Source organism: Cavia porcellus, unplaced genomic scaffold (assembly GCF_034190915.1).
Source record: "Cavia porcellus strain 051 isolate PalLab524CR breed Dunkin Hartley unplaced genomic scaffold, mCavPor4.1 scaffold_32, whole genome shotgun sequence".
In the NCBI taxonomy this organism is placed as follows: Eukaryota; Metazoa; Chordata; class Mammalia; order Rodentia; family Caviidae; genus Cavia; species Cavia porcellus.
Genome location: NW_026947515.1, coordinates 11,013,623 through 11,157,801, shown reverse-complemented (window position 1 = coordinate 11,157,801; position 144,179 = coordinate 11,013,623). Strand labels below are relative to the sequence as shown.

General features: G+C 40.7%; 1 pseudogene; it reads right to left on the bottom strand.

Moving 5' to 3' along the window:
• Positions 1-36,187: 36,187 nt before the first annotated feature.
• LOC134474500 (zinc finger protein 709-like) lies at positions 36,188-129,673 on the bottom strand (annotated as a pseudogene).
• Positions 129,674-144,179: the final 14,506 nt, after the last annotated feature.

Genomic DNA, 144,179 nt, shown 5'->3' with positions numbered 1-144,179 from the left:
AAGGCCAGACTGAACTGCATAGGGAGAACCCGCCTCAAAAAGGCCAAACAAAAGGAGTGAGGGCTGTAGAGTATATGCAATCCTTGATCAGAAATAGCATTATCTTGTAAAAAGCCAGGTAGGTGTAAATGACTACATATATGTAAAGAAAAAAGAGCAGCATTGTGAGGGCAAAGAAGAATCTGTAGATGTAAAAAAAAGATACTAAGTGAGAATCCATTGCCACAGGAGAGATAAAAACAGAAGATAACTTAGATAAAAACAGAAGAAATAAAACAGAAGAAAACTAGCTCACTTCTTACACTCTGTGCTGCCACTGCTGGAACACCTGTTCACCTCCAGTACTCCATGCCCTCAGGACATTTCCCAGATGTTCTGTGCACCTTGAGCACTCCTGTATGGGCAGTTTTGCCTTCTGCTTTACTGGTATGAACAATCACAAGCTCAGCAACTTTCAGCACCTTCTTACAAGCTGACTGGACAAACAGGCAACTGATATGTGGACAGACTGACAAATATAAAATCAGAGTAAACTTGAGCATATCATTTAATCAAGCCAAATTATAATACCTTCTTACAAATTTAGAATTTACAGCTACAAATAAACCAGTTGGATTTGTTATACACCAACTAGCAAAGATCTGGTATAAAAGGATCCAAGGCTTGATTCAGGGAGAGGTGAAATGGTGGAATTATGTTGAGCAGCCTGTGGTACCAACTCATTCCAATGCAGGGAAAACACAAGCAGAAATACACACAAGGCAATAACATAGAAGCATCCCATCTTACCCAGTTCAGTAGGGGCACCTGACCCTGCCTACGTGGCTCTTGGGGTGTTTTATACAATATAAAATGCTTTGTTAGAGGTATACCCTGGTGAAAATGTATTTGAATCAGAGAAGAAGAAAGCCTTGTAGGGAAAGACAAGTAACTGAAAGTAAATAGCACCATGGACAAACTTGTGCAGGAAGAGCATTTTTCTCCTTTAATTGTTTCGAGGAGAAATTTGAGTGAATAAGGGGCTTGTTCAATGATAATGTGGCCACTGGGATTAGAGGGGATACAAGTTACATAACAAATTTTCTATGTGGAACAACAGGAAGCAAAAGGCTGTGAGGTGTAGGCTGGACCATTGTCACTTTAAAAAAGGAGGGCTGTAGACTGCTAATGCAGCCAGGAGATGTTGAATTACATTCCGGGCAGATTCACCAAGCAGTGTTGAAGCACAAATAAAAACAGAAAATGTATCAACAAAAACTTGAAGAAATGAAAAAGTTTTAAGGAGGAACACTGTGTGTAGCATGTTACCATGAGTCATTAGAACAGAGGCCACGAGAGTTGACAGCATCACTGGGAAAAGGGTGAGGCATGGCAGCACAATGGAAACCAGTGGAAATAAAAGCTCTAGCTGCAAAAGGTGGAATGTGAAACAATTTGTGCAAGAAACATGCTGATTGGTGAAAAAAGGCAAGGCTCTCTTTAGTGTTATCAAATTAGGGTAGACTACAAATTAATCTCAAGAGCAGCCTGAGCTGCATATACAGACACTGTGTCAAAAAGACTTTGCCCAAAAAAGGGGTAACAGAATATTCAATGCTTGATAATAAGTAATAGCATTATCATATCAAACAACAGGTAGGGCTTAATGACTACCTATATGTCAAAGAAAAAGAGGGGCATGGGGAAGGCAAAGGGGAGCCTGTAGATGCAAAAATGAGACATTAAGTGTGAGTCTATTGCTACAGGAGAGATAACAAGAGGAGATCAGTGTGGGATAGCATTATGTACACAAAAAGAGGCTGTAACTAAGTTAAGGACTTGGTATGAAAAAAAATTTGCAAAGCAAGGATAACACGGAGAGCTCACTGCATTGATCAGAGGTTTGTGGTAGTGAACACAGGTGTTTCCAAGTATTATAAAAACATATGTTACAGCTTCATGATGGAGGGTCCCATCAGTGAAGACAGTGAGAACACTATTTAAAGTGGCGCTAACCAAAAAAGTTTGAAGAGAAAAGGGAAGAAAGGTAAATACAGACAAAAATTGATCATGGGTCATATCAATAAAAATGGAACCAACATAGACAACGAAAGTCAGTTGCAGAGGATTTTTTTTTGGTCCCAGGTATCAAACTCATGACATTGCATTGTAAGGTAGGCACTCATGCCACTGAGCTAAATTCCCAGGACTGCGTCTTGCCGAGTAAACAGCAGAGAACAGCAAAAAGGAAAAGTCAGTGTTGGTGAGTGGTAAGAGAATAATGATTAAATCAATTCCAAGGACTATAGGTGTTCCAGTACATCCTCAAGAGGTGAGAGGATATAGCATTAGAAATGGGAAATAAAGTATTGCCAGGTGAGTGCAGTAAAACAAAACCATCATCTCCAGTGTGTAACAAACCTGAAAAGGAAAGGTTGTCAATAGTTACAGAGAGGCTTCAGCATTCATCTACCAGGGGAATAGCAGTGGCCACCGCAGCAGAGCCAAATGCTTGATTTCCATGAATAACATCACAAGTTTTAGAGGAGACAAGGCAAGACAATTAGTTGGGCTACAGATTCAAAAAAATTAGTTGAATGGGTAAGACAAATCACAATTGAAACAACAATATGCCCATATAATCAGCATCAATGAGGCCAAGTATAACAAAAGTGCCTCTTTTTTGATGCAGGTGAACAGGAAAGAACTGGCCAGCTTTCCCAGGAGGTAAAGGATCATGAAAAGTAGTAGGAAGCTTCTAAAACATACCAGGGAATTCCAAGCTAGTGTCAGGTATCATAGAAACATTCTTAAAAGCATTTTTGGAGCCTTGGTTTGCATTTTTGTATGTTAATTGCTTTAACAAGATAGAGGATACTGGGGCTGTGGATTTTGCTCAGCGGCATAAGCACCTGCCTTGCAAGCAGGCAGTCATGAGTTCGATCCCTGGTATTGATAAAAAGGCAAAAGACAAAAAAAAAATAAAAATAAAAATAAAAAGATAGAGGCTACTGTCTTGTTGTCCACCTGGCATTCAATAACTTTAAACTTCCATAAAGGCAAGGCAAGGTTTAGTGTCCTCCTGTTTGATAGTACTAAAAACCTTGTGTGTCCACTGCTTCAGGGATTCTTTTTCAAGCTTTTAAAGCAATTTGAGGATAATAGCCTGAGGGTGGCAATGAACTTGTTGACAAATGTTTGATAAATCTCTCTCCCCTCATAATTCAGCAGCTCCTATATTATAATAGCAATCAAAATTAATAAGAGCTTGCATGTCCTCAGCACCAGTATGTTCTTAAGCCACACCTGATGTTGGGCTGGAGTGATAACAGTACCCACTGAGACTTTCAAATCCAAAGGTGTCATTTCACAACCATGAACAATACCTTCAATAATGTAAATTACAAAAGTACTTTTAAATCCATATTCCATGACAGTCATTTTAAACTCTTGATCTTTCTTGTTTTTTTTTTTTTTTTAAACATGGGATTGAACTCACAAACTTGAGTGTGTCAGGCAGCTACTTAGGCCACTGAGATTACCCCCTGCTCCTTTTAACTCTTTAAATAGAGTACTGCAAACTTTCAAATTGGGGCTGTTTTCCTATTGATACAAGACAGGTCAAGCAATTAATTTGCCATGTTGTTTACCTTCTGGTGCAATCTTTTCCTGGGAGGTCCAAGAGGTGAAGAGTTGCCCAGATGTTTTACAGGGTTTGCATACTTTGGAGGCAGCAGCAAGAGGAGGTGAGAAGCAGCACAAGTGAGGCATCCAGGAAAACTGGGAAGTCAACCGTGTGTTGTTCCATGTGCCTGCTTGCCAAATGTCACCGCATCCCAGCAAAGATACCAACAGTGCAAGACAGAGAACAGAGCTCAAGGTTCCTCAGTGCAGCGGTTTATGTATGTTTCTCCCAATCTGCCACAGTGACCACACCAACCTCAGAATAACAAGGAGAATGTTCATGAATTTCCCACAAGAGGTGCACCAAACTATCCTTGCAAGTAACATGGCCCGCCATCCTAAGGAAATGCACTTCTGCATTTTGTTTCTGTTGCACTTCAGACACAGAATTCTCCATGATTTAATGGGTGAAGTGATTTTTTCAAATAAAAGAAAGGATTTTCCAAAGAAAGTGAAATAGACATGCTCTGGGGGCTGTATTCCACTCCAGGAATTCAGCAAAAGTAAGTTACACTCTTCATCAGACTTCTCCACTCTAGAGTCCTTGTTGAGGCACCAAGATTTTGGGTTCCATTCCTGGATCCCCAGCTCCTCAAAAATGTTCATGGCAAATCCCCAAAACAATGAAACAAGTGACACAATCTTTAGGGCTGCAGGAGAAGTAAAATTCTTGGCAGAGCTCATAAGTCTGCTAGCCACCTGGGTGAATGATGCTGGGTAGCAAGTATTTAATGAGAACCAGAAAGGAGTTTAGTGGACAGTGGAGGAAACCTGAGCAGGATCTTGGGAGAGAGGTTCAAGGATCCCTCAGAGCAACAAGTGATGGTAATTTAGGTCAACTATCTTACCCTTTCTGTCCCCCTGTGATGTCTCCTCATTCTCAGTTCAGTCATGCCCAGACCATGCCACAGGCTTGCATATGTATTCAGCTTCAATGGCTCCAACATTTTCCATATAATTACATCAATCACAAGTGCAAATCATTCAGGTCTCATTAATCACTGCCACTTTCTCTCACTCACAGATGTGGCCTTTCAGTTTTACTGCATACTGATAGACATTTGCCCTATCTCATCACATTTATGCTTAGTCACCATGCTCAACAGGAGAGAATTTGTGAGTCTGAGCCATGAGATGCTGAGGACAGAGTAACACTTTTTTTGATCAATACTATTTCTCAGCGTGCATAATACTTTTAGACCAAGTGAGTATGAAACTCACAGTGGTGATAATAAGGAAAAATTAAAAATGCAAGATGCTGTAAGGAAATGAGAAAAAGCAGTGTGAAACTCACTAGTGCAAATGAAGAGTAAAATTGCATTTTACCTAGAGTTGCTTGAATAACACAAATAGGTTACCCAGACAATGTAACAATAGCATTGATGGCAGAAACAGTAATTTGAAGCAGAGGCGAGGGTCTGCTGACCATAGAGGCATGGCATTGTTACACACTGTATAAATGTAAACTAAAAAGGAGAAGAGAGGCTCTGAGAAACTTATCCCTCTTGTGTTTGTAAAAGTTAGTAACATGGTGCAGAACCACTTAGGTTCAAGGTTGATTCTAGATGGAATAAGGGGAGCCTATAGTTGAATTTCCATGAGTTCAGATAGGTCTATAGAGTTGTAATAATTGATTATTGGGAACTCAGATTGTGCATCCTACATTTTTTTCACATCAGCAAAATCAGTAAAATATTTGAGAGACTTGCAAATTATATTTTTTCAGAACAGAACAATTTAAGCAACACAGTGTTTCACCACAAGACAACCCCATATATCACTAGCTACCATAATTTCCCTTTCCTTGAAATAGTTGAGTATACTTTCATATACAATAATATCAAACATAACAAAATCACACATAATAAAATCCAATTAGATAAAACATGATGTAACCAATTGAAACAGAAGAACAAAACATGGTAGCACTTCAAAGCAAGATGATATTAAATTAGCATTGGTTATTATAATGTCTTATGTTCTTAAATATAGCTGTTCATACCATCACAAATAATAAAATCCAACAAACCAGGATAAAATCATTACAACTAATCAATGGGAACATTATAAGTGTCCAAAGCAATGTAATGAGGAACCATGATTACCATAAACTCTTATGCATTCTTATCGGTTCTTACACTAGGGAGAGTATACAGTATTTGTTCATGTGAGTTTGATTTATTTCATGTATGTGTAAGGTTTCAAGTTGCATCCACTTATTTACAAATATCTCAATGTGATCATTCCTTATAGCTGAGTAGTACTCCATTGAATTAAAATACCACAGATTTTTATCCATTCCTCAGTTAACAAACACTTAGGCTGTTTCCAAGTTCCGGGTGCTGTAAAATTTGTGCTGCTATAGGAATGGATGTACATATATCACTGAGGTATGATGCTTTCAGTTCTTCTGGGAATATGCCTAGAAGTGGAATAGCTGGATCAAGTATGACTTCCTGTCTCAGTTTTTTGAGAAATCTCCATACTGACCCAAAATGGTTTCACCAGTTTAAACTCCCATGAACAGTGCAGGAGAGTTCCATTTTCCCCACAGCCTCTCCAACATTTGTTGTAGGTAATTTTCTTGATCCTGGCCATTCTTTCTAGAGTGAGATGGAATCACACTGTGGTTTTAATTTACGTTTCTCCAATGAGTAATCATGATGAACATTTTTTCATGTATTTATTTGCCAATTGTATTTCTTCATCTGAGAATTGTGTGTTCATCTCAAATGCTATTTTTGGATTAGATCTTTGAATTTTGGGAGTCTTATTTTTTTAAAATTCTTTATATGTTTTAGACAGAAATCCTTTGTCTGAAGGATGGTTCACTAAGATTTTTTTCCCAGTTTGTGGTTTCTTTTTTTTTTTCACTATGCTGGAGATTTCTTTCGACATGCACAAACTTTTTAATAAGATGTGATCCCAGTTGTTGATTCTGGGAAATATTACCCATGTGGTTTGATTACTGTTCATGAATTCTCTACCAACTCCTATATCTTAAAAAATGTACCCTATTTTTCTTCCAACAGATTTAGTGTTTCTGTTATACTATTCATATCTTGGATCCACTTACATTTTAGTTTAGTACATGGTGACATACACGGGTCTATTTTTAGTTTTTGGCCTATGGTGAGCCAGTTTTTCAAGCACAATTGATTAAAGAGACTGTGGTTCTTCCAGTGAACATGTTTGGCCCCTTTATCAAATATAAGATGGTTGAGTTTGTTTGTAGTTGTGGTCGTATTTTCTAATTTTTTCCATTGATCTTCAGAACTGTTTTTATTCCAATACCATGTTGATTTTATTATAATTGCTTAGCAACGTAAGTTCTACTCAGGGATTGTGATGCCTCCTGCCTTTACTTTGCTGTTTAGAATTATCTTTGCTATTCTAGGTTTCTTGTGGTTCCAGAATAATTTTAAGATTGATTTCTCTAGATATGTGAGGTATGTTGATGCTATGTTCTTTGGGATTGCAGTGAATCTCTATAACAGTTTTGAGAGAAAGGCCATTTTTAAAAATATATATTCTTAACATGCATTGAACAAGCAATGTCTTTCCATTTTCAGAGATTCTCTTCAATGTATTTTTCAGGATATTAATTTTCCTTATATATATATATATTTTTTACTTCTTTCGTGAGATTAATTCCAAAGTATTTCATTTTTTGGAGTGGTAGTGTGAAGGGTGTGACTTCTCCTATTTCTCTCTCAATAATTTTCTTGTTATTGTATAGGAATGCTTTTGATTTTTGAGTATTGACTTTGTATCCAGCTACTTCGCTGAATTTATTGTATCTAGTAGACTTCCAATGGAATTTCGAGGGTCTTCTATGTAGAGTATCATGTCATCTGCAAACAATAATATTTTTTCTTCCTCTTTTCCTGTCTTGACCCCTTTAATTTCTGTCTATTATCTCACTGCTCTGGCTCGTATTTCCAGTACTATTTTGAATAGGATCATTAATGAGGGCCATCCTTGTCTTGTGCCTTATTTTAAGGTAAAGACCTTTAGCTTTTGACCATTTAATATGATGCTGGCTGTTGGGTTGTCACAGATGACCTTTATCATATTGAGGTAAAGATCATCTATTCCAATTTTCTGTAAAGTTCTTTTCATGAATGGACGTTGCACCTTATGAAAAGCTTCTTCTGCATCAATAGAAATGCTCATGTGATTCTTGCCTTTGGTTTTATTGATATGGTGGATTACATTGATTGATTTACATATGGTGAAACATCCAAGCATGCCGTGATGAATCACACTTGGTTGTGGTGTATTATCTTGATGATTTGCTGCATCCTGTTTGCCAATATTTTATTGAGGATTTTTGCATCTGTGTTCATTAGGGAAGTTGGCCTGTAGTTCTCTTTTTTTTTTTTTTTTTTTTTTTGGATCTTTCTCAGGTTTTGCAACTAGAATAATATTTGCTTCCAGGAATGTTTAAGGAAGAATTGCTTTCCTTTTGATTTCATTGAAGTGTTTGAGGAGTGCTGGCATTAAACTTCTTTGTATTTTTTACAGAATTCCACAGTGAATCCAGCTGGGCCTGGGCTCTTCTTTGTTCCTAAGGAGAATTATTATATTTTCAATTTCTTTAACAGAGATTGAGTTATTCATTAGTTTTACATCTTCTTGATCAAGCTTTGGTACTTCATATGTTTCTAGCAATCTGTCCATTGCTTCTGTGTTATTAAACCAATGAAAATAGACAATTTTAAAATAGGTGTTGATGATCTTCTGTATTTCACAAGAGTCTGTTGTGATTTTGTCATTTGCATTCCTTATTTCATGAATTTGAGCTTTTTCTTTCCTTTTTTAATTAGGGTAGGTGAGGTGCTTATCAATTTTATTTATTCTTTCACAGAACCAACTATTTCATTCATTGATTCTTTGGATTGTGGTCTTAGTCTTTATAGCATTAATTTCTGCTCTGATTCTTATAATTTCCTCCCTTCTTTTGACTTTGGGCTTCACTTGCTCTTGTCTTTCTAGATATTTGAGGTGTACCATCAGGTTGTTTATTTGTACTCATTATGTTGTGAGAAGTCAGTGCAATAAATTTTCCTCCGAGGACTGATTTATTGCATCCGACACATTCCAGTAAGTTGTATCTGTATTTTTGTTTGTTTTTATGTATTGTTTAATTTGTTCTTTAATTTCCACTGTGACACATGGATTGCTCAAGAGTGTGTTATTCAATTTCCATGTGTTTGTGTGATTTTTGCAGTTTCTTTTATCATTAGTTATTAGATTTATGGCACTATGATCTTATAATATGCATGAGATAATTTCAATATTTTGCATTTATTTAAAAATGTTCTGTGGCTTAGTATATGATCTGTTTTAGAGAATATCCCATATAATGCTGAGAAGAATATGTATTCTGATATTGTTGTGAGGAACACTCTGTATATGTCCATCAGATCCATTAGTTTACAGGTGTGATTCAGTTCTGTCATTTCTTTGCTGACTTATGTCTGGTTGATCTGTCTCTTGGTGTCCATGGTGTGTTACATTCTCCTGTTAGAATTGTGTTATTACATATTTGATTTTTCATTTCTATATATACTTGCTTTGGATAACTTTGTGTTCTGGAATTTGGTGCATATATATTTAAGATAGGTATCTCTTCCTCTTGAATTTTTTCCCCAAACCAGTATGCAGTGTCTTCTTTATGTCTTAGAGTCATTCCTGATTTGAAATTCACATTGTCTGCAAACAAAATAGCTACCCTTGTTTTTTTTTCACTTTATGTTGCATGATGCATTGTTTTCCATCCTTTGATTTTCTGTCTGTGAGTTTCATTTTGGGTTAGATGGGTTTCTTATAGACAGCATGTGATTGGTCATTGTTTCTTGATCCATTGTATCAGTCTGTTTCTTTTAATTGGTGAATTGAGCCCCCTCACATTAATGTTTATAACTGTTAGATATTGGTTTACTGTTGACATGTTATCTTTCCATACTGGTTAATTGTCTGACTTGCTTAGTAGTTTTATTCTATGAGTATCTAAACTGTCTTTCAGTATTATTTGCAGGGTTGGCTTGGTGGTCATAAATTTCTTTAGATGTTCTTTGTCATGAAAGTTAAAGATGCAACAGCAGGATATAACATGTCAATAGACTTGCATGTTAATTGTCAAAATAAAATGACTGCATCCGTGAGTGGATCCTTTTTGGCAATTAAGGTACACAGAGGCCAGACAGCATGGGCTACAAAGGCTAGGTTCAGGTGACAAGAATCACCATGTAGGTTCCTAACCCATGTGCTTCTCGATCATGCAACACAGAATGTAATGGCTTAATATCCATAGAGAATCTCTTAACAGTCTTCAAAACCAAGCTATTGATATAGCTGGGCTTCTCCACATGAGAAAAGTCACATGGGACATTAGCTAACTAAAGAACTTTGCAATGTCTGAAAAATGTCACCTCTTACCCTTTCCCATCTGTTGTAGTCAGGGTTTGCAAGGAAAGAGATTTAATATGCAAATTACAATTGATAAGATTATATTAAAATATTTACTCCCAAAAAGTCAGATTTAGAGAGGTGTAGATCTGTCCACATACTAGATACCTAAAGAATCCAGCTGAGAATCTGAATCCTATGACAATATACTTCTTAGGTCCTGCTGAACACCTAGAGCCCATGGCAAGGACCACAACAAGGTTACCTGGAGACCTAGAGGAACTGCCAATGTCTCATGCAAGTCTCTATCAAGGGTGTGTACTAGGAAGAGTCAAAGTTCAGTGTTGGAAGCTACAAAGTCTGTGCACTTGGGCTCAGCATGTGTGCCATCAGGCTGAATGATCAGTACTGGAGCCAAGACAAAAAGCTCAAGTTGAGGGCCAGAGATCTGCAAAAGAAAACAGTAGCGATGCACAGTATTAATGATGTCCTGAGATCCTACTCCTCTGATGATGATGATGATGTCTGTGTTCATATCTGGAAAACTGTGATACCAGCTTCTCCACGAGAATCAACAGCCCAGCACATTCCCCTCCATTTCTCCTTTGATGGTGTTTGCAAAACCTTTCAATGGATGCTCTATGTCCAAAACCATGGTGCCACAGTTCACTGGGTGATCCAAGTTGACATTACTAAGTGGGCCACATCACCAAAGCAGATCTTTAGGTACTTAAATTTCAAAACAGACTTTATAGGGTGCTGAGGAGTGATCTCATTGGCATAAGCATCTGCTTAGCAAGGTCAAGGTCATGAGTTTGATCCTCTGTACGAAAAAAGGACATTATATAACTCCAAATCTTAAAGTAGTCATCGGGTCTACCTCACATAAACAACAGTGAGAAAACCTGAGGATCACTCAAATGTAATAATAAGGAACAAATACCTCCAGAGAGTTGTCTCCTCATTTGCCTTGACAAACCTCTCATTGGAACTATGTGGTCTCTTTCCTGTGTGTGTGTGTGTGTGTGTGTGTGTGCTACACTCTGCTTAACTGTGGGCATTTGCATCAAACTGTAGACAAGGTTATTGATTGAATAAGGCAATTTAAAATATTTTTGAAGGAAAGTAGAAAAACAAGCAGTTATATACATTTGTACACATAAGTCTCACTGCAGTACACTGAAAGCACTGAACCCAGGAGAGAATGTCATGAGGCTTGTTGTATGCACATCACCACCTCAATAAGGTCACAGTGGTTATATATGCTGGAGGTAAAAAGTGGAAATACTTTAACAACCAAAACAGTTGAAAAAATACTGAATATGCATTTAACATACTAAATCTAAACTGGGCCTGATGGCATGTGTGTGTAAGCCATGTACTTGCGAGGCTGAGGCAGGTGAATTGTTTGAGAACCCTCTGGGTTATAAAGTGATCTTAAAGCCAACCAGAACTTCGTAGCAAGATGTTGCCTCCAAAAGAAAAACAGAGACATGACCCTTAATGGGAATGTGGTCTCCTTTGGTGTCACTGACCCACACACATAAGGAACAAACACACTGATGAACAGAGCAAAAATGAATATAGGCAATGGGTCAACAATCAAAACTCATTAATAACAACAACAAAAACCATGATAAGATAAATGACTCAGTGAATTTTTTCAGGTGTATAGTAAAGAATAAATAGTAATCACTTTTGGATTCTTCCTAGAAATTGAAGGGAAAGAACCAACACCAACTTCTTTTGATGACAGAGTCACCCTGAGAATGAAGACAGACAATAATGTATTGAAAAATAAAATAAAAAACAATTGAAAACACCCTACTGATCAATATTCCAAATGAACATAAGCAAGATTATTCAGCTAAATGCTTGTCAGCTAAATTTGCAAGCACATGCAAAATTTAAGCACCATGATCAACACTCGGCTCAATCTCAGTGATGCAACTACCATCCCACTATAAAAACCATTGAGCATCACTTGGCACTTTCACAGAATGAGACAGAGCTAATCCTTCAATAGATTGGGAAAAATAGCTTTGAGAAATCCCAAAGTTCAACATTTTGTCATGGTAAGAATGACTCACACACCATGTATAGGAAGAATGGACCTCAGCACAGCAAAGATCATACACAAGAAACCCATCCCTGACATCATGCTCAGAGGCTGACAAGCTGCAAGATTTTCTTCTCAGATCAGGAACCAGACAAGACTTGCAGCAACTTTCAACACAGTACTCCAAGTTGTGGCCCTAGAATTTACTCAAGAATAAGAAATGAAAGGCTTCCAAACCAGAAAGAATTAAGCACTGCTTCTGTTTCCTGAGGACACAACCTTTCATATAAGAAACTTACCTCTCCACTGAAAACCTTTTAGAACAAATTCAAAAATCACATAAGGTGCAGGGTACAAGATCCACATGTCCTAAACAATTCATATCTATGTGCTTCAAACAAACTGCAGCCTCCAATACAAATAATACAATTCATTTCACAATTCATCAAAAAGAATTAATGCTTAGGAAAAATTTAACCAAACTCACATGTTCTTTAAAATTTGTAGAAATTGGTGCAAGCAGTGCAATAGCACTAACAGAATAAAACACATACCATGATGGCAGATGGGAAGAATTCATGTTGTTATAATGTACATGCTACCCAGATCAAAAAGCCCTTTCAAAGCATTCTTGTCAAAATACCACTGATATTTTCCTAGAAATCAAAATACCACTGGTATTTTCCTAGAAATCGAAAACACAATATGAAAATTCACAAGGAAGTACAAAGTGTCATCCTCTAGCCTTGTAAAGTACATTAAACATAGAAGCACAAAATACCTGGTTTCCAAATATATTATAAAGTGACAGCAGTCAAAAGCATCTTATACTGAAAGAATAGGATCGAAGATTAAAGTGACTAGCCCAGAGACAAACCAACTCATAGAGTCACCAGGAATTTGGATTTGTTTCTTCATTCCATTCCTGTCCTTTCCTATATTTTCCTTTGCATTTTCTTTTCAGGTTCTCCCTCTGTTGATCTGCCCTGAGCTGAAATCAGAGTGTGTTGCAGGCTTGTTTGGAACTCCCAGTAATCTTGCGGCCTCAGCGGCCTGAATCCTGACATTGCAGGTATTTTCACCATTCCTTGCTCAGCCAATGAGTTTTTAATAACACCATAATGAAACCACATCTCTTGGTGTGTCTTGTAATCCTATCACTCTGGAAGGCTGAGGCAGGAACATCTTAAATTCAAGGATAGACTCACCAACTTAGCACCTTATTGAGAAACTCCTCAAAAAAGGAAGACTTTTGGGGCTGGGGATTTTGCTCAGTGGCATAAGCACTTGCCTTGCAAGCAAGCCATCATGAGTTTGATCCCTGTTACCAATAGAAACAAAAAAGACCAAAAGGAAGACTTTTAAAAGTGGAATGTAATGGAGCTAAATGCAAAAGCTCTGTATTCAGTCTCTAGAAACTGAATGGAAAACCTAAACCATACCCAAAACAAAACCTTGAAAAGTAGAAGGGAAGGCAACAATGTTTTATCCTGGCCTGGCCTTCTGGAGGGCAGTGCGCCCCAAGTAGCTTTAACCTTCACATCTTTCTTGGGATTTGACACCAATCATCAATTTCCATGAGTGATCAGAGAAAAAGAGAAAGTGCTTCGGGGATACCAAGCCTCAGTCCCCCAGAAGAAGGCATTTGGAGTGATCTTCTGAAGCACATGTTGACCACAGTTACAGTTAAAAAGCAGTGACTCTACCAATATTGTTAATAGGATTTTCAGTCCTACTCATTGTAAAAGAAACTACAGATTAGGAAGGTGGTAAATAGCTTAACTAGATGGATTCTTTCTACAGAGAGTTTAAAGATCAAATTCAAATATTTTATTCCCTAAATACACAAAATTACTGCCAATTGCTGACTCAGGATAATATGTACACCTGTAATCCCAGCCCTCTGAAAGGGTGAAGAAGGATGATGAAGGATTTATGCCTAGCATGGGAAATGGAGAAAATGATGAGACCATGTCTTAAAATCTGTAAAAATAAATTACAAATGTACGAATTTATTGATCATTAAGTAATCCTAGATATCACAGTGCAAGGCACATTAACCACTGTTATTCTACAATTATTTTTATCTTTCCATAAACTTAAGAAGAGTATCTTTTGTATGGTCCTTATAACTATTTTTAAAATAATAGTAATCCCTTGATCAACACTAAATATAAATATAGGAGAGCTAAAAAGAAAGCAATGATCACATTTTTTTATACTGAACTACCCAAATCCTAAGAAGGTATATTCAGTAGCATATCTGCAGTCATCTCGGTAAAACATTTGAAAAAAATGAAACAATGCAAACCTGGCAGCACTTCAATGTCTACATGATAGTAAACCTTATGCTAGGTGCGCTGACTAAAGTACACTTGCAAGAAAAACTCACATATGTTTTTATTCTGAATTCACAGATGATATTTGTCTTTGTATTTTTAATCTTTTTTCTTTTTCTCTTCTTTTCTTTCTCTCTTTATTTCATTCTTTTTTTCTTGAGATTGGGTTCTGCTATGCAGTTGAGGCTGGCCTTGATTTTCCCTTGCAGCCCAGGATGACCTCAAATTTACAACAATCCCTTGCCTCAACCTCTGAGTACTGAAATGACAGGTGTGTAGCAACACCGCTGACTGTGTTTTTCTTTTTAAATTTTCTCCTAAAAAAACTTACTCAGAGTTATATCATATTCTTATATTTTCTCAGGTTGAATATACAAAATCAAATCAGAAACCACAGAAAATACAGTTTCAAAATTCTCACCAACATATATCACAATGTAACATAACATAGCATAGCACAGTATACCACAATAAAACAAAACAAAAAGCAACCACCTAACTCTGCTTTAGACAACTGCTTCCACAGATACTTTAAGAATTTCTAACTTATCCATAAACCAGTAATATGATCCAGTAATGTCACATTTCAGTAGATTTTCTTTAAAATGAATGTCTGCATCCACTCAAGCCCATGTAAAAGAATGGCTGTGGCAGCTTGCTTTCAAGGGTTGACCCAGAAACAGAAGAAATGGCCATCAGCAGATGGGTGAGGAATGCATGAACAAGTCACAATTGACTTCATTCAGGCCCCAATGGCATGTGGTGGCAGCACACTGGGAGCCCAGCATGGAGACTCTGCTTGAAGGAGACCAACCAAAGAGCATTTTACCTGATCAGCCTCAGGGCCATCAGCTCTAGGAAAGGCAAACTACCCAGCAGGGACACAAAACCCTGAAGGTCTATTTGGGATGGGAGGACAGGAAGTGATAGCAATGGTTATGAGACAAGTTCCCCAGGAGTGATGTGTGTCCTTCCTCAGCATGGGGTGATGATGTCCATGGCCTTGGAAAGCCTCCCCTTGCAATCACCATCTGCTCTCCCCTCCACAGGATATCAGAGTATGGAGCTACAGTATGTGGCTGAGTTAAACATCTAAGGATGAATAAGTAATCACTCATAGGCCCATGAGAGTACAACTTGTTAGGAATCCTCATTCCCAGGACATGAGGAGGTTATAAAATGAAACATTCACATCCTTCAAGGAAAATTATTATGGGAACATCTCCATACTTCCTAATGGAATTGAAATGAAACTACCATAAAACCAGGAAAGAAACTCATCCTAAGATTTGACACATCTCTAAGTAAAGCCTAATTCTCAATGAAAAGAACTTTTTGGATGGAAATGTGCACTTGACAACCAGCTTGCCACTTCTTAAGCATCTACATGTTTGTTGTATGAAAAATTTCAAAGTGAAGAAAAGTGTAAAAACACACTCCATTTTCTAGTTTTTCACTTGCCATTTCTTTTTTTGTGTGTGTGTAGGTGTCTTTTTCATTTTTATCGCTACCAGGGATTGAACTCATGACCGCCTGTTCACAAGACAGGTGCTTATGCCAGTGAGCTAAATCCCCAGCCCCCCGCTTGACATTTCTTAGGAATACAAATTTGTTCCACAATAAAAAGGGGGCATCGGAGGGGGCAGCCCAGCTATGGACCCCAGCACATGACACAACTTCCTTGGCAACAGGTCTAAACAGAACTTTGATGAAGGTTCTGGTCACCAGGCACCTTTGTCTGGTAACAGTTGACCTTCACAGGCACTTGGCTCATGAGAGTGAGAAGTGAATATGCTGTGCTGCTTTCCAAGGCCTTGAAGCCCCCACCTCAAGATGCTGTATGGGAAAACCACATGGGAATGATTGAAAGGAATATTCACTGGGCCAAGAAGCTTCAGGATGCTCACAAGGAACCACTTAAAGTCAAGGGCAGCACAGGGCAAGGCTCACAAGCCCCAACCCCCAAAAGACCAGCAACAAGAGGGACCCCAAGACAGGTGTCCCTATGTTCAGCCACCAGCCATTCAGAGACACCAACTAGAGGACAGTACATTAAGGCCTGGCCACCTCTCTACGTTCTCCTAAACAAATCCCATCCTAAATCATCAGTGTAAAGGCTCTAAGGACAGGCAGGGAGGGCAGATGCTCTGGGACAGGGGCAGGTGCTGAGAAGGGTGAGCCTGTGCTCCTGTCATGTTCCCACCAAGTACAGGGCTGGCAGGAGGAGAAGGGCAGTGCTCATGTGTATCCAAAGCCTCCAGAGTCATCTCCTGTCCTCCTGGGTAGAAGTCTGAGACATAGCTGTTAGTCTTTGAGGAACATAAGGTTATCTCAGTTCACAAAGTGAAACCTGTGGTGTCTCAGAGTCTCAGGCTTCCTGTTGGCTGCTGGGCACTGCCCCAACCATGCTGCACACAAGACATTGGTGTGGAGGTGGATGCTGGGCCCTGTGTACCACATCCCTGCTCCAGGGAATGGACCCACAATAACAATAGGTATTGGCTCTGTTGCAGGGTGTGTCAGCAGAAGGGACTGTATGGAGGCCCACACATGACTGAGAGGAACTTTGGGTCTGATTAACCCTTCCAACACCTCCCTCCCAGGGCTTGTCAGACACTGGGCCCATGGTCTTGCTCCAAAGGAATCTGGACTGCAAGTGCTAAACTACCATATTCTCTCTACTAAGCCTCTACCTTGTCATAGGTGAGGTCACTGTACACATATTGGTGGGAGAAGGGGAAAGGGAACAGACACAAAGTCATTTCATTTCTTGTCATGATTGAAATCCTCCATTGTACCTCATTGTCAGTACTGGGCCTTGTGTCTAAGACCATTAGCGAGTTATCTTCCCCCACTGTCCCCAGCTCCTACACAACATCACCTCACCAGAGATGTGCTCACCTCAAATGTCAGTCCACTCTGTCCATTTCTCTGGCACTTGTCTCACAGGAGTTTTTCAGGTACTGCAGTTCCTATTGCAGGAGCCTCTGGGGTAGCTGAGCACAAGAAGAGAGCAATGAATACCGTGGCTCAGCCTTCCATGGCTATGGAAGAGGAACTTAATTCCTTCCAAGGACTTTTCATCAGAAGCCTGGGAACATTCTTCGATGCCTCATTAATGGACCTGGACAGCCAGAATGAGCCTCCTTTTCTCATCTCTAAAATGGGGGGCTGTCTTAGGACTAATAGGTTTTGTTCATGAATAGATTTCTATTCAATCTCTCTGTGGAGGATATCTGAGCACACTAGTATTCCTAAGTGTCCCTTGTGAAATGTAACTTTTAATCTGAGAATTCATTTTCTGCAGGGCGCCTCCTGAAAGCCCATTACCATGAGCCTCTTTGGGCCAATTGGAGTGTGGGCTTTGCTTCAGCCCCAAACCCTCCTGAGAAGCCATGTGCAGGAAACCAATTACATGTCTACACATAGTCTCAGAAGTCAGGCAGCAGAGAGCCTGGCAGAAGTCTATACAGGCAGCATGGTACAGGCAGATGGACCACACAGCCTGAAAGAGCCTATGGAGCTGGCCTTCTGGATAGCTCTGCCAGGCAAAGCCACTCCTCCCTGGACTCCTCCAGGGCTGACATCTCTTCTCTATAGGCACGATAGCTGAGAAGGGGAGTTCTTACCTTAGCCCAGTGGGATTTGGCCACCTGTGTATTCAGGTCCTGGTCAAATACAAGGGCCTCACTCAACCCTAGATTACATTGCTGAATGGGTTGGGACTGAGTGGATTGAGGCCTTATGGTCACTGAGAATGAAATGGGGGCTCCATGCCAAGTGGTTAGCTGTGTCCCTGGCCCCATGAAGACCTACTTTAGAATCCTGGATGATTCTGATGGATGATCTTTGATCCTGCTCACTGACCAACACTTGATGAAAGCAGATCTGTTCATTGGAAAGGAAATAGGTGAGTCACTCTGTGGACTTCAGGGTTTGTTCAACACAGAAAATCTTCAGAATAGCAAATTGTCCTTGGCTGTCAGATGTCATGGAAGAGCAGATAGGTGTCATAAACCCACAAGCATACATGAAGACACACTGTGTGCAGATACTTTACTGGGTATTCACCATGATCCTGTAAGCAGAGCCAGGGCAACCACTGCCCTTTTGAGTTTCAATGTTCTTTGGGGGCAACAGTGTCACCCTTGGCAGAAGAAAAAATATAGCTCACTTCAAGGCCATTGTTGTGGTCCCAATCCCTCCCTAGATGTGGGGACAGACCATGCATAAGGAGTTATGCAGAGGCAAACAGGACTGCGCAATGCATCATTGCCTGAGCTAGAGACTGCACAGACACAAGACAGGCACTGATTGATCCCTCACTTCTCAGATATTCATGGAGTGGCAGCCCTGAGCCCTTGAGTGCAAAGACAGGGCAGATTCCAGTCTCTGCCTTTTCCAAGCTGACTTGCACTGGGGAGGGGCAGGGAGATACTGTGTCAGGATTCCCTGAAGAAGGCAGGTGTGATACAACTAAGCAAGGTCTCCCTCCCACCAAGACTTCTTTCTGCCTATAAGGGCTCCTTGGGCCCTCACTGTCCAATTGTGGTTGATGAGGTTGTCCCTGGACATTGTGGAGTGGGAAGGAGGTCCAGGAACCCCTCTCTACAAGTGAACAGTGAAGGCAATGTGGGAGGCCAGTTCCTCACTCTTCTGTCTCCCTTTCTACCCCAGGTCTTCTGTCCTTGGCACCACATTGGAAATATATGCCCATGTAGATCCCCAGGCTGAGCTTCTCCTGGACCAGCTGGAGCCCTAGAGACTGAGCCCCAGGGTAATTATCCCTGGAGTGTGGGATGTGGTCTTGTGGGGAGGTGATTGACTTGGTATTCAGCAACATGCCCAAATGCTGGGAGACCCAAGAGCATGAGACCCCCAGCAGTTAGTGTGGGGATGCACTCTGGGAGGCTTTTCTGGAGCTGTATTGGTGCACATAGCAGCCTCTGATGGGCAGTGGGAAGGTTCTGCCCCAGAAGCCCATGGACAACTGGCGATCATTTCACTTACTACAACTGCGGGGCCAGGTTCAGCCCATGGAGAAGTTTTACCTGCAGACCTTGTGTCAGCTCCACCTGCAGCTCCATCACTATCTATGATCTCAGAGCAAGAGCCAGCACCTGGATTCCTTTGTGCAGCAGCTGGAGATCAGAGCCTCCTGCTGTCTCCACTCAGGAGTCCTCTCTTGAGCTCTACCTGCAGGCAGCTCTTGACCCACACCTGCCATTCCCCTCTCTTCCAGATTTACTTATTATTGTATTGACTGCTACACTTACTTACCAGAGATTTGTTAGTGATAGAACAAATATAGATAAAATTTAAGATTTTAGTTTTCTTTAAAATAATCAGCTTGCTGGCATTCAGTGCATTCTTAATGTTGAGCAAATTTCCCCAAGTCCACTTCAAGAATACATTCCTCACATTTTTACACAACAGTGTTTTCTTTTCTTTCCCCTCTTGCTCCATCCCAGCAACCATTGATTGAATGTTCTCATAAGTAACCTATGTTACATTTTCCACATCAATGTCATAAAGTTTTCTTTGGCCTGAGAATGTTGGTAGTGACTTTTAGGATTAGAGTTAGGTTTAGGGGGTTAATGTTAGTGTTAGTGTTAGGGTTGGGCTAAGCTCCCAAATATTGCATCATTATCCACTGTATTGGTCATAAAGAAAGGACAATCAAGACAATGCAGCACCTTGTGCTGGCAATGTCTTGGCCCTGATCTGTGAGCTCAAGCCAGAAAACTTTGAGAACAGTCACTGGTTGTTGGATTGCACCATTGTGCATAAGATAGGGCCCAGTTTCCATTCTATGTATCACATGTGCCATGGACATATCACCAACATAATCAGTATACAGCTATTAATAAATAGTAAATAGCTACTAATATAAAACATACAATAATCTGTCAACAAAACACAAAGAAAGAAAATCTAATTCTAACATGTGGGGAGAAAAAGAGCAAAGGATAAAAGAACGCACACAGGAAGGACACGCTCTACCTGGCCAGCAATGGGTCCTTCATGCAGATGCAAACATGAAGAGCAAAGCATCAGCTGTCTTCAATCTAAGGCCTCTCTAATGGGATTTCTAGGGCCAGTCTTCCTATCAGAGGAACATCACTTTTATACTTTGCTCTACCCAATCCTAACAGAGACTCAGGCAAATCTTCTGGAGGTGCCCTCAGTCTGGCTCCCAAGCCTTGCCTTGGTAGCTCTGCTCAGATTCCTGATTTCTAGCAAAGTGATCAAAAGTGCTGTCCCCTGTCTGGCCTCTGGATACAGAATCATAAGTGGGTCTAACAGGGACAGCTGGACATGCTCTTTGCTCCTCCGTAACTGCTGTCTTTGAGGAGAAAGCCTTTGTCTTCCTCCACTTTCCTCCCCTGCCTCTCCCACTAAGTTTCAAACGCTGAGCTGCTGTCCCATGGTCTCAGTGAAGAAGCTCAGCAGGGCCTTCAACATACTTTTGTATGTGATATTCTGACAGCTTCCCAGAAAATGGTCATGAGATGGAAAGATGTAGTAAAAAGTGACAACTAAGTGGAAGGAACCCTCCTCTATACATCAAGATGCCAACATCAATGTGGTAGGGAAGGAAATTTATGGGATCCTTGCCCCACTCCATAGCGACTCAAAACACTGCTGGCCCATTACTGATCTCAAGGACTCTTGCCTCACCCCATCACATTAGGCTAAAGCCTCACTGACACCAGGACCCGAACACTACGTATTTGCCTCTGGAGCCAATGGGCAGGAAAATGAGAACACAGAACCACCTGGCAACTAGCTGGCCAGACTTAAAAAGGAAATGACAGTGGCCATGATGACCTTACCTGCAGGTTGGTCACTGAGACAGTGGCACATTACACACAGGTGAACCTTGGTTCATTTCTTTTCTAGGTGCTGTCCACCCTTGAGAGGCCCAGAGACATATGAATAGCAGGGTGATGAAATTTCCAGGCCTTATAACACAGTCAGTTGGTCTACGGACAGAGCAGAGGTGCATACTAACAGTTGGGAAGAATTTGTCCCCAGACACAGTTGGCCTGGGGCACCCTTATTTCCCTTCCTCCCAATGTGTGGTCCAGATCTCAGGGCCCTTCTTCAAAGTCCGGTGCACATAGCCTTTGTTCCCTCACCAGATCCAATTCTGCCCATCCCACAGAAGCCATTTCAAAGTTACTGTTTCTACTTGGGTTGTGCCAGAAAGGAGCATCTGAATTTGTCTCCCCACATATCCACATACACATGCATTACATGGTAACCCACAGCTTAGATCAGCTCCTTTAGATGCTCCACAGATAGGGGTTTCCAGACTGACCTTGCGACCTCACTTTTAAGCACCATGTTCTGAGGGGAACTTCTAGAGCTGGGAGCTAAAATTAGGGAATCCTAGTAACCTCAATCCCAGGCCCTGGCTTAAGCACAACACAAGTTGGATTAAGTTTTTTCTAGGTGATATCCAATCAGCCATACCTGTGGGAAAGGATTCTCTCTGGGACAGAAAGGGATGGTAGGGGCACAGAGAAGCCCACAGGCCAGCCAAGGCTAGCACAAGCCCAGCTGTGTGCTCTTAGGAGAACAGAGTATAGCAGGAGGAGGGAGGGATGCCTGAAGAAGGTGGGAATGGAAGATGGAAGAAGAGTACAAAAAGGCCCCAAGTTACTCAATGAAGGACACCTGATTTTGTTACCCCCTGTACTTTTTGGGTGACACCAGACAACAGTTACACTGGACTTTGGGCAGCTACACATGCAGTGCCTCCCCCTGTGATTCTATTCAAAGGTCCAGGGTAGATTGGAGTGGACAAGGGGAGCCCTGGGTAGACAAATCTTTTTTTTTTTTTTTTTTTTTTTTTTTTTTTTTTGTCTTTTTCGTTTTTACCGGTACCAGGGATCGAACTCACGACTGCCTGCTTGCAAGGCAGGTGCTTATGCCGCTGAGCTAAATCCCCAGCCCCGGGTAGACAAATCTTGTAGGGGAACAACAAAACAATGACAATTTGGGGGGATGTCCTGGGCATGTGGCAGTGGTACACACTCTGTTTTGCTCAATGTGGCTACCAGACACAGCCAGTGTCCACTGACCCAAAACCACCCTGACCAAAAGTCACCAGCCAGAGATCACCCTAGCTTAAATTAAGAGGGACATCTTGATATCTTGACAGGCATGGGGGTCCACACTCATCTGAGAAGGCCTGCCCACCTTTGTGGGTTCCATAGCACCTGCTCCTGCCCTTGTTCTGCACTCTTCCTCATGGCAATCAGTTCCAACCTGGTGCCACATGTTAAGAACAATGGCTTGCAAAGTAAATGGGGAGCCACCTTGAGGAGGGATTGTGCTGGGCATGGGTTCTCCCTTCCACGCATTAATGCTGTGCCTGGTTTGAACACACTATGACACACAGGAAAAGTGAGTCCCCATGGTTTCAGGGATCAAGGGAGGCTAAGATGTTCTGGTAAGAAGCTCCACTGTGTGAGAGTGGGGCAAACAGACACTATAGCCCTTGGTCTACAGCCTGGGACTGACTCACCTCAGACCATGGTCTGACCAGTCTGATTGAGGACTGCAGGTCTGCTGCTTGGGGAGCTGTGTTCCAGGTCCAGGTCCGATCATCTGAGAACTTTAATGCCCTGTGGGGTACAGAGGAGGGATGGAAGTGGGGCAAATGTCCATCACAGGGCTTAGAAAGTGATCACCAAAGTACAAGCATAAAACTCGGTCTCCTTTCTAAAGCTGTACCCCAACATAGATTTGGACTTTAGGATGTGATGCATGGCTTGGAATAGGGCAGAGGGACCTTTGGGTTTTTTTTTTTTTTCATTTGTTTGTTTGTTTTCATTTTTTATCGGTACCAGGGATCGAACTCATGACTGCCTGCTTGCAAGGCAGGTGCTTATGTCACTGAGCTAAATCCCCAGCCCCGAGACTTTAGTTTTGTGGGGCATTAAAGTGCCCTTTGTCTGTGGTATGAGATTTTCTCAGAGTTAGGGAGGTGAGTGGGTATTTTAGTGGATAAGATCCCAAGAGAGAAGAGACCACACTGAGCCAACATTAGCAACAGTAGTAAGCCAGGGTCTTTATTATCCAATCTGCATATATCAGCCATCATCAGGCATTACATTCTTGCATAGTGTCACAAGCCTGAGCACATCCACGGCAGTCAATGTTAACTCATGCTTATATAACTATGTCTGTGGTGTGCACAGGCTAATCAGTTGTGTCAGGTCCTACAGGTCCTCATACCCTTTGGTGTTGAAGCAGTGTGCAGTGGTTTCTCACATTCCACCACAACAAATATCAGGGAAAATGTGCTTATTGTAAGTCACCCATAGAGTGGATTCATGCACATAAAGACCACAACAACAATAAATGTAAAGCATACTGCCATAAATCCCACCGCAGTGCAGCTTATGGCTACCCAGAGTCAGGTGGATGCCAAGGATTCCCACCACTGCATGAGCAGGTCCTGGTGAAAGGCATTAAGGGCACAAAATTCCATGTCCGTTTCTTTTTTAAATTTTTTATTTAAAGAAAGAAAGCAAAATTAAAAGAAACAAAATACAAAAAAGCAAAAAGGTATAGAATATAGGACTCAAAAAATTAACATTGTAAAATGACTAGTTGATACATTACTATTGTCATCTTAAAACTAGTTGTTAACCTTACAAAAACAGAGCATAAAAATGGTTGAACACTGAAACATTGATGTGCAAACCCTTCCATTCAATGATCTAACAGAAATTTAGTAATATGGCCATCTATCTTACACACTATATATACTGTTGTATCCTTTAGACCACTTTTCTTCCCTTTTTCTTTTACAGTATCTACTATACTTTTTTGGATCCCATTACTTTGTCAGTTTTTATTATTTTTTACACTAGAGAGACAATGTGATATTTACTAATGTGAGTCTTATTTATTTTACTAATGAGGATATTCTCAAGTTGTATTCATTTACCTATAAAGGCCTCAGGATCATCCTTTACTATACCTGAGTAGTATTCCATTGTGTAAAAACACAAGTTTTTCATCTCCTTGCGGTTGATGGGCAGTTTGGATGTTTCCAGGATTCAGCTGTCTCAACTGTGCTACACATATGGGTGCACATATATCACTGTAACATGATATTTTAAATTTTTCTTGGAATATACCCAGGACAGGAATAGCTGGATTGAATGAATCTTCCAATTCTAGTTTTTGGAGGAATTTCCACACTGAGTTCTACAGTGCTTTCACCAGTCTGCATTCCCACCAAGAGTGGACAAGTGTTCCTTTCCCCCTTCATGCTTGCCAACATTTGTTTCAGTTGATTACTTGAACGCAGCTGTTCTTTCAGGAGTAAGATGAAATCTCAGTGCTGTCTTAATTTGCATTTATCAAATGTCCAGTGATGGTGAACATTTCTTCATGTATTTATTTGCCATTTGTATATCTTCTCTGAGAACTGTGTGCTCATCTCTGACACCCATTTTTGGAAAGGGTCTTTTAATTTGGGGACTAGATGTTTTTCAGTTCTTTATATGTTCTGGATATAAGTTCTTTGCCTTATATCCAGATTCTTCCTCACTCTGTAGGGTTTTTTTCACTTTGTTTGATTTCCTTTGAAGTGCAAATCTTTTTAGTAATATGAGACCCCAGTTGTTGATTCTGTGAAGTATTTCACATGTGGTTTGCATTTTATTCATGAATTCTCTGCCAACCCTTATATCTCTAAGATTTCTACCTAAATTGTCCTCCAGTGGATTTTTGTTCCTTTTTCAATATGTAGATCTGTGATCCACTTTGAATTTAGTTTAATGTATGATGATAGGCATGGGTCTAGTTTCAGTCTTCGTCATGTAAAGTCAACATTTCCAACACCGTTTATTAAAGAGGCTATCTTTTTCCAGTGATCATGGTTATCCACTTTGACAAATATAAGGTGGCTATATTTGTAGTAATGTTTGCATCTTCTAATCTGTTCTATTGATCCTTATGTCCATTTCTCTGCAGTATCATACTGATTTTATTATTGTGGCTTTGTAGTATATTTTCAAGTCAGGAATTGAGATGTCTCCTGTCTTGCTTTTGTTGTACAGAATCACCTTTGTTATTCTAGATTTCTTCTGTTAACAGATGAATTGTAGGAATATTTCCTCTAGATATGAATGTATGTCAATGATATTTTGATTGGAATTGCACTGAATCTGTGCAACAGTTTTGGGAGTATGGCCATTTCCACAAAGTTGGCTCTTCCTAACCAAGAGCAAGAAATGTCTCTCCATTTTCTAATATTCTCTTGAATCTCCATTTTCTGAGTAGTATAATTTTCAGCATATAGGTCTTTTACATTCTTAAGTTGATTCCTAAGTATTTCATTTTTAGATGCTAGTGTGAAAGGCTACATTTCCATAATTTCCTTCTCAGTGAGTTTTCGTTCGTGTACAGGATTGCTATTGATTTTTGAGTGTTGACTTGATATGCAGTTATGCTGCTGAATTTGTTTATTACCACTCCTAGTCTTTTAATGGGGTTTTTGTCATCTTTATGCAGAGTATCATGTCGTCTGCAAATAATTATAATTAAACTTCTTTTCTTATTTTTATTTCTTTAATTTCTCCCTCTTATCTGATTGCTCTGGCTAACATTTGCAAAACTATATCTAATAGGAATGGTGATAGTGGACATCATTGTCTTGTTCCTAATTTTAGTGTGAAGGTTTTCAGTTTTTGTCCATTTAGTATTTAGTATAACATTGGCTGTAAGTTTGTCATAAATGGTCTTTATGATATTGAGGTGTATAGCTTCTATTCTGAGTTACTGTAGGGTTTTTATCATGAACAGGTTCTGTACATTATCAAAAGCTTTTTTGCATGTATTGAGATGATCAAGTGATTTTTATTTTTGGCTCTGTTGATGTAGTGTCTTACATTTATTGGTTTGTATATGTTGAACCACCCCTACATTCCTGTAATAAATCCAACTTGGTTATGTTGTATAATCTTCTTGATGATTTGCTACACTCTACTTGCCAATATTTTAATGAGATTCTTTGCATAGTTCTGCTTTTGGTTGGATCTTTTTCTGGTTTTGGTATCAGAGTGACACTTGTTTCTAAGAAAGAAATAAGGAGGACTGCTTCTCTTTCAATTACATTGAAGAGTTTAAGGAGTATTGGAATCAGATCTTCTCTGAATTTCTTATGGAATTCAGCTCTGAATCCAGCAGGATCTGGCCTTTATTTGTTGGTAAGTTTTGAATCACATTTTTTATTAAAATAGCTGATATTGGGTTATTCAAAATTGGATTATCTTCTTGATTGAGTGTGGATAGTTCATGTGTTTCTAGAAATCTATTTCCTCTGTTTTCCATCCTATGTGAGTAGAGATTTTCAAAGTAGGTGCTCATGATGTTTTGAATTTCCATGGGATCTACAGCATTTTCTCTCTTTTCAGTCCTTATTATTTAGGTTTTTTTCTTGATAAGCTAGAGGTTTATCAGTTTATTCTCTCAAAAAGTCAGCTCTTTGATTCATTAATTCTTTCTATTGTATTTATACTTCCAATTGATTTTATTTCTGCTCTAATCTTTAGAATTTCCACTTTTCTAGGAACTTTAGGTTTGACTTACTCTTCCTTTTCTAGAAGCTTGTGATGTACCATTACATCATTTATTTGTGCTCGTTCAATTTTCTTGATGTGACTACTTATTACTATGCATTTCCCACTTAGGACTACTTTCATTGTGTCCCATAGGTTGTGATATGTTGTTTCTGCATTTTGATTGTATTGTAGGAATTGATTTATTTCTTTTTTAATTTCTTCTGTAACCCACTTGTTGTACAGAAGATTATTTAATTTCCATGCATTTATGCAAGTTTTGCAGTTTTTTGCCACTGATTTTCAATTCTAGTGCACTATGGTCACATAATATGCATGGAATAATTTTGCTTCATTTGCATTTACTTAAGAATGTTTTATAGGATAATATATGGTCTGTTTTGTAGAATGTCCCATGTGCAGCTGGGAAAACTGTATGTTCTGATGTGGTTGGGTAGAATACTATGTAAACATCCACTAAGTCCATTGACTCACAGGTATTATTCAGTTCTGTTATTTGTTTGCTGACTTTTTGTCCCAATTGACATATCTCTTTGTGACAGTGGGGTGTTCAGGTGTCCTATTACAACTGTGTTCATGTCCATTATTATTTGTCTTACACAGTTGGGTGCCCCTATATTTGGTGCATATATATTTATAATTGTTAGTGCTTCCTTTTGTAGTTTTCCATGTATAAGTTTGTAGTGACCTTCATTATCTCTTTTAATCTTTTTAAGTTTGATGTTCACTTTGTCTGAAAACAGTATATCTAGCTCTGCTCTTTTCTGGGTTTCTGTTGTGTGGAAACTGTTTTCCATGCTTTGACTTTTAATCTGAATTTTGAGTCAGATGTGTTTCTTGTATACGGCATACTGTGGGATCCTATTTCTTGATCCATTCTGTTAACCTGTTTCTTTTGACAGGTGAGTTGAGCACATTTACATTTACGGATATCACTGATATTTACTGGCTTGATTTTGCCATGTTGTGTTTCTGTTGTTGGTTTCCTGCTTTGCTCCCTTGTTTAATTTCTTGTGGTTTCTTTCTGTTCTAGAGATTGTGGTCATTTTTATCTCTATCTAGCATGTCTTTCAGTACTTTTTCTATGATTGGTTTGGTGGACATGAATTGCTTCAGCTGTTCTTTGTCATGGAAGTATCTTGTTTCTCCATTAAATTTGAAGTAAAATTTTACTGGGTAAACCAGTCTGGGTTGATAGTTGTTTTCTCTTAGGGCTTGAAATACTTCACTCCAAGTGTGTCTTAACCTGAAGATTTGTGCTGAAAATTCTGCCGAGATTCTAATGGACTTCTCTTGATGTCTGCCTTGTGTCTTTTCTCTAAAAGCTTTCAGTATTCTGTTTTTATGCTGTATATCTCAGATCTTAATTATTATATATCTGGGTGCAGATTTATGTTGGTTGTGATGGTTTGGCATTCTGTATGTCTCACTTATTTGTATATCAGTCTTTTCCTGCCTTTGGGAAATTTTCTGCTATTACTTCTTTAATAGTTTACTGATGGCATTAGTATTGACTCCTGCATCTTCACGGGTGTCTACGACTCTTATAATATTTCTCTTGGCATGCTCTTGTAGCTACTGAATTGTCATTTTATGTTACTTTGTTATTTTTATAAGTTCTAAACTTTCATAGTCACTATGTGCGACTCTATCCTCAAGCTATCCTCAGCTTCATTTAAATGGTTTTGTGAGCTTTCAATAAAATTTTTTTGTTTTAGATATTTCTTTGAATTTGTTTCATGGATTCTGCTTGTTTTCTACATTGTTCATTCAAAATTTCAATCAATTTCCTATGCTCTTATGTTTTTTTTTTTATCTATTTCTTCTCTAGCTATGCTGAGCAACTAGTTTAATAAGGTTGGTATTTCTGTCTTTACATGGGTGATTCTTTCTAATTTGATTTCTGCTATAGTCTCATGGATTTGTTTCTTTACTTTAGTTGCTATCTTTTCAGAGATTCCTGGCGTATGACTTTAAGATCCTCTATTTCAGTGTTGCCTGTATTTGCTTCTGATGGACTAGATGTTGGAGATTGCATTTTGCCAATTTGTTTTGTCATTTTCACTCTTTGAGTAAATATTTGGTCTTTCAGTTCCAACATAGTGTGAATTTTAGGGTCCTACTGTGTGGTTGATATTTGTGCAATTGCTGGGTACCAAAATGAAGAGGAGAGCCAGTCACCTGTATTCCTCCAGCAGGGCCTGTTTTGTGAGTCCTATATTCTTCTTGGGCTAACTAGCCTAGAAGTATTGATGTAGGTCCACTCTCAGTTCCTGCTATTCCTATGTCTTCAGGATGTTGCAGGTCACCAGATCTCCTTGTCCACAGCGTTTGTGTCAGCTGAAGCCTTACTGTGTAATTGGGTGTTTTATGAGCTCTTTTAATTTTTTCTAAGTTGGAGGAGGCCTTATTGGCACACTACTCAATTTGTCTGATGTTCTCTATGTGTAGTGTTACTCACTCTCTTGCCAGGTTTCCCAAGGGCTTACAGTTGGAGGGAGCATCATTTCTGACTACCTTAACATTCTGTGCATCTAATCCTCTCTATGTCATGAAGAGAATTTTATGAGATATTCTAATCAACTTTGTTTTCATTAACTAAAAACTACTATGTGACTACCCAATAATGCCTGAATGAATAAACAAACCACAGCAAGCTATGCATTGAAAGTTTGCTAAAAAAAAAAAAAAACATAGAAAAACACTATATAATAACCTCAGAATGATTGATTGGTGAAAGAAGGCAGAGAGGTCAAATTCTGTCCAGTCATTACATATATTTGCAAAATATGACAACACATATGTATGATAGAAGGCAGGTCAGTCTGTGGTTATCTGATACAAGAGATAATACTCTGTTCTATCAAGAGTTGCTGTGTATCAGGAATCCAGGAGGCTTTGCTAGGGCTGCTACCATAATAGCTTGGTGCACATGGCTACACACTCAGTGAGTATGCTACTAGGGCATAATATACTCTCAGGCTCGGTCCCTTGCCTACAGGCAAGACTCAGGACAAAAGCCTGATGTCTCCTCTCTCTGTTTCCCCTTTTCTTGCTCAAGGTTCATCAGCCTCTCCTCAGTGAAACTGCAGAGATAGCAGTGACTTCTTCAGAGCCAGAGATCCAGAGAAGGATCAAAAAAACCAAAAAGACAACCTAGGATACTAAGTAGAACACAGGAAAACATCAGGAGAGGTGGGTCAAATTTATTTGTGTGAACCTTAGTAGATTATCACATAATCTCTGCCATATTCAGTTATTTAAGAGTGAGTCAGGAAGTGGGGAGATAGCTCAGGATACACTTGCTTACCATGCATCAGGCTCTGGGCTCAATTCCAGCACTGCTAATGCAAAATAATAACACTAAATAATAATAAGCTAGTAAGTTAAGCCCATCATATAGGGAAAAGGCCTTTCAGGAAATGGCCACCAGAAAATGAGCTCTCAGCAATTGAGCAGGAACCTAGGTCATAGGCCTGGTGGCTCACACAGGTTTGAATACAGGAGCTACGGACATCGATTTGTGGGTGTAGCTCCATCATAATGCTTGCTTAGCCTGTGTGTGAGGTACTGATTTGAGGCCCCAGCACCAATACATAGAAGAAATTGAGATGCTTGGGGAAAATAAGGACGGCTGAATCAAGGCACTTCCACCCCCTCATGAAGGCCCCAGGGAAGCATGTGCAGAAGGTAAGTCTCATTTCTACTACCACACAGTAGGAGTCAGGCATTGTGTGCACTGTATTCTCCCTCTATCCTACCCTTTGCTGGATTTCACTTTTAATTCTGTGCTCTACATGTGAAACCAGCCCACAGATTTTACAAATGTCATCACACACCACTGATGATATCCCCAGATAGTAGATGCCCAGATGACCTCCATAGAGCAGAGGAACACATTGGGAAGGTCCTGAGAGGCATGGTGTCTTGTCTAGGATTACACAGGAAGTCAGAAGGACAAGTTCAATCTAAACCCCTATCTTTTGCCTCAAAGCGAGACCCTGCCTGCACTGCTATTTTTTCTCAGCCCTCAGAAAGCTTTGCATGCTGCCAAGGATCCATCACTTCGTTTAAGAAGCTGTTGTTTATTGTGAAGGACAATGGGGAGTCATTCTATGGGCTTCCACATTATCCAGAGTAGGAATCTCTGTGAGCTATCATGGAACCAGGTTCACAGAAAAATCATGGAGAGAGCTGGTGGGTGACTTTAATCATCAATTTACTAGGCTCTGACAGATGTAATGAACAGATTAAATATACACACTGCTCTGTTTTGCTTCAATGTTGTGCAGGCCACACAGTCACCCTGGAGAGCTGACCAAGTATTTCCCACACCACTGTTAATGTGCCTAACTTCCTGGCCTCTGTACATGTGAACAACATAACAGGGTAAGAGGAGTTCCTCTAAGGCATACAGAATGGGGTGATGCATCATTATATAAACTGAAGATGGAGGAAAGGCAGGCAGAACCCACACACTCTGCCCACTCACTTTGCAGATATTTACAGCACAGTACCCCTCTAGAGTGACCATGACTAGAGTAACACTGCAAATACCACCCTGGATCACAGAGATGACAGGCCACAAGGGTTGGAAAGGGAGGTGTATGTCAGGATTCACTAAAGAATGGAGAAAAGGTGGTCACAGCACTATTAGGGACTTCTATAAGCACATGAGGACCACCTGGGCCAGCACTGCCCCATTCAAGGCCAAGAAAAGACTGGGGCAGGTTTCTCTGCCACTGGAGCAGGAGGTTGATGTCCAACTCTATAAGATGCCTAGCTGAGTTGGACCAACCTGAGCTCACTGAAAATGAGCACTGCAGTCAGGAGGGTTTGGCCTGGGTCTGTGGCCTCCTAGGGAGTGCATGGGACACTTTACACAGACAAAGACTCCAAGACTTGAGACCTCCTGCAACACTGAGGCATGCACAAGTGAGTCGGTTGAAGAAGGATGGGAAGCTTTCCTGGGGTGGATTTGTGCACAGAACTGTTTGTGGCAGGCACTGGGAAGTTCTAGGGCCTGCAAGGAACAAGGACAGTTGGTGATTTTTCTCTTTCTGCTGACACAGGGTAGTACCTAACTGAGCTCAAGTCCAACATACAGAGTTTATACTGGGTCCACCTCCAGTGACCTCTCGAGCTTTGGGATCAAAGTGAAAACTAAGGCCAGGTACTCTGTCTTGAGGAACTCTTGAGCTGAGGCTTTTACTGGCTCCACAGCAAGCATCCTGAGCTCCACTTAGGGCCAAATCCTGCAAAGCACCTGCCTTTCCTTTCCTCTTTCCTTGCACTCCTTGTTTTATTTTCAGTTTTTATTTCTACTCCTAAGTCTGTAATTCTTTTAAAGATTAAATTCTAGGACAATTTAAAATAATAATTAAGACACCATTCCTTTCCTCATGTTCAATTCAGCAACATATAAGCACATCATCAATTTGTACAATTTCCACATCTGTTGAGTTCCAGCTTTCTGCTCAGTTTTGGACCCATCCATACCCCTGTCCTCTCCTGCTATACCCCACCCACCTCTGACCTTTTTTCACTGTGATTTAGTACATTGGGTCTTTAATAATCATGTATTAGAGTCTGTTCAGTCAAATTTTATTGGATGACATTGACTGCTATTGCTCTTTGATAGAAGAGAAAACCCCAGATAGTCAAAATCTATCAGGAAAATATAGAGATCATTGTGTGTCTACTCATCTTTTCATGTTGGAAAAGCTTTCCCATGATTTCAGTGATAGAGGGGAGCTAGAAAGGTCTGATTCATTGCATTTGAAAAGCAGAAACAAGAATAATATAGAAACCACAACAAGAAAACTTTCCTTACAAGCCATATTCAGACAGATAGTTTGTGATACAGATGTGAAAGAGGTTTCAAGACTCCATTCTGTGAGAGATGAAAAATACTTGTAATTCAAAAGAGAATCACCACATGTGGCCAACAAATGCAGATAACACTAAGCCTTCCAAAACTGATTCATGCAGGCACACATCCCTGAGATGTGCTGTGTCTCCATGTGATGGCAGGTTTTAAGGCAGGTGTTGAACAGCACTGGGGAGAATATGGGGGTGGAGCAGAGCCCTGTTTTGCATCTCCCATCAGAGCACTACGCAATTGTCCCTGGATCTGGCAGGATTAACAATAGAGTTTTATCTCTCACAGAGAGCTGCGCAACTTTGAAAGATTTCTTTTCAAGAGTTTGATTCACAGCTGTTTGAAGCAGGAAGGAATTGGGACCATTCCTATCTTCCATGTAAAGGGTATGGGGCATCAGTGTGGGCCACAAAAACCAAGGAAAGAAGCTAAGGAATCTGATCATGAAATAATACATGGATGTGAGAACAAAGACTCGGTTTTGAAAGTGAAATGTCTCTGATATCAATGTGCATCCACACATAGACATGTAAGAATCTACATCCAAGAACGATGTCTCAGCAGTGTAGTTACTTATGATGACACTGGCTCAAAATAAAATAATTTTAAAAACAGAATTTACCGTTGTTCAGTGTAAGACCCTTGTCATAGTTTATGTCTGTGGCCCCCAGGCCTCAAGCGTTTATTATGCATCTGTGACCAGTTCATTTTTTAGCATTTGGATTAAGGGTGTGAGTGCTACACAGGCCTAGGCATGGAGCCAAAATGTGATATAATTGCAGTAAATAGGCCTGTCTTGCTCTTTTGCCTGTTTCCTCCTTGCTGTTTGCAGCCACCATGAACTGTGGCCCCGCCAGGCCTGTCTGCCTTTGAGCCACCTGAGTACGGACTGAAAACTCCAAATCTGTAAGAAGTAAACCTTTCCTTTCCCAACTTTTGGTATCAGGTATTTTTTCTCAGCAACCCATAGAAAGTAACTAAGACATCCCTGCATTCAATTCCCAGAATTCTGTTAAGGAAAATACAAACAAACAAAAAACAAAAAACAAAAAGCTGGGAGCAACATGAGGGGCTTCAGAGTACCATTGCCTGGTCTTTCTGAAGAGCTGTGTGCCCCAAGTAGCTTGAACCTCCACACCTTTCTTGGGCACTTTGATTTTAAAAAAGATCAATTCCATGAGGGATGGAGAAAGGAGGATGTTCACCCAAGAATGCAAAATCTTAGTGACAATGGAGAAGAAATTCTCAATTCTCTCCTAAACTGCATGGTGACCACAGTTAATAAAAAGGATAGCTTTCAAAACTGCTAAACAATGGGATTATAGTCCCAATAACTCTGAAAGAATTTGTAGGCTAAGAAGGTGCTATATACTTTATCTAGACTGATTCTTTTTAAAAAGGAGCCATAGGTCAAAAGCACATTTTATCCCATAAACATACATAATCATTGTGAATTTCTAAGGATGGATAGCCTGTACCTGTACTCCCAGCACTCTGGGAGGTTAAGGAAGAAGAAGCACAAGTTTAAACCCAACCTGGGGAACTGAGTAAATTATTTTGACCCTGTTCTAAAAATTTTAAAAAATTGAAACAAAGACAAAAACAAATTTTAAAAGTGCATACATATACAGCTCATGCAGAAATTCCCAGGATCACTGAATATAGTATACAAACTGCATAGTATGAAACTATGCAGTTTCGTAGTATATAAAGTTATATAGCATATAAAGTATACTATATTTTCATATATATAAACTGCATAGGATGAAAACTTTAATCTACTTATAAGTGTTTTCATATTTTCTCTATTAATATCTACTTGTGCTACATTAAAATAAGAAAAGATGAAAAAGGGGTTTTTTGTTTTGTTCTGAGACAAGATCTTGCTATGTACTGCAGGCTGACCTTGACTCACCAAGTATTTCAGGCTAGCCTCGCACTCCCTGTGATCCTGGTGTCTAACCCACCTGAGTGCTGAGATTACAGGCATGCACCACCATTCCTTGCAGTAAAGTGCTTTTTTTTAATCTTTTTATTTTAAAGAGGATAAAACCAAATGAAACAAAACCGAATAGACTCAATCAAAACAAAAAGATGAACCTGGTACATGACTTAAAAACAAAATCCAACAGTAGGTTGTGTGGCCTATCTCTCAGCCTGCACAGAAAATGACTCAACACCTTGCTGAACTCCAAATTTATCCAGATAATTGGGCAAATTCCTAGATTTTGAAAGATGTCTTAAACATGCTTTGTTTAAGGACAAATTCATATCAAGTGCCAGGGAAAGAACACAGAACTTTGATTTAGTATTTCTAATTTCTGGAATTTATCCCAAGAAACAAAGATATATGCTCAACGCAGTTTTTCTAAGAGAAACTAGACTTGTGTACACAGTCAGTAATAGGATAACTAAGTACAAGTCTACCTATGCATGTAATATAAACATTCAACATTATGCAAATATATAAATGATGTGAGCAGAACTGGGTAGTAATCCTTAGAGACAGCCAAATATGGAGAAGATGGGTATTCTGCAGCAGAGTTTAACAATGTGGGTGAATTATCTTCATTTGTGGATTTAAATTTTTAAACACTACTGATCACACTTCCTCATGCCTCAAAGCCCCGGCCTGCATTCATTCTCCTCACAAAACCTAAACACCCAAGTGCCGCCAATATTAAAAGAAGCAGAATCCCCCTTATAAATGGAATGGACTGGAGCCAAAGCATGTACAGGTAGAATAATAACTACTGTCTTACTGTTACATCTAGGTCTTCTCTCAATCTCTGCAGGGAGGAGTTCTGAGTAGAATCCAATCGTCCTTTTGGGGTAAATGTCTACGGCTCAGTATGGCCAAGCTCACTGACAGCAGAGGCCATGTGAAACCCCAAGCCACTGCACCACAGGTCCCACACCAGGGCTGGGCTCCCAGCAGCGCCTGTCAGGGGGGACCGGGGATCCCGGGGCGACGTGTCAGGCCTGGCCATGCTGATCCCCTACACAGAAGAGAGGGGAAGGGAGAGAGGGGCCCTGCAGACCTCAGGCCAGGTCGCCCCTACTCCGCGCCCGCTACCGCCCTGGGCCCCCGACCCAAGACATCCCGCCCTGGGCACTTGCGCCGCTAACATCAGGGCCACCGGGCCAAGCCGCCACTCACCTTGGGCTTAGCCCTTCTACCTGTCCCAGACCCCAACCCTGGCCCCGCCACAGCCTAGGCCGCCTAAGGAAGAGCGCTCCAGTCTCCAGATGGTGTTGCTAGCTGCAAAATAGCGACTCCATGCACAAGACCAGCATCCACTGCAAAGCAAGGCCGGGGCGGGCGGGATGAGCTGGGATGTGCAGGCCCGTGGCTCAGGGTGGTCCATGGGCGCGGACCGCCCAGGTTGGGCCTGGTGGAGTGTAATCTTCCTTTGAGGCCAGGGGGTGGGGTCAAGCAGTGTGAGAGGCGGGCAAGGGGCGGGGCCAGAACCTGGGACACAATAAGTGCATAATCCTCCTGTGAGGCAACAATGACACAGTGGGCGTTGCATTGGGTTTTAGGGTCCCCCTGAGGCAGGATTTGGCTGCAGGTGGAGGTCTCTGATGAGGCTTCTGGGAGACCCAGCCCCAGGCCCATTATGAGAGGAAGCAGAGGAGTGGACTGAGGCTTGGAATTTATAGATTTCTGGACTCAAATCTTCCCGGGCCTGACACCTTAGGCACACTGCTTCTCTTCTGGGAGCCTCAATTTCCACTATTGTTACTCTGCTGTTATTTTCCTTTGAAATATTGAGGGTGTGTTCCATTAAAAAAAAAAAAAACAACCCTGAGGAATGGTAATACTCATCTCTGGGCACTGCTGTGAAGACCTGATGAAAACCCTGCAGAGCTCTTCCCATGGTTCCTAACATATAGCAAGTGCCCAGGTATCATTGCTATTTGCCTTGTTGCCCTTCTTTATTACAGAGAAATGAGTGCTTTAGGTGTCCATCGTTGAATTTCTTCATAACTTATAAGTACGTTTACATGTGAATATAACATACTAACAAGCATATTTAACACTTATGGATATCAGACCAGGGCCTCTTTGAGGCACTTTACATATGTTAATTCTTACAAGAGTAGGAGTTAGGAATTATCTTCATTTTCATAGCTGTGTGAGCCTAGACACCAACATTAAATACCTTTTCCAATGACAAATCAAGGGACAGAATTTTAACCCAGTGGGCTTTGCACCAACATCTCTCTTAACAAACCAATACTTAGCACAGCACCACTGCAGTTCCGCTTTGGATTTTTCAGTTTTGCTGGTGTGGCTGCCTCAATGTCTTGAATCAGTTCAAACTATTTACCTTTCATGGTCATTTTGATTTTGGAGAAGAATCTGAAGTCACAAGGGTCCCGATCTGGTGAATTCGGTGGATGAGGCTGCACCATAATGTATTTATGAACCTTCCTTTTCATTGAATGGCATTGAGCAACTGCATTCACTATATTTTTTAATCTCAATTTATAAAGAGACTCACAAAGGAGGACTTCCAAACTGCTTCAGAAAAGAAAGAACAAATGTAGAAGTATGTTTGAAGCAAGGAGATGTATTTTCTTCAATTTATTTTTAAGGAGATGTTTTTTAAGGAGGATTAATGGGCATGTATCTTTTGTTTTAGTAAATTTTAAAAGTTTGAATATTAGCTGTATATTTTGATCAGCCTTTGTACTTCTTCCTTGAGATTGTTAATTAAACATCTGCATATTCGCTATCCCTTATACAAAATGATTCGGACCAGAAGTGTTAGGAACTCCTGAATTTTTTTTTATTGAAGAACTTGCATAGGACATAATATATTGTCTTGAGGATGGGACCCAAGTTTAAATATGAAATTTATTTATAGTTCATATATAATTCAAACTCATAGCCTGAAGGCAGTTTTATATATTTTTAATAATTTTGTGTTTGACATGCGTACTATGTTGTTTCTCTGGTGTGGGAAACTGAAAATGTAGATAAGAGGCAAAATAAAATAAATATTGTGAACATTATCTAATGAGATGGGGAATTAGGGATGGAGGAGGGAGAAAGGAAGGAAGGGAAAAGAAAAAAATGATGAGAAAAGAAGGAAACAAAACTTTCATAAATAAGGAGGGGAAGGGAGTTGAAGCAAAAGTAGGAGAATGGAGAATAAATAATTCATAACATGTATGCTGGAAATTTCCCATGATTAACATGATCGTTATTTACACCTAACATGTACCAATAATCTTAATTAAAAACATTTTGTATCTGAAACAAAATTTGTTGCTGTGAAATTTTCAACTTTTGGCATAAAACATCTGTACTCAAAAGTTTTGGACTTTGTAGCATTCAGACTTCAGACTTTGGATTAGGAATGCTTAGCATGTATTTGAATAACGATATGATGAATATCCTCCCTACCTCAATAGACTGTAAACTTCATGGTGAGAGAATGAGAGGAGGCTCTTTGCCTCTACTAATGTCATGGTAAACATAAATAAACGTAAATGTCAGTGCCCCTCCCAAGCCTCATGCAATCATGGATGCGACCAAGTCCAGTATTTCTGATTGATTGTCTAGTGCTTAGATTGGTGTTATGTGTGCTCCATGTGCAGTGGAGTGGAGCTAGCCTACATTGTACCTGAGAGAAGAAGGTGTTTCTTTCTTTTTGCTGTTCTTGCTTGCATTTTGTAGACATCACAAACTGCTGCCCCTCAGCCATTTCATTTTGCTTTGGAGCCAACTGAGCGTGGACTGAAATCTCTTACCTGTAAGAAATAAACCTCTCCTTCTTTCATGTTGGGCATCAGGTATTTTGTCTCAATAACCAGTGAAAAGTAAGTAAGACAACTGGGAATAACTGTATCTCAGTACCCAGCTCAATGCCTGACACAAGAATGGTGCACTTTTTTTGACAGAAAGAAAACAAGCAGTAGCACACAATTATAGATTTGCATCACATGGAATGTCTCTACTTCCAAGGTTCTGCAGTGAAATGTGGTCTCATCAGTTTTCCTCTCTGAGGGCACTAACCTTGTCATTTCTTTTGCTTTATTGTAGCAAATAATGCTCCTCTATCCAGTTTTCACTCTCCCTATGGTCTTAGAAATCAATTGTAAGCTGTTATACAGTGTTATGCTGGGCATGGAACTAAGGACCTCCTTCATACGAGGCAAGTGCTCTACTTCAAGACACATTCCAACCCTCCCTTTCATATTCCTGGAGTTTAGACCATGGGAATATGCTATGGTGGATTTCCAGCACAAATGACTTACCAGGGAACTACAGTATTAGCCGCAAGCTGACTGAAGTTATAGGACAGTCTACTGTAATCAAGAACTGCCCAATTGAGCCTCACCAAACCAGAAAATTGATTAATAATTATAAAATTTTGCAATAAGGCGCTGAGTTTGGGAATGCTTTGTTATACAACAATGGCTAAGGAGCAAGAAAGGAGCAAGAGAGGCAATATTCACAATAACCAAGGCAAGCAATCAGTCTAGGTATGTGTCAGCAAGAGAATGGGCAAAGCAAACGTGGCATGCACATGTGCACACAGACATACACACACCATCACACACACACACACACACACACACACACACACACACACACACACATCCTGTTCAACCATAAAGAAGAATGAAATCTAGTCATATGCAGAAAAGTTCAGGGAAGTGGAGGATATCATGTTTAACAAAATAATTCAGACACAGACCAATAGTGCATGTTTTCTCTCATATGTGGAAAATAGAAAAAAAAAGTAGAAGAGAGGCTACACAGGACTACACAGGCCTGGGAGGACAGTTAGGAGAGAGGGTGAAGGTAGGAGAGGGCTTGACAAACTTGAGCAATGCACAGTATATGCATATATGAAAATACCATGAGTCTTCTTACTCTGTACAACTAGTATGTGTCAATAATTATATTTTTTTAATGGAAAGGAAATGGAACAAATTTTAAAGCATGTGTGCAGTTTCAGGCTAATGCAGACTTTGCTTAGTAATCTCTTGCCCCTTTGGGGCAAACACAAGATATCGGAGAGCCTAGATTGCTGGAAAAATATCAATGGCCATATTCAAAGCTCAGACTCTTGCATGTGGAACATGAATCAAGAGGTTAAAGGCTAAGTATCTTTCTATCTTTGATAAAAGTGTTTTTATTTTCCCCCAAGCAATGTATTGTACCAGAGTGGTTCCCTGACTACAGATGTTGGGAGGGTAGGGGGATGACTGTCTGACTCCAGGAACAGGGTTTGCATGCTGACTCTACTATTGCAGAAATGATCTCGAACAGATCCTCTTACTTTTCCACGCTTTGTTTTCACACTTAAAAGTGATCACTTATTTTAGCAGCTATGTAGAGAATGCAGATGAGAAATAGCATTTCCATGGTGTTCATGAGTCAGAGGTGGCCAGAGTGTTTTGCAGCTGTTCTTCAGCTTTGCATCTCTGGCCATCAAGGATGGACAAGGCTCTTGTGTTTCCCTAAGGATAACAGGAGGACAATGGCTTCTCCTGCAGCGGGAGGCAGCAGAGGCCTAAATCAGGTCACTTTGCAATGGGGCTTTGAATGTTTTGTCATTGAATCCTTTCCCCACCTCTAATTTTTCTTTTTCTGTTGCCCCTAAATCATTGTTTTGGTAATTATGATAATATTTACACATTTCAAAAGGTCCAACAAACAAGGAGGAAAAATTAGAAATAGTTGCTATTTTTGTATGTAGAGAGGGAACTATCATTGGTACATTTTTAGCCTCCCTTTTCCTGTTAACAATTTATTGCAGACATGGTTCCAGTGTGATTAATTTAGGATTACAGCATTATAACAGGAATCAGTGAAATAGGAATTAGGATTCTTTCAGGCATTAAGCACAGAAGCTGCCAAATGGAGTCAGGGTGTCTAAAATGGAGCCTGCTGAGTTGTGCCCCTCCAGGGACTTTACAAAAACATCTGCTGAATGTGCCTTAGCTGTTCAGGAACTTTCCAGAACATGACCAGGCAGGCCATTGCCTGAAAGGTACATGGGCTGTGCATGGGCACTGTGTGAGCACTTTTTGGCCTGTTTTGGGGACTCAAGGAAGATTTTCTTGGGTGAGGCCCCAAGGTTAGAGAATGTACATGTTCAAGACATCAGCAACAGTGGCAGGCAGTATGGAGCAGAGCAGAGGACCACTTTTTGTTATATAATTCTTACACAGGTTGTTATCTCATATTTACATTCTTGTGCAGTCCTCTAACCATCGCATGGGAGTTCACATGTGCTAAGTCATGGTTACATAAATATACTCCACTGTGTGCCTGTGCAGACAAGCATGGTCATGTCCTCAGTTGTCTTTAGATGTCCCCGAACTGTGAAGCAGTTGGAGTGGTTCCACACAACACTTCCTAGATTGAACCCTGAAAAGTAGGTAGTCTTCCATAGGGTAGCTCTTTTCTAAACCCATAGAAACTTCTAGACAAAGACTCCCTCATGGGTATCCTACTCAGAACCCCCTCCTTGCTGGTGGGAACTGTACTCCCTTGTCCTTTGTATCTATAAGAGTGGAGGAACCTAAGGGATAAATTGCTGGTGATGTTCCCAGAGACAGCAGGGAGGTAGACATGAGAACAATAGCAGCAGCAGGCAGCAAGCAGAGAGAACAATTGTGACTTTATTGTCCAGCCTCTGTATATGTTATTGTGTTTCTTGCATGCTGGCCTCCAAGTGGTGCCACAGGCTGATGACCATGCCTCTACCACAAGGATCTCTTGGGGACAATTATAATCCAAACCATCACACATACAAGCAAAAAGCATTTCTCATGTGTTCTTCCTCAGGGGACAAAAGTGGTGTCTGACTCATATCGCCTGCACTTCGTTCCCCTCAGTGGGACACTGCTCTTCTTACCGCAGAGGAAACAGAAATGTACTAATTATTCAGTGTTAACTACAAAACAACAGAAGTCAAAAGAAATAGTACATGGGAAACAGTGTTGCATTACAGGTGCACTGCCTCTAGACAGCCCCACAAGGCAGATGTGGTAAAGTTTCTTGTAGGGGATTCCCAGTTATTTTTAGAGACAGCTCCCTGACAGGCAGACACCTGAGTCACACATGCATCTGACTGTTACTTAACAAGGGTCTTCCTGGCTGAGAGGTGTTGGAGGAGGAGGTGAAATCTTCAGTTGTTCTCTAAGTCTAGGAATATTCTGCAGTTTAACCTTCAGCAGGTTAGCGTACTCTCCTGCAGGCATTTCCTGACTTACTTCACACAGTCTTAGCTTTCCTGATTTCATCTTATTTTCTTTCACAGCCCTGACTCTTAAGCCTTCTTGTGGGTAGTGGCATGTGTCACTTGCATTTGTGTCTGACAAATATTCTCTCTTTGCCCAAACCCTAGTCAGGATCCTCTGGTCACCTGACAGGGTCTGAGGAGTTTCCACCAAGAGGAGATGGGGACCTCCACTCATCCTGGGCCTGGTGCAGAGGTTCCTGTCTTGTCATGGAGGAGAGTTGCTGTGTATCCCTGTGAAAGGCTCAGGTAAATTTAGTAAGCAAACTCAAAGAGGCAAATAATCCAAAGAGAGTGCAGGTGCTCAGAGAATGAGGTACATTATGGTCCAGGGCTGGGAGCTTCAATGTTCTGGAGGATGGAAATCTGTGAAATTTGTGAATCTATAGAAAGCAGGGGCTCAAGTTACAGGTGACAAGCAATGACCCATTTTCTAGGTAAAAGGCAAAAGAAGGCCCAGTTTAAGGCCTTATTTTATCTTTAAAATACTGGAATTTTTTTCAGTGAGTTTCTGGGAAGGGAAAAAAATCATTGTAACTTTGGATACATTTGTATCCTGAAGCTGGGATTTCCCAGGCACCATTTCTGGCTCTACCTGGCCTTCACATTTACCAGTTCCTTGGACACATCTTAGCAAAGCATGGGCTGCTGTGCCAGCAGCATTCCACTGAGACTCCAGGCTCTGCATTCATTACCTTAAACACAATGCATTTGTTAGACTTCCTCCAGAACACTCATATGGCCTAGTATAGCACAAAGTACCTGGGATGACCAGAAGTTAGTCTAATTTAAGGTAATCTGTTATCCACCTCCGGGTCAAATGGGACCAGCAATCCTAGTTTTTTGAGGAATCTCCACACTGATTTCCACAGTGGATGCACCAGTCTATGCTCCCACCAGCAGTGGAGAAGGTTCCTTTTTCCCCACAGGCTCTCTAGTACTTATGGTTCACTTCTTGATATAGATATTCTTTTCAGGGTGAGGTGGAATCTCAGTGTTGTTTTAATTTTTCACCTATATTTATTTCATCTTCCTCACTCTGAGTTCGTTTTTGGCTTCTGTGTTCATATCTGCATTGTCCAATTTTAGCAAGTGTCCTTCTAAGGCAGTTGGCCACAAGCCTCCATCCCTGACGTCTGATCACCCTTAACATCCGATTGGCTCCTCATCCTCCACCATCATGCAGCTCACACCTGTCCAGCCTGGCATGCCTTCTGCAAGCATCCTGTTAGGCTGGGTCAGGAAACAGCTCCCTTCAATCTGCTGGTTACTCTTAGTGTGGTCAGATCCCTGACTTGAACCAGCCCTGCAGCTGTTCATTCCTAATTTTAGTACATGCATGTGGAGTTCTCTGTCCTCCACTGTTGAACCCCTCACAGTGGCCCCTGCCTCTCTCAGGATAGTCCCCATATTGTGAGAAAATTCTTGACAACACAAACAAGGCCCAAAGTGGTGGCAAAGAAGACTGTGGCAACTTCCTGAATGAACTCAGTCAAGAAAAGCCCTGGGTGCAGCTGCCTACTGCTTCAGTGGTTGGTTGTTCTGTCCCCATCGCAGGACAATTTTTGTTGAGATCAGGAGAATCTCAGGCACAGAGTTAAGACTACATATGTTTAGAGCATACAAAAATAACCGGTGCTCTCTGTCACACAGTGTACATCTAAAGGTTAAACCAAGCGGTAAAATATTTTGACATCTCTTGCAGTTGGTTATGGTACTTAAAGCTTGATCTACATCTACTGGAATTAATTAAATAAGCATTTAGTTATTGTATAAATAAGATAAACTTCTATTGATTAATAATGTGTATATGGTCATTAACACTGTATCCTGAATTTATTAAATTTCTAGAAGTGTGTGTTAAAAAATCTAAATCTTGCCTGAAGTGTCAAATCTAAGTAAATGCACACAAAGTTTTTATATGGCATTGAAATTAATTATTGCTAAACTCACGGTATATTAAATACATTTCTTTTCCCAAGGGTGTAGGGTTTTGTGAGATACAGTATGTGAAAAAGACACCTTATCATATTGATGACTCTAAATTACAGCCTTAGTTGAGATCTGGGGTGTCTAGGAGAGATGGAGACCAGAGGGAGGTGACTAGATTGATGACTTTGTCCCACTACATTTGTGTACATATACAGGTTTGGGTCTGAGAGATGCTGTGTGCAGAAGGCTCCTAAAGTGGTGTTTGCACACTGAAAGGGCTTGGCTGGTTGGCTGGCTTTGTCTTCTGTCCCAAGTATTAACCAGCATCCCTCTCACTCAGCCCAGCTGCATCAGGAGCCCTCTCTAGTCCAGCATTGTAGTTCACACAATGGCCAGGAGATGGAGAAGGAGCAGCGAGTCAACTTTGACATGTTTTGTAGGAGGGCAGCAAGGAAAGTGAAGCTTTGGTATCAAGGAATAATAAAGGAAAATGTTGAACTCAGTGAATTTTCATAAATCAAATGAACATTCACGGGGCTGGGGATTTAGCTCAGTGGCATAAGCAACCGCGTTGCAAGCAGGCAGTCATGGGTTCGATCCCCGGTATTGATAAAAAGGAAAAAGACAAATAAAAATGAACATTCACCTTTTATGCACTTTTCGGGCTGCTTCTCCTCTCCTCCCCCAAGATAAATCCTATCCAGAGATTAATTTGTCCTGCTTTTATCAGTTATACATCTGCATGTGCATTTATACCCAAGTATGTTCTCTTACAGTTTGTGTTTTTTGAGGGTCTGACTTTTTCATTTGTCTTATGCTTGCGAGTTTTACACATTCATTCAAAAGCCATTGCATTTATGACCTGTTTCATGTAGTTGTAGGTGTATTTCTTCTCATGGCTTCGTGTTTATTACCTTCATTGGTTTCTTTTCCTGACTGGTCTCTTCTACTCACAGGTTGCTTGCCATGTTAAACTGTATAGTGAGACTTTCTCAAAAAGACAAAAACTCAATGAATGCACTGGGGATTGCTTTTGTTACCGTGGATCATCTTATGCTTGTAGGCTGCTGTATTCAGCTTTGAATTTTATTAAAACTGATACATGAAACAGATCAACAGGTGGCTTGAGTATTGCATGTGTTGCTCTAAAACAAATGCAATATGAGTCAACCTTTGACAAATTATGTGTGTGCATGCAACAGCAAATATAACATTAATTGTGTGAAAGCATACCAAATGCTAACCTTGATTTTTCAATAAAAGGTTGTATCATTGAAAGTTTTGTGATTGTGTTTTTCTCTCAAGACTAAATATGTCAATGGATGAGTAGTTTTTTTCTAAACTAAAACTTCAGTTCAGTATTCAGATCTAATTGCAGTGTTGGCAGTGCAATAAATAAGTGGGTTTTGGGTTGCAGTTTGGGCCCTTGGTCTCTGAAAGTTTTCCCATAACAGACCCAGGAGGCCTTTGCGGTGGAGATTCCATCCCCAGCTTTCCTGTCTGACCTCTGGCACTCACTGGGGTCCCAGGCATGGACAGGGCATTCAACCATGGTTTGGTTCCTCCAGCTCACCCAAGGCAGAGCCCAGCCCGAACATCAGTTTCCTGGGAAATGTGAGAGTCAACTAATTTTGGGAAAAAGCCAATCAGAGCTCCACTCCCCTTGTAGTGGCAACAGCTGATTCATCTAGCTCTTTCTGCTAAAATACAGAAAGTGGAGTGTGCACACATTCACCCTGCAAAGGCCAGCTTTGTGGGGCATCTGGGCTTCACTGAGGAGCGGGTAGCTGCAAGGTGTGGGTCACCAGGCTACTGGTTTCCATGGTGCAGAAAGGGACAGCCCCTAAAGAGTTTGCATCACTGCAGAACTAACCTTAACTTGGGTGTGGGTCCAGTCCCTCTTTGTTCCTACTGCCAATGTGCCACACAAATCCATCAGGTGTAGTGTAGTCTGAGGCTCCCCAGACCAAGAATCAGTGTCAGCAGTTTGATTCTATGACCACTCCCTGGCCCAGAGGCTCACAGTGAGAAACCCAAACCTTGTGTGCTGTTGGTGGGGTTGTAAAATGGACTGGCTGCTGTAGGGAACAACATAGCTGCCCTCTCTAAATTCTATAGAATTATCCTATGATTCAACAATTCTAAATATGCTTATACAGCTTAACATAAATCAGGAGCTCAAGCAGATATTTGCATTCCCACTACCCCTCTGAGCCAAAACATGGAAACAACCCCCAAAGGGTGGATGAACAAAAGGTGGTATGTATGTATCCTGCAATTCTATATTAAGTGAAATAAAACAGAGAGAAAAGGAAATGTTATATGATTCCAAATACGTGATGGCCCAGAAGAGTCCAATTCTTGGAGACAGACAGTAGAATGGTGTTTCCAGGAGTTGAAGGAAGGGAAATGATGCTATTGTTGGGAGAGTGAACAGTTTCAGTTCGGAAGTAGAGTTTTGGAGCAGGATGGTGCTTGTAACTGCACAAGGTAAATGTTCTTAACTCACTGAACTGGTCACTGACAAAATTAGTTGATTTTGTGTTGTGCATATTTTAACATATTTTAGATAGTAGATAGTACCTGATAAATTGGACAGAAGAGATGAGTAGATTCAGGGACAATTTTGTGACACCCTGTTCACTTTTTGAGGAGTAATACTCTCCTGGGTCTGATCACAACACACATCCCATATATCATTCAAAAGACAGAACCTACAGTTAAAACTTCTTGTCTCCTGATCATGCACATCTGATTCTTCACCTACACTCAGTAACATGTCTCTGATTGCTTCATTCTAAGCAGAGGGAGGAGAAGAAGCATTTGGGAAAGGTCTCCATGATGAGTGCTATCCTCAGTGGGCTCCCATTCTACAGGTCTGTGGTGAGGGTAGGGAGACTCCTCATCTGCTCTTCTTTCTTTATTAAGGCAAAATTCAATCTAAAATTCAGCATCCATCCTGAAACACAGAGACCAGTGGCATTTCATATGCTAAGGGCTGTGAGACCCTCACCATGCCTGGTAAAGAACACCTTCACCATCCCCAGTGGTAACCCAGGTTCATTAAACTCTCATTCTCCATTCCCCACACTCAGCCATGGACTACTATTGTGCTTTCTAAGGATTTGCCTTTTCTGGATATTTATATAAATGGAAGCATAAAAAGAAATACATTTTCACATTTTAGAATAATTTCATATTATTAGACAAAAAGTTCTAAATCATGAAAGAATACACTTAACAGTATGTTTGTACACATCTCATTTAAAAGGCTAAAACAAAGATGAAAACAATTCCCACATCTGACCTGAAAGTAAGGGTGAAATTATGGTAAATTCTACAAAAGCTGTGTAAGTTGAAGCACACATGTAAACATAAAAACAATTGTCTTGGTCAAGCTTTCCCACTAGTAGGACCCAGAATCCAAGAGCCACACAGGGAAGAGGAGGTGTTTAATCTGGTTTATAGTTTCAGGGGACTCAGTCCTACTTGGTTGCAAGGCAAGGGGCACCACAGCAGGATGGTGTGATGGAGCAAAGCTGCTCAGTCCATGGTGTCCAGTATGCAGAGTGGAGGGACAGTGCCAGGGAGGAAGGGGCCAGATACCAAATAGAGTACCTATGGTCACTCCTCTATGACATGTACAGATGAGCCTAGAAGTACACTTTACTAATCCCTTGCAGAGCTCTCAAGCCCATCAAGTTGGCAATGAAATTAATCATCACATAGCAGAAGTTTTGTGATGTTAAAATTATAGGTGATTTACATATGTACATATATACCTTACTTTGGTTTTTTTGCAGCTTTAAAATTCTATCCAAAGTCAAAAAATGCTGAATTTTATGTAATATCAATAACCTTTCCTTAGGTAAATTTTATAAAATCACCTCAAAAAGACTGATAAACATAAAAACAGGGTTTAAAAATACTCACAGGAAGAGCCAGAAGTCTTAATTTTGCTTTGAACAACAAGTATCTTCTCCAGGGAAATGAGTGGTGTATCCATACAAACACAAAAATGACTGCAGCACCACTGTTTTTAAGATCAAAACTGGAAACAATACACAGGGCCTCAGCTGATGGACAAATGAGGATCAGTGTTTCATCCACACAGTGGGATATGATGGCTCAGCCACTGACAAGGAGCAGCACACGGGAAACCTAACATAGTTATGAGGGTTGAGAAACCTCTACCAGCTCCCCACAAACAAAAAAAAAAAACACTCTGTATAGTGGGTGGTACAGACCTGTCACCTCTAGAAAATACAAAGTGATTCCCAGAGACAACAGGCAGATGCATTGCTTAGGATAGAAGGAAGCATTTGAAAAGAGCCATAAGAAAAAGTTGAACATTACATAGGCCTCACCATTGGGTAATCGTTTTCAAGGGGCTCACGTATGTGAAGATTCCTAGGGGATCTTTGTTTGTTTTTCAATTTTAGTTTCGTTTTGTTTTTGGTATTTAGGAACCAAATTCTGGAATCTGTGCTTGCAAGGGAGCACTTTGCCACTGAGCTATATCCCTGGCCCATATCAAGATTCATCTAATTTTGTACTTTAAGCCTGAAAGTTCATTGTATGTCAATTATAATGAAAGAAAATTGCTTTTAAAACACTTCTTTTGTGAGCTACCCATCACAGAGTTTGTTTAGTGATAGATTTACTTACAAGCAATTTTATTTATTTATAAATTTATTTCTAAGCAGTTTTGTTTACGTATAGATTTATTTATAAGAAGTTTTATTTATAGATGTATTTATTTTTCACAGTGCTGGAGATTGAATCCAGTGCCTTGGTCCTTTTATCATAATTTATTTCCAGACAGGGCCTTGCTAAGTTGCTAAGTTGTTTAGGTTGTTCTTGAATTTCATCGCATTTATTAGGATTTTTGTACAATGAAGTATAACAAGGATAAATAAATTGAGTATTCTCAAGTAAATCAATAAATACAACTTAACAAACAATAGCTGGATGTGATGGTACATCCTGTAATCCCAGCACTTAGGAGGAGATAGGAGGATCATTGCAGGTTCTAGGCCAACCAAGTTTACATAGTGGAATGAAGGCCAGTCTGAACTACACAATGAGAGTCTCAAAAAATAAATTAGTAAGGCAAGTTATTATCTTCTACTCCAGAGCATGGGCATCTTCAGAGGATTTACTTTAGAAGGTGTTATGGTTTCTATCTGGGTGTCCCATCCATAGCCTCATGAAGTCACAGAGGCAGCTAAACCTAGCATCTGCAATTGGTTCATTGTTTAGTACTGTGATTGGTGATGAAAGTGCTTCACCTTTCCAGGGCTTGCATTACTGGAGTCTCACCAGTCCATTTTGTGAGAGAAGTGAGAAAGTCTTGTATTTGAAAGGAAATCACCACCTGTGGCCAACAGGTGCAGAAAACATTCAGCCTCTCAAAGTTGATTCACACAGGCACAAATCACTGAGATGTGCTGTGTCCCCATCCAATGGCACATTTTAAGGCAGGAGCTGAACAGCATTGGAGAGAACATGGGGGACAGAGCAGAGTCCTGTCCTGTATAGAGCTGTCCCTAGACCTCATAGCACTAAGAAGAGAGATTTCTCAAACATAGAATGCTGCAAAAATTTTCAAGATTTCTTTTCAAGGGTTTGATTCACAGTACTGTTTGAAGCAGGAAGGAACTGGGACCCTCCCTAGCCTCCATGTACAGCATGCACAGGAGAGCTACTTGGAGGATGCTGTGCATAGCTGTTGGAGGGAGCTGTGCCCTAAGTCATAGAGGTACAGATCTAGGTGTGTGAAGCTCATGGCACAGCAAGGTTTTCTAAGGTTCAGCCAGTGTGAGTCTATACTGCAAATGAGTGCTTCCCAAAACCAGGGCCAGCACTGGGCAAGGGCATTTGGATGCCAAGTGGCCAGTCAGGTGAGAGTCAGCCCTGCCAGACACAGTTGAGCAAAGAGTATCACTCTAGAGCTGAACCTCCGGCAGGTCCACCTCACTTCCTGCTTCAGGTCTTTCAGCAAGAACTTCACACAGAAGCAAAGCAACACAACTGAACTTTGCTAGGACTAAATTGTTTAGCTTCCTTTGAAGAAATTATTGAAAATGCACAAGTCTAAGTAAAACTAAAAGGCTGAGAACAGCATTCTGCATATTGTATAAATAAACTGACCCTTTACAAGTCATGAAAATTATGCCCATGGGTGGGTCTGCTATGGCAGAGGTGTGAACTCACATGCATGCAGGTTTCATAACTGCAAAAGAAAAACTCCAAATAAATGCTACATGTACATGACTTCCTTTTGGCACTGCACTACAGGAAGAAATATCCCAGCAGTAACCTAGATTTACCACCTCAGTAAACCCAGCGCAAAACCCACCAGATGATTCCATCATGCAACTGTGAAGGCTCAGCAGCTCTGCTCCCTGCTTGATGCTGCTGCTGGTTGAAAATTTTGAGGTGTTTCTACCTGCATAAGCCATCTCCACCTCTCTCAGCTCATGGCTGCCCGGATGTGGTTCAGACTGTATTTACATAAAATCCCATCATGATTTCAGGAGGAGTGGCAGCCTCTTTTTTACTGGAAATTATTTTTCAAGTTTAGGCATAATAAACCATACACAACGTGCTTAGCCAGCTGAGGGCAAATGAGATTGTTTGAAGTAAATGCAGGAAACTCATTTGTCATTGACAGGTTCAGTTAGTACTGAAGCCCATATTTTGTGGGTAAACAGGCATGAGTCAAGGTTTGCTGTACAAAATGCTGGAAGGCACAGAAATGTCCCCAAATTCAGTTTCTGCTTTGCTTCCCTCATTCTACCAAGCTGGAGAGTGGATTTTCAGCATTCAAGCACATCGAGTTTGAACTACAGTAGAAACCTGTAAAATTTTCTGTTAAGTGACGAGTGAAAAGACATGGAAATGTGTTTTTTTTTTTTTTTTGGCAAAATGCAGTTCTAAATATATGCTTAAATAAACAGAGAAACTGGGAAAAAAGAGAAAAAAAAGAAATGTAATGACAATCCCGTGTTTTGTTAAAATGCCACAGCCTCAGTCAGAAAGGAGAGAAGCAAAATTTGCAAGCTGGAAGGGTCACTGTGTGAGTGGTCTTCCTCTCCTAAGGGGCAGAGTGTGTGCCCAGCCCACTAAGCCAGATGAATGCAGGGTAGCACCTGAATCTTGGTGGAGCCTGAGACCAGGACCCCATAACTGAGGCCCCTGGGCTTGAGGTGGCAGAGTCTTTGATGCATCCTGGCTGCTCTGCCTTCCTGTGCCTGCAGGGATGCAGCATGGATGTGGTGGGGTTAAGGGGTGTAAGGCAGGTAGTGCTGGGCTCCTTTGCATGCTGCACACTCCCTGCTGTGCCTGAAGGCAGGAAGGTTCAGGAATTCCTTGCTGGAAAAATACACTCTGAAGAAAAAGTCCTTCTGTCCTCTGCAGTAGCAATCACAGGTGAGCACGATGGCTTCTAAGGTAGGGAGGGCAGCAACACACACCACAGAGGAATGCTCATGGATTTATGTGTTGGAGTTTTTAAAAGTTAGTCATGAAAGGTGTGTTGGCTTGCTGAATGTCAAGCCTCCTTATTTTATATATACAGTTGTATTCAATGTGTCTGTATTGTGCATAACTTTCATTATATATAATGAAATTAAATCATCCATTTTCACAAACCTATTCAAGAAATTAGGCACTATTAAATACAAACTGAATTGAATAAAAGTAATATTGAATAGAACACTATAAATAATGCAATAGAATGGAAAATGGAAAAAACTCCACAAAGGCATCCCTCCCAGGATCAGTGGGCTGCCCTCCAGGAGGTCCTCTTTCTTGTCCTCGTCTGTGATTTGGGTTTCTGTCTCTTCACTGCTGGGTGGAGAGAGGCCAGGCCATGAGCTCTTCTATCATCTCAGGTAGGAATGGGGACATGGCCCAGGAATAGGATTTCTTTCCACATTTTCAGTGGCCTAGGACAAGACCTTCTTTCAGCATTTTCTGTGACTGTAATTTTATAATTGACTCAGCAGCTCTGCTCTGACACATTCATGGCTTGTAATTATCCACACTCATAACTGAGGAAGAAGAGATTACAGGTGTCTGTCAATCTCATTTTATTATAATGAGGCATTAGAAGGGGAATTTCCAGGTTAAATGTATGTAAATTGAAATTTCTGGTCTTAGAATTCACACTAGACCTAAGCACAGAGTTGGAGCCTAGAAGGGGAAGCCCAGGGATGCTCAGGTCTCTGTGGAGATCTGATGTCCAGGGAAGATGGACCAGGCAGAGTTAGAGGACACCAGGGTACCTAGTAGAGAATCATGGGCAAGAAATGCCCAGGTCCAGGCCTTCTGATCCATCAGTCAGCTTCTCAGCAAAGCAGCACACACTGCTTGCTGGATAAGAGAGGACTGGGAATGGCCCTGCTGCCAGAGCTCCTCCCTGCAGACCTGAGATGCCCTTTCTCACTCAGTGGAGCTCTGTATGATTTCAGCCTGTTACACAGCCCAACTTGATGGAATGTCTTCCACCCAGTTGAGATCTGAACTGCTGCATGTGAACTCACCACAGCTGTGAAGCAGGATAGGTGTTTACAGGGAGCAAGTGAGGAGGTGGGGACACTCCTCAGGCAGTTAAGGGTAAAAAGCTTGAAATAAGAGACCTGAAACTAGCCTGACCCAGTGTTCTCTAGGAGTAACTGCACCCTGCAACAATGAGCATTAAAAGACTAAATAACTTAACAGATTACTCACAAATATATATCTTTTAGGGGAAGTTTGAAGATACAAAAGTAAATGGTTATGTCCTTAAGTAAAATGAGACATGACCCCTAATGGGTACATGATCTCCTTTGGTGTTCCTGACCCACACCCTCAGGAGAAAACACACCATTTCACAGAGCTATAACAAACACAGGCAATGGGTCAACAATCATAACTGCTTAATAAAAACAACAAATGCCAACATACGATAAAAGCCCAGCTGAGTTCAATCAAGTGTATAATAAAGGATAAATAATGGAACTAACCATGTTGGGTCTTAGGCAGCTGAAAAAAATTCTGAGGCCTTCCTCGAAAGCACCCCTGGTGGGATCCAGGAGGTGTACCAGCCACCATTTCCAGTGAGCCTACTGGGGCATGGACTGAGAAACATACATCCCTGTTGCTCATCCCTGTTTAGCAACAAGAGGCTGAGTTCTGAGCCTCTCTTGGAAATATGACTGTGTCCAATATAGAAAATATGGGGGATTTCCTTCTATCTTCTGTGTGAAAACAAATGTTGTCTTTAATTTGTTGCTTTGTTATGACTAATTGTTTTACTCTGTTCAATATTCTCTTTTGACTGGTTTTTAAATTTTTTTGTTTGATTATGCTATAACTTATTGATTAGAAAATCATTGTGAAGATAACGAGATATACTATGGTACCTCTTATTTGTTATGGTGCCCTGTTGGGAAGTTCTGTACCAATTTCACTGCATTGTTTCCACTTATTTGTTCTCTCTTGCTCTGTTGTATTTTACTACCATCAAAATAAAATTTTGAAAAAGTATAAATAGTAATCATCTTTCACATCTTTCAAGGGAAGGGAAACACCCCCAACTCCTTGTAGATGGTGAAGTCACCTGATAACAAAGCCAGACCATAATGCGTTAAAAAAGTGGTAAAGGCCAATATTCTTAACATACACAAAAATATTCAACTAAATGCTCATCAACTTAATTCACCAGCACATGCAAATTCAAACACCACAATAAACACTGGGTTCACCCTTAGTGGTGCTAGAATGGTTCCACTTGCACAAATCATTCAGTGTCACTTGCCACATTCCCAGCATGAGGCACAATGAACCCCTCAAGAGATTTGCAAAAATCCTTTTGAGAAATTCCAAAGTTCACCATCCTTTCATGATAGGAACCGTTCATAAACCATGTGTAGTAGGAATGAATCTCAGCACAGTAAAGAACACAAATGACAAGCCCATCACGGACATCCTGCTCAGAGGCTGACAAGCTGCAAGCTTTGTTTCTTGGTTGCTCTCCTCTCCTCTCCTCTCCTCTCCTCTCCTCTCCTCTCCTCTCCTCTCCTTTCCTCTCCTCTCTTCTCCTCTCCTCTCCTCTCTTCTCCTCACCTCTCCTCTCCTCCCTTCCCTTCCTCCATTCCTTCCACTTTAGTTTGATTCCATTTTGTTTAGTTTTCTTTCTTTCTTTATTTTTTTTTTTGGTCAAGGTTTTCCTGTGTAGCTCTGGCATGAGATAAACTCAGAGTGTGTTGAAGGCTTGTCTGGAACTCCCAGGAATCCTGCTGCCTCAGCCTCCTGAGTGCAGGCATTGCAGGCATTTTCACCATTCCTTGCTCAGCCAATAAGTTTTTAACAGCACTATGATGAAACAAGGTCTGGTGGTGTGCTTGTAATGCCAGCATTCTGGAAGGCTAAGGCAGCAACATCACAAATTTAAGCACAGCCTCAGCAATGTAGCCACTTATCCAGAACCTGGATGAAAATAAAAAGAATTTTATATGTGGAGGGTCATGGAGCTAAGTGCAAACCTCAGTATTCAATCCGTAGAAATTGAATGCAAAACAAAACAAAAAAAAACTTGGAAAGCCTGATGGTAGAGAAATAATATTTTACACTGTCCTGGCCTTTTGGAGGGCAGTGTTACCCAAGTAGCTTTAACTTTCACAGCTTTCCTGGGGTTTGACTTCAAACAATATCAAAATCCATGAAGGATAAAAAAATACTGAATGTGCTTCAAGGACACCAAGCCTCAGTCCCAGTGCAGAAGGTATTTGCAGTGATATTCTGAAGTGCATGATGACCACAGTTACAAACCAGAGAATCTACTAACAGTGTTAATGGGATTTTCAGTCTTCCCCATGGTGAAAGAAACTGCCAGTCAGGAAGGTGGTAGAGAGCTTAACTAGATCCACTCTTTATGCAAAGTGTCTAAAGATCAAACAAATTATTTCATTCTATGAATGCACAAAATTATTGCTGATTGCCAACTCAAGATAATGTACACCTGCAATCTTAGCACTCTGGGAGGGGGAAGGAGATTGAATAAGGAAAGATTTAAGTCTGGCCAGGGAAACTCACAATCTTATTGAGATCATGCTTTGAAATTTGTAAAAACATTAACAATTTTTAAAATGTATAAAAAATAGATCATTAAGAAATCCAATAAATCATTGTGCACAATACATTAGCTAATGTTATTCTCTCATTATTATGCTGTATAATTTTTTATCCTTTTATAGACTAAAAATAGCATCTTTTATGTGGTCCTTAGTTATATGTACATGAGTTACATTAAAATAAGACAAGGAAGTCTTTCAAAAAAATAGTAATGTAACACTTTGCTCAAATACTACTTCCATATAAAAATTTAGTTCAAAAATAAAAAGAACCATCAATTTCTCTTCACACTAAGCTCTCCAAATCCTGAGAGGGTATATTTAGTAGCATATCTACATTCATCTCAGTTAAAAGGTCAAAGAAATCAAAACAGTTCAACTTCTTGACAGTAGATCAATGTCTACCAGGTGGTAAACCTTATGCTTGGTGTGCTGACTAAAGTACAAATGTAAGAAAAATTCACAGAGATTTGATGTGTCTATTGAGAGACGATTTTTGTCTCTTTTTTAACCTTTTTAAATGTATTTTGATCTTGATTTTTTTTTTTATTTTTGAGACAGCGTTTTGCTATGAAGTTCAGACTGCCTTGAACTCAGGTTGTTGCCCAAGCCAACCTCAAGTCACAGCAATCTTGCTGCCTCAGCCTTGTAACTTCTGTTATTACAGACGTTTACTACCAAACCTGGCTCTCATTTCCTTTTTAAATTAGCTCCTAAATAAAATTACCCAGGATAATGCGATATTCTCATAGTTTATCAGGTGAGTTTTACAAAATGAAATCAGAAAGCACTGAAAATACACTGAAGGAAATTCAAAATCCTCACCAACAGAAAACACAGTGTAACATAACATAACATAACATAACATAACATAACATAATATAACATAACATAACACAATAAAGCATAAAAACACAACAAAACAAAGCAAAACCAAATAAGAAAACAGGGATAGAGGTTTAATTCAGCAGTGTAAGTGCCCACTCAGTAAACCCGAGTTCATAAATTCAATCCCCATCACCAAACTGAAAATAACCACCTAACTCTGATTTTAAAAATTGCTCCCAAGGGTACCATAACATTTTGTAAGTTAACCATACACAAGACATATAATCTGGCAATTTCACATCTAAGTATTTTTCTTTGAAATAAGAGTCTGTGTCCACTCAAGACCATGCATAAGAAGGCTGTGGCAGGTGCCTTTCCAGGGCCAACCTGGAAACAAAACAAATGGGTTCAGCAGATGGGTGACAGATGCATGAAAAAGCCACACTTGGTTGGTTCAGCCACATGAAAGTGTGTGGTGGAGCTACAACCAATAAGAAGCAGCACAGAGGGAGCCCAGCACAGAGACACTGCTTGAAGGAGACCAACCCAGAGCATCGACACTGAACAGGCACAGCGCCATCACCGCTAGTAAAGACAAACTACCCAGCATGGTATGTTTGGGATGGGAGGACAGGAAGTGAAAGCAGTGGCTAGGAGACAAGTTCCCCAGTAGTGATGCTCATGTGTCCTTCATCAGCATGGGGTGATGATGTCCACAACCTTGCAAAGCCTCCCCTTGCACTCACCACCTGCTGTCATTCCTCACACAATTTCAGAGTACAGAGCACTATAGTGTGTGGCTGAGGGAAACATCTAAGGATGAATAAGTGATCACTCATAGGCATGTGAGTGTAAAACTTGCCAAGAATCCTCCTCCCCTGGACACATGGGTGTTATAACATGAAACATTTCATATCCTTCAAGGAAAATTATAATGGGCATTCTGGGAAACATCTCCATGCTCCTTAATGAAATTGACATAAAAAAAGATAAGCCCAGAAAACACAGTCAAAACAAAATTTGTGAAATCTCTAAGTGAAGACACTGTGCACCTCATCCTCAAGGGAAAGGATCTTTTGGATGTAAAAGTGTGTTTGGTACCCTGCCTGCCACATCTGAAACATCTACATGGTTGTTGCATTAAAATCTTCAAAGTGCAGAAAAGTCTAAAAACACACATATTTTTCTAGTCTTTTAACTTGCTGTTTCTAAGGAGGACAAAGATGAGCTCACAATAAAAACAAAGGAGGCATCAGAGGGAGAGGATCAACAGTGACCTAACTTCCTTGGCGGCAGGTCCAAACAGAACTCTGAAGGTTCTGTTCACCAGGTACCTTATTCTGGTGACAGTTGGCCATCACAGACCATTGGTTTGAGAGAGTGAATAGGGAACATGCTGTGCTGCTTTCCCAGGCCTGGCAGCTCCAGCATCAGGACCGTGTGTCACTGAACCACATGGGAATGTATGAGATAATGGTTCACTTGGCCCAGATGCTTCAGGAAGCTCATCTGAAAACACCCAACCATCATGGGCAGCTCAGGCCAGAACTCACCAGCCCCACACCAGAGGCTCTGAGAGACAAGAGGGAGCCCAGGACAGTTATCCCTAGGCTCACTCACCAGCCACTCAGAGACACTGAGTCCAGGACAAGTTCAGATATGGGGAAGGTAAGTTCTTACCTGAGCAGCCCTGTGAAACTTGGCTACCTGTGCATTCAAGTCATGCCCATGAGCAAGCACCTCAGACTCAGTTTACAACACTGAACAATGGGGTGCTGAGTGGATGCAGAGTACAGTGTCCTTGACTCCTAACTGGAGCTGAACTCCAAGGTGGATCCCCAAGCCAAGCTTCTCATGGACCATCTGGAGCTTCCTAAGGCCCTGAAGCCTAAGTCACAGGGTAAGGAGCCCTGGGATGCGGGCTGTGGCCCTGAGGGCAGGGAATGTGCTAGGGAACTCAGCAATGTGTCCAAATGATGGGAGACCCAGGAACATGAGCCCCTCAGCAGTAATTTTGGGGATGCAGTCTGGGAGGTTTTACTGGGGCTGTATTCATGCACACAGCATGAGGGGCAGTGTGAAGGTTTGGTCCTGAGAGGTCCCTGGAATGTCAGTGATGTTTTCTCCTCCTGCAACTGCAGAGGCAATTCCAGTGCATGCTGAAGTTGCAACTGCAGAACTCGTGCCAGCTCAACCTGCAGCTCGCTCCCCAGCTCTGGCCCCAGAGCAAGAGCTGTCACCTGGATTCAGTTCTCCTCCAGCTGCAGAGCTGGACCTCTGGTGGCTCCCCAGCATGAGTCATCTCTTGAGTTCTACCTGCAGGGAACCCTTGACCCACACTTACCATCCCCCTCTCTTACAGATTTACTTATCAGTGTATTCATTGCTAACCTTATTTCCCAGAGGTATGGCAGTGATGGAACTAATATAAATAAAGTTTAAGATTTCAGTCATGTTTAAAATAATCAGCCTTGTAGCATTCTGTGCATTCTCAATGTATTGCAAATTTCAACACTGTCCACTTCCAGAACATTTTCCTCAGTTTCGTACAGAAAAGTGTTTTTTTTTTTTCACCATCATATTCCATCCCAGCCACCACTCATCTTATGTCCTCATAATTTACCTCTTCTACATTTTCCACATCAATGCCATCAAGATTCTCTTCAGCCAGAGGGTGCTGGATGTGACTTTTTAATGTTGCTTTTTTTGTGAGAAGGCAAAATCTTAAGCTAATGTCCTTTGTTAGTCAATCACAGATTCAGTAAATTATCCAGTATTCTTTTCTGGGCAAGAAATACATATTATGCTTAAATACACAATGCAATATGAGTGACTAATATAGGACATAGTGGCTGTTCCATCCAGGAACAGTGGCCTCCCTCCTAGGTGCTACTCTTTCTGTCTCATTTTAGGGTCAGCCTGAGTGTTTTAACTGTTCGGTGGGGAGTGTGTCTCAGGGAACAGCTCCTCATAGATTGCATCTAGGATGTGGAGACATAGTCTTGTCAGGCTCTATCCCATATGAAGCAGCCACCTTTGTAAGTCTCATTTTGTGTGTTAGATTCTTAGCAGTGGAATTTTTCTGTCACTGTCATAGAAGCTCAGATAGGACCAGTTACTGTCCATGGGTCTGCATGTACAGTGTCCAGGCACAGAGCTTCATGGTGAACTCTGGCAAATGCAGCTCTACAAGCTGTGGTGTTCCCATGGGGACACTGCATCCCCATGACATCTCAGCAGACAGCACAACAGCATGACATGGCCTCATCTCTGCTTCTTGAAGATGGATGAACATTGCCTACAACTTGACTCACATTCTCTTACAAATTACTGAATCTCAGACCATTTTGGACAATCGGGGCTTAAGGTTCCCAGGGAATTTCCTTTCATATTGCCCGAAGGAAGTTGTAGAATCCTCTTGATTCAGCTTATTCACAAGATAATAAGTTTTGTATTTATATAGCAGGGTTGAACTGAGGGCCTCCGCACAGAGCGACCTTTTAGTTTTTGATATTTAAATTTGACACTGAGTCTCACTGTGTAGCTAAGTTGTTCAGTCTGGGCTCAAATATGTGACCCTCTTGCCCTTGTCCAGTAGAGCATGAGGATGACAGAGACTCAAACCTCAACTGGTTTCTCTAAGAGTTTTTTTAAAAACCAACTCCAAATCTACTGCTATAGTCTGGCTGACCACCTTTAGAACATGGTTGATTGCTATCTCTCTCCAGGCTGTACCCAGGGGTCATTCTATGAGATGTCAATAACTTTCTGCACTTGAGGCTACAATACCAATACATAGAAGCAATTGCATTGCTTAGGGAACATAAGGATGGCCAAACTGATGAACTTCTGTCTCCTCATGATGCCACCAGGGAAACATGTCCAGAGGTGAGTGTCATTTCCACCAGGAAGGAGGAACCAGCCCGGAGTGCACTGTATTCACCTCCATCCCAACCCTTCCCGGATTTCTCCTCTATTTCTATACACTATATACCTGGGATACCAGCTGCTAATTTTCACAAATGTCATCTCACACCTCTGATGATGTCCCTAGGAAGCAGATGACAGTATGACCTCCAGAGTGCATGATGTCTTACCTAGGTTTACACAGGAAGTCAGAAGGAGGAGTTAGGTTTAAAGGCAGGTCTTTCTCCTAAGTGGCACCCTGGCTACACTGCTGTTTTTTCTTTCCTATGTGGAAGCTTTGCCTCCTACCAAGCAGCCCTTGCCTCGGTGAAGCTGTTCTCTTCACTGTGAAGGACACCAGAGGGTCATTCCATGGGTTTCTGTGATATGCAGAGCAGTAATCTCTGGGGGATATCAGAGGACTCAGGTCCACACAGACATCATGGAAGGAGCTGGAGGGTGCCTTAAATCATGAGTGTGCCAGGCCCTGACCAAGATGTAATGCCAAGAGCAGATGCAACTACTGCTCTCCTGTGCTTCCATTTTGTCCGGGCACACAATCAACTTGGACCAAATGCTACCAATATTATAGACTACATTCCTGGCCTCTGTACATGGGGACACAAAATAGAGGAGGGATGTCATGGAAAGGCACACAGAATGGGGTGATGCATCAGTATATGAACTGAAGATGAATGAAACGCAGGCAGGACACATCTGTTTGATCACTTCTCAGATAGTTAGAGAGCAGCACCCTGTGTAGTATCCATGAGTAGAATAACACTGAAGACACCACTCTCTTTCTCACAAAGGCAACATGCCATGAGGTCAGGAAAGGGAGATGCATTTCAGGGTTCCTAAAGAATGGAGAACAGGTGGTCACAGCATTGGCCAGGGACTTCCATTTGTATGTGAGGGCTGCCTGGGTCAGCACTGCCCCATTCAGGGCACAGTGATGGCTGGGGCTGGGCTCTCTGTAGCTGGAGCAGGTGGCTGGTACCACTCCACAGCATGCCTTGGGAGGGCAGTTTGGGAGGGAGGCCAGACCTGTACTGCTGCTTACAATTGTCCTTCCTAGGACCAGTGCTTCCTTTACTGACTCCTGGCAGGTGCTGCTTGCCAAGTTGGGACACCCAGTCCAAACTAACCTGGGTCTTTTGGAACAACCTGAGCTCACTGAAGCTGAGAACTATGAACTAGTGAGAAAGGTTTGGCCTCGTTCTATCATTCTCTGGGGAGGGCATGTGTCACTTTACATGGAGAAAGACTCTCAAACTTGAGTTCTTCTGCAACGGAGGCATGCACAAGTGAGTGGGGTGAGGCAGAACATGAAGCTTGCCTGGGGTGGATTTGTGCACAGAGTTGTCTCTGAGAGGCCCTGGGAGGCTTTGGCGCCTGCAAGGATCAAGGACAGTTGGTGATTTTTCTCCCTCCTCTGAGACAGGGCTAGTATCTTATTGAGTTCAAGTCCTATTTGCTGAGCTTGGGCCAGCTCCACCTCCAGTGACTTCACCAGCTCTGGGATCATTGTGAAAGCTATGCCCAGTTTAGTACCAGGTCTTCATGAATTTCAGAGCTGGGGTTTTTGCTGGCTCCACGGTAGATGTCCTTAGCTCTGCATGGGGCCAAGTCCTGCAAAGTACTTGCCTTTCCCTTCCCTCCCCTTGTACCCCTTGTACTTCTTTCAGATTTCATTTCTACTCTTATGTCTGTAATTCTTCTCAACATTACATTCTAAGTTAATTTAAATTAACAGTTAAGATTTCATTAGTTTCAACACATTCAATTCAGTAGCCCATAAGCACATCGCCAATTTGTACAATCTTCACATCTGTCAAGTTTCAGCTTTCTGCTCAGTTTTGGACCCATCCATAGGCCTGTACTCTCCTGCTAGTCCCCATGTGCTTCTAACATTTCGCTTGATGTTATTTGCCACTCTGAATCTTTCATATCAGTGCATCAGTTTCTGTTTGGCCAAACATTACTGGAAGAGACTGGCTATTATTGCTCTTTGATAGAAGAGAAAATACCAGATAGACAAAGTCTAGAGGGAAAATGTAAAGACCATTTTGTATATACTTATCTTTTCATGTTGGAAAAGCTTTCCATTGATTTCAGTGACAGAAGTGAGACTGAAAGTTCTGATACATTGCTTTTGAAAAACAGAAAAAAGACTAATGTACAGGCCACAGCAGGAAACCTTTCCATACAACCAATAGTCAGATAGATGATTGTTATTACAGGTGTGAAAGATTTCTCAAGAGTCCACTTTGTGAGAGAATTGACAAATTCTTGTCACTCAAAGGCAATCAACACAGATGGCAACAAGTACAGAAAATGCTGAGCCCATCCCTGACATGGTTCTCAGAGGCTAACAAGCTGCAAGCTTTTCTTCTCAGGTCAGGAAAGAGACAAAGCTTGCAACTCTTTTCAACACAGTACTCGAAGTCCTAGACATAGAATTCAGACAAGAATAAGAAATCAAATACTTACAAAACAGAAAGGAATTGTTGACGTTTGTCCCTATTTCCTGAGGCTGCATCTTTTCATATAAGAAACTTAAAACTCCAGTGAAAACCATTTAGAACAAACTCACCAATTCTTTAATTTTCAGGGTACAAGATCCACATGTCCTAATCAATTCATTTCTATGCACTTCAAACAAACGGCTGTCCCAATTACAAGGAATATATTTCATTTCATGATTCATCAAAACTGGGTAATGCTTAGATAAAATTTAATCAAACTCTTTGAAAATTGTAGAAATTGATAAAATGAGTGAAGCAGCACTAACAGGAGAAATGACAGACAGTGATGAGCGAGGGAAGGATTAATGTTGTTATAATGTACATGCTACACAGAGCAACCAGGTGTTTCAATGCCATTGCTGTCAAAATATCAATGCTATTTTCCTAGAAAAGAAAAACAATATGAAAATTCACAAGAAAGTCCAAGGAGTCTTCCTACAGCCGTGTAAAGAACATTATAGGTAGAGATACCAAAGTACATGGTTTTCTGGTCTATTATAAAGTGACAACACTCAAAAGGGTCTTATAATGCAAGAACAGGGCTGCAGATTAAAGCATCTGGCACAGAGACAAACCAAGTCATTCAGTCACCAGGAGTTTTGTTTTGTTTCTTCTTTCCTTTCCTATATTTTTTCATTTGTTTTTCTGTTCAGGATCTCCCTGTGTGGTTAAGGCCTGGGCTGAATTCAGAGTGTGTTGCAGGCTTGTCTGGAACTCCCAGGAATCCTGCTGCCTCAGTGGGCTGAGTGCAGGCATTGCAGGCATTTTCACCATTCCTTGCTCAGCCAATGAGTTTCTTACATCGCTTTGATGAAACCAGGTCTGCTGTACTCATCAGCCTAGCAGTCTGAAATGCTGACATGGAAACATCACAAATTTAAGGAGAGCCTCAGCTATTCAGCCACTTACTCAGATCCTGGCTTAAAGTAAGAAAAGTTTTAAAGGGAGAAGGTAAAGGAACCAAGTGCAAACCTCTGTATTCAAATCCCTAGAAACTGAACAAAAAATAGAAATAAAAATCAACATCCAAAAACCAAACAACCAAAACAAACTCTTGGAAAGTAGGACTAAAGGAAAAATAATGTTTTACACTGGCCCGGCCTTCGGGAGGGCAGTATGCCCCAAGTAGCTTTAACTTTCACACTTTTCTGGGGTCTGAATTCAAATAATTATCAAATTCCATGAGTGATCAAAGAAAAAGAAAATGTGCTTCAAGGACGCCAAGCCTCATTCCCAGTGCAGAAGGCATTTGGAGTGATGCTCTGAAGCACGTGCTGACCACAATTAAAAAGCACAGAATCTACAAAAGTGTTAATCGGGTTTTCAGTCTTACTCTCTGTGAAAGAAACTTCAGGCTAGGAAGGGAACAGATAGTTTAACTAGATGGACTCTTCCTGCAAAGTGTCTAAAGACCAAAGCTGAACATTTTAGTCCATGAATACACAACATTGCTATCAATTGCCAATGCAGGATAATGTACACCTGTAATCCCAGCACTCTGGGAGGGTGAGGAAGAATGAGGAGCCATTTAAGCCTAGCCTGGGAAACTTAGAAAATTAGTGAGACCATGTGTTAAAATTTGTAAATAATTTTTCAAATCTATGAAAATATCAATCTTTCAGAAATCCCAGTGCAAGGTACATTAACTGCTATTAATCTGTAATTATTTTTACAATTTTGTACACTCAAAAAGCATATCTTTTATGATTCTTACTACTATTTCAAAAAAGATAGTAATCCCTTGATCAAATTCTGGTTTGAAACATAAATTTAGGACAGAGAAAATAGGAATGATCAAATTCTCTTCATACTGAGCTACTCATATACTAAGAGGGCATATTCAGTAGCATAACTCCAGTCATTTCAGTGAAAACTTAAAATATTAAAACAATGCAAACACCAGGCAGAGCATCAATGCATACATGATGCTAAATCTTATGCTAGTTGTGTTGACTAAAGTACATATTCAAGAGAACCTCACAAAATTTGATTTCTGAATTGACAGGTGACTGGACTTTTCATTTTTATATTATTTCTTTTGTCTTTCATTCATTCTTTATTTCTTTATTCTGTTTTTAGAAAGAGTTTTGCTATGTAGTTCAGGCTGGTCTTCATCTTATCTTGTAGCCTAGGATGACCTCAAACTCACTACAATCCCCCTGCCTCAACCTTCTGAGTACTGGAATGACAGGTGTGCTCGAACATCCCTGACTGGGTTTTCCTTTTTAAATTTTCTCCAAAACAAAACTAAATTATATTCTAATATTTTCTCAGGTTGATTATTCAAAATCAAATCAGAAAGCACTGGAAACTTGCTGAAGGAGTTTCAAACTCCTAACCAACACATAACAAGTGGAACATAACATGGCATAGTATAGCATAATAAAACAAAACAAAACAAAAACCAACTAACTCTGCTTTAATCAACTGCTTCCAAAGATACTTTAAGAATTTCTAAGGCAGCCACACAATGGAAATATGATCCAGTAATTTCACATTCAAGCACATTTCTTTGAAATAAAACTCTATATACACACAAGAACATGTATAAAAATGTCTGTGGCACCCCACTTTCAATAGCCAAGCCATAAAGAGAAAAAACCACCATCAGCACATAGGCGACACATGCATGAACAAGTCACAGTTGGTTGTTTCAGCATCACAATAGCAGGTGGTGACAGCACAGAGGGAGCCCAACACAGAAACACTGCTTGAAGGAGACCAACCAAAGAGCATTGCCACTGAACAGGCTCAGCACCATCACCTCTAGTAAAGGCAAACTACCCAGCAGGGACACAAAGCTCATGGTATGTTTGGGACAGGAGGACAGGAAGTGATAGCACTGGCTAGGAGACAAGTTCCCCAGGATTGACGTGCATGTGTCCTTCATCCACATGGGGCAATGATGTTCATGGCCTTGCAAAGCCTTCCCTTGCTCTCACCACCTACTGCTCCCCCCCCCCACAGGCTTTCAGTATACGGAACACTACAGTGTGTAGCTGAGGTAAACATCCAAAGACTAATAAGTAATCATTCATAAGCAAGTGAGAGGAAGACTTGCTAGGAATCCTCCTCCCTCGACATGTCAGGGTTTTAACACGAAACATTCACATCCGTCAAGGAAAAATATTATGGGCATTCTGGGAACATCTCCATGCTCCCTAATGGAATTGAAATGAAACTAACATATGCCCAAGAAAGCAAGTCACCTGAAAATGTTACAGATCTCTAAGTGAAGACACTGCTAACACCTCATCATCAGAGACAATGGACCCTTTGGATGGAATTGTGTGCTTGGCACTGTGCCTGCCACATCTGAAGCATCTACATGTTTGCTGCATTTAAATTTTCAAAGTGTAGCAAAGTGTAAAACCACACTCAGTTTTCCAGTTTTTCACCTGCTGTTTCTAAGGAGAACAGATTTATTCCACAATAAAAATAAATTGGGCATTAGAGGGGGCAGCCCAGCTATGGACCCTAACAAGTGACCTCATTTGCTTGGCAACAGATCTAAACAGAACTCTGAAGGTTCTGGTCACCAAGCACCTTGGTCTAGTGACAGTTGGCCTTCACAGGCACTTGGTTAGATAGAGTTATCAGTCAATATGTTATGCTGCTTTCCCACGCCTCAAAATCCCAGCCTCAGGACATGCCATGGGAAAACTACCTGGGAACAAGTGCGAAGATGGTTCTTTCAGCCAAGATACTTCAGGATGCTCATCACAAGCTGCCCAACCATCAAAGGCAGCACAGGACAAGATTCACCAGGCCCAGTCCCCAGGCACTCAGACAGAAGAGAGAGCCTAGGCCAGATGTCCCTAGTCTCTACCACCAGCTACTTAGAGACACAGACTCCAGGACAAGGCTATTTAGGCCTGGCCAAGAATGTAAGTCTGCATAATCACTTCCCTCCCTAGGTCATCAATGTGAGGGGGTCTGAGGACAGGCACTGAGGGCAGATGCTACTGGGCAGGGACAGGGAAACTGAGCCTGGGCCACTGTCACATTCACATTCCCATCTAGGACAGGGCTGTCAGGAGGAGAAGAGCAGTGGTCATGTTTATCCACAGCCACGAGTCATCTCCTGTCCTTCTGGATAGAATTCTGGGACAGTAATTTTTGTCTTTGAGGAACATAAGTTTACGTTGTTTAACAGAGTGAATCCTGTGATTTCTCAGAGCCTCAGACTTTCTCCAGGCTTCTGGGCTCTGCCCCAACAGAGCTGTACACAGGACATGGGCTTGAAGCTGCCCCTGGGCCCTGTTTGTCATGTGCCTGCTCTAGACATGGTAACCACAATAACAATAGGTATCTGCTCTGGTTCAGGGTGTGTCAGCAGAAGGGACTGTATAGAGGTCCATAGAGTACTAAGTGGAATTTAGGGTCACATTAACCGTTTAAGCACATCAATCCAGGACTTGTCAAACACTGTGCCTGTGGTCCTTCTCTCAAGGAAACTAGACTCCAAGTGCTCAAATACCACATGCTCTCTACTCAGCTTCTACCTTGTCACAGGCAAGGTCATTGTACACACATTGGTGGGGGAAGGGGAAATGGGACACAAACACAAAGTCACTTCATTTGTTGGCATGATTGAATTCTGTCACTGTATCTCATATTCAGCCCTAGGCCTGGTGTCCATGGACCATTAGTTGGCTGCCTCTCCACCCTATCTCCAGCTATTACACATCATCAACTCACCACAGATGTGCTCACCTCAAATGTCAGTCCACTCTGTCCATTTCTCAGGCATTTGCCTTACAGGAATTTTTCAGGCACCACAGTTCCTTTCATAGGAGCCTCAGGGCTAAATGAGCACAAGAAAAGAGCAGTGAACACAGCTGCTCACCTTCCATGGCTATGGAAGGGTAACTTAATTCCTTCCTGTGGACATTCTATCAGGAAACTGGGGAACATTATGTGGGGCCACATTAATGGATCTGGAAATCCAGAATGACCCTCCATTTTCTTATCTCTAAAATTGGAGGCTGTTTTAAGACTCATAGGTTTTGTTAATGCATAGATTTCTATTATGCCTCTCATCTATTGAAGTGATGTGAGCATGGTAGTATTCCTTAGTGAGCCCTGTACCACATGCTTCTGTGGGCCACTTGGCATGTGGGCTTTGTTTAAGCTCCAACCCTTCTGAGAAGTCATGTGCACAACACCATTCCATTTCTCCCCACTGTCTCATCACAGATTGGAAGTCAGCCAGCAGAGAGCCTGGCAGAGGTCTGTACAGCAAGCCAGGTGCAGGCAGATGGACCTCACAGCCTGAAGGTGACTCTGGACTTAGCCTTCCTGGACAGCTACCCCAGCTCTGGCCATTCCTCTCTGGCTTGCTCCATGGCTGACATCTCAACCCCACAGGCACCAAAGCTGAGAAGGTGACTTCTTAACTTAGCATCCCAGTGAGACTTGGCCACCTGTAGATTCAGGTCCTGGTCATGTGCAAGTTGATCACTCAATCCCAGTTTACAATGCTGAATGATGAGGCGCTGAGTGAATTGAGAACTCAGGATCACGAGATGAAATGGGGGCTCCATGCAAAGTGGTTAGCTGTGGCCTTGGCCCCATGAAGACATACAGTAGAGGCTGTGCTGATTCCCATGAATGATATTCCATTCTCTTTACTGACCAACACTTGGGGGAAGCTGTTCTATTCTTTGGAAAGGAGATTGCAGAGTCATTATGTGGGCCTCAGGGTTTGTCCAATGCAGGAAACCCTGAGGACAGCAAAGAATCCATGACTGTCACATATCATGGAAGAGCAAATAGGTATCATCATGCTACAAATACACATGAAGACACACTGCGTGCAGACACATTTCTGGGTATTGGCCATGACCTTGTAAGCAGAGCAGATGCAACTCCTGCCCTTTTGAGTTACAATGTTCTTTGGAGGCCACAGAGTCACCATTTGCAGCAGAACAGATATGCTCACCTAAAAGCCATTTTTCTGGACCCCAGGTCTCCCTCAGTGTGGGTACAGACCATGCATAAGTGGGTACAGCAATGGATCACTGCCTAAGCTAGAGACTGCAGAGAGGCAAGACCGATACCGACTGACCTTTCATTTCTCAGATATTTATGGAGCAGCAGCCCTGATCCATTGAGTGCAAAGACATGGCAGATACCAGTCACTGCCTTCACCAAGCTGACTGCACTGCGGAGGGGCAGGGAGACAATGTGTCAGAAAGTACAAGTGTGATACAACTATGCAAGTTCTGCCTCTCACAGACACTTCTTTCAGACACTAAGGGCTTCTTGGGCCCAAAGTGCCCCACTGTGGGTGGGAGAGGCTGTGGCTGGATGCTGTACAGACTGGGCAGAAGGCCTACACCCACCCCACAGATGAGTTGCCCAGGTATATCAGGTTTCTCACTCACCTGGCTCCCTTCTGCCCCAGGTCCACATCTTCTGTGCTTGACTCTTCATTGGAACTGTACTTCCATGTATATCCCCAGGGTAAGCTTCTTCAGGAACAGCTAGAGCATCCTGAACCTCCCAGGCCTGAGCTCCAGAGTTTGTGGGCTTGTGGGGAGGGGATGTGCCTTGGAACTCAGCAAAGTGCCCAGATGCTGTGTGAACCAGGAGCATGAAATCCTCAGCAGTCAGTGTGGGGATGTAGTCTGGGCCGCTTTGCTGGGGCAGAGCTGGTGCACACAGCTGCCTCTGACAGGCAGTGGGAATGGTTTGCCCCAAGAAATCCATGGACAGTTGGTGATATTTTCTCTTCCTGAAATTACAGGGCCAGTTTCAGTCCATGCAAAAGTTTCACCTCCTGACCTTGTGTCAGCTCCACCTGCAGCTCCCTAACCAGCTTTGGCCCCACAGCAAGAGCCAGCACCTGGATTCCCTTGTCCATCAGCTGCAGAGCTGGACCTCCTGGGTGCTCCACAGCAGGAGTCATCTCTTGAGTTCTACCTGTGGGCAGCTCTTGACCCACACCTGCCATTCCCCTCTCTTCCTGTTTTATTTATCATTGTATTCATCACTAATCTTATTTCTCAGAGATTTTTTTAGTGACAGAACAAAATAAATAAAATTTAACATTTTAATGAAGTTTAAAGTAATCAGCTTGATGATATTCAGTGTATTCTCAATGTTGTGCAGATATCCCCACTGTCCAATTCGAGAATGTTCTTCAAATTTTTACACAATGCTTTTTTTTTACTTTCCCCTCCTGCTCCACCCCGGCCACCAGTGATCTTACATCCTCATAATTAACTTATGTTACATTTCCCACATCAATGCCATCAAGTTTTCTTTGCCCAGAGAATGGTGGTAATGGCTTTTTATTGTTAGTTAGATATAGGGTTCAGGTTAGAGTTAGGGTTAGGGCTGGACTAAGCTTCCGAATATTACATTATAGCCACTGCATTGATCATAAAGAAAGGACAATCGAGACAAAGCAGTGCTTTGTGCTGGTGATGTCTTGGTCCTGAGCTAGGTTTTCAATGCCCGCAACATTGAGAACAGTCACAAGTTGATGGGCCGCACTGTGGTGCACAAGGTAGGGCATAATTTCCATTCTATGCATCACATGTGCCATGGACCTATCAGAAACATAATTAGTACACGCTGTAAATGGGTACTAATAAAAAGTATGATAATTTATAAGCAAAACACACAGCAAGAAAATCCAGTTCTGATATGTGGGAATAAAAGCACAACTGATGAAAAAACTCACGCCAGAGGAACACACTCTACCTAGTCAGCACTGAGTCCCTCATGCACATGCAAACCTGAAGATCGAAGCATCAGCTGTCCTCAAACTAAGACCTCACTAATGCAACTTTGGGGCCAACCTTACTATCATGGGAACTGCACTTTTATACTTTGCTCTGTGCAAAACCTAACAGAGACACAGAGATCTCACTGTGTGCTGACTACCCAAGATCCCCAGAAGCAGATCAATTGGGAAGACAAGTGAACCCACACTGCCAACAGCTGGTGATGACCAAGTCATGGAACAGAAAGTGAAAACAAAATGCAGACAAATCTTCTGGAGGAGCCCTCAGTTGGGCTCCCAAGTCCAGCCTTTGTAGCTCTGCTCAGACTCCTGATTTCTAGCAGAGTGATCAAAATAGCTGTCTTCTCTCTGGCCTCAGGATATAGGCTCAGAAGTGGGTGTAACACTGACAGCTGGAAGTGCCCCTTGTCCTTCTATATTTTCTGTCTTGGCAGAGAAAGCCCCTTGTCTTCCTCTACTTTCCTCCACTCTGCCCAATGGAGGTTCGAAGGCTAAGCTGCTGCCAAGCAGGCTGGGTGGAGATGACTAGCAGGGCATTCAACATACATTTATCAACACACTTTTATATGTGACATGATAAGAACAGGTGCCTTGCAGAGTACATGAGGAGCTGATTTCAGTAGGGGTTGTGATTTCAGCAGGGGTTCTCCCTACCACACATTAATGCTGTGCCTGGTTTTAACACACTATGAACCACAGGAAAAGTGAGTCCCCACGGGTTCAGGAATCAAGGGAAGCTAAGACATCCTGGTAAGTAGCTCCACAGTGTGACAGTGGGGTCAACAGATAACACTGTTCTTGGCCTTCAGCCTAGGGACTGACTCATCTGAGTCCATTGTCTGACCAGTCTGCTTGAAGGCTGCCCATATGTTGCTTGGGTAGCTGCATTCCAGGTCAAGGTCAGAATGTTTTAGAACTTTAATGCTCTGTGCATAGAGGAGGGATGGAAGTGAGCCAGTTGTTCATCACAGGGCTTAGGAAGTGATCTTCAAGGTGCAGTCATGAAACTTGATCAGTTTTCTAAAGCTGTACCCCAACAGAGATTTGGGCTTTAGGATGTTATATGTGCCTTTGAACAGGGGACAGAGGCTTTAGTTTTGTATGGTATTAAATTTCCCTGTGTCTGTGGTATGAGATTTTCTCAGAGATAGGGTGGTGAATGGATATTTTAGTGGGTAAAAGGAGAAAAAAACCACATGGAACCAACATTAGCAACAGCAATAAGCAAGAATCTTTATTATCCAGCCTGTATGTATCACTCATCATTAGGCATTACATTCTTGCATTCTGTCACAAGCCTTAGCACATCCATGGCTGTCTATGCAAAGTCATGCTTATATACTTGTGTCCATGCTGTGCATATGCTATTCAGTGTGTCAGGTCCATACAGGTCCTTAAAGCCTTTGGGTTGAAACGACATGAAGGGGTTTCCCACATTCCACCACCTCAAAGATCAGGGGAAATATGCTTATTGTAAGTGACCCATATGGTGGACTCATGCACACAATGACCAAAACCACAGGAAATGTAAAGCATAATACCACTAATCCCACCACAGTGCAGTTTATGGCCACCCAAACTGAAGTGGATCCCAAGGATTCTCTCCACTGCATATGCAGGTCTTGCTGCAAGGCCTGGATGGCAAAGAACTCCACATCCATTTCTTTAAAAAATTTTTTATTTAAAGAAAAGAAATAAAATTAAAAGAAACAATAAAAAGTAGCATACAGATCTCAAATAATTAACATCATCAAATCGCTAGTTGATACATTACATCCTGTCATCTTAAAAATATTGTTAAAGTAACAAAACCAAAGGGTAAAAACTGGCTAAACACTCAAATATTTACAGTGCAAACCCTTCTTATCAATGATTAACAGAAATTTAGTAATATGGACATCTATCTTACACACTATACATATTGTTACATCCTTTAGAGCACTTTCCTTTCTCCTTTACAATATATATTATATATTTTGGATCATATTACTTTGTCATTTTTAGTACGTTTTACACCATAGACACAATTTGATATTTACTACTGTGAGTGTTGTTTATTTCACTAATGAGGATATTCTCAAGTTGCCTCCATTTATCTATAAAGAACTCAAGACCATCCTTTTCTATATCTGAGTAGTATTCCATTCTATAAAAATACATATTTCATCCACTCTGCAGCTGATAACCATTTTGGTTGTTTTCAAGATTTAGCTATCACATATTGTGCTGCTATGAACATGGGTGCAAATATATCACAGTGACATGACATTTTCAGATTTTCTGTGAAAATATCCAGGAAATGAATAACTGGATTGAATGGAACTTCAAAATCCTAGTTTTTTGAGGAATCTCAATACTGATTTCCACAGTGGTTGCACCAGTCTGCACTCCCACCAAATCATCAAGAAGATTATACACCATGACCAAGTGGGCTTTACCACAGGAACACAGGGGTAATTCTTGATGTTCCTTTTTACCCGCAGCCTCACCAACATTTGTTATCAGTTGATTTCTTGATGGCAGCCACTCTTTCAGGAGTGAGAGGAAATCTCATTGCTGTCTTAATGTGTATTTCTCAAATGATTATTAATGGTGAACATTTTTTCATATATTTATTTGCCAATTGTATATCTTCGTCTGAGAACTGTGTGTTTATTTTTGATGCCCATTTGTGGAGATGGTCTTCGAATCCTGGAGACTTGATGTTTTTCAGTTCTTTATATGTTCTGGATATAAGTCCTTTGTCTGAGTGGCTGTTTGCTAAAATTCTTTCCCATTTTGTGAGTTTTCTTTTCACTTTGTTGTTGATTTCTTTTGAAGTGCCAAAATGTTTTAATAATATGAGATCCCAGTTGTTGATTCTTTGCAGTATTTCCTATGTGGTTTGCATTTTATTCACAAATTCTCTGCCAACCCCAATGTCCCCAAGATTTCTACCTACCTTGTTCTACAGTTGATTTAGTGTTTCTTTTTTAATATTTAGATCCTTGACCCATTTGGACTTTAGTTTAGTATATGGTGATAAACATGAGTGTAGTTTCAGTGTTTGGCATGTGGAAAGCCAATTTTTCCAACACCATTATTATGGAGCCTATCTTTTTTCTAGGGAACATATTTAGCTCGTTTGTCAAATGTAAGGTGGCTGAGTGTCTCTGTGGTAGTGTTTGCATCTTCTAATTTATTCCATTGATCCTCAGGTCTCTGCCAGCACTATGTTGATTTTTATTACTGTGGCTCTGTAATATAGTTTTAAGTCAGAAATTGAGATGACTCCTGTCTTGCCTTTGTTACCCAAAATCGCCTTTGCTATTCTAGGTTTCTTCTGTTTCCAGATGAATTGTAGGAATATTTTCTCTAGATCTGCAAGGTATGTTAATGGTATTTTGATTGGGATTGAATTGAATTTGTGTAACAGTTTTGGGAGGATTGCCATTTTCACAGTGTTGGTTGTTCCTAACCACAATGAAGGAATATCCTTCCATTTTATAATGTCCTCCTCAATCTCTTATTTTAGTGTAGTATAATTTTCAGCACATAACCCTTTTATATTCTTGGCTAGGTTGATTACTAAGTATTTCATTATTTTAGGTGCTATTATGAAAGGCAATATTTCCATAATTTGTCTCTCATGGCATTTGTTTACAGGAATGCTATTGATTTTTTGAGTGTTCACTTTGTGTCCAGCTATGCTGCTGAATTTGTTCATTACATTTAGTAGTCTTTTAATGGAGTTTTTGGGGTCTTTTATGTATAGTATCATGTCATCTGCAGGAATGATAATTTAACTTCTTATTTTTATTCCTTTTATTTTACGCTCTTGTCTAATTGCTCTGAATAATACTTGCAGAACTATATTGAATAGGAGTTTTGATATTGGACATCTTTGTCTTCTTCCTGATTTTAGTGTGAAGGCTCTCAAATTTTGTCTATTTAGTATAACGTTGGCTGTAGATTTGTCATCAATGGACTTTATGAAATTAAGGTAGATACCATCTATTCCAGCTTTCCATAGGCTTTTCATCATGCACAGGTTTTGGACTTTATCAACAGTGTTTTCTGCCTCTTTTGAGATGATCATGTGATTTTTATTTTTGGCTCTGTTGATGTGGAGTATTTCATTTATTGGTTTGCATATTTTGAACCATTCCTGTATTTCAACTTGGTCATGGTGTATAATCTTCTTGATGATTTGCTGCATTCTATATGCCAATATTTTATTGAGAATCTCTGCATAAATGTTCATTAGTGAGATTGGCCTATAGTTTTCCTTATTAGTTGGGTCTTTTTCTGATTTTTGGTATCAGAGGGATACTTGCATCCAAGAATGAAGTTAGGGAGGATTGCTTCTGTTTCAATTCATTGAAGAGTTTAAGGAGTATTGGAGTTAGGTCTTCTCTAAACTTTGTATGGAATTCAGCCATGAATCCATCAGAACCTGGGCTTTTGGTGGTTGGTAAATTTTTAAATCTTTTTCAATTTCAGTAGCTGATGCTGGGTTATTCAAAATTGTTTTATCTTCTTCATTGAGCTTTGTTAGTTCATGTTGTTAGAAATCTGTCCATTTCCTCTGTGTTTTCCACCTTAAGTGAATAGAAATTTTCTGAGTAGATATTCATGATCTTTTGAATTTCCATGGAATCTGTAGTCATTTCCCTCTCCTCAGTCATTATTAGGTGGATTTCAGTTTATTCTTTCTTTTTCTTGATAAGGCTGGCCAGGGGGTTGTCAATTTTGTTTATTCTCTCCAAAAAACCCCAGATGATTCCTTCTTTGTAACATTTTTTAATTTCAATTGCATTAATTTCTGCTCTAATTTTTACAATTTCCTCTCTTCTATCAATGTTGGGTTTGAATTGCTCATTTTGTAGAAACTTGAGATGTAGGATTAGGTTACTTATTTCTGTTCATTCCGTTTTCTTCATGTGACTATTTGTTGCTATATATTTCACTCAGAAGACTGCTTTTATTGCGTTCCATAGGTTCCACACAGTATGTTGTATCTGTGTTTTCATTGTATTGTAAGTATTGTTTTGTTTTCCCTTTAATTTCATCTGTAAATCACTGGTTATTCAGAAAATTGTTATTTAATTTCCGTGTATATGAATGCTTTGCACTTTTTTGTCATTGATTTCCAATTTTATTGAGATATGGTCTGATTTTATGCATGGGATAATTTTGTTCCTTTTGCATTTAGTTAAGCATGCTGTATGGGTTAATATAAGATTTATTTCAGAGAAGGTCCCATGTGCAGCTAAGAAGAATGTATATTCTAATATAAATTATGATGTGGTTGGGTGGAGCACTCTGTAAACATCCATCAAGTCCATTTGCTCACAGGTATTATTCAGTGATGTTATTTGTTTGCTGACTTTCTGTCTCGTTGATCTATCTCTAACAGTGAGGTGTTAAGGTCTCCTATTGCAATTATATACTTGTGTTTGGTTTTTCATGTCCATTAGTATTTGTCTTATATAGCTGGGTGCTCCTGTATTTGATGCATATATATATATATATATGTAACTCTTTCTCTTGTAGTTTCTAACTTACACATATGTAGTGGCCTTCTTTATCTCCTTTAAACATTTTAGGTTTAAAGTTCACATTTTCTGCAAATAGCTATCCTGCCTTTTTCTGGGTTCCTGTTTCATGGAAAAATATTTTCCATCTTTTGTCTTATAATCTATGAAGTTTTTTTGAGTAAAATATGTTTCTTCTATACAGCATATTGTGGGGTTCTGTTTCTTGATCCACTCTGTCAACCTGTTTCTTTTTATAGGTGAGTTGTGCCCATTTACTTTTATAGATATCACTGATATGTACTAACTTGACTTTGCCATGTTGTATTCCTGTCGCTGATTTCCTGCTTTTCTCCCTTGTTCAATTTCTTGCCGAGCCTGGTCATTTCTTTCTGTTGTTCTGGAGATTGTGCTCATTTTTATCTCTATCTAGCATCTCTTTCAGTAATCCTTCTAGGGTTGATTTGGTGGACATGAATTTCTTCAGTTGTTCTTTGTCATCGAAGTTTCTTGTTTCACCATTAAATTTGAAAGACACTTTTTCTAGGTACATCAGTCTAGGTTGAAAGTTGTTTTCTTTTAGGGCTTGAAATTTTTCACTCCAAGCTCATCTTTACCTGAAGGTTTGTGCTGAAATGTTTGCCTTAATAGTAATCATAGTCTTTCCTGGACAGGTGAGTTGTGTCTTTTCTCTAACAGTTTTAGTATTCTGTTTTTATGCTGTATGTCTTGGATCTTAATTATTATATATTTGAGCATAGACTTATGTTTGTTGTTACTGTTTGGCACTTTGTGTGTCTCTTATTTGTATATCAGAATTTTCCTCATGTTTGGAAATTTTTCTGTTATTATTTATGTGAATATCTTAGTTATGTCATTTGCATTGACTCCGGCATTTTCACTGATGTCTATTAGTCTTACATTGCTTCTCTTGGCATCATGTTGAAGCTGCTAGATTGTCATTTCATGATGCTTTGTTATTTTTATATGTTCTACACATTCATGATCACTAACTGCAATAATGTCCTAAAATTATGAAATTGTATCCTCTGCTTCATTTAAATGGTTTTGCCAGCTTTCAAGATATTTTTTGTTGCTTGACTATCTCTTTGCATATGTTTCATAGATTCTGCTTGTTTTCTACATTGCTCATTCATAGTTTCAATTTTCCATGCTCCTGTATTTTTGTTTTATCTATTTCTTCTCTAGCTATGTTGAGCAACTAGTTTACTATAGTTGTTATTTCTTTATATGAGACATTATTTCTAATTCGATTTCCTCTATAGCATTATAGATTTCTTTCTTTACTTCATTTGCTATCTTTTGCGATTTCTGATTTATGACTTTTAAAGTCCTCTATTTCAATGTAGGTTGGCCTTGCTCCTGATGGAATAGATGTTTAAGATTGCATTTTGCCTTTTCTTTTTGTCATTTTCCAATAGGTATTACACCCATGGTGGGACTGTTTCACTCACATTTTGCTTTAACTCTTTCAGCTGCTGCCATATTCCAAAGCTGTCTGGATTGTACACATGTATTATGCAGAGAGAGAAAAAGTCCCCTGAGTCCCTCTCCTTGGACTATGGGCTCCTTCACCTCCATCTTCTGTCAAGTAGTAGGCCTGTCATGCAATACCAAGGAACTCTCACAGGGACGATCCTAGTCATTGGGCCTTAATTTCAGGAGAAGTCAGTACTCCCTGGGTCATGTGGTGTGACTTCAACAGGAGCCAGCTGTAATTCCAAGTCCTCCATGGGATTCACAATTCTATCACTTCTAAGACCTTCAACATGTCCTTGGCAGTCACATGAATGCTTCCCAGTTTCTACATGCCTCCTATTATTGTCAATTATCAGGTAAGCAAATATTCATTCCACAAGAGAAACCCTGTTTATGTTTTGAAGAGCACAAATGCAGACTTTCTTTTTTGGGCAAAACACACTGGTATTGGTGAGGAAGTGCACAAAGGAAATTTCTTCTCTCTTGTTTGTGGTACATTCATTTCAGATATCATTTTGACAGTTAATTTCAGATTAACTCATCTGACTATATTAGGATTCTGTGCATACAATCTTCTCTATGTCATGAAGAGGATTTTAAAAGATATTCACATGAACTTTGTTTCCAACAACTGAAAACTGCAATGTGAATATCCAATAACATTTGAATGAATAAACAAACCACAGAAAACCATGAAGTGAGAACCTACTAAAGAAAATCCATAGGAAAACACTGTACAGTATTCGCACAGTACATAATCTTTAATGATTATGATTGCTGAAAGAAGGCAGAGAGGTCAAATTCTGTCCAGTCATTACATACATTTTGAAAATGTGACAAGACACATGTGATAGAAGACAGGTCAGTTCATATAAGAGATAAACTCTGTTCTCTCAGAGTTGCTGTGTATCAGGAATCCAGGAGTTTTGCTGGGTCTGTTACCATCATATCTCTGTGAAGACAGGCTTAGGTGAGATGGCACTAGGGCATAATTTGCTCTCAGGGTCTGTCCCTTGCTTACAGGCAGGACCCAAGGCAAAAGCCTGATGCCTGTTGGACTGTTTTCCCTTTTCTCACTCAAAGCTCATCAGCCTCTCCTCTTGCAAGCTTCAGAGATAGCATTGGCTTCCCCACACGCAGAGATGCAGAGAGAGAGAAAAATAAATACTAGAATGTAAGAGAGAACATAAGTGGGAAAGAACAGAAGATGTGTCACAATTATTTTAATGCTTGAACCTTAGTATTCGCATCACATGATGTCTACCATATTCAGTTATATAAGAGTGAGTCAGGAGCTGGGGAGACCTCAGTGTAGAGTACTTGTTTACCATGCATGAGGCTCTGGGCTCAATTTCAGCAATGCTAATGCAAAATAACAACACTAAAAATAATAATAATAATAAAAATAATTCACCAAGTGAGGCCCATAATGTAGGGAATGGGCCACTCAGCTTTTGGCATCAGAAGGTCATCTGTCAGCTATTGAGTAGGAGTCAGGTCCTGGGAATGCTATTTCACACAGGTGTGAATGTAGAAGCAGTGACACAAGATTTGTGGGTGCAACTCCATCCATAGTGCTTGCATAGCCTGTTTGAGGTCCTGACTCGAGCCATAGCACCAGTACATAGAAGAAATTGTGATGCTTAGGGAACATAAAGATGATTGAATTGAAGAATTGCCCCATCACGATGCCACCAGGGAATATGTCCAATAGGTCAGTGTCATTTCTACCACCAGGCAGCACTGTATTCCAAATTCATCGCACACATTCCTGGATTTAACGTCTAATTCTGTACACTATGTACACAAGACACTAGCCAACAGGCATTACAATTGTCATCTCAGACTGGTGATAATGTCCCCGGAAATAGGTGCCAGGATGACCTCTATAGTGCATGGGGACACTCTGTGAAAGACTTGAGGCTTGGTGTCTTGTCTAGGTTTACTTAGGAAGTCAGAAGGAGGATTTGGTTCTAAACCCAGAGCTTTCCCCTCAGAGCTGTGACCCTGTCAGCACTGCTGGTTTTTCTTAGCCTTGGGGAAGCCTTGCCTGCTACCATAGATCTGTCACTTGCGTGAAGCTGTTCTCTTCATTTTGAAGAACACTGGAGAGTCATTCCATGTTCTTCCACGGTATCCACAGCAGGAGTCTCTGGGGGGATACCGCAGGATATGGGTTCACAGAGACATCATAAAAGGAGATGGTGAGTGCCTTTAACCCCCAATTTACTAGGCTGTGACCATGATGCAATGACCAGAGCAAATGTAGCCAGTGTTCTCTGGTGATTCCATGTTATCCAGGACACAAGTCCCTCTAAAGAACAGATCAGGTACTACCCACATTACCGTGAATGTGCCTAACTTCCTGGCCTCTGTATATGTGAACGCATAATAGGGGAAGAGGTGTCCCCAGATGGCACACATGATGGAATGATGCATCACTGTATGAATTGAAGATGAAGGAATGGCAGGCAGAACACACTCCCTCTGACCACTCACTTCACAGATATTTACAGTGCACCAACCCTGTAGAGTAAGCACAAATAGATTAACACTGCAGACACCATTCTCTTTCTCACAGAGACAACACCACGTGGTGGGAAAGGAAGATGGATTTCATGCTTTCCTAAAGAGTGGAGGACAGGTGGTCACAGCACTTTTAGAGACTGCTATCAGCAGGGGAAGGCTTCCTGGGCCAGCACTGTCCCATTCAAGGCAGTGAGAAGACTGGGCTGGGCTCTCTGCTACTAGAGCAGGAGGCTGGTGTCAAATTCCACAAGATGTCTCAGCTGAATTGGACCAACCTGAGCTCACTAAAACTAAGCACTGCCTTCAGAAGGTTTTGACTTTGGCCTGTGGGCCTCTGGGTAGTGCATGGAACATTTGAAAAGGAGAAAGACTGCCAGCCTTGGAACCTCATGCAACCCTGAGGCATGCAGAAATGAGTTGATTGAAGATGAATGAGAAACTTTGCTGGGGTGGATTTGATCCAACATGAATGAGAAACTTTGCTGAGAAGTTCTGGGGCCTGCAAGGAGCAAGGACAGATGGTGATTGTTCTTCTTCTGCTGATGCAGGGCTGGTACCTGACTAACCCCAAGTCCCAATTGCAGAGCTTTGGTCATCTGCACCTCCAGTGACTTCACCAGCTCTGGGATCAAAGTGAAAACTAAGGTCAGGCACCCTGTCTTAAGGAATTCCATAACTGGCACTTTTACTGCACCATGACAGGTGTCTTGAACTCTACTTAGGGCCAAGTCCTGCAAAGAACCTGCTTTTACCTTCCCATCCCCTTGAAACCCCTCCCCTTGTATTTCTTTCAGTTTTGATTTTTATTCCTATGTCTATAATTATTCTCAACATCAAATTGTAAGGTAATTTTAATTAAAAGTTAAGATATCATGCATTTCAACATATTCAATTCAGTAGCACGTCATCCCATCACTAATTTGTACAATTTCCACATCCATTGAGTTCCAGCACTCTGCTCACTTTGGGACCCTTCCATATCCTTGTTCTCTCTTGCTACTCCCCACCCACTCTGATTTTTCACCCTCTAATTTAGTACTGTGGGTCTTTAATATTCATGCATCAGATTATGTTGGCCAAATATTCCTAGAAGAGACTGGCTGCTTTGCTCTTTGATAGAAGACAAAATCCCAGGTAGACCAAAGTGTACAGGTAAAATGTATTGATTATTTACTCATCTTTCCGTGTTGGAAAAGCTTTCCCATGATTTCAGTGATACAGGGGAAAGAGAAAGATCTGATTCCTTACATTTGAAAAACAGAAACAAGAATAATGTAGAATCCACAATAAGAAATCTTTACTTACAAGCAGCAGACAGATAATTAATTTGTATTAGAGGTGACAAAGAGGTGTCATGAGTCCATCTGTGAGAGATGAATACTTCTTGTAATTCAAAAGAGAATCACAACATGTAAACAAATGTAGAAAACGCCGAGTGTCCCAAAGCTGATTCCTGCAGGCACACATCCCTGACATGTGCTGGGTCCCCATCTGATGGCGGGTTTTAAGGCAAGTGCTGAACATCACTGGGGAGAACATGGTGTGCAGAGAAGAGCCCTGTCCAGTAGCTCCCATCACAGCTCTACACAGGTGTCCCCGGACCTTGCAGTGCTCAGAACAGAGATTTATCCCACACAGAGATCCGCATAACTTTTCAAGCTTTCTGTTTAAGACTGTGGTTCACAGCAGTGTTTGAAGCAGGAGGACACTGGAAGCCTTGCTACACTCCACATAGAGAGTTCAAGGCATCAGAGTGGGTCATGAGAACCAGGGAAAGCTGCAGGGATGCTGAGCTCAGTCTCTCTGGGACCACAAGGAAAGAGGAAAAGGAATCTGATCACGAAGTAATACACTGATGAGAGAAGGATGTGTGCATGGAGGATCATGGTTTTGAAAATGAAATGTCTCTTACATCAATGTGTGTCCACAGACAGACATGTAAGTATGTATGCCCAAGAATGGGGTCTCAGCAGTGTACTTTCTTATGCAAAGCCTGATTCAAAATAAAAAAGAAATTTAAAAACAGAATTTACTGTAGTTCAGCGCAAGGCCCTGCATTCAATTCCCAGAATTGAGTTAAGGAAAAAAAAATGGGAGCAAGCTGAAGGGCTGCAGAACACCATCACCTGGTCGTTCTGGAGAGCAGTGTGCCCCAAGCAGCTTTGAGTCTCCACATCTTTCTTGGGCACTTTGATTTTAAAGAATGATCAGTTCCATGAAGGATGGGGAAAGGAGGATTTTCATCCAAGAATACAAAGTCTCATTAACAATGGAGAAGAAATTTTCAATGATTACTAAACTGCATGGTGACCACAGTTAATAAGGATAGCTTTCAAATCTGGTAAACAATGGGATTTGCAGTTGCAGTCACTGTGAAAGTATTTGTAGGTTAGTAAGGTGGTAGACACATGGTAGACACATTAACTAGATTGATTTTTTCTACAAAGGAGCCATAGATCAAAAGCACATGTTACCTCACAAACATTCATAATTATTGTTAATTACTAAAGGAGGATATCCTATACCTGTACTCCCAGCAGTCTGGGAGGGGAAGGAAGGGGGACCACACGTTTAAACCCAACTTGGAGAGCTGAGTAAATTATTTACATACTATCTCAAAATTAAAAAAAAAAGAAACCAACAAATTTTTAAAGTGCATGGGCATATAGCTCATACAGGAATCCCTGGGATCATTGAACACAGTGTATTAACCACTATTCTGTTACAAAAAAAATTAATCCATTGATAAAAGTGTTTTCATTCTTTATTAATATCTACCTGTGCTACATTAAAATTAAAAAGAGTAAAAATTGGTTGCTTGTTTTATTTTCCTTTGAGACAAGGTATTGCTATGTACTGCAGGCTGACCTTGACTCAACCAATATTTCAGGCTAGCCTTCAACTCCCTGTGATCCTTGTGTCTAACCCTCCTGTGTGCTGGGATTACAGGCATGCACCACCATGCCTTGCCAGAAAGTGTGTTTTTTTTAATTGTAAAGAGGATAAAACCAAATGAAATAAAACAGAATCAATACAAAAGGATGAACATGGTACATCAGTTAAAAATAAAATCCAACAGTAGGTTGTGTGGCCTCTCATCTGGTACAGAAAATGACTCAACACCTTGCTGAACTCCAAATTTCTCCAGATAATTGGGCAAATACCTAAATTTTGCAAGGTGTCTATTGTTAACATGCCTTGTCTACGGAGCAATTCATATCAAGTACCAGGGAAAGAACACAGAACTTTGATTTACTATTTTCAATGTCTGGAATTTATCCCAAGAAAAAAAGATATATGCTCAATGCAGTTTTTCTAAGAGGAACTAGACTTGTGTACATGGTCAGTAACAGGATAACTAAGTAAAACTCTACCTATGCATATAATATAAATATTCAACACTATGCAAATACATAAATGATATGAGCAGAACTGGGGAGTATGGTTAGAGACAGCCGAATACGGACAAGATGGGTATTCTGCATCAGGTTCAACAATGTGGGTGAATTATTTTTTTTTGTGGATTTAAATTTTTAAACTGCTGATCACACTTCCTCATCCCTCAAAGCCCCATGCCACATCCAGACTCCTCACAAAGCTTAAACACCCAAGAGGCACCAATATGAAAACAAGCAGAAAGCCCTTATCAATGGAATGGACTGGAGACAAAGCATATGCATGTAGAATAACAACTGTCTTAGTTTAACATCTAGGTCCTCTCTCAGTCTCTGCAGGGAGGAGCTCCAAGTGGAATAAAATCGTCCTATTGGGGTAAATGTCTGCGGCTCAGCTCAAGCTCACTGAGAGCAGAGGCCATGTGAGACCCCCAGCTGCCCTGCCCACAGGTCCCACACCAGGGCTGGGCTTCCAACAGCACCTGGGGGAGGGGAGCAAGGATCTCGGGCCACATGCCAGGCCTGGCCAAGGGGACCCCGACAGAGAGGAGGGAGGAAAGGAGGGCCCTGAAGACCTGAGGCTAGGTCGCCCCAGGGCCGCACCCGCCATCTCCCTGGACCCCTGACCAGAACACTTGTGCTGCTAAAGTCGAGGCCACCGGGCCGCGCTGCCACTCAACACTGCCTGCCGCCCACCTACCTGGCCCAGACCCCAGTCCCAGCCCAGCCACAGCCTAGATGGAGGAAGGAAGGAAGAGTGCTCAGGTCTCCAGAAGGGGTCGCTAGTGGCAAAATGGCCACTCCGTGCATCCCCTGTGAAGCGAGGCCGGGGGCGGGGTGGGACTGAGTGGGATGCAGAGGCCAGTGGCTAGGGACCATCCCTGGGCGCGGGCCTTCCAGGTTGGTCCAGGTGGAGTGTAATCTTCGCTGGCGGCCAGGGGGTGGGGCCAAGCGATGTGAGTGGCTGGTCCAGAAGCTGGGACCCAGGAGGTGCAGAGCCCTCCAGGAGGCAAGAATGAGGCGGTGGGCGTGGCAGTGGGGGTTAGGGTTTCTATGATGCTGGGTGTGGCTGCAGGTTGAGCTTCTGGGAGACTGAGCCCCAGGCTTGCTGTGAGAAGAAGCAGAGTGGACTGAGTCTGAGGCTTGGAATTTATAGAAGTCTGGACTCAAATCTTCCCGGGCCTGACACCTTAGGTACACTGCCTGTCTTCTGGGAGCCTCAATTTCCACTGTTCTTATTCTTGTATTATTTTGCTTTGAAATATTATGTGGTTTTTTTCTATTAAAAAAAACAAACTGTGATGAAACAATACTCATCTCTTGGCACTGCTGTGAAGATCCAATGAAAACCCTGCAGAGCTCTTCCCATGGTTCTTACCATATAGCAAGTGCTCAGATGCCATTGTTATTTGCACTGTTGCCCTTCTTTTATTACAGAGAAATGAGTGCTTTCGGTATCAATAGTATGATGTCTTCATAACTTAAAAATATGTTTACATGCTAATATAACACACTAACAAACATATGTAACACAGGTGTAAGGCCAGGGCTTCTCTGAGGTGCTTGACATATGTTAATTCTTACAAGAGTAGGGGTTATGAATTATTTTCATTTTCATAGCTGTGTGAGCCGAGACACCAACATTTAATACCTTTTCCAATGACAAACGTGTGGACAGAATTTTAACCCAGTGGGCCTCATACCAACACCTCCATTAACTAACCCATACTTGGCACAGCACTGCTACAGTTCTGCTTTGGATTTTTCACATGAGTGAGGCATGAAGTTGTTCATGGGAGGTTGCACAGGTAGCTAGAAGCAGTTTGTGTCAGGGTTCACTAGAGAGTCAGCTTTAATTTGTGTGTGTGTGTGTGTGTGTGTGTGTGTGTGTGTGTACCTGTGTATGTGTCACACATAAAGGATTTACAAAGTAAGATTAGAAAGGCCATTTGCAGAGTCATGGGGAGAACACAAAAGGGCCATGTACACCTTGGAGATGCAGAACAATTGGCTGAAGGTTACATGGACTGTTCATGGGCACTGTGTGAACACTTGTTGGCCTGCTTTGGGAACTCAAGAAAGATTTTCTGGGGTGAGGTCCCAAGGTCAGAGAATGTACATGTTCAAGACAATAGCAACAGTGGTAGTCAGTGTGGAACAGAGCAGAGAACCACTGTTTTTGTTGTATAATTCTTACAGTTTGTTATCTCATATTTACATTCTTGTATACTGCTTAAGCAGTCCATGGTGGTCAGGAAGCAGAATAGAGGGACAGCACCAGGGAGAAAGAAGCCAGGTACCAGATGGAGTACTTAGCGTTTTTCCTCCATGACCCCTACAGATGAGCCCAGAAGTACACTATACTAATCCCTTGGACAGCTCTCAAGCCAATCAAGTTGACAATGAAGTCAATCATAACATAGCAGAAGTTTGGCGATGTTAAAATTATAGGTGATTTACATATGTGCATATATATATATATGCACATATGTAAATGCATATATATATGCATATATATATATATATATATATATATATATATATTGTATTTTGGGTTTTTTTCACCTTTAAAATTCTATCCAAAGTAAAAAAATGCTGAATTTTTTGTAACAGAAATAAACTTTCCTTAGGTACATTTTATAAAATGAATTGAAAAAGACTGAAAAATAAATGAACAAGAGTTTTAAAAAGAACAGGGTTTAAAAATACTCACAGGAAGAGCCAAAAATCTTTACTCTGCTTTGAAAAACTACTTGAAAGACAGTTAAACAATTTCTAAGTTAAACATGCAAGACCTGAAATATTCAACTTCACACTGAGTATCTTCCCCTTGTAAATCAGTGCTACAGCTATACAAACACAAGAATGACTACAGCAACTTTATTTTTGAGATCAAAACTGGAAACACCACACAGGGCCTCAGCTGATGGACACATGAGGATCTGTGGTTCATCCACACCGTGGGATGTGATGGCTCAGCCACTGACAAGGAGCAGCACTTGGGAAACCTAACATGGTTATGAGGATTGAATAAACCCTAGCAGCTCTCTCCAAAACAAAAACAAAAACCTTCTGCATCCTGTGTGGTTACAGACCTGTCACCTCTAGAAAATACAAAGTGTTTCCCAGAGACAAAAAGCAGACACATTGCTTAGAATGGAAGGAAGCAATTATAAGAAGTATTAAGGAAAATGTGAAGGTGACGTATACATCACCGCTTTGATGACGATTTTCAAGGGGCTCATGTATGACAAGACTCCTAGAGGATTTTTGTTTGTTTTTAGTTTTAGTTTTGTTTATTTTTGACACCATGAACAAAATTCAGGACCCTCTGCTTGCCAGGGAGCACTTTGCCACTGAGCTATATCCCTGGCCCATGTCAAGATTCATCCAATTTTGTATTTAAACCTGTAAGTTCATTGTATGTCAATTATAATGAAATAAAATTGCTTTTAAATCACTTCTCATTTCAGCTATCCACAAAAGTTTACTTACTTATAGATTTACTAACAAGCAATTTTATTTATAGATTTATTTCTAAGCAGTTTTGTTTATTTATAGATTATTTTATACAAAGTTTTGTTTATTTATAGATTTATTTATTTTTTGCTGTGCTGAAGATTGAATCCAGTGCCTTGGTCCTTTTATCATAATTTATTCCCAGACAGAGCCTTGCTAAGTTGCTAAGTTGTTTACATTTGGCTGGAATTTTATTATATTTATTAGCATTTTTGTATACTTAAGTAGAACAAAGATAACTAAATTGAGTAGTCTCAAGTAAATCAATAAATACTGCTTAATAATCAATAGCTGGGTGTTATGGTACATGCGTGTAATCCTGGCACTTAGGAAGCTGAGGCAGGAGGATTATTGCAAGCTCAAGGTCAACCTAATTTACATAGTGAATTGAAGGCCATCCTGAACTACACAGTGAGAGTCTTAAAAATGAATTAATAAAATAAAATAAGATAAACCCTGGACTAAGGCAAGGAATTATCTTCTAGTCCAAAGCATGGGCATCTTCAGAGGATTTACTTTCGATGGTGTTATGGTTTGTATCTGGGTGTCTCCACCAAAGCCTCATGAAGTCACAGAGGCAGCTAAACCTAGCATCTGTGATTGGTTCAATGTTTAGTGCTGTGATTGGTGATGAAAGTGTTTCACCTTCCCGGGGTTTGAATTATCAGAGTAAAAGAGGTCTCACCAGTCCATGTGAGAGAAGTGAGAAAGTCTTGTAATTCAAAAGGAAATCACCACTTGTGGCCAACAGGTGCAGAAAACATTCAGCCTCCAAAAGTAGATTCACCCAGGCACAAATCACTGAGAAGTGCTGTGTCGCCATCCAATGACACATTTTTAAGGCAGGATCTGAGCAGCACTGAAGAGAACATTGGGGACAGAGCAGAGTCCTGTCCCATAGCTCCCATCACAGCTATATACAGAGCCATCCTTAGACCTCACATGACTAAGAAGAGAGGTTTCTCCAACACAGAATGCTACACAAATTTTCAAGATTTCTTTTCAAGAGTTTGATTCATAGTACTGTTTGAAGCAGGAAGGAACTGGGACCCTCCCTAGCCTTCACGTAGGGCATGCACAGGAGAGCTGTTTGGAGAAGGCCATGCATGATTGTTGGAGGGAACTCTGGGCAGGGCCATTGAGGTGCAGGTCTAGGCATGAAAAACTCATAGCATAGCAAGGTTTTTCATGTGTTAACCAGTGCACTGGGAGTCTACACTGCAAACCAGTTCTACCCAACACCAGGGACAACACCGAGCAAGGGCATTTGGATGCCAGAGTGGCCAGTCAGGTGAGGGGCAGCTCTGACTGACACCCTGAGTAGAGTATCCCTCTGGAGCTGAACCCCCAGCAGGTCCACCTCACTTCCTTTTCAGGTCTGTCAGCAAGGACATCAATCACACAGGAGCACTGCAACACAATTGAAGTTTGCTCAAACTAAATCATTTAGCTTCCTTTTGAAGAAATGTTTGAAAATGAACAAGTCTGAGAAAAACAAGGCTGAGAACAGAATTCTGTATGTTGTGTAAGTAAACTGACCCTTTATACATCATGGAAATAATGCCTGTGAGTGATTCTGCAATGGCAGAGGTGTGAAATCTCATGAATGAAGGTTTCAAAATTGCAAAAGAATAACTCCAAATAAATGCTACGTGGACATGACTTCCCTTTGGCACTGCACTACAGCAATCTAAATTTACTGAGCCACCTCAGTAAACCCAAGGCAAAACCCACCCGATGATTTCATCACCCAAATGTGAGGGTTCAATGCTGTGCTCCCTGCTTGATGCTGCTGATGGTTGACAATTTCAAGGTGTTTCTATCTGCACAAGCCATCTCCACCCCTCTCAGCTCATGATTGCGTGGGTGTGGATCAGACTATGTCTTTACATAATATCCCATCATGATTTCAGGATGGGTAGCAGTCTCTTGTTTACTGGAAATTATTTTTGAAGTTTGGGTGTAAGAATCCTTAGTCCATGTGCTTAGCAACTTGAGGGGAAATGAGGTTGTTTGAAGTAAATGTAGGAAACTCATTTGTCAGTGGCAGATTCAGTTGGTATTGAAGCCCATATGTTATGCGTAAAAAGGCATGAGTCAGGGATTACTGTACAAAATGCTGGAAGGCACAGCAGTGTCCCCAACTTCAGTTTCTGCTTTGCTTCCCTCATTCTACCAAGCTGGAGAGTGGATTCTCAGAATCCACTTGAGCACATAGGGTTTGAACTACAGTAGAAATCGGTAAAAACTTCTGTTAACTGGGAGTGAAAAGACAAGGAAATGTTTTTGACAAAATGCACTTCTAAATATCTGCTTAAATAAACAAAGAAGCCAGAAAAAAATAACAATAAAAAGAAATGTAATGACAATATTGTGATTTGTTCCAATGCCACTGCCTCAGTCTCAAAGATAGGCACAAAACTTGCAGAGTAGAAGGGTCACTGAAGACAGTGGTCTTCGTGGTCTTCATCCCCAGAGGTGCAGAGTGGGTGCACTGCCCACTCTGCCAGATGAATTCAGGATAGCACCTGAATCCTTGTGGAGGCTGAGATCAGGACCCAGGAACTGAGACCTCTGGGGCTGAGGAATCAGAGTTTTTGCTGCATCATGGCTGCTCTGCCTTTCCTTGCCTGCAGGGCTGCAGCATGGATGAGGTGGGGGAAAAGGGTGTAAGGCAGGCAGTGCTAGGCTCCTGTGCAAGCTGCACAGTCCTTGTGCTGCCTGAAAGCAGGAGATTCAGGACTTGCTTGCTGGAAAAATAGACATGAAGCAAATCTGTTGTTGTCCTATGGCAGTAGCAGGCACAGGTCAGCATGGTGGCTTTTATGGTAGGAAGGGCAGGGACACCCACCACAGCAGGATCCTCATGGCTTTATGTGTTGGGATTTTTAGAAGTTAGTCATGAGTGATGTGTTGGCTTGCTGAATACCAAGCCTCCTTATTTTATATTTACAGTGAAATTTAAAGTGTCTGTACTGTACATAACTTTCAGTATGTAAAATGAAATTAAATCATCCATTTCCACTTACCTATTCAAGAAATTAGCCACTATTAAATATTAACTGATTTGAATAAAAGGAATATTGAATAGAACACTAAAAATAATGCAATGGAATGGAAAAATGGAAAAAACACCAAAACGGCTTCCCCCCAGGTTCAGTGCTCTGCTCTCCAGGAGCTCCTCTCTTCTGTCCTCTCCTGCTATTCAGCCCTGGGTCTCTTCATTCCTGGGTGGAGAGAGGGCCAGGCTATGATCTCTTCTATCATGTCAGGTAGGATCCAGGACATGGCTTAGCACATGCCCTTCTTTCAGCATTTTCTGTGACTATAATTGTATAATTGACTCAGCAGCTGTGATGTGGTACATTCATGGATTCTAACTATCCATACTCATAACTGAATAAGAAGTGTTCATGGGTGTCTATCAATTTCATTTTTATAATGAGGCCGTAGAAGTGGAATTTCCAGGTTAAATGTATATAAATTGAATTTCATGATCATAAAATTCACACTAAAACTCACCATAGAGTTGGAGCCTGGAAGGGGAAGCCTAAGGCTCCTCAGATCTCTGTGGAAATTCAAAGTAGGAGGAAGATGGACCATGCAGATGTGGAGGACACCACGGCATCTACTAGTGTACCATGGGCAAGAAAGTCTCAGGTCCAGGACTCTTGATCCATCAGTCAGCTTCTCAGCAAAAAGCATACACTGCATGCTGGATAAGAAAGGGCTGTTGTGGCCCTGCTGTCCAAGCTCCTCCCTGCAGTCCTGAGGCCCCATAGCTCACTAAGGAGAGCTCTTTACAAGACTATCAGCATGTTTCAGAGCCTACCTTGACTGAATGTCTTCCACTCAGGTGAGATCTCAACTGCCACATGTGAATTCACCACAGCTGTGGGGCAAGACATTTGTTTTTAGGCAGCAGGTCAGAAGGTGAGGAAACTGTAGGCAGGTAATGGTACAAAGCCTGAAATAAGAGACCTAGACCTAGCCTGCCCCAGTGTACTCCAGGAGTAACTGCACCCTGCAACAGTGTGCTTTTAAAAATTAAATAACTTAACAGATTACTCACAAAAATATATGCTGTAGGGGTAGTTTGAAGATACAAAAGTAAATTGCTACATACCTAAGTAAAATGTGACATGATTCTTAATCAGTGCATGATCTCCTATGTTGTCCCTGACCCACACCCTTAGAAGAAAACACACCATTTGACATAGCATTAACAAACACAGGCAATGAGTCAACAATCATAACTGCTTAATAATAACAACAAATTCCAGGATATGATAAATGCCCTGATGATTTGTATGAAGTGTATATTAGAGCATAAATACTGGATCTGGCCATGTTGGGACTTAGGCAGCTGAACAAGAAAACAATTCTCCTGCCTCCCTGGCCAGCACCCCTGGTGCAAGCCAGGAGGAGAACCAGTCAACATCTCCCATGAGCCTACAGGTGCATGATTGTGAGCCATATATCTCACTTACCCACCCTTGGTTAGCAAGGAGAGGCAGAATTCTGAGCATCTCGTGGGAAGATGACTGTGTGCAATATAGAAACTATGGGGGATTTTTTTCTATCTTGTGTTTGTAAACAAATGTCTTTAATTTTTTGCTGTGTTCTGATTAATTGTTTGCTCTATTCAGTATTATCTTTTGACCGGTGTTAAAATGTTCTGTGTTTGTTTGGATTTCACTATAACTAATTGAATGGAGACCAATTGTGAAGATAATGAGATATACTATGGTATCTATTACTGTTATCATGGGCCCTGCTGTGAAGTTCTGTACCAATTTCACTGCATTGTCTTGATTTTCTTTGTTGTGTTTGCTCTGTTGTATTTTACTATCTTCAAAATAAAATTTTGAAAAAGAATAAATGCTAATCATTTTTCACATCTTTCAAGGGAAGGGAACCACCACCAATTCCTTTTAGATGACAAAGTCACCCTGATAATGAAGCCAGACCATAATGCATTAAAAATTGGTAATGCTCTAATGGCTGATATTCTTAATGAACATACACAAAAATATTCAACTAAATGCTCATAAGCTAAATTCACCAGCACATGAAAATTTTAAATACCACAATGAACACTGGGTTCACCCTCAGTGGTGCTAGAATGGTTCCACTTGCACAAATCATTCAGTGTCACTTGCCACATTCACAGCATGAGGCACAGCTAACCCCTCAAGAGATTTGGAAAAATCACTTCGAGAAATGCAAAAGTTCACCATACGTTCATGATAAGAACCATTCACACACCATGTGCAGGAGGAATGAATCTCAGCACAGCAAAGCGCAGACATGACAAGCCCAGCACTGACATCATGCTCAGAGACTGACAAGCTGCAAAATTTGCTTCTCAGGTCAGGAACAAGACCAAGTTTTGGACTCTTTTCAACACACAACTTCAAGTCTTACTCCTAGAATTTAGTCAACAATAAGAACCCAAAAGTTTACCAAGTCAGAAAGGAAGAATAAGAGATGTTTCTGTTTCCTGAGGACACAACATTTCATATAAGAAACTTAAAACTTCACTGAAAAACTTTTAGAACAAATGGACAAATAACGTCAGTTTCCATGTACAATATCCATATGTCATAATCAATTCATATCTATGTGCTTCAAACAAACTGCAGCCTCAAATACAAGGAGCACAATTCATTTCATAATTCATCCAAAAGAATTAATACTCATGTAAAATTTAAACCAAACTCACCTGTTCTTGGAAAATTGTAGAAATTGAAGCAATGAGTGAAGTTGCACTAAGAGAAGTAAAGACAGATTGTGATGATGGATGGGAAGAATTCATGTTGTTATAATGTACATGCTACCCAGAACAACCAGGTGTTTAAAATGCCATTCCTGTCAAAATATAAGTTCCATTTTGGCACTGATAGAAAAAACAAAATGATAATGCACAGGGAAGGACAAAGAGTCATCCTATAGCCATGGAAAAAACAATAAAGTTAGAGGCAACAAAAAACATAGTTTTCTGGTATATAATAAAGTGACAACAGTCAAACGGCTCCTATACTGCAAGAACGGGAGCCACAGATTAAAAAGGCCAGCCCAGTAGAGAAAAACTCATACAGTCACCAGGAATTTTGTTTTGTTCTTCCTTTTTCCTTCCCTTCCCTCCCCTCCCCCTCCCCCTCTGCTTCCCTTCATTTCCCTTTCCTTTAGTTTTCTTTCTTTTTCTTTTTCAGTTTTTGGTCAAGTTTTTCCTATGGCCTAAGCTGAACTCAGAGTGTGTTGCAGACTTGTCTGGAACTCCCAGGAATCCTGCTGCCTCAGCCTCCTGAGTGCAGGCATTGCAGGCATTTTCAACATTCCATGCTCAGCCAATGAGATTTAACAACACTATGATGAAACCAGGTCTGGTGGTGTGCTTGTAATGCCAGCAGTCTGGAAGGCTGAGGCAGAAACATCACAAATTTAAGGACAGCCTCAGCAATGCAGCCACTTATCCAAAACCTGGATGAAAATAAAAAGAATTGTAAACGTGGAAGGCCATGGAGCTAAGGGCAAATCTCAGTATTCAATCCATAGAAACTGAATGCAAAACAAAAAAACTTGGGAAGTCCAACAGTAGAAAAAACAGTATTTTACACTGCCCTGGCTTTCTGGAGGGCAGTGTGCCCCAAGTGGCATTAGGTTTCACACTTTTCATGTGGTTTGACTTCAAAAAAATCATCAAAATCCATGAGGGATAAAGAAATAAACAGAAATTGCTTCAAGGACATCAAATCTCAGTCCCAGTGCTGAAGGCATTTGTAGTGATATTCTGAAGCACATGATGACCACAGTTACAAAACAGAGAATCTGCAAATAGTGTTAATGGGATTTTCAATCTTACTTACTTTGAAAAAACTGCCATTTAGGAGGTTGATATATAGCTTAACTAGATCCACTCTTTCTGCAAAGTGTCTAAAGATCAAAGCCAAATATTTCATTCTATGAATGCACAAAATTACTGCTGATTACCAACTCAAGATAATGTACATTTGCAATCCTAGCACTTTGGGAGAGGGAGCGAGATTGAATAAGGAAAGGTTTAAGCCTCACCTGGGAATCTCACAATCTTAGTGAGATCATGCCTTAAAATTTGTAAAAAGATTAACAAATTTTACAAATGTATGAAAATATAGATCATTAAGAAATCATTGTGCACAATACAGTAGCCAATGTTATTCTCTCATTGTTCTTCTGTATTTTATTCTTTTACAGACTTAAAAATACCATCTTTTATGTGGTCCTTATTAATGTGTACTTGAGTTACATTAAAATAAGACAAGAAAGTCTTTCCAAAAAACAGTAAGCCTTTGCTCAAATCCTACTTCCATATATAAAGTTAGTACTAAAATAAAAAGAACCATCAAATTCTCTTTATACTATGCTCTCCTAATCCTAAGAGTGTATATTCAGTAACATATCTACATTCATCTCAGTTAAAAGGTCAAAAAAATTGAAACAGTTCCACTTCTTGGCAGTAGATCAATGTCTACCTCATGGTAAACCTAATGCTCAGTGTGCTGACTAAAGTACATATGTAAGAAAAATTCACCAAGCTTTAATTTGTTGATTTATAGATGGTTTGTGTCTTTTTAAACCTTTTAAACGTATCTTTTATTTTGATTTATGTATTTATTTTTGAGACAGGATTTTGCTATGAAGTTTAGGCTTTCATTAAACTCACATTGTAGCCCAGGCTGACCTCAACTCACAGCAATCTTGCTGCCTCAGCCTTGTAACTTCTCGCATTAGAGATGGTTACTACCAAACCTGGCTCTCACTTACTTTTTACATATTTTCCCAAATTAAATTACCCAGGATTATGCGGTATGTCATAGTTTATCAGGTGAATTATACAAAATGAAATCAGAAACCACTGAAAATGTAGTGAAGGAGACTCAAAATCCTCACCAACACAAAACATAGTGTAACATAACAAAACATAACATATTATAGCATAAAAACACAACAAAACAAAGCAAAACAAAATAAGAAAACAGGGTTGGAGATTTAGTTCAGTAGTATAAGTGCCCACTTGGCAAACCTGAGGTCATAAGTTCAATCCTCAGTACCAAAAAGAAAACAACCACCTAACTGTGATTTTAAAAAATGCTTGCAAGTGTACCTTAATAGTTTATAAGCTAATCATACACAAGACATATCATCTGGCAATTTCACATCCAAGTACTTTTTCTTTGAAATAAAAGTCTATGTCCACTCAAGACCGTTTATAAGAATGGCTGTGGCAGCTGGCTTTCAAGGGCCAACCTGGAAACAGAACAAATGGAATCAGTAGATGGGTAACAGATGCATGAACAAGTTGCAGTTGGCGGGTTCAGCCCCATGAGAGTGTGTTGGCTCCACTACCAATAAGCTGCAGTATGTGGAGACAAATTCCCTAGGACGGATGCCCATGGGTCCTCATCAGCACAGGGTTATGATGTCCACGGCCTTGCAAAGCCTCCCCTTGCCCTCACCACCTGCTTTCCCTCCTCAAAGTAGGTCAGAGTATGGAGCACTACAGGGTGTGGTTGAAGTAAACGTGAGTGAAACTTGCTATGAATCCTCCTTTCCTGGACACATGGGCGTTATAACATGAAACATTTCATATCCTTCAAGTAAAATTATTATGGGAATTATGGGAACATCTCCATGCTCCTTAGTGATAATGAAATGAAACTAACGTAAGTCCAGAAAAGACCGTCAAAATAAAATTTGAGAAATCTCTAAATGAAGAAACTGTGCACCTCATCCTCACGAGAAAGGTTCTTTTGGAGGGAAAAGTCTAATAACACACACATTTTGCTAGTTTTTTAACTTGCTGTTTCTAAGGAGGACATAGATTAGCTCACAATAAAAACAAAGGAGGCATCAGAGGAGGAGCTTCAACTGTGGACCCCAGCATATGACCTCACTTCCTTGGTGGTATGTCCAAACAGAACTCTGAATACTCTGGTCACCATGCACTGTGGTCTGGTGATAGTTGGCCTTCATAGATGGCTGGCTTGAAAGAGTGAACAAGAAACATGCTATGCTGCTTTCCCAGGGCTAGTGGCCCCAGCATCAGGACCCCGTGTCAGGGAACCACGTGGGAACATATGGAGAGGATAGTTCACTTGGTCCAGATGCTTCAGGAAGCTCAACTGGAAACAACCAGCTGTCAGCAGCTCAGGCCAAGACTCATTGGCACACAGAGGTGCCCAGAGGTGCCCAGAGACAAGAGGAAGCGCAGAACACATAACCCTAGACTCAACCACCAGCCACTCAGAGACAATGAGTCCATGACTAGTTCAGATACAGGGAAGTTAAATTCTCACCTGAGCATCCCCATGAGACTTGGCCCCCTGTGTATTCAAGTCCTGGCCATGTGAAAGCACCTCAGTCTCGGTTTACAACACTGAACTGTGGGGTGCTGAATGGATCCAGAGTGCAGGGTCACTGAGGATGTAATGGGGACTCCATGGCAAGGGATTAGCTGTGGCCTTGGCCCCATGAAGACCTGCTAAGGAGGCTGTCGTGATTCCCAGTGATGACCTTCCACCCACCTCACTGACACACACACATGGGGAAAACTGTTCTGTTCTTTGGAAAGGAGATTAGAGAGTCATTCTAGGGATTTCAAGGTATGCTCAGGGCAGGAATTCTTAGGAATGACAAAGTGTCCATGGCCCGCAGGTATCACTGGAAAGTGGGTGGGTGTCATCAAGCCAAAATACACATGAAGACACCCTGTGTGAAGACACTTTTCTAAGTATTGTCCATGATCTTGTAAGCAGAACAGGTGCAACCACTGCCCTTTTGAGTTTTCATGTTCTTTGAAGGCCACAGCGTCAGAATTGGCAGCAAAACAGGTATTGTTCACATCAAGGAAGTCTTTCTGTGTCCAAGGCCAACCTTAGAAGTGGTTACAGACCAAGTAAGAAGGAGTTCTACAGAGACCAAGAAAACTGGGCAGCAGATCTTTGCCTGACCTAGATACTGCAGAAAGTCGGGATAGACATTGATGACTCCTCACTTCTCAGATATTCATGGAGCACCCGCCCTGAGCCTTTGAGTGCAAAGACATGGCAGATATCAGTCTTTGCCTTTGTTGAGCTGACCTGCAGTGGGGAAGGGCAGGGAGAAACTGTCATGTTTCCCTTAAGAAGGGAGTGGTGTCATACCCATAAGCAAGGACTGCCTCCAACGGAGCATTCTGTCAGCCTCTCAGGGATATCAAGGCCCACACTGCCACACTGTAGTTGGGAGAGGGTGGGAGTAGACACTGAACTTGCTGGGCTAGAGGCCCATGTGCCTCTCCCTAAGGTAACCTCTATAGGTAGTGTTACAAGAGAGGCCAGACCTCTTGCTTTGTTACCTCCCTGTTTGCTCCAGGTCCGCATCTCCTGTCCTTGACTCCTCACTGGAGCTGAACTCCAAGGTGGCGTCCCAGGCCAAGCTTCTCATGGACCAGCTTGAGCCTCCTAAGTCCCTGGTGCTTAAGTCACAGGGTAAGGAGCCCTGGAATGTGGGTTGTGGCTCTGAGAGGAGGAATGTGCTAGGGAACTCAGCAATGTGCCCAGATGATGGGAGACACAGGAACATGATCCCCTCAGGAGTCAGTGTGGGGATGCAGTCTGGGAGGCTTTCATTGGGCTGTATTCATGCACACAGCTGCCTCTGACAGGCAGTGGGAAGGTTTGGCCCTGAGAAGTCCCTGGAAAGTCAGTGATGTTTCCTTCCCCTGCAACTGCAGAGGCAATTCCAGTGCATGCTGAATTTGCACCCGCAGTGCTCGTGCCAGCTCCACCTACAGCTCCCTCACCAACTGTGGCCTCACAGCAAGAGCAGGCACATGTTTTTCTTTTTTCACCAGCTGCAGAGCTGGATCTCCTGGTGGCTCAACAGCAGGAGTCATCTCTTTACCTCTACCTTCAGGCAGCTCTTGACCCACACCTGCCATTCCCCTCTCTTCCAGATTTACATATCATTCTATTTATTATTACTCTATTCTGGGATGTAAGTGACAGAATTATTGTAAATGAAATTTAAGGGTTTATTCTTTTTTCAGTTGATGAGTTTGGTACGATTTAGTGCATTCTCCATATTGTGAAACCTTCACCAGTGTCCTCTTCCAGAACATTTTCATCAACTCACTACGCAAATATATATTCTTTTATTTTGCTTCCTACTATATCCTGGTCACCACTCATCCTATGTCCTTGTAATTTACCTTTCCTACCTTTTCCATATCACTGCAGTTGTGTTTCTACTCTGCCTTACCTTGCTGTAAGTAACTGTTTAATCTCACCTTGTCTGAGAAGGGAAAATCCAGACAGATTGCATTAATTTGTCATGCATGTATTCTTGGCAGGGCATACAAAAATAATTCAGGAATTTTTTGTAATTCTTATGATTCTTTGTTTTGTTAATTATATTCCTGGCTTTATAGCCATATACAAATCAAAACTGCTCCATGTTTAATTACGTGTAGGTCATTTCCTATCCATTTCATACGAAAGAGACTAACACACTTTATTTTGTTACAGAGCAGCACCATGGGAGTGTCGCACCCATGTTTATTCTTTAGATATTTCCAATGATAAATTATTAATTTTAATTTATGAGTGCTTAACATGAAAACAATCACAAAAGTAAAGTATTGTAGTTGTAATACAACCATTAAAATGTGAGGCACTGTGTGTTCCAAGGAAAGTCTATAACCCAGTATAGAAAGTGCAGTGTCACAGGCAGCATGTCCATTGAATTCCCCTGTGGTTTATCTCCATGAAATGTCATGAATATGGCTGCCCACGTCCTCTTCTCTGGACAGAGTAAATTTACAGAAAGTCAGTCTCAGCATGTCACCACCTATAAGTTTTAGTTCTTACCCAGTAGTTCAAAGAACAAAACACATGAACACAGCCCAACTAAGAATGGGCTGTGTTCATAAGAAAAGAAACATGATGGTCAGCGAGGCAAACAAGCTGGGGAAATGAGCACTGGGAAACAGCAGAGGCATCAAGCTCCAGGTAGTAAAAACCAGCCCAGAACTCGAATCCACCAGGCTCCTGGCCAGGCTGGGGTAGGTGGTGTGGACCCAAGAACTCTCCATGACTCCTCAGGGGCTGGGGTGCGGTCTTCAATCACAGATCTGCTGTGTCATGGTGTAAACCCCTGTAGCCTTCACAGAGGCCAGCTGATTGGTTGCTCCATGCTATAAATGCTCCAGGCTGAAGATATTCACCCAAGTCCTGGCTGCACTGTGCTGCCATTCGGGGCTGCGCAGCAGGAGAGTTTAGATAACTGATTCAGCAGCCACTAGGTTTTCCAGAAAGAAATAGCTGAGCATGTGGGTGCCCCAGTATGAGCTAAGGTGTAGGTCCTGAATTTGATGGATGGTAGAAAGTTTTCCCATGGTCTTTGAACCAATTAGGCCTATAATGTGTCACAGGCTTGGGGAAAGGCATCATTGACAGTGAGTGGTGAGTTCTAAGTCCAGGCCTTGCCCTGCCCAAAGGACTGCATGTGACAATGACAACGTGAGGTAACCCAAAGATGATGGCCTTAGGAGGGATGGTATCAAATTACAGGTATGTGTAGATGGGGACAGTGCCCAGGTGAAGAGAACCCCACGTGACACTCTAGTGCCTCACCCTGAAGCATGCTAGAATCTCCACAGTAAAGGACTATGTGTGTTATTTCATTCCCAATGGACATTTCACAACCAGTGCCCAGAGAGGGACAATGCCAGGCCCAAGGCACAGGACATGGACAGAGTAAAGAGGATGGGGGAGAAGTCCAAAAGAGAAAACCTCTTAGCACAGGACCCATCCCACTCCCATAGGCATTAAAAAAGCAGCCCCCAAGCTCCTGGGACCTGAGCCTAAACATATAGGATTGATTTCAAGCAGCATCCCAAGGGATATACACACACATGCACACACACACACACACACACACACACACACACACACACACACGAACACACAGTGATGCCATGGGCACCCACTGGGTAGCTCAAAGGAAAAGTGATATGATTCATTCAATCTACATGCCTCAAATTCTCACCTTATTCCTGGGCTGAACTAGGCTGGCACCAACACAGAACAGGACAATATGTCACTAGCCACCCAGAAGCTGGAAGGTTGGAGGAGAGGGACAAATCACTGCAGAATGTAGTGGAAGAGAAGACCCAGAGCTATATCCCAATAAAGCAAGGGCAAACAGAGGTAAAGGTCACTACCTGGGGCATCTGAACAGCCTCACTGAGATGGAACTGATGCGTAAACCAGAGACATGCAGGCCCTAATGCTGTACAGAGTTGAGTCTGTGTGGCAGAATAGAGGACCAGCCATTTAGAGATTCAAAGTCAATTTTTTTTTAGTCAAGAAAGAGATGAGAAGGGAGAACAGAAGGCCTGGTGAGAATAAGGGAGGGGAGGAGTGGGGGAGGGACAGGGGTGGGGAAGAACCTCACATCTGCTGTAGCGCACCAGTGACCACTGATGATTGCATGGCTGCAAATTTAGGTACAAAATGTAAACTTCAGTTCTCTCAGGTTCTATGTGTCAGGAATTCAGGAGGTGCTGCTGCAGGATCCACCATATTTTCTCCTGACCAGGATGCAGGCTCAGTGGAAACACTGCTGTAGCAGAATCTGTTCTCAGGCTCTCTCTCTCTTGCTGACAGGCAGGAATTCAGTTAGGTTGGAGGACTGATGTCTCCTCTGTCTGTTAACCTTTTTCTCTGCAAAGAGTCAGCCTCTCCTCAGGGAAAATGCAGAGATAGTCAGAGATTTAGAGAGGAAGACAGAATGAAACAGAGAGGAAGGAAGGAAGAACAGAGAAGGGAGAGAGCAGGAGGTTGGTCACAGTCATTGTATGAGTGAACCTTGATAGTCACATCCAAATTACATCTGCCATGTTGTGTTATTAAGAACAAGTAAGGAATTGGGGAGAGAGCTCAAGACAGAGCACTTGCCTACCATGCCTGAGGACCTGGGCTCAATTTCAGCCTGGCTAACACAAACCAGAACAAACCACGCTCAAGGAATGAGCTACTCAGGAGGTGGCCATCAGAAGGTTAGCTGTCAGCAGTTGAGCACCCTTGCCATGGGTGTGCTGACTCACAAATGTAGCCACAGTGCTGGTAGGTTTTGAGGGTGCATCTGCATCCATAGTGCTTGCTTAGCCTGTGTGAAGTCCTGACTTGAGGCCACAACACCAGTACATAGAAGAAATTGAGATGCTTAGGGAACATAATGATGGCTGATCTAATGAACTTCTGCCCCTCATGATGCCACCAGGGAAACATGTCCAGGAGGTGAGTGTAATCTCCACCACCATACAGCAGGAACCAGGCCTGTGTGCACTGTGTTCACCTCCCTTCCACCCCTTCATGGAAGTGACCTCTAATTCTGTATACTGTGTACACATGACACCAGACCACAAGGTTTAAAAGTGTCATCTCTCACCTCTGATGATGTCCCTAGGAAGCAGATGCCATAGTTCCGGGGGACACACTGGAAAGGAACTGAGAGGCATGGTGTCTTGTCTAAGTTGACAAGGGAAGTAGGAAGGAGGAGTGGGTCTAAAACTAGGTCTGCTCATACCGGGGACCTTGGATTCATTGTGGTTTTTCCTTTGCCATGGGAAAGCTTTGCCTCTTGCCAAGGATCCATCACTTGGGTGGAGCAGTTGTCTTCACTCTGAAGGACAGTGGGCAGTCATTCCATGTGCTACCATGGTATCCAGAGCAAGAATCTCTGGGTGATGCCAGATGACCCAGTTCCACACAGACGTCATGGAGGGAGCTGGTGGGTGCCTTAAATCATCAATGTATCAGGCATTGACCATGATGCAATGACCAGAGCAGATGCAAAGCTGGTCTCTTGTACTTCCATATTATGAAGGCCACACAGTCACCCTGGAGAACTGACCAAGTACCACCCACCTTACTGTGAGTGTCCCTAATTCTTGGCCTCTGTACACATGGACATAAAATAGGGGAAGGAGAGACAAGTGAAGGCACACAGAATGGGGCGATGCATCCATATATGAACTGAAGGTGGAGGAAAGGCAGGCAGGAAGCACTCCCACTGTCCACTCACTTTTCAGATAGTTATAGAGCAGCACCCTGTTGAGCACCCATGATTAAAGTAACACTGCAGACTGCACTCTCTTTCTCACAGAGGCAATATGCCACAAGGGTGATAAAGGGAGTTGCATTTCAGGCTTCCTGAAGAGTGGAGAACAGGTGGTCACAGCACTATCCAGGGAACTCTGTCATCAAGTGAGGGCTGATTATGGTTAGTGCACAGGATACACTGGGAGGGCAGTTTGGGAGGGAGGCCAGACCTGTAGTGCTGCTTACAACTGTCCTCCTCAGGATCAGTTTCCCTTCTTGGCTCCTGGCAGGTGCTGCTGAGGAAGGTGGGACAACCAGCCCAATGAAATCTGATTGAGTTGGGCCAAGCCTAGCTCACTGAAAATGAGAACTACAGTGAGAAGGAATTGGCCTGGGTCTGTTGGTTTCTGAGGAGGACATGGGACACTTTAGAGGGAGAAGGACTGTCAGACATGGGGCCTCCTGCAACACAGAGGTATGCAGAAGTGAGTGGAGTGAGGCAAAATAGGAAGTTTTCCTGGGGTGCATTAGTGCACCGAGCTGTCCCTGACAGGCCCTGGGAGGCTATGGGGCTTTCAAGGAGCAAGGACAGTTGGGGATTTTTCTAAGGCAGGGCTGATACCGGACTGAGCTCAAGGTCCCCTTATAGATCTTGTGCCAGCCTCACCTCCAATGACCTAACCAGCTCTGGGATCAATCTGAAAATCAAGGTCAGATACCCAGTCTGGTGGAATTCCAAGGCATGTCTGTCACTGGCTCCATGGCAGGTGTCCTCAGCTCCACTTAGGGCTCAAGTCTTGCAAAGTACCAGCCCTTCATTTCCCGTTCAATTTGCCTCTTCTATTTTTCTCAGTTTTCATTTCTAATCTTAAAACTATAGTTCTTTGAAACAGTAAATTCTAAGATAATTTAATTTTAAGTTAAGATTTCATTAGTTTCCACATGTTCAGTTGAGTCACAGGTAAGCACATTGTCAATTGGCACAATCTAAATCTGTACATCTGTCTAGTTCCAGCTTTCTGCTCAGTATTGGACCCATCCATACCCCTGGTCTCTCCTGCTAGTCCCCACCCACCGCTGACCTTTCTCTCACTGTGATTTACTAAACTGGGTTTTTCATATCAGTGCATCAGATTCTGTTTGGCCAAACATTCCTGGAGGAGACTGGATGCTATTGCTGTTTGACAGAAGACAAAACCACAGATAGACAAAGTCTATAGGCAAAATGTAGAGACCATTGTGTATGTACACACCTTTTCATGTCAGAAAATGTTTTCCATGATTTCAGTGATATAAAGGGAGCTACAAACGGCTGATTCATTGCATTTGAAAAATGACAATAATGCAAAAATCACAACAGGAAACCTTTCTTTACAACCAGTAGTCAGATAGATGGTTTTTATTACAAGTATGAAAGAGGTCTCATGAGTCCATTTTGTGAGGGAAATGATAAATTCTTCTAACTCAAAGGGAATCACCAGGGCCAACAAGCACACACAACACTGAGCCTCCTAAACCTGATACATGCAGGCACACATCCCTGAAATGTGCTGTTTCCCCAACCACTGGCACATTTTAAGGCAGATGCTGAACAACAATGGGAAGGACGGGGGGGGGGCAGAGCACAGCCCAATCTCGTAGCTCCCATCCAAGCTCTAAACAGCCTTCTCTAGAACTCCTAGGACTAAGAATAGAGTTTTCTCCCACACAGAATGTTGCACAAATATTCAAGAGTTTGATTCACATTACTCTTTGAAGCAGGAATGAACTGGGACCCTTGCTAGCCTCCACGTAGAGTGTGCACAGAAGAGTTGTCTTGGAGGATGCTGTTCACTGCAGCTGGGGGGAAACTTGCCCTGGCCCCAGCGCCATAGAGCTTCAGGATTAAGGATGACAAACTCATGGCATGAAAATGTTTTCCCTGGGCCAGCCAGTGCACTGGGCATCTCCACAGCAATCCAGTGCCTCCCAAAGCCAGGGACAGCACTGGGAAAGGGCATTTGGATACCTGGGTGGCCAGGTGAGGGGCAGCCCTGCCTGACAAAGCTGTGCAAAGTGTGTTCCTCTGGATCTAAACCTCCCGCAGATTCTATTTATTGCCTTCATCAGGTCTGGCAGCAAGGATGTCACACTGAAGCACAGCAACACACTTGAAGTGTGCTCAAACTAAATCGTTTAGCTTCCCTTCAAGAAATGACTGAAAATGCACAAGTCTGGAACATCAAGTCTGAGAACACCACTCTGCATTTTGTATAAATAAACTGATCCTTTACAAGACATGATGGTAATGCCCCTTGGTGGGTCTGCTATGGCAGAGATGTAGACTCTCAGGAATAAAGGATTTGTAACTGCAATAGAAAAATTGCAAATAAATGATGCATGTGCATGACTTTCTGTTTGTATTGCACTGAAGGAAGGGGGATCGAGGCAGTAACCTAGATTTACTGAAGTGCCTCAGTAAACCCAGGGCACAATCCACCACATGATTCCATCACCCAATTATGAAAGCTCAGCAACTTGGTTCCCCCTTGTTACTGCTGTTGATTGACAATTTTGAGGTGTTTGTATCTGTGACAGCCATCTCTGCCTCTCTTAGCTTCTGTCCCCAGACTATGTGTAGATCAGACTATGTGTTTAAAAAGTTCCATCACGATTTCAGGACCAGTGGCAGCATCTCATGTACTGGAAATAATTCTTCAAGTTTGGCCATAAGAAACCTGATACAATGTGCTTGAGAGGAATTGAGATTGTGTGATATACATGCAGGAAACTCATTTTGTCTGTGGCAGACTCAGCTGCTACTGAAGCCCATATTCTTGAGGGAAAAAGATATGAGTCAGAGTGTTGGAAGGCACAGTAACATCCCCAAGTTCAGTTTCTGCTTTGCTTCACTCATTCTACTAAGCTGCAGAATGGATTCTGAGTGTTCAAACACATAGGGTGTGAACTGCAGCAGAAATCTGTAAAAACTTCAGTTAACTGGGGTGTGAAAAGACAAGGAAAGTTTTTTGGCAAAACACACCTCTAAATATGTATTTGAAGCATCAAAGAAACCAAGAAGAAGACAAAGATGAAGACGAAGAGGAAGAGGAAGAAGAAGAAGAAAGAAGAAGAAGAAGAAGAGGAAGAAGAAGAAGAAGAAGAAGAAGAAGAAGAAGAAGAAGAAGAAGAAGAAGAAGAAGAAGAAGAAGAAAAAGAAGAAATAGTAGGAGCAGGTGGAGGAGGAGGAGGAGGAGGAAAAGAAAGAAAAACAAAAATAATGCCAATGGGTGGGGTTTTGTCTCCAATGCCTCAGCCTCATTTAGAAAGGAAAGGATCAAAATTTGCAGAATGGAAGGGTCACTGTGGAAAATGGACTTTGCACCAGGGCACTGATGTTGAGTCTGGCCCACTAGGGATGTCTAATCCATAGCAGAGCCTGGAGCCTGGTGGAGGCTGAGGCCCAGACCCAGAAGTTGAGGCCCCTGGGGCTGAGGTGGCAGAGTATTTGGTGCACCCTCATGGCTCTGCCTTATTGGGCCTGCAGGGCTGCACCATGGATGCAGTGGTGGAAGTGTGTGTAATTCAGGAGGTGCTGGGCTCCTCTGCATGCTGCACACTCCCTGCTTGACATCAGCACAGGAAGATTCAAGTCCTCCTTGCTGGCAAAAGAGACTCTGAAGATTCTGGGTGTCCTCTACCAGACACAGATGAGCACAGTGACTTCTCAAGTAGGGAGGGCAGGACATCCACCACAGTGGGATTTGCATGGCTTCATGTGTTGGGGGTTTAAAAGTTAGTCATGAATGATGTGTTGCCTTTCTGAATAAAAAGACTCCTTATTTTATATAATTATAAAGTGAAGCTTTAATGTTCTTCTATATGCGTATCCTACATTACATATAAAAGAATATTAAGTCATCCAAATTCACTCACCTATTCAAGAAAATACCAACTATTTATTCTTAAGTGAATTGAACAGAAGAGAAGTAATATTGAGTGGAACACTATAAATAATGGAATGGAAAATAAAATAGAACAACCAAAAAGGCATCCCTCCCAGGATGAGAGGTCTGCCATTGACCAGCTCCTCTCTCCTGTCCTCACCTGCTGTGCAGGCCTGTGTCTCTTCACTGCTCGGTGGAGAGCCAGGACACAAGCTCTCTTCAATCTCAGGAAAGATCAGGGACATGGCCTAGGACATGGCCCTCTTTCAGCATTTTCAGTGGCTGTAATTTATAATTAACACAGCAGCTGTGCTGTGGAACATTCATGGTTTCTAACAATTTACATCTTAACTGATTAAGAAGAGAATGCAGTGTCTGTCAATCTCATTTTTATAATGACTGTTAGAAGTGGAATTTCCAGGTTAAATATATATAAGATTAATTTGAGGATCTCAGATTTTTCACCAGAAACCTCAGCATAGAGACAGAGCCTGGTAGAGGAAGACTGAGTCTGCTCAGATCTATGTGGAGATCTAAAGTCAGAGAGATGGTCCAGGCAGAGGTGTAGGACACCATGGCTTAAAACGGCCTGGTGCAGGCCTCCTCATCCATCAGTAAGTTCTCAGGAAAGCATCACACACTGTACGCTGCACAGGAGAGAGATGGAATGGTTCCAGAGCTCTTCCCTACATGCCTGAGGCCCCCTCTCTCACTCAGGGGAGCTCTGTATGAGGTCAGTCTGTTACAGAGCCCAACTTGACTGAATGTTTTCCACCCAGGTGCAGATCTGAACTGCCACATGTGGACTCACCATAGTTATGGAGCATGACAGGTGTTTACAGGGAGCAGGTCAGCAGATGGGGACACTGCAGGCAGGTCAGGGTATGAAGCCTTAAATAAGAGACCATGCCCTCACCAGCCCCAGTTTCCTCCAGCATTAACCAAACCCTGCAAGAGTGTGCATTATAAACTGAGTAACTGAAAGGAGTTACTCACAAAATTATATATTATAGAGATAGTTTGAAGATGCAATATAAATGGAAGCATTCGTAAGTAAAATGAGATGTGACCCTTAATGGATATGTGGTGTCCATTGATGTCCCCAGCCACATGCATCAGAAGGAAACAGTCTGATGAACAGAGCAATAAGGAGCACAGGCAATGGGTAAATATCACAGCTTCTTAATAACAACAACAAAGCTGGGATACAAAAAGTGCACTGGTGAATTTTATCCAGTATATAATAAAGAATAAATACTGATTTTTTTCAGTTCTTTGATGAAGTTGAAGAAAAACCCACCACCAACTTCTTTTAAGTGACAAAGTTAAAGTTACCCTGAGAATGAAGCCAGACAATAATGTGTTAAAAATAATATAAATGAAAACACTCTGTTGGCTAATATTCCTACCAAACATAAACAAAAGTGTTCAGCTAAATGTTTGCAATGTTATCTCACCAGCATATTCAAAATTAACCAACATGATCAACACTGGACTCAATCTCAGTGGTGCAAGAATGGTCCCTCTCTAACAAACAGTTTCCACTGGTTTTAACATGTTGTATCTTACTATATTTTACTATATGTGATAGTATAAAGAAAAATTTTATAGGCAAGGAGATAATATAGAAACCATTGTTCGTTTTCTGTTAAGTGGTTCTAAATACCCTGTAATTCTTTCATTCTGTTGAATGGCTTCACACTGTCTTGATATGTTTGATGCTATTGTATACGAAGTTATACTCAAATAATTCAAGGAATGAGGCCCTATGGTGACTACTATTATGTTAGATTATCTGGGAGTGAAACACAATTATGCTTAAATTGTTCCATTCTGACCAGTGTTGTTCTATTACAATATCCTCTTTTATCTCAATCTCCACCCTTTTTTTAAATTAAACTTTTTTATTTTTTTCAATTAAGGGAAAACTAAATTTAAAAATAGCAGGATATATTATAGTAACTATTAGTTTTCCTATTAACCTGATTTGAACCCCAGTATTGCTCTCCACATCTTGTTCTGTCTGATTTTACTATATTCTATTTTGTTTGATAATATCAAGTTTGAGCGTATAGACAACCACTTTGAAAGCCATAAGATTTATTACGATGGCCCGTTATAGTTTGACTATTATCTTCTTTTGAAGTCTTGCAAGGTTTCCAGTGTAGGTTTTTTTGGTCTTGTTCTGTACGGTTTTGATCAATTCTATTATACATGATGATATAGCAACTCTTTTTAAAAATAGCAAGAGGCACCATGGTAACCATTTTTGATCATCTGATAGTCTATTTTTGCATCATGTACTATGCCCATCCTTCTTTTCTAACTGTCTTTGTTTTATTTAGTCATGTTAGGATTTATTCTCTTCAAAAAAATGTAATAAGAACTGTGGGAGTAAAAAAACTCAAAACGTGTAACTGTTATTGTAAAAAAGAGAGGAAAGGAAGGTGGTCTAAGGGATATAACTGCATGCTTGAGTGTGTAGGATGGAAAATCATATTACTGAGCTTTTGTTGGATCACTGAACAGAACCTTCTGCAATCTCACTGTATGAATGTCCATTTTATATGCTTTAATTTTATAATTTGGACAACTGTTTCTAAGATGACTGAAAGGGTTTTGGCCCAGATAGGACACTGTAGCCAGGAAAGCCACAACCGGAAGCAGGAAGCCCCATCTCCCCTGCCCCTAGGAAGTTACCTGTGATGCCATCTTCCCACCCCTGGAAATTTACATAGGGCGCCAAACCTAAGACCAATGGACTACCTGGGTATCCCTAATGCCCGCCTTAGGTTCCACCCCAAACCAAGCCTATTTACAAGCCCCCATGCCACGTGTCCGCCGGAGAGATCACTTGACGCCAGCGGTGGGGGTGCCTGTCATCTCTCTCCATGTTCTCAGAATAAAGGCCACTTTTTATTTTATATTTCTCATCTTTTGTTAATATTTTTCATCTTTTGGAAATAACCCTAGCAATGACAATATGTAACCTATTAACTAGTGATTTCTTACTGTATTTTTTCTTGAAATTCTGTATTACTTGTACCCTTTTAGTGCTTTGTTTTTTATTTCCTTTCTTCTCTTTAATTAAACAAATAATCAAACCTGAAATGGATATCTTTTATTTATTTATTTTTTTGGCTCTGGAGATCAAACTCATGACCTCACACTTGCCAGGCAGGTGCCTTAAGCCACTGAGCTAAATCCCCAGCCCACCAATGGATATCTTTTACACCTTGTCATCTTCAGAGTAGTTGCCTCTGCTCTTGAACTTGATAACAGCAAGCATATCAAATGTGAATAAAATCAGTCAAGGCCAAATAACATTGAAACAATCCAGCTTCAAAGAAGATCAGTCATAGAAGACAATGTAAGTAATATAGGGATTCAGTTTTAGTTAATAGGAAATCAAGGATAATTACCATGGTATAACCTGCTATTTTTGGGTTATCTCTCTGTGCCCTCAAATCTAATATGAGTAGACAGACGAGAACAAAATATAACCAAACTATACAGAGCAACAAGACTACTGTAGCTTTTAAATCCTGATACACTTTTAACTATGTCCTCTGCCTTCTTTTTTTAGGCAATTCCTCACCTTTCTCCTTCTCAGGATACTATTATTCACTGTTCAGAATGATATTAGTCTAGTCTCTTATGTTCCATTTCAGCATACATAAAGATAAAGACAGCTACTACAAAGACCATGACAGACATTATTGTAGTCATTATCGACTTCCCCCAAATCAGTCTTGAAGATCAAAAAAGCTTGCATCATCCTGTAATTACTTGATTAGTTCTATAATATTCGGTATATATTCAAAGTGTGTGAGGATGGGAACAACTATTTGGAAAAAAACTAGAGTCAGTAAAATAGACAGTGAACATTTCCAGTGGACTTGCTTTGAAATCTGTGTTTCCTTAACTTGTTTCCTTATGAACTGTTTTGCTCTGTTTTGCTATGTTTAATCTTACCGTCTTTAAGAAAAAAAAGTGTGTAGGACAGATAGGCATATTAATAACTTTTTGGTGGATCATTGAGGTGAACCGTGACAGTGTCATTATTTGAATATCACTTTGTATGCTTTAAATTTGTAACTTGAACAACTACTTCTAAGATGACAATATAATACTAATCAACTAGTGATTTCTTATTGTTTATTTTTCTGAAATTCTGTATTATTTCTACACTTTTTTTCTCTTTAAATAAACAACATTACAATTCAGAAAATACAAAATTTAACTTCTAAAGACAAAATATTAAGTATGAAGGCACTATCCATACTTGAAAGTGAAAAGCCCATTTCAGTTTAGCATGTTTAATTACAAGATGCCATGTTGAAGCACAAAAACATCTAGATTAATAAATCTAGAGAGGTACAAGTGATTAACTGAAAACCATACAACATGTGCACCTAAGGAGAGCCCCACCACAGATTTGTCATTTCTGGAATATTTGTGAAGAAATATTGACATCTAACTTCTGTATTGATTATTTCTTCAGGTCTCCTTGGGATTTTTAAAGTAAACTTAGATCTAAACTGTCTGAACAGTGATGCTTTTTCTATGTATTTAACAAGAATCATGGATTGCTATATTTCTCACATTGGTAATCCACATATCATCTCTGCCTAGTGAGCTCTTTCAGATATGTAACAATGATCAAGTATGCTGAGAGTATTCCCATAACAAAAAGGGTTTATCTCTTGTGTGAGTTTTTTCATGTATTTCCCTTAGAATCTGGCTGCTGAAAGTGTCTCAATTTGCTTACATAGCCAGTGGTTCTTCCCAGTGTGAATTTTTTCATGTGTTTTGCAATGACTATATGCAGTAAAAGCTTTGCCACATTGTTATACACATAGGCTTTCTCACCAGTGTGAAGTCATAGATGTATTTTACAAAATCCATGTGTGGTGAAAGCTTTCCCACATTCTTCACATACACACAGGGTTTCTCAACCATGCAAATTTTATAATGTATTGGACAATGAACATTTCTGCAGAAACCTTTCCCACATTCCTAACATATGTAAGTTTTCTGCCCAGTGTGAAGATTTTCATGCATTATGCAATATATACCTGTGCTGAAACCATTCTCATGATGCCTGTATACACTGGTTTTATATTGAATGTGAACTTTCATGTTTCTTACAATCTCCCTTTGTTTTAAAAGCTTTCCCACATTGCTTACACACATATGGTTTCTCTCCAGTGTGAATTCTTTCATGAACCTTACAATTTGCACGTGTGTTAAAAGCTTTCCCACATTGCTTACATACATATGGTTTCTCTCCAGTGTGAATTCTTTCATGTTCCTTACAATGTCCAGGTCTGGTAAAAGCTTTCCCACATTGCTTACATACATAGGGTTTCTCTCCAGTGTGAATTCTTTCATGAACCTTACAATGTGCACTTGTGTTAAAAGCTTTCCTACATTGCTTACATGCATATAGTTTCTCTCCAGTGTGAATTCTTTCATGTTCCTTACAACGATCAGGTCTGGTAAAAGCTTTCCCACATTGCTTACATACATAGGGTTTCTCTCCAGTGTGAATTCTTTCATGAACCTTACAATTTGCATGTGTGTTAAAAGCTTTCCCACATTGCTTACATACATAGGGTTTCTCTCCAGTGTGAATTCTTTCATGAACCTTACAATTTGCATGTGTGTTAAAAGCTTTCCCACATTGCTTACATACGTAGGGTTTCTCTCCAGTGTGAATTCTTTCATGTTGCATACAGTATCCCCATGTGTTAAAAGCTTTCCCACATTGCTTACATACATATGGTTTCTCTCCAGTGTGAATTCGTTCATGTTCCTTACAAAATCCAGGTCTGGTAAAAGCTTTCCCACATTGCTTACATACATAGGGTTTCTCTCCAGTGTGAATTCTTTCATGAACCTTACAATTTGCATGTGTGTTAAAAGCTTTCCCACATTGCTTACATACATATGGTTTCTCTCCAGTGTGAATTCTTTCATGTTCCTTACAAAATCCAGGTCTGGTAAAAGCTTTCCCACATTGCTTACATACATAGGGTTTCTCTCCAGTGTGAATTCTTTCATGTTTCTTACAACATCCAGGTCTGGTAAAAGCTTTCCCACATTCCTTACATACATAGGGTTTCTCTCCAGTGTGAATTCTTTCATGATTCTTACAATCTCCCTGTGTTTTAAAAGCTTTCCCACATTGCTTACATACATATGGTTTCTCTCCAGTGTGAATTCTTTCATGAACCTTATAACTTGCACGTATGTTAAAAGCTTTCCCACATTGCTTACATACATATGGTTTATCTCCAGTGTGAATTCTTTCATGTTCCTTACAATATTCAGGTCTGGTAAAAGCTTTCCCACATTGCTTACATACATATGGTTTCTCTCCAGTGTGAATTCTTTCATGTGCCTTACAACGTCCAGGTCTGGTAAAAGCTTTCCCACATTGCTTACATACATAGGGTTTCTCTGCACTGCAATATTTTTCATGGATCTGAACATCATGGTGTGTTTCTGTTTCTTTCACATTCACATTACCTTCTGCATTACAAAGAAGTACTTCTTTACACTGCTTCCAAGATGTATGTCCATAAGATTTCCCTAGCTTGTCGTTTCTGGAAAGAAAAAATCACATATAGGATTTATAACCATATTACTAAGCTTTTTTCGAGAGGTGAACAAAACTGTTTGCAGTCTCATTGTTTGAATCCCCACTTGATATGTTTCACTTTTGTATTTCATGACTATTTCTATGATCAGCATTCGTAATCATCATCTTGCTATTTGTTACTGTTTTTTTCACTTTGAATGCAGTATTATTTCTACTTATTTTGTCTTATTTAATCTTTCCTTATATTAAATTTAAAAAAAGAAAAAATTCACTGTGAAATTGGTCTCCGTTTAATGACTGCATTAATATCAAGTTCTGTTTTTAATGCCTGCTAAGAAATTCTGACCAAGAAGCAACAGAATGGCCTTGTAAGATATGTTGAAAACAACCATTTCCAAAAGACTGGTACACATTTGGAAATCTTAAAATTTGGTACTTTGAAATGCATAATCTTTACCTTCACTTTGGGAATGGGTACATATATGTATCACATGCAGATTATTCTCATATGTTTCCCCATCACAATCTTCCTTCTGTCCTTAACTTGTAGTTCCCTTTTCCATCTGGTCAGTCTTACTTTTCTCTAACAACTCTGTTTCATTTCTTTCCACATTTTGTATTTTGGTTTCTCCTCTAAAAGAAAGCCAGTGACCTTTTAGGTTTTATAGCTGAGTTATTTCACTGAATTGATGGGTGAAAGACCCATCTAATTCTTATGGCAAATGACATTATATTATTTATTTTTTGACATTATATAACACATTTTTTCCATTCTGGGCTGGGAATGAGCAACATATATTAGCATAAATCTATAGCTTTTTAAAAATCTATTTTAACAGATTTTCATAGATCATTAAGCTGTGAAGTTTGAACTTGAAATTGCCATTCTGCAAACAGATTTGCAAACCCTAGTGTGCTGGGTTTACAAGAATGTAAAATCACAGAGAGTCTATTAAAATTTTCCTTCTCCACAAATCCAGTGATACATAGATAAGCTTCAAGGCCTGATCTGTCATAACTTGATCTGCTTTGTATATGACTAAGCATGTATCAGTATTTTATGCAGATTTTGAGATTTTAAAAATATCCAGGACAAGTATGAGGGGATCAGTTTCTAGAGACAACTGCATACTGATATTCAAAATGAGTGCACTAACATTCCACCAGCCTACTAAGAATATTAGTCAGAATCGCCGATTGTCTAGAGCATGGCTTGGAAACATGAGCACTCAGTTTTATTTCACATTCTATTGCAATCTTAGCAATTGTTAGATAATGAATGTGTTGTATTCACATGTATATATGGGTAGAAAAACTGAAGGCAGAATGTCATAACTCAAAGTGCATGCCTTTCGTACAGATCTATATGCAATGTCATACATTTTCATGATTTAATTCCCTCATATATACACTAGCTTATACATCTTTGGAGAATATTACTGACATTAAATTGAATGGTGCCTCATTTCTTTGGTGGTCATTTTTCTGCTGACTCACTAATTACTCAAGAACATTCCTCTCCTTGTGAGTGTGAATTACCTTACGTATCTCCAGTAAATTTTGCATTCTTTTTCAGCTTCCTGGATATCCCCAAGTCCTCCTGAATTGTAGACATAGAAATACCAGGACTCAGTTGAGTAATACATACAAATTAATAGATTTTGTTTAGATTTATGATATAATGTGTCCAGGTCTGAGCTATTTTTAAAAATATTTTCATAGTCTTTTTAACAAAACAGCACTAATGAGCAACAAACAATATTCTGACAGCATGAGTGCCAAAAAAGATTTCATCCTTACCTATTGCAGCCATGTTCCTAAAGATTTCACCCATCACATCTCTGTAGAGGTTCTTTTGGGATGGACTCAGCAAACTCCACTCCTCATTGCTGAAGTTCACAACCACATCCTCAAAGATAACCGCCTCCTAAAGGATCATACATATATTTCTCAAAGGAAGCTTGAGACCCCAGGTTTGCGATATCTTAAATTCTCTCCTACAAATCTGAATCAAAAGCAAAGTGTGGTGGTGCATATCTATAATCCCAGCACTCAAAAGGCGAGACAGAAAGGCATCAGTGAGGTCAGGCCAATTCTAGGCTCTATAGGGTGTTCAAATCCAGCTGATATACATACAGAAAGCTTGTCTCAATAAAACAAAACTAAACTAAACAAATACAACCAAACAAAACAGCTGAATGAAGACTGATTTCTTCCAATTTTAATCCATGTCTTGGTCGTTAATTTTGTGTCTATATACATTTTTGAAGACAGCAAATTTGATACTAGATTGCAACTCACTGCTAATATAACAGCCAAATAGGAGCACTGATTCTTGTGCTGAGTCATGGCAAGATTCCCTGTGCTCTTTCTCTAAAGCAGAGCTCACAGTGAGAAGCCTGCAGGACCAGCAACCACAAAGCACAGAGGCAGATAAATGTCTCATCAATTGCCTTGGAAGCCAAGCAAGCACCTCCCCTCCCTAGTCAGTGGTGGCAGTCTGGAAAACTGCAGCCCTTCCAGGGGGATAACCAGCAGCAGCTCCTAAGATCCGTTCTATGTTGGAACTTAGGGCGCTGTGAAACCAAACAACCAGCCTGTCTCCCTAGTAAGCAACACTGAACCTACTGATGCACCACCTAGAATCAAACATCCCACTTCCCTACCCCTCTTCTCCTGTCACCCCACATTAGCAAATGGGAACCAGAAATCTGAGCATCTGCTGGAAAGTAGACCATAGCAAATAAGGGGGACTTCCTTCTACTATCTCCTTGAAGGAAAACGTTTTTATTATTGTTTCACTCTATTCTGATTAATGGTACTGCTCAATTCAATATTCTGTTTTGATAACTTCTATACTGTTCTGCATTTAATCTCATTTTGATATATGTGATTAAAGAACAACTATGATAAAGATAACAAAATATACTGTGATACATATTACTGTTATCCCAGTAACCTGTTGTGAAGTTGTGTACCAATTTCACTGTGTGATCTTAGTTGACCTTAAGCTGCCTTGTTCTGTTCTATTTTACCAATTTCAAAATTAAATAAAAAATCTCAGTAATCACTTTGATAGACTACAGATGATGTCTGTTCAAATCTCATTTAGGCCAATGAGTACTTTGTTCTTAATATACTTAAGCAGCATTTTGAAACATGAATTTGGTTTCATAGAAGAAAACATAAATAACATCAAATATGGTATATAAATAATAACTCAAGTGTTAGTGGAAAACAGCTGTATTTTAAAAATATGTATATAAAATGAAACCAGGCCCAAGCTGTAAATTAAACATCACTGTCACCAAGTGATCACTTTCAATTCAAATATAAGAAATATATCTTGGGAGGCTGGTGAAGGATTTCTTCCTTGAATTTGGGGCTTTCCTAACTTACAGAGCTGTCTAAAATAGAAAACCCTGATTGAGACACCGAACAGACAAAGTGAAACTTAAAAAGAGACTGCATAACACACCTTTAGTTAGTTTTAAAAAAATTATAGCCACACAATACAGAAAAATTCCAACAATAGTCAACACTTTCTCAGAAACAATGTGGATATCGTCCATAATACACAGAAAATATTTTCATAGTTGCGTATTTAGCTCAGTGTCATGAACACCTGCCTGGAAAGCATAGGTCATGCGTTTGATCCTTGGTACAAAAAAATTGAAAATTTCAGCTTCATGACAATGGGGCATAATTAGAGATAATCAAATTAGATCTCAAGTATGGAACACAAAAATTATGGGTTGACAGGGATGTGGAATACTGATTGTTGCCAGAGCTGGTGTTGATCACCTCAATGAAGCAATCAGAACCCAACTTAACTTCACACTTACTCTAAGAACTACCTGACTTTCAGTGAAGACGCTCTCTGTTGTATGTCCTGCGATTTGCTGCCTGGATCCTGTCACCCACTTCCACATCTTTTCCACACTCCTCTGATCCATCCTAAGCAGAAAACCCTTCATGCCTAACTATCGATATCACTGCAAAATTTCTATTTAGGGCTTCTCATTTGCACCACTTAGATAAGTCCACTGTAGAGAATTTCCATATTTAAACTGTCTATTAACCAAGCTACTAAATCAGCTCTTAATTCAGAGGTGACACCCCTATTCCTTTCCATTCAGAAGGGCATCACGTGTATATGACCATGCAAATGTGTAAATTTTGGCATTTTTCGATGAGAATTTAACAAGTAGCCCTTTCTGGAATTTGTCCTTCACAAATTTTTACCCCGTCCTTGATAACACTTTTTACTTCATTTTTCTCAGACTTCAAAACTCTATGGCTGTTCTCACAAACCTAGTCTGTGAGCAAGGGTGCCACCTAAATAATTAAGTATGTTCAGAAATTATTTTGCACTGATCTGTATAATACACAGGAGTTCACCAGTTGTTTGGGAAGCCTTTCTCTGCTGAGGCACAGTACTACATATCTCTGAATTCTCAGACCTTTGTCACTACCTGTCATGAGGATGGAAATAGGAGAACATACTATAAATTTAGGAGATCACTATAAATACAAAAAAGCCCAAGTTTAAGTTGAGCCATTGTGGCTATGAGGCCCTGCATTACATACATTAATAAACTCTGGACATTCCAGATCTGTTACTCTGCAGAAAGAGAGCATAGACCTAGATCATTACTGCTCTACAAGCTACAAAAGCATCATAGTCAGGGTCTTCCCAAGCTCCACCCAATGACTAAGATGGTGCACTTACAGGCTAGCAGTGAATTTCAAAGATGATACTTGAGTCTGCTGCTGTCATAGTGAAGCCAGGGTTCTGGGGACCCCAAATTACCCTTGCCAACAGCAAGAGGCAAAAGGAATAGTGAATGACCCATGGCCAAAGCTGGAGGACCTCAGGAGCTGGAGCTAACTGAATACCTGAGGCTCCAGACACTGGAACTACTCCTAAACACTTGTAACTGATTTTGCCCAATCCACGCTATTTCTGGGCGCCTATCCACAACCTCACAATTCCATGGCTACAGGATCTCTCAGGTTCTTTGCCAAGCAGGCCACAGGACATCAAAAGTACTAAATGAGATCCAGCAAGAATTTTGCTACCACTATTGTACTCAGAACAGGTGAATAATGCTGAGACACCAGAACAGACAGAAGTCACAGCCAGCAGTGGCCCACCTGATTGGACAGTTCATATAGCCTGCCCCTTCATCACTGATTGACTCCTGCTCTACAGCCCTCCTTCTGAGTCAAGAATAAACAGAGAAAGGAGCCCCTCTCTGCGAGAGAGGATCCCAAATAATAGACTGTATTGCAGAGACTTCTGGAGCTGCCATTCTTCTACAGTGGTGATCTCAGCTCGACAGAGGAGTGTTTGTACTGAAGAGCTTTCCTCAGGCTTTTAATTTTCAAATCCATTTGATTTCAAGGAAAAAAGAACACATCAACTAAAATTAAATTCCAAAACATGTCAATCAGGGGGCAACAATGGTATATACATTGCACACTGTCATCCCCAGAACATTCACCCAGAGCACAAGACATCTGTAGTCAATTTTCTAAACAGTGCTGTTAACAAGGTCCTGAGTCATTTAAATACTATTGGCATGAGACATGGCTAGGTCCCCCAAGGAGCCCATGCAGGAGACCAGATACCTTGCAACTATGGCATAGACTGACACCTCATGCTATGGGCCAAGGCTCAAGACAAATGATAAGCAAATTCATCCATATCCTAAGGATTGATATTCTAAATAGTTCCCTAGCACTCTGAGGAAGTCAGGAGTCACCATTTAAAGAAATATATCCTTATCCTAAAGATTGACATTCTAAATAGTTCCTATCATCCTGAGGAACTCAGGAGTCACCCTCCCAAACCCCTAAGGGAAGAGACACAGCTGCCTAAGAATGCCTGCTTTCTATGTCACTCCCTTCCCCCTTTGTTCCCAATTAAATCAACTTTACCTGAACTTATAATCTTATTGGCTACCATAACTCTGTCCCATCTTATGCCCATCTGCATTGTGAGTTCCTAGTTTTCCCCACCTTAAACTCACTTCACCACATGATTTTACTCTATAAAGGTCCCTAGAATGGACAGTGTTTGGCAACCTGCTCAGGATACCTTCTCTCTCTCAGGCAGCTTTTTTTCTCTGAATAAGTATAATCTTCTCTTAATCTCTGTTGTTCCTAAAATTCATTCTTTGACTTTACAGGACAAAAACCTAATATCAGACATAGTAGACCGGGAGATTCATTTCAGGATAACAATATCAGTATAAACGTTTCTCTTTCTTGAAGTCAGAGAAATCAGTAATTGTTTGTATCACACATAGTTGATCTCACCATGCCATGAATACTTGCATTGAAGGCTTTAACCCTGCTTTTAAGTGCTGCTTCTTTTTCTGAAACTGAACTGATCTGTAATTTTGGTTATGGTATTGACAATGCATTAAGAAATTGACTCAAAATATTTCTTATGAATGGTTTACCAACAGCCATGGAGAAAGACAGATAGCAAAAATTCGTTGTTTTGATTTCTTCATTTAAACCAAAGGATGTACTTGAAAGAGCTTTGCCCTTCAAACAATTACAGGACCTCATGGTTGTAGTTCAAGGTAGAAGAATGTGAAATCAGGGATGCTTACTCATATGGCCACTTCCTCTTTTCTCCTTGAATACAACTTCCTCTTACTTTCCCAGGGGCCTAAAGAAAATTCCCATCAGCTCCTAGCATGACATCAATGTCCCCTCCAAGCACCACATCCAGTCAAAAGTCACATATACCCCATAAACCCATAGTCAGTGAGGGGGGAGCCAAACCCTGGGTGGCTGTGAGCTCCTCTCCACATTCTTTAAATAAAAGGCCAGTTTTACATTTCTGATATTCTGCTTCTCTATTGTGCTAATTTAACTCCTCAGTAATCTCAGTAATCTAACCCACTTTAAACCTATCTCATCACATGATTTTATTCCATAAGGTCTCTAGAAAAGACACAGTCTTTTGCTACAAGCTCAGAATCCCTCCTGTTTTTCTCAGATAGAAGCTTTAAGATAGAATTTTTGGTGTAGTAAAAAAGAGAATACAAAGTCAAAATGGCCTTTATTCTAAGAATATGGGGAGAACCCCATGACCACTGGGGGTCTGGCATTTTCTTCTGGAAATATGTGGGTGGCATACATATAGTTTTTGACTTGGGTGGTGCTTAATTAAAGGTGGCATTGCTGATATGCAAGTAGCTGATTGAGATTCTTTTCTGGCCACAGGTAGGTTGAATAGGGGAAAGGAAAGTGACTTCAAGGTAAAAGTCCCCTGGTTCCACCTCCCAATTCCAAAATATCCTATTTAGAGCAAAATACTTTCACTTTCTATCTCTCAATAAATATATTCTGCTCTTCAACTCTGTTGTTCCTAAAATTCATTCTTGCACTTTAGCGAACACAAACTCATACCAGACATAGAAGTTCAGGAATTTCATTCCACTATATCATGGCATGGTTGCCTGTATTTCTAACTAACTCAGCTGCCTGTAACTTTAAGAATTGTTTATCAATTTGACTTGGGGTAATTGTAGCAAATAAAATGTTCTTAATGGATATAGGGAAATATATCACTAAATTGAAAAAAATGATTATCACAGTTTTTCTAGCTAGCATCAGCCAACATTTTCAACTTTCAAGTATATGGGAAAACAAAAAATAAAAACAACTCAGAAAATAGCAATCCTGTCGGGTACAGTACATCATTTACTGTAATTGCCATGTTATCTGCAGGTATTTCATAGACCACAAAGAAACATTAAGCCTATTAATTAACAAGTATCAGTTTCAATAAATGTGCTCATAGCACTGCATCACTGACAAATGCGAGTTTTTTTTTTTTTTTTAATGAGGGATTGAACTCATGACCTTGTGCTCTCCAGGCAGCTTCTTGTATAACTGATCTCAATCCCCAGAACCAACAACTTTAGATACTAAATATGACTATTAACAATGTTTAATTTGCCCTTGACATATTTAGTTATAAATTTTGTAAACTTAAATTTTCACAAATGAAATGATTTTCTTTCCTTGCAGTTTAAATTACTTTTGTTCATAGGTACCAGGGATCAAAGTTACAACCTAGCACTTTCCAGGCAGACGTTTCTGCCTGCTGAGCTTAAAGCCCTGGCCTGTATTAATGAATATTTTAAATGTATTAACATCACTTTATCCATTGAAATACTATTGTGATTTTAGCAAAGGATGTCAATGTAGACAGAAATTGATATACAATCATAGAGGAACTGGAACCTTCAAGAGTCAATGCAAAAAACTAATACAACAATCACTGCTACAGGCACAGTTGAAGAAAGCCAGACCTGAAGGTGAAGATGAAGTGACCAGGTCTACATGCTCCTGAAGAGAGAAACAACAGCTTGAAATGTACTACAGTTACCACCACCTCTTCCAGGAAGTTCAGATGGGCATCAATTACCATAATCAATGACCAGAACAACTGGACTATTGTTCCCACAAAATGCCTTGGCTCTTCCCAAATACCTTTTCTGGCTGACTTGTTCTCCTGATGAATAATATTAGTTAAGCAGCCATAAGTTTTTAGGTTGAATGTAGTCTGAGACCCACACTGTACCCACATTGTGGCTTTCCTGTATAAATGACCCCTGACAATAGGTCTGTGGACAAAACACTGAAGACCACTCCTGAAAATTCAAGGCTATTCTTTTCTCTTTTTTTCTAAGAAAATTTTTGAACCTCTTTTGGTTTGTGACTTCCTTTCTCAATGTTGTGAGCCATAAAACTTGGTGCATTTGACATCAAACAGGGCAGGATTATATTTTTCTTATTTAAATTTAAATATGAAATTCTGCTAAAGGCCATGTTCCAAAGCCTGGATTTCAAGCTGCTTGTTTGCCATGAATTTAAGATTTCCATGAGCTTTTAAAAGTCCTCATTCTAGTGAACTGCAAATGTATTGGAGGAAGGAGGTCATTGTTGTGCTGTAGCACAGTAGGTGCCATTCCTAAATCTGTTTTTGTCACTGCCTCCTGGATGCCACTACATAGCCTTCCTTCTTCTGCAGCATCATTCAATAAATCCCATTTTGCATAAGTCAACTTTCACTCAGCTCTATAAGTTTTTAATAGTCTTTCTGTCACCTTGGTTGTTTATGTTTTTCATTTTAGTTTTTTGATTTAAAGACATAGTCTCACTTAGGAGTTCTGGCCAGCCTACTCACTATGTAGGTTAGCCTCTCTTTGAATACATGGCCATTCTCCTGTTTCAGTCTCTTCATCACTAGGGAAAAGAGATGGGCATTATAACACATGGCATTTGTCTTTTTTCTCCTCTACTTTTCACTGTTATTCTTTCATTTCAGTGGCAATGTCATTTAATCCTGTTGTTTGCTTGTGTTAGTAAAGGTTTCTGCAGCTTGAGTTGAGTTTGTGAACAACAATATAGGAAGACAAGCAAACCAATTGAGAAATGTGGAATTTCATTAGCTGGTCTCAGGACTGAAGAGACCAAGAAAGCTAGTTCCATCTGCTGCTTCCCCTCCCCTTCTCCCTTCAAATCCAACTAGGTTAAGTTTTAACTTCCTAGAGGCCACAAAACAAAGGCCTGAGGTAATAGCTCCTGACATCCTGGGTCTTCCCTATCCAGAAGCCCCATCACAAATTGTGTTAATTACATCAGATTGTATTAGATTGTACATTTTTCACAAAAATAGCTTCGTTTATATCATAGTAATACCTGTAACTTGGTATTGTATCACAGTAATACCTGTAACTGTAAATGTGTGTCTTCCTTTTTCTCTGGGTAAAAGATTGATATGTTAATCAATGCTCTCTTCTGTAAAGAGTTGTAAAATCTTACCTAATTGATATGCTAACCATTGTTGCCCTCTACAAATAGAAAGGTTGTGGTGCTAAAGTAAGGTAATTAAGGTTGTTAATTGCTGTTAGACTTTTCTATTCAGGAGGCCTTGTGGTGCGAGTTTCCCAACTATGTGCAGCTCCACCCCCACAGGAACTAGTGTTCTTAAACAGTTAAGACAAACAGTCTTAACCTAAGGCAGATCTCTCAGTCATGAGACAAACGCCCATTCCTAAGAAATGCCACCCCTTCTAGGGAGACACTCCCTTGCCCCACTAAAAAAACCAATCCCTTAAGGACAGCTCACCATCAGCTCTGCTCTAACCGCTATGATTGGCTTCTGTAACAATGCTTGCTTGCTTTGTTGTTTTAGGCCTTAAAAGGCACAGCCCTGCTCCAGTAAGGGGTTCTCCGTTTCCACCTGTTTGGAGGACCCCGTGTACACGGAATAATAAAAACCCCTTTTGTTTTTACATGAGAGTGAGGCCCTTGGAGTCTTCCTCGCGACACCGGTCTAACAGGACCACTTGTATAAAAAACCCCTATCCCCATTTCAGGATCTAAAGAAGAGGCTTTGAACTGGAAAGTTACAGATATTTTAAAAGATAGAATCACAAAAAGATCCTGTTGGAAATCATTTAGCTAGAATCTTATAATAATTTTTGGATGACAACTGTATTCTGCTTCTTTTGTTGAGCAGGTTAATTTTTTTCTTTGGGTACAGCTCATTTTGCTTTTCTCCTGGGTCTTCTACCCTGAGTGATTTTTCCATTTTCTGGGTGAAATACAGGGCACAAGTTAAATGCAAAGCTCAAGGTGGCATCTATTATGCCAATCTACAACACAGCTAAGTTATAAGCCTCAATATTTTCTAGGGTAAAACCACACATATCTATAATCCCAGCACTCAAGAGGCTGATGCAGGATGGCTGCTTTGAGCTTAGGGCAATTCTGCACTCCATAAAGTGTTCAAATCTAGCTGATGTACGTAGAGAAAACTTGTCTCAATAAAACAAACTAAACTAAACAAATAAAACCCACATAACAGCTGAATGGAGACTGATTTCTTAAAATCTTAATTCCAAATCTTGGGGATTAATTGCTTGTACATACACATATTTTGAGACAGCAAATTTGATGCCATAATGCAACTCACAGCTAATGTAACAGCCAAATAAGAGCACTGATTCTTTTGCTGAGTCACTGCAAGTGTCACTGTGTGCTGGGTTTGGCGGTTCAAGCCTGTCATCCCAGCACTCCAGAGGCTGAGGTGGGAGGATCCTTGCGAGTTTGAGACCAGCCTGGGCTGCAAAGTGAGCTCAAGGCCAGCCTGAACTGCATAGTGAGACGCTGTCTCAAAAAAAGACAAAAAAAAAAAAAAAAAAAAGAGTCGCTGCGCATTGTCTCTAATGCAGAGCTCATAGTGAGAGCCTGCAGGACCAGCATCCTTGAAGCACAGAGGCAGACAAATATCTCATCAATCACTTTGATGTAAGACCAATGATATCTCTTCAAATCTCAATTAGGCAACTGAGTCCTTTGTTCTTAATATACTTAAGCAGCATTTTGATATTTGAATTTGGTTTCACAGAACAAAACATAAATAACATCAAATATGGTACATAAATAATAACTCAAATGTTCATGGAAAACTGCTGTAGGTAAAAAACGTATAAACAATGAAACCAGGTGCAAGCTTCAAATTATAGCTCAGGGTCAATAAATGATCACTTTCCATTCATAAATAAGAAATATATCTTGGGAGGCTGATGCAGGACAACTGTCTTGAGTTTGGGGCTAGCATAAGTTACAGAGCTGTCTGAAATAGAGAAACCCTCACTGAGATACTGCACAGACAATGTGAAACTTGAAAAGTGACTGCATAAGACACCTTTGGTTTGCTTTAAAAAGTTATAGCCATACAATATAGAAAAATTGCACAATATTCAACATTTTCTGAGGAACAAGGTTGATATCATCTATAACATACAGAAAACAGTTTCAGAGCTGGGTATTTAGCTAGCAGCATGAAAACCTAACCTGCAAGCTTGAGATCATGAGTGCGATCCTTGGTACAAAAAACATTCAAATTTCACCTTCATGATACTGGGTCATAATTCAAGATAATCAAAACTAGATCTCAAGTGAACAACGCAGAATTCATGGGTTGACAGGGATGTGGAATACTGATTCTTACCAGAGCTTGTGCTATTCACCTCAAGGAAGGTATCATAATTTAACTTTAACTTCATGCTTACCCTAAGAACTACCTGACTTTCAGTGAAGACCCTCTCTTTTGTATGTCCTGCTATTTGCACACTGTGTCCTGCCAGTCACTTCCACATCCTTTCCGTGCTCATCTGATCCACCCTAAGCAGAAAACCCTTCATGACTTAACTACTGATATCCCTGCACAATTTCAATTTAGGGCATCTCTTTACACGAATTAGTAAAGTCCATTACAGAGCATTTCCATATTTAAACAATGTATATGATCAACCACGCTATTAAATCACCTCTTCATTCAGAGATGACACCCATATTCCTTTCCATTCAGAAGGAAATCACGTGTATATGTTCATGCAAATGACTAAATTTAGGCATTTTTCAAAGAGAATTTAACACGCAGCCCTTTCTGGAATTTATCCTTAGCAAGCACACTTTACCCTGGCCTTGATGACACTTTTATATCTGCTTCATTTTTCTCAAAATTCAAACCTCTATGGCTGTTCTCACAAACATACATTATGAGCACATGTGTCACATAAAGAATGCTCAGAAATTCTTTGCACTGTTATTTATCATACACAGGAGTTCACCAGGTGTTTGGAAAGCCTTCCTCCACTGAAGTATATCACTACACATCTCTGAATTCTCATAATCTTTGCCAACACCTGTCATGGGGTTGAAAATGTGAGAACATAGTATAAATTTAGGTGATCACAAAATACATAAATGCATAACTTTAAGGAGAGCAGTTGTGGCTATGAGGTCCTGCAGCACAGACAATTATAAACTTCTGGCTTTCAGATCTGTTGCTGAAAGGAATGAGAGCAGAGACCTGGCTTATTACAGCTGCACCCAGCTTGAAAACACATCAGAATCAGGCTCTCCTCATGCCCCGTCCTGGGCCCAGACTTGGAGGAGCAAGGGCAGCAGGCGATTTCAAAAATGGCCTTGTGGCCTGGTTGTATCACAGTGGTGACAGCGTTCTAGGGACCCAGAACTGTCCTGGCCCCAGTGAGAGGTAAAAGAGACAGAGGATGACTCACTGCTAGCACTAGACGACCTTAGGGTCTGAGGCTAAGCACACAGGCTCTAGACAGCACAGCTGCTTCTCGCCACTTTTTTTTCTTTTCTTTTTCTGTCTTTCTTTTTTTTTTTTTTTTTTTTTTGGTCTTTTTCCTTTTTATTGGTACCGGGGATCGAACTTATGACTGCCTGCTTTTATGGCAGGCACTTATGCAGCTGAGCTAAACCCCAGCCCCTTCAAACCACTTCTAACTGGTCTCAAGTGGATTCCACCCCATTTAACTGCTCCCTTCCCATAACATCACCATTGCATTGTTTGGAGGTCTCCCAGGTTCTTTCTAAGCAGTCCACAGTGAATAGAAGCAAAAAATAGTGGTCTATCAAACATCTAGCGCTCTCTTTTTTGCCCTGGCTTTGCAATTGACGCCATGACACGGAAGAGACCGCCTACCTTGGCCCGCCTGATTGGACAGTTCTTACAGCCAGCCTCTTCATCACTGATTGGCTCCTGCTCTCCTGCCTGCCTTCCCCACCAAGAATAATTACAGAAAAAAACCCACCCGGTAACTGTGGATCCCCAATGAAAGATGGTGGAGGCTCCTGGAGCTGGCTGTCTTCTGGAATGTTGACCTCAGCTCGTCTGATGGGTATTTGCACTGAAAGTCTTTACCTCAGTCCTTGTTTTTTCTCCCAAATGCATTTTATTTGAAAGTTAAAAAGTAAAAAAGTGGTCCAGGGATTTAGCTTAATCGCCTGCCTGGCAAGCTAGAGGTCCTGCATTCCATCCAAGATCTGGCTACCACAAACTGTGCTACTATAAACGTGGGTGCACATATATCATTGTGGTATGATGATTTTTATTCTTTTGGGTAGATACCCAGAAGGAGAATAGCTGAGTTGAGTGGGACCTGTAGACCTAGTTTGTGTGGAATCTCCACACTGATTTCCACAGTGGTTGCCTTACCACCAACAATGGAGAAGGATTCCTTTTTCCCCCACAACCTCTCCAGCATTCGTTATTGCTTGATTTCTTGACAGTAGGCATTTTTTTTTTCTGGAGCAAGGTGACATATCAGTGTTATTTAATTTGCAATTGTAAAATGAAGAATGATGCAGAACATTTTGTCACATATTTATTTGCTGTTTCCATTTTTTCATCTGAGAACTGTGAATTTCACCTCAGATGCACATTTTTGGATTGGGTCTTTAAATCTGGGAAGACTGAAATTTTTTAGTTTTCCGTGCTCTCAATAGTAATACTTTGTCTGAGGAAGAGTTGGCAAATATTTTCTCCCACATTGTGGGTTGTCTTTTCACTCTGTTAGTGATTTCTCTTGCTGTTAAAAAGTTTTTCAGTAGGGTGAGATTCTCACTTAATTGTCTTTTATTTTTGCTGTTCAATCCAAGTTTTCTTCATAAAGTCTTTTCGTACATCAATGTCTGCAAGAGTTTTACTTACTCTATCTTGCAGCAGATTTAATGTTTCTGTTTTAATATAAGATCTTTGATCTATTCTGATCTTAGCTTAATACACGTTGAAAGATAATATTCATAACGTATAGAGCCAGGTTTTCCAGCACCATTTATTAAAGAGGCTGCTTTTCTTCCTATTACTTTGTTTGGCACCTTTGTCAAAGATAAGATGGTTTAGTGGTCTGGGGTTGTTTTTCCATCTTCTAATTTGTTCCTTTGATCTTTGGGTCTGGTTTTGTTTGTTTTGTTTTTTGTCAGTACCACACCTTTTTTTTGAATCACAATACCTTTATAGCATAATTTCAAGTCAGGGATTTTGATGAACCCTATCTTTTCTTTTTTGCCCAGGATCATCTTTGCTACCCTAGGTCTCTTCTGGTTCCAGATGAATTTTAGGATTTATTTTGTGTAATTCTTTGAGATATGCTATGGGGTTTTGATTGGGATTGCACTAAATCTGTACAATAGCTTTGGAAGTATGGTTATTTTCACTATATTGAATTTCCCTACCCAAGACTATGAGATAGCTCTTCATTTTAGAATATCTTCTTCAATCTCCTTGTTGAGAGTACCGTAGTTTACAGTGTAGAGGTCATTAACATCCTTTGTTAGACTGATTCCTAAGTATTTCATTTTGTTGGATGCTATTGTAAAAGTTATTGTTTCCTTGATTTCTCTTTCCATGAGTTTTTTATGCTTGTTTATGAAGTCTATTGATTGTTGAGTGTTGCCTTTGTAACCAGCTATATTACTGAATTTGCTTCTTAAACTAGAAGTCTTTTGGTGGAATTTTTGGGGTCTTCTAAGTAGAGTATCATGGCTTCTGCAAATAATGATAGTTTAAGATTTTCCTTTTCTATCTTTATTCCTTTTATTTCTTTCTCTCGTCTATTTGCTCCAGCTAGTTTCCAGGACTATATTGAATAAGAGTGGAGACAGTAGACATCCTTGTTTTGTTCCTGCTTTTAGAGTGAAAGCTTTCAGTTTTTGTCCACAGTGTATGGGGTTGACTATTGGTTTGTAATAAAAGGCTTTTATCAGATTGAGATAAAGTTCATCTCTCCCAATTTTTGTAGGTTTTTTATTATGAATAGGTGATGGACTTTGGCAAAATCTTTTTCTGCATCTATTGAAATGATCAAATGATTTTTGCTTTTGGATTTGTCAATACAGTGTATTATATGTATGGATTTATGTATGTTGAACCACCCTTGCGTCCCAGGGAATAATTCCACTTGATCATGTTGTACAATCTTCTCGATGATATTCTGCAGTCTGTTTGCCAGTATGTTATTGAGGATAGTGCTTCAATTTTCACTAGGCAGAATGGTCTGTAATTCTCTTTCTTATTTGGATTGTTCTCTGGTTTTGGTATCAGGGTAATGCTTGCTTCCAGGAATGAATTGAGAATGACCATTTCCCATTCGATTTCATTGAATTTTGAGAAGTGGTGGTGTTAGGTCTTCTCTAAATTTCTTATTTATCCCTGCCATTTCATGGCTACCCCTGCTTTCTTTCAAGGGTCAGTGGATTCTTTCCATAATGGGCTGCAAATGTTTTCAGGATTCAGGTTCAATCTTCCAGGAATAAAAAATCCACTGATGTCAAAAAATATTCTGAGAACAGGCCAGGGCGGGACACAACAGAACAGAGAGTCGGAAGTCTGTGTTAGAGGCAGCAGACTTCACTTTCATGATTTTCACTCATTTCTATTAATTTTCCACCTAGAAACCCAGTACATGCACACAAAAGGAGAATAGTTACTGTGTAAAGTGAAGACATTACATTTAAATGATAGTAATGGTGTGCAACAGAGTAAAGATGAAATAAAAGCAAGCATCAATTCTCCAAGACAAGCTTGCTACTCATTCCAACTCATAAAAATGCTGAATTTTGAAAGTGATCATATTGCCCAGCATGGGGGTGACAATTATTGCTGAAATGGAACCAAATTCCCAATTCAATTAAGCATTTCCTTCTGAGGAGGCAGGAATACCCGAGGACTTCACACTCTAAGTTCCCCTTGCAGTATAGTTCCTTTGTCACTAATCGGCACTCAGCTCTTCAGGATTTTAATATTCCTAGAAGTCATATATTCCCTAAAGACTGGTGATCCATTTTTAACACCTTTTTGGCTTCAGAAATGTGCAGGATATTACTATGATCGCTTCTATATGTATACACTGTATCCATGTGTGTTGGAACCCATGAACCAAGTCAGGTCACTGGATCCTACCTCTCAGTTTCTGAAACTGTTCTCTGGCTCCTTGGCCTCATAAAAAAGTTTCCTTTTCCTTTTCACTTTTTTCCAAGATATTTATGCTTTGGAAACAGTCAAAACCAAATTTCCCTCATGGAAACAATGAGATAAAGAATATATTTATATTAAATTCTGTAAGTCAGGTGTTTTGTACCTATATAAAAGTAAAGAAATAAATATCTAATATAATTCAGCTAGCTGTATGTTCTGAATAATCTTCCAAATGCATCAACTCATTCATCAACTAATTATGTAAATGAGTTTTTAATCTATGAAAACCCTAACAGTTTTTTAGCTTTTACCTGTTTCAATTTGACTCCATCAATTCTTTGGCGATCAAAACCACATAATTTCCTGTGCAATCCATTCTCGGCCAAGCAGGCATAACTGGCATCTGTTGAGGAATTCATGGCTAAAACAAATGAAGTGCTAGAAACACTGAGACTCGTGTTACATAGTAGTTAGCAAGTTGATGGAGGCCTCCTTTATTATGTACCAATTTCACTTATAAGTACTGACTTAGAAAAGTTATACAGAATACTCACAATGATGTAAAGAGGTGTATAATCATGGTTTCTGAGAAATCACTATAATACCCCTCAATATGTTAATAAGGTAGCATATGTTGATAAATTAGCAATATATTTGTTGATAATAACATTTCCATCTGCAGGTAAAGAAAATTTACATGCAACAAAATTTTCAGGAAACTTACAATTATTCTATCTGGAAGTTAATTTTCTGTTGGGGCCTATGCCTAAATATCTAGCCCCAAAAAAGTGCACAGCAAAGGACCAAAATTCAGAAAAGTGGCAGTGCATTGAGGGCAACAGGAAGAGTGAAATCTTTAGAACACATAACTCTGCTAACCAGCCAGCCACCTGTCACTAGGCAGTCCATATTTAATCAGAACAAGTAAAGAAGTGAGTGGACAGTGGTAAAAACCTGAGCAGGCCCCTGGGAGAGGTTCAAGGAACCCACAGAGCAACAGATGATTCTAATTAAGAAACCTATCCAGGAAGTCTCCAGGTGGCCTCAGCCGTGGCCTATCTTGTTCCTTATGGTATCTCCTCATTCTCAATTCAATCATGCCCAGGCCACACCACAGCCCTGCACATGTATTCATATTCAGCCCTTTCCAACATCTCTCACTTTTTTTGTTTTGTTGACTCCCAGGATGGGTAGCCAGCTTAAGGTGGGGAAGCATTAAAGAGAACTGCAATTTAAACTCATCATAGTCCAGCGGTTCATAACAGTAGTCATTTACCAGTATAGCCAGCAATTGTCAGAGAATGTTAGTGATCCTAGCTTCCCCAACAGCCAAGCTTTTACATTGCACCATATCTTCAGAGGCCAGGCTTTTCTGAAGGACATCCAAGGCCAAGCTAACATGAGACCTGCATTAACTACTGTTTTAGTTATTCTTGTTTCTGAGACAAAATACTTGAAGCCGAAGTTGCGAAAGAAAAGTTTCATTTTTTCAGTTTTTGGAGGTTTCAGTCCACACTCAGTTGGCTCCAAGGCAGGTGGGCATGGCTGGGCTGCAGTTCATGGCAGCTGCAAACAGGAAGCAGGAACCAGCAAAAAGCAAGACATACTTTCTTCCTGCCATTATATTACATCCTGGCTCCACCCCTATGTGGGTGTAGCACTAACATCATCAATCCACATACTGCACAATGAACCATCACAACTGCACAATGCAAACTTATGAAGCCTGGGGGACACAGGCATAAACAATGACATTCCATCCCTGGCCCCCAGGACTCATGTACATCCATTATACAAAAGACATTTAGTCCACCTTCCAAGAGTTGCCAACGTCCTATGTTTCAGCATTGCTGAACAGTCCAATTCCCAAGTCTCCTCCAAGATCTAAGGCAAACTCTTAACTGTAACCTCTGTACAAATGAAACAGGGTTAAACACTTCACAAATGCAAAGGCACAAGGTAAACATTACCATTCCAAAAGTTACAAGAAGGGAAATATAAAGCATTGGAAACAAAAGAAATCCAGCAGGGTGAACATTATGTCCTAGAATTCCATGTTCAGCATCAGAAGCAATCTGGTTGCAAACTCCAAAAGGCTTGGGTAATTCCACCCCCATAGCACTCCAGCGATTTTAACTCCCACAGGTTTCCTCTTAAATCTTCTCCACTCTATTTTTGCTGTTTCCCTTGAATCATCCACATTCCTGCCTTTTCCAAACTTCTGCAGTCTCCACCGCACTTTTGGCTTCACCCTTACATCTTCACCAATTGCCCTCTCAGGGGCAGACTTTTTGGCCTCCCATGCACTTTGCAATTGAGGTGGATGCCATCTTGCCTCAGAATTTCTGCATTTTCTTGGACCTAAAATCAGCACCTTGTGGATGCCACCAAGGTTTGCTGTTGACTGGAGCAGTACCTATGCTTTTCTGTCTTTTGGCTACAGGGGTCAGTTGCCTGGATTGCAGGGCTCTGTTTACCTGATTGTGAAGAAAAACTTCTCTAAGTTGCCAACATTCTGGGACCTCAAGTGGCCTCTGTCACTGTTCTGGACCATGTCACTCTGCAGCTTTTTCCTCTGAGCAAATTCTTTCACTTTTGCAGTGAGGCTGCACAGGGTGGGGACCCCCTTCCTATGATGCCCTGGGGCCATCTTTCTTATCTCATTTCTCCTCGGGAATCAAAATCTCAACTCTGTCTTGGCAACCCATAGTCTTCCTCTAATTTTCCTTCTGGCCAAACTCACAGCATTGTACACTATCCTGCTGATCTCTTTGCTTTTGATATGCAACATAAATCTGGCTAAAAGCCCCCAACAATAGCCATGCCACAGCCTCAAGGTTTGATTGCTTTTTAATTTCTTTTTCAAGATTAATCAGTCCATTACCCTTTGTCTCAGTCTCAGCAAAGTCCATGGGCAGGAGCAAACCTTGAGGTTTGCAGACAAACCTTCTGCCAAGCCATAACACACATCATGTGGAGTCCAACAAGCAATGCAGTCCTTCTTCCCAACAAAAACCTCCCAAGCCTGGTCTTTACCATCAGGCCCTCTATCAGCCTTCTGGTCTCCAGAGTTCTGACCAGAATGCCCTCTGCAGAACAGCCTAAGCTGCTCCAGCTCTACGCATCCAGACGACATGTCCAAACGTTTCCAAACTCTGCCCACAAGCCATTTCCAAAGCCTCTCGAAAAACATGGTCAAGTATAGTCACAGCAAATGACCCCACTCCTAGGTACCAAATTCTGTCTTAATTACTTTTTACTTGTTGCTGAGACAAAATACTTGAAACCCAAGTTGAGAAAGGAAAGGTTTATTTCTTACAGTTTTTGCAGGTTTCAGTTCACACTCAGTTGGCTCCAAAGCAGACAGGTATGGCTGGGCTACAGTTCATGGAGGCTGCAAAGAGCAAGGAGGAACCAGCAAAAAGCAAGACACACCTTCTTCCTGCCATTGAATTACATCCTGGCTCCAACCCAATGTGGGTTTAGCACTGACACCATCAATCCTTGTACTAGACAATGAACCATCACAAATGCACAATGCAAATGTATGAGGCCTGGGGGACACATGCATAAAACATGACAACTACAGTCAGTTACTTACTTCCTATCAACGTCACTTAGGTCTTCTCAGGAGTTATCTTAGAACCATGCATAACACCTAATGTCTCTTCTGTCAGTGTCAGCCTCTTAGAAGAGTCACAATCATTGCTTGACCACATTGCTTTCTGTGAAAGCTTGGGAGATTTTTCTCTTGGTGACTCTTCTTAGGCACATCTTGCATTGAAGTTGACTTTTCTCTGTGGTCTCAACATCTTCTTGATGAGAAAACCATGGACTCACTGAATATCTTAGGATGATGCAATCAGAGGTTATTTTATATCCTTGGTCTCCACCACCCTTGAAGGCCTGGGGCCAAAATATTGGCTATCCATTTAGCTCATCTGTTTATCTAAGTTTTGGCTTCCAAACCTTAGCTGTCAAACATGCAAAAGAAGTTTTTGGTAACAATACAGTATATTAGAGTCAGTAAGTTTAACATTACTATTTTATCTAAACATGAAACAACTTAGAACATTAAATGAATCCTATTTTCTTCTATCCATGGACATTTTAGCATTTGAATATCTACAGTATTAACAGTTTCATATTTTACATAATATATCAGGAATCAGAACCATACATAGTATTGCATCATGACAATCATGAGATTCTTGTAATAATCTAAATTCCTGTTTTGACATAAAATATCCCTTTTAGTCAATCACCTTTATCTAATACACAAGAAGTTTTTTGTGTATTATTGAACAACTTATTGATCTTTAGTTGAATGTGAATCTCACAAGTCTTTGTTAGCAGCAAAGGTGTGCACATGAGACAAAAATCTGTTACCATAAGTCATCCCCACTTTACAATCATGGAGTCTTATGCATCCAGAATTATGAATGTATGAAATACATCATATAGTTGATTACAATCAACTGTCATAACCATGTGAAACCTTTATACAGGCATCATCAAACCAAAAATATGTATTACTTCATTTGATAATGACCAATGTGAACATTTAGGAATAAATTTCATAAATTTATTTGAGGTGTCTTCTATAATGCTCTGGAGATCATTGAGGTCTCTAATCAATGGACAAAAGCTGGTTAAAAATATTACCAGACAGCTGCTTTCTTATTTATCAATCAGAGCTTGGTCCACCAGTCTCACTGCTAAGGGACTTTGTTTATTTATTTATCTTTTAAAATTTATTTTTATTTAAAGAAAGACAAAACAAAACAGAAAGCAGCCATAAATAGTATATACATTCAAAGAAAAGTATAAACAGTAATAAATCACTAGTTTTTGTTTACATATTGTCCTCTTACAAATAATTGTTCAAGATACAAAAGTGGAACATATAAATGGGAATTCAAACAGGGAGACTGCAAATAGTTCTGTTCCACTATCTAATAAAAAACTAAGTAATATGGCAATCAATTCTATACACTTAAACATGTGTGTATTTATCCATATCTTTAATTATGTTGAGTTTAAACAAACCAAAGCAGATTAAAATCACTCTAATTGAAGATTAATAGTATTGCTTGATTTCACATCATGACACTACGGAATCAGCACTGGATACTTTAGTCCCTTTTTTTCTCCTTTAAAGTATTTGCTCATTTCATCATGTGTCATAGGTTCTTGTAAATTGTTGATAGGTTTTATGGAAGCATGCATCTTAACATGTGTTACTATCCTTTCTATATTAGAGGGAGAAACAGAACAAAGCAGGACAGAGCAAAACATAATCCTAGAGGTACATAAAACTTAAAAGACATTTAAAACTGCTGTACAAGGAGTTCTACCTTGGTTACTGTGTTGTCTCTTGTTATCATCAATAAAAATGGCTATATCATCAGATAAAGTATAATTGAATATATCAGTGCATAACAGTATTAACAAAAATAGAACTTTGTAGATAGTGTAGAGCTACAAAAACAGATATTAATCAAGTCAGAATGGGTCCTATAGTGAATCATTGCTATTTTCAATATAGTTGTCTACACTCTGACAATACCATCCCTGACGGTTTTGAATACAATAGGCAGTAACTAGAAGCAATCAAATAAATGAGATTTAACTAAAATCAGTAACGATATAACAGTATAAGTTATAGAGGGATCTGGTTTAAGTTAACAGGAAATTAAAGATGATTACTGTGCTATATCCTGATATTTTTGGGATAGCTGTCTGTGCCCTCAGATCTAGTGCTTGTTTAAAAACTGGGATGGAATAAGTTGTATCTAAGCAGAGTGGTACAAGTAATCCGGGTTTTAATTCCTGATATACTTGTAGCAATGTCTCCTTCTGTGTTTTTAAAGTCTATCCTTCCCCTTCACTCCCCCAGGGTGTACTGTGTATTTTTGGGTCTCCCCAACACCCTTGACTTTATATTGTGGGGGGCAACCTGCAATTTATCTAAGTGTTTCTGAACATTCTCACTCCTGGACTTGATCTCTAGTTGTATTTCTTTACTTATTAAAGCCTGTCTTTCCAACCTACCCGTAAATACTGGTCCAGTTGCCTCTATTACTCTCTCATTCCCTATCACATCGAGTTCTATTTTCTCATATTCAATTTTATTCCAGATACACTTCTTCAGGTCAAATATAGTTCCTATAAAGAGCATCTCAGTTGGCCATATTTCTTGATCCACTCTGCCTGTGATTCTCTCATTTTTCCTCAACTTAGTGTATATAGGACATCTGCATTAGAAATTATATCCAGCCTTCTCGGTCTCATTTCTGTTGTTCTATTTTTCTGTCATCAGTTGTCTATTTGTCTTCTTCACTTTGCTTTTTGCTCCATTCATTGTGGCCTCTCTACCACTGTTCTTGAAATCTTGGTGATTTTCTCTCTCTTTAGAACATCCTATAGTATTCTCTGTAGGGTTGGATTGGTGGTTGTGAATTCTCCCAGCTCCTCTTTATCTTGGAAGCATCTTATTTCTCCATTAATTTCTAGGAAAACTTTTCAGGATACATCAATCTGGGCCATAGGTTATTTTCTCTCAGGACTTGGAATGATTCACTCCATTTTCTTCTCAATTTGATGGTTTGTGCCAAGAAGTCTGATGTAATTCTGATGGACTTTCCCTTATAGATGATCTGTTTCTTGTCTCTGACAGCTTTTAATATTCTGTTCTTATATTGAATTTCTTGGATCTTGATTATTATATGCCTATGTGTAGTTCTGTTTTGGTTTAGGTGGCTGGAGTTCTGTATGCCTCATACACGAGTATCTTTTCCTTTTCCAATGCTTGGGATGTTTTCCTTATTTTTGTGAATAGCCTTTGTAGTTCCTTTGTTTGTACTCCTGCTGCTTCATTCACATTCGTTATTCTTAAGTTATACATGCTGTTGTCATCATCTAGCCTTTGTACTTTTACTACTTGTTTTCTTGTTATATTTAAGAAATTTTTCCTTTCATTATCCTACAGTGCAAACCTGTCCTCTAGTTTGGATAATCTACCCTAGTTACTTGCAATTATTTTTGCCAGCTTGCAAAGGAATTTTTAAATTCATGGTTCTCTCTTTGAACCAGCTTCCTTTCTTCTATCTTTTCTCTATTTTCCTCATGAAACAATTCTCCCCTTTTTTTGTTTTCTTCCCTTTTTCCATGTTTTTTCTTGAGAGGTGCTTAGCATTTCTTAAATTATTCTATTTATATCTTGCTTTATTCGGTTAAATACTTCACCTTTCAAATTATCTATGCATTCCTGAAGATACTGCTTTATGTCTACTGGGGCCATGTCTGATATTGCATGATTGCTGTCCTCATTCTGCTTTGCATTTACAGTTCCTGGATCCATGCTCTCATGATTGGGGAATGGGAACCCTTTCTTGTTGCTTCTCTTTTTATTTTTTGTTCCTTCCATACAGGTGTATATGGGAGGTCCAGATTCTTTGTTTGTAGGTTACAGTTTGTCTGAAGTGCTGATTGTATGTCCCCCCACCAAGTGAAGTGTACTATGTGGATACAGACCAGGGAAGCCTATGCTGCACCCACCCCCTCTGGATTAATCAGCTTGCTGAAGGCTTACTGCATTAGTTCATTGGAACTGGTATGGGCTAGCCTATTGGTTTCAGCCTGAGGCATGACACAGGTCAGGTGCTCCCCATCAATCCCACTTGAGAAGGAAGAAGCTGACCGAAGTCACTGCAGCCCCTTGTTCTGGCCAATTTGCCCCGTCCCAGAATGTCATCTCTTGGAGGCTCTATGGAAGGCGTTTATTCCCATCATTCACCACAGGTTGATGCAGGGTTCCCTGCCAGCTCAGCTTGTCAGTTAAGATCACCGACTCCCATCCTCAGTGCAAATGCATCTCCAGTGAGATGAAACTGATGAGCTTTTGTGTAGTTCCATAAATCTTGGCTGCATGAGATCAAGTGTAGGAGTGGCAGCAAGTTCAAGTGGCAGCACCAAGACTGTAGCTTTTTCAGTAGAAGCACTGGGACTGTATTTTTAAATGGTTTCTCTCAGCTTAATTTCTTCCAGGCTTGGGAAGGTCTATCTCCCTCTGCCTGGGTCTCACTATGCTATATTATTTTTGGAATCTAAGGTGACATCTCAGAGAATCTCTGCAGCCTGCTGTTACCTATCCACCATCTTTTCTCCTCCAGGACTTTGTTTATTCATCCTAATAATATAATTTCTAAATAATGAGGCTATAAATCAGTGATGAAGAACAACATATTGCATTCATATACCCAGTCTTTGTGACATTTTGAGCAGCTGGCAACCAATGTGAAACCATGCTTCATAAATTCACAACCCAAACATATCTTTGATCAAAAATGCAAACTTGGAAAAAGAGAAAAGTTACTGAGCTTAAAATGAAAGGAACAGCTGTTCACAGAGTAGACAAATGGACAAACAGACAGATGATCAGTGTGGATTCAAACAAACACAGAAATCAGCACACAACTTGTTGGGGTCTGTGAGAATATTTAAGTTCCCTAAAGGCCATTTACGTACTTGTACCATGCCTCTTTGTTAAACTAGCTGCCTTCTTAAACCCCATGCTTTTTGCCTCATTGATCTATCTCTAACAGTGGGGTGTTAAGGTCTCCTATTTCAATTATATACTTGTGTTTGGTTTTTCATGTCTGTTAGTATTTGTCTCATATACCGTGGGCGGGGCGGGACTGAGTGGGATGTGGAGGCCAGTGGCTAGGGACCATTCCTGGGCGCTGACCGCCCAGGTTGGGCCGGGTGGAGTGTAACCTTCGCTGGTGGCCAGGGGGTGGGGCCAAGCAATGTGAGTGGCAGGGCCAGAAGCTGGGAACCAGGAGGTGCAGAGCCCTCCAGGAGGCAAGAATGAGGCGGTGGGCGTGGCAGTGGGGGTTAGCGTTTCTCTGAAGCTGGGTGTGGCTGCAGGTTGAGCTTCTGGGAGACTGAGCCCCAGGCCTGCTGTGAGAGGAAGCAGAGGAGTGGACTGAGTCTGAGGCTTGGAATTTATAGATGTATGGACTCAAATCTTCCTGGGCCTGACACCTTAGGTACACTGCTACTCTTCTGGGAGCTTCAATTTCTGTTACTGTTATTCTCCTATTATTTTGCATTGAAATATTGCGGGTTTTTTTCATTAAAAAAACAAACTGTGATGAATGGCAATACTCATCTCTTGGCACTGTTGTGAAGATCCAATGAAAACCCTGCAGAGCTCTTCCCATGGTTCCTAACATACATCAAGTGCTCAGATGCCATTGTTATTTGTGTTGTTGCCCTTCTTTTATTACAGAGAAATGAGTGCTTTTGGTATCCGTCGTCTGATGTCTTCATAACTTAAATATATGTTTACATGTTAATATAACAAACTAACAATAATATGTAACCCTTACAGATGTGAGGCCAGAGCCTCTCTCAGGTGTTTTACATATGTTAATTCTTACAAGAGTAGGACTTAGGAATTATCTTCATTTTCATAGCTGTGTGAGATAAGACACCAACATTTAATACCTTTTCCAATGACAAACAAGTGGACAGAATTTTAACCCAGTGGGCCTCATACCAACACCTCCGTTAACTAACCCATACTTGGCACAGCACTGCTACAGTTCTGCTTTCGATTTTTCACATGAGTGAGGCATGAAATTGTTCATGGGAGGTTGCACAGGTAGCTAGAGGCAGTTTGTGTCAGGGTTCACCAGAGGGTCAGATTTAATTTGTGTGTGTGCCTCTGTGTGTGTGTGTGTGTGTGTGTGTGTGTGTATGTGTCACACATAAAATATTTACAAAGTAGGATTAGAATGGCCAACTGCAGAGTCACGTAGAGAACAAAAAAGGGCCATGTTCTCCTTGGAGATGCTGAAGAATTGGCTGAAGGTTACATGGGCTGTTCATGGGCACTGTGTGAACACTTGTTGGCCTATTTTGGGAACTCAAGGAAGATTTTCTTGGGTGAGCTCCCAAGGTCAGAGAATGTACATGTTCAAGACATCAGCAACAGTGGCAGGCAGTGTGAAGCACAGCAGAGAACCACTGTTTTTGTTGTATAATTCTTACAATTTGTTATCTCATATTTATATTCTTGTATAATGCTCTAAGTAGTCCATGGTGGCCAGGAAAAAGAGTAGAGGGACAGCACCAGGGAGGAAGGAGCCAGAGACCAGGTGGAGTACCTATTGTCATTTCTCCATGACCCATACAGATGAGCTGAGAAGTACACTTTACTAATCTCTTGGACAGCTCTCAAGCCCATCAAGTTGACAATGAAGTTAATCATCACATAGCAGAAGTTTTGTGATGTGAAAATTATAGGAGATTTACATATGTGCATATATACAGTATTTTGGGTTTCTTCCACCTTTAAAATTCTATCCAAAGTCAAAAAATGCTGAATTTTAGGTAATAGAAATAAACTTTCCTTAGGTAAAGTTTATAAAATGAACTGAAAAAGACTGAAAAATAGATGAACAAGAGTTAAAAAAGAACAGGGTTTAAAAATAGTCACAGGAAGAGCCAGAAATCGTTACTCTACTTTGAACAACTACTTGAAAGACACTTAAATAATTTCTGAGTTAAACAAGCAAGACCTGAAATATTCAACTGCACACTGAGTATCTTCCCCTTGGAAATCAGTGCTACAGCTATACAAACACAAGAATGACTACAGCAACTTTATTTTTGAGCTCAAAACTGGAAACACCAAAAAGGGCCTCAGCTGATGGACACATGAGGATCTGTGGTTCATCCACACAATTGGATGTGATGGCTCAGCCACTGACAAGGAGCAGCCCTTGGGAAACCTAACATGGTTATGAGGATTGAATAAACTCTACCAGCTCCCCCAAAACAAAAACAAAAACCTTCTGCATCCTGTGTGGTTACAGACCTGTCACCTTTAGAAAATACAAAGTGTTTCCCAGAGACAAAAAGCAGACACATTGCTTAGGATGGAAGGAAGCAATTATAAGGAGCCATAAGGAAAATATGAAGGTCACATATACATGACCACTTCGGTGATGATTTTCAAGGGACTCATGTATGACAAGATTCCTAGAGGATTTTTTTGTTTGTTTTTAGTTTCCATATTGTTTATTTTTGGTACCAGGAACCAAATTCAGGACCCTGTGCTTGCCAGGGAGCACTTTGCCACTGAGATATATCCCTGGCCCATGTCAAGATTCATCCAATTTTGTATTTAAACCTGTTAGTTCATTGTATGTCAATTATAATGAAATAAAATTGCTTTTAAAACAATTCTCATCTGAGCTACACACAAAAGCTTTATTTACTTATAGATTTACTGACTAGCAATTTTGTTTTTTTATAAATTTATTTCTAAGCAGTATTGTTTATGGATTATTTTGTATGAAGTCTGTTTATTTATAGATTTATTTAATTTTGCTGTGCTGAAGAATGAGTACACTGCCTTGGTCCTTTTATCATAATTTATTCCCAGACAGGGCCTTGCAAAGTTGCTAAGTTGTTTACATTTGGCTGGAATTTTATTACACTTATTAGCATTTTTTTGTACTGAAGTATAACAAAGGTAACTAAATTGAGTAGTCTCAAGTAAATCAATAAATACAGCTTAACAAACAATAGCTGGGTGTGATGGTACATGCGTGTAATCCTGGCACTTAGGAAGCTGAGGCAGGAGGATTGTTACAAGTTCTAGGTCAGCCTAATTTACATAGTGAATTGAAGGCCAGCCTGAACTACACAGTGACAGTCTTAAAAAATAAATTAATAAAATAAAATAAGATAAACCCTGGACTAAGGCAAGGAATCATCTTCTAGTCCAGAGCATGGGCATGGTCAGAAGATTTACTTTAGAAGGTGTTATGGTTTGTATCTGGGTGTCCCCATCAAAGCCTCATGAAGTCACAGAGCCAGCTAAAGTAGCATCTGTGATTGGTTCTCTGTTTAGTTCTGTGACTGGTGATGAAAGTGCTTCACCATCCCGGGGTTTGAATTAGCAGAGTAAAAGAGGTCTCACCAGTCCATTTTGTGAGAGAAGTGAGAAAGTCTTGTAATTCGAAAGGAAATCACCTCCTGTGGTCAACAGGTGCAGAAAACATTCAGCCTCCCAAAGTTGATTCACGCAGGCACAAGTCACTGTGATGTGCTGTGTCCCATTCAATGGCACATTTTAAGGCAGGATCTGAACAGAACTGGAGAGAACATGGGGGACAGAACAGAGTCCTGTCCCACAGCTCCCATCACAGCTATATATGGAGCCATCCTTAGACCTCACAGGACTAAGAAGAGAGGTTTCTCAAACACAGAATGATACACAAATTTTCAAGATTTCTTTTCAAGAGATTGATTCACAGTACTGTTTGAAGCAGAAAGGAACTGGGACCCTCCCTAGCCTTTACATAGAGCATGCACAAGAGACCTATTTGCAGAATGCCATGCATGATTGTTGGAGAGAACTCTGGCCAGGGCCATAGAGGTGCAGGTCTAGGGGTGAAAAACTCATAGCACAGCAAGATTTTTCATGGGTTAACCAGTGCGTTGGGAGTCTACACCTCAAACCAGTGCTTCCTGACAACAGGGACAACACTGAGCAAGGGCATTTGGATGCCAGAGTGGTCAGTCAGGTGAGGGGCAGCCCTGACTGACACAGCTGAGCAGAGCATCCCTTTGGAGCTGAATCCCCACCTGGTCCACCTCACTTCCTTCTTCAGGTCTGTCAGCAAGGACATCACACAGAAGCATGGCAACACAATGGAATTTTGCTCAGACTAAATCGTTTAGCTTCCTTTGAAGAAATTATTAAAAATGCACTAGACTGAGAAAAACAAGGCTGAGAACAGCACTCTGCATGTTGTGTAAATGAACTGACCCTTTACAAGTCATGGAAATAATGCCTGTGGTGACTCTGCAATGGCAGAGTTGTGGAACCTCATGCATGCAGGTTTCACAATTGCAAAAGAATAACTCCAGGGGCTGGGGATTTAGCTCAGCGGCATAAGCACCTGCCTTGCAGGCAGGCAGTCGTGAGTTTGGTCCCTGGTACAGATAAAAAAATTAAAAATAAATAAATAAATAAAAATAACTCCAAATAAATGCTACATGGCCATGACTTTCCTTTGGCACTGCACTGTAGCAAGCTAGATTTACTGAGCCACCTCAGTAAACCCAAGCGAAACCCACCAGACAATTCCATCAACCAAATGTGAGGTTTCAGCAGCTCTGCTCCCTGCTTGATGCTGCTGCTGTTGGCAATTTCAAGGTGTTTCCTTCTGCACAAGGCATCTCTGCCCCTCTCAGCTCATGATTGTTTCGGTGTGGATCAGACTACGTCTTTACATAAAATCCCATCATGATTTCAGGATGGGTAGCAGTCTCTTGTTTACTGGAAATTATTTTTGAAGTTTGGGTGTAAGAATCCTTAGACCATGTGCTTAGCAATTTGAGGGGAAATGAGATTGTTTGAAGTAAATGTAGGAAACTCATTTGTCAGTAGCAGATTTAGTTGGTATTGAAGCCCATATGTTATGGGTAAACAGGCATGAGTCAGGGTTTGCTGTACAAAATGCTGGAAGGCACAGCAGTGTCCTCAAGTTCAGTTTCTGCTTTGCTTCCCTCATTCTACCAAGCTTGAGAGTAGATTCTCAGCATTCAAGCACATAGGGTTTGAACTACACTAGAAATCTGTAAAAACTTCTGTTAACTGGGTAATGAAAAGACAAGGAAATGGTTTTTGGCAAAACACAGTTCTAAATATATGCTTAAATAAACAAAGCAGCCCGAAAAAAATAACAACAACAAGAAATGTAATGACAATATTGTGTTTTGTTCCAATGCCACTACCTCAGTCTCAAAGATAGGAGCAAAATTTGCAGAATAGTAGCGTCACTGAAGACAGTGGTCTTCGTGGTCTTCATCCCCAGAGGTGCAGATTGGGTGCCCTGCCCACTAAGCCAGATGAATTCAGGATTGCACCTGAATCCTGGTGGAGGCTGAGACCAGGACCCAGGAAGTGAGGCCCCCGGGGCTGAGGAATCAGAGTTTTTGCTGTGTCCTGGCTGCTCTGCCTTCCCTTGCCTGCCGGGCTGGCTGCAGCACAGAATGAGGTGGGGGAAAAAGTGTAAGGCAGGCAGTGCTAGGCTCCTGTGCAAGCTGCACACTCCCTGTGCTGCCTGAAAGCAGCAAGATTCAGGACTTCCTTGCTGGAAAAATAGACACTTGCTGAATACCAAGCCTGCTTATTTTATATTTACAGTGATGTTTGAAGTGTCTGTATTGTGCATAACTTTCAGTATATATAATGAAATTAAATCACCCATTTTCACATACCTATTCAAGAAATTAGCCACAATTAAATATTGACGGCTTTGAATAAAAGGAATATTGAATAGAACACTATAAATAATGCAATGGAATGGAAAAATGGGAAAAACACCAAAAAGACTTCCCCCCAAGTTCAGTGGTCTGCCCTCCAGGAGCTCCTCTCTTCTGTCCTTACCTGCTATTCAGGCCTGAGTCTCTTCGTGCCTGGCTGGAGAGAGGGCCAGGATTTGAGCTCTTCTATCATCTCAGGTAGGATCCAGGACATGGCCTAGGACATGGTCTTCTTTCAGCATTTTCTGTGACTATAATTTTAGAATTGGCTCAGCAGCTCTGTTGTAGTACATTCATGGTTTCTATCTATCCACACTCATAACTGAATAAGAAGAGATCATGCATGTCTCTCAATCTTATTTTTTATAATGAGGCCATAGAAGTGGAATTTCTAGGTTAAATGTATATACATTGAATTTCCTGATCATAAAATTCACCCTAAAACTCACCATAGAGTTGGAGCCTGGAAGGGGAAGCCTGGGGCTGCTCAGATCTCTGTGGAGATCTGAAGTCAGGGGAAGATGGACCATGCAGATGTGGAGGACACCACAGCACCTAGTAGTGTACCATGTA